At 37.8% G+C, this 140,094-nt stretch overlaps 1 protein-coding gene, 1 non-coding gene and 1 pseudogene across 2 annotated transcripts; all 3 read left to right on the top strand.

The window, feature by feature from the left end:
* The first annotated feature begins 3,207 nt into the window (after positions 1 to 3,207).
* On the top strand, positions 3,208 to 5,385 carry LOC126953409 (60S ribosomal protein L23a-like; annotated as a pseudogene).
* Positions 5,386 to 23,746: 18,361 nt separating this feature from the next.
* On the top strand, positions 23,747 to 103,024 carry IBTK (inhibitor of Bruton tyrosine kinase). The gene is made up of 29 exons (XM_050788110.1): positions 23,747 to 23,947; positions 30,846 to 31,525; positions 37,247 to 37,343; positions 39,595 to 39,719; positions 44,119 to 44,229; positions 45,784 to 45,954; positions 47,563 to 47,680; positions 48,123 to 48,303; positions 50,973 to 51,093; positions 53,530 to 53,707; positions 55,417 to 55,591; positions 57,140 to 57,742; positions 59,294 to 59,380; positions 60,514 to 60,596; positions 60,687 to 60,724; positions 61,187 to 61,283; positions 67,093 to 67,194; positions 69,384 to 69,501; positions 70,536 to 70,596; positions 71,311 to 71,432; positions 71,770 to 71,882; positions 75,565 to 75,713; positions 77,368 to 77,531; positions 80,152 to 80,244; positions 80,816 to 80,959; positions 91,514 to 91,663; positions 99,883 to 99,954; positions 100,806 to 100,938; positions 101,738 to 103,024. The coding sequence occupies exons 2-29, from the start codon at positions 31,205 to 31,207 to the stop codon at positions 101,867 to 101,869; spliced, it is 4,059 nt and encodes a 1,352-aa protein (XP_050644067.1). The 5' UTR covers positions 23,747 to 23,947; positions 30,846 to 31,204; the 3' UTR covers positions 101,870 to 103,024.
* LOC126954017 (U6 spliceosomal RNA) lies at positions 61,660 to 61,762 on the top strand. The gene has a single exon (XR_007725479.1). It is a non-coding gene; the product is annotated as a U6 spliceosomal RNA (small nuclear RNA).
* Positions 103,025 to 140,094: the final 37,070 nt, after the last annotated feature.

Raw genomic sequence — 140,094 nt, 5'->3', positions numbered from 1 at the left:
ATGGTGGGCACATGACTTAGGGTTTTTACTGTGAATACTGGGTCACATTTTTGCTTTTCCTTGCTGGAAATGAAAGCAAAAGGATTGGGTAGCAGGCCTCTTAGGATAGTCAGGGCTTGACCTGAGAATGAAGCCAAGCCTGAAAAAAGCAGAGTGAAAAGACAAAAAGAAACTTTCTTTTACATCATTTGAGCTGCAAGATCAAGCTTCATTTGAAGCCAGTTTTACCTTTGGACTTTCCAGTTCAAATATGCTTTATTATTTAAGCAAGTGTAAGTTCCATTGCTTGTAACCTTGTCCCTTCTTTCTTTCCTTCCTTCCTTCCTTCCTTCCTTCCTTCCTTCCTTCCTTCCTTCCTTCCTTCCTTCCTTCCTTCCTTCCTTCTTGCTTGTGTGCTTGCTTGCTTGTAACCTTGTCCCTCCCTCCCTCCCTCCCTCCCTCTCTCCCTTCTTTCTTTCTTTCCCTTCCTCTCTCACTCTTCCCTTCTTTCTCTTTCTTTCTCTCTCTCTCTTTCACTTCCTTCCTTTCCTTCCTTTCCTTCCTTCCTTCCTTCTTTCAACTTTCACTCTTGTTGCCCAGGCTGGAGTACAGTGGCATGATCGCGGCTCACTGCAACCTCCACCTCCCGGGTTAAAGCAATTCTCCCACCTCAGCCTCCCAAGTAGCTGGGATTACAGGTGCCCACCACCATCCCCAGCTAATTTGTTGTATTTTTAATAGAGATGGGGTTTCGCCATGTTGGTCAGGATGGTCACGAACTCCTGATCTCAAGTGATCCACCCGTCTTGGCCTCCCAAAGTGCGGGGATTACAGGTGTGAGCCACCGCACCCAGTCTTGCTTGTAACCTTGTGTCTAGACTAACAAACGTAAGGAGAGAAGAAGGCTGACTTTAAGGTTGATCCAGGGTCATGGTTGAGGTGGGCATGTGCAACAAGAAGAACGAGGTGTGCCAAGTGTGTTGGCAAAAGAATGGTTAAAATAATAGTGATCGACTCAATAGGCAAGAAAGTACCTGGCCTACTTCTACTAAAATTGTTCTTTTCTCTATACCTTCTTAGGGTCTATGTCTGTATTTTCCATGCTATTCTCTAATCTAATTAAATTAATATACAAATTAATTTTTTCATAAGCATGATACTGTGCTAAATTTTGTGAGAATACAAGTCTAATTTGTGTTTCTAATACTTGTACTATATAATTAGGGGGTTATGAGAGTGCACACACACGCACACGCACATGCACACACACACACACACACACCATTTACCTAGTAACTTACTAAACACTTAAAAGCAAGACAAGGCAAAATATGAGGAAGAACTCAAGTGAATTTTGCAGATGGCAAGTGCAATGGGATTTGAGAAGCAGAAAGCAATCTGTGCTATGCAGCTAATGTGGGGTGATTAGAGAAAATTCCCCAGGGCTCTCTTTTCTCTCAGTTGATGTGTTAGTATTAGAAAGGACAGCAGGCTTACTCTGTTTCTGATGTGGGAGGTGAGATTTTTTTACTGCTCTGTGACCTTGAGCGAGTCACTTAACCTCTTTGAGCTTCATCTTTTTCATTAAAACATTTTTGATAATAATTTAAGTCTCTACCTCTTTCTCAGGGTTGTAACAAATCAAAATCATAATGAGAAACAAGGGATGTTATAGTAGATTCCAAACTGGAAAGTATGAAAGGAAAGTAGGGAATGATGATTAATGGTGGCCTTTGGCAGACCCAGAACTACTCCAACTTCCCTGGGAGTTTTGGTTTTGTTTTTTGTTTTTCTCAAAAGTCTTAATTTCTGATGGTGAAAATTTTAGAAGATAGACCAGAAACAACGACAAATCTATGAAGGAGAAACCATTATGCAAGTCATAGCATGTGTGTAACCGCCCAGGGGGTTCATCTTTCCGGCTGCCTACACAGAGCCAGTTCAAGACAGGGGATTTGCAATAGAGAAAGAGTAATTCATGCAGAGCTGGCTGTGCGGGAGACAGGAGTTTTATTGTTACTCAAATCAGTCTTCCTGGGCATTCGGGAGCAGAGTTTTTAAGGATAACTTGGTGGGTGGGGAAGCCAGTGAGCCAGCAGTGCTGATTGGTCAGAGATGAAATCATAGGAAGTTGAAGCTGTCTTCTTGTGCTGAGTCAGTTCCTGGGCAGGGGCCACATGACCAGATGAGCCAGTTTGTTAATCCGGGTGGTGCCAGCTGATCCATTAAGTGCAGAGTCTGCAAAATAGTCAAGCACTGATCTTAGGAGCAGTCTAGGGAGGATCAGAATCTTGTAGCCTCCAACTGCATGACTCCTAAACCGTGATTTCTAATCTTGTGGCTAATGTTGGTCCTACAAAGGCAATCTAGTTCCCAGGCAAGAAGGAGATCTGCTTTGGGAAAGGGCTGCTACCATCTTTGTTTAAATGGTAAACTATAAACTAAGTTTCTCGCAAACTTAGTTCAGCCTACACCCAGGAATGAACAAGGACAGCTTGGAGGTTAAAAGTGAGATGGAGTCAGTTAAGTTAAATCTCTTTCACTGTCTCAGTCATAATTTTGCAAAGGCAGTTTCATGTGTACTTCTAACCATTCCCTCTATCATCTTAATTGTTTTAAAGTGCTTTTGTAGATACATTTTAATCCTAAATATAAAACTGGGATCAAGAGAAAGATGTATAATAAAACTGGCCATTTCTATTTTGGACCAAGGTAAAATTTCATTCGATTGAAGTTGTTCATGTAGTTCTGCTTCTGTAACCTTTGTAAATTAATTTCTTCGTAGTATAACTTGAATAAACTGAGTATAAAGTCCTAATACCAGCAAGGATCCCCACCCACATACACATTTAATACAAAGTCATAATAAGGGTAATAGGGGAAATAGTGACTGTGAGATCCTTAAAGATCCTGCCCTGGATCTCTTTCTCCTTCTTTTTTCTTAGGCCAAAATAATTTCTGTAAATCTTATTTCTGTTATCTGAACTATATGTTTTGTTATTTTCTCTTGCTTTCTTCCCAGTCCCTTGCCTGTCCTCTTGTCTACCCCTAATCTTCCTATAACATAGGGTAGTTATAAAGCTTTCTTTAACAGCCCTCTTTCAGCTCCCTTATATAAACCACACTTAACATCAGGAGGGATTTACACACAGTAGTCCTTTCATCTGAGAACCAGTATGGGCTGTGATTAGGGATTTTGAGGGAGGGAGGTGCATCATCATTACGGTAATGAGGTATAGAAGCAGAATTCGTGTTCTAGACACAGAAGAATACAGTGAGCTGCGAGCATGTCACTGCACTCCAGCCGGAGCAACAAGAGCAAAACTCCATCTCAATAGAAAAAAAAGAAAGAAAGAAAGTGAGGAGCATTAATAATCATAAAGCAGCATAGACCCATCTTTCTGCTTCTAGAAGTGCCCAAGGGGCTATAGTCAGTGGCATAACAAAGACATTCTTGAAGTAGATTGAATATCCATTTATTAATTTCTGTCTTTATACCAATTTCTTCAGTGGCTTTAGTGTGTAGAGATACATTTTAGCTTCACTTATCACTCTCCCATATCTCTCAGGAGACAAAGACAGGTGATTGAAACTATTACAATAAAAAGTGGCCAGTATTGAAAGGTGCAAACAACAGAACACACAGTGTCTAGTTTAACTTGAAAAGGAATTTATTAATATGTTGAGCAGCTTCTCAAATCTCCAAGAGAGCCTTATAATCAGGTTTAGAGGGCACGTAGCCTGTAATAATTAGGCTACTGGGTTTCAAGTGAAGACTGTACTGCTCCTGCTCCTGGATAGAGAAAAGGAAGCTTGCACTTTTGCACTGTCAACAATGGATATAGGACTTAACTAAATTTGGATGCCCTTTTTAAAAATTTTATTTTCACTTTTTCAGAAGATGGCACCAAAGGCGAAAAGGAAGCTCCTGACCCTCCTAAAGCTGAAGCGAAAGCAAAGGCTTTGAGGCTCAGAGGTAGAGCTGAAAGGTGTCCACAGCCACAAAAAAAAAAAAAGGAAGATCCACACGTCACCCACCTTCTGGCGGCTCAAGACACTGCCACTTGGGAAGCTGACCAAATATCCCCGGAAAAGCACCCCCAAAAGAAACAAGCTTGACCACTATGCTATCATCAAGTTTCCTCTGACCACTAAGTCCTCCATGAAGAAGATAGAAGACAACAGTGAAACCACCGTTACAAAATTATAACTGAGATAGTGAAAGAGATCTGACCTAACCAACTCCATCTGACTTCTAACCTCCAAGCTGTCCTTGTTCATTCCTGGGCATAGGCTGAACTAACTTTGGGAGGAACTTAGTTTATAGTTTAAAACAAAGATGAAGCCAGGCACGGTGGCTCACGCCTGCAATCCCAGCACTCTGGGAGGCCGAGGCAGGCAGATCACCTGAGGTCAAGTGTTCAAGACCAGCCTGACCAACACGGAGAAGCCCTGTCTCCACTAAAATACAAAATTAGCCGGGCGTGATGGCACATGCCTATAATCTCAGCTACTCAGGAGGCTGAGACAGGAGAATCTCTTGAACCTGGGAGGCAGAGGTTGTGGTAAGCCAAGATCGCGACATTGCACTCCAGCCTGGGCAACAAGAGCAAAACTCCATCTCAAAAAAAAAAAAAAAAAGAAAAGAAAAAAGAAAAACCAAAGTGATAACACGCCTCTCCCAAGGCAAACCCCTTCTTGCCTGGGGACTAGACTGCCTTCATGGGACTAATAAATTAGCCAAAAGATTAGAAATTATAGTTTAGGAGTCATGCAGCTGGAAGCTACGAGATTCTGATCCTTCCTAAATTGTTCCTGGGTATAATATCACTGTTGTAAAGCCTAAGATCAGTGCTTGAGATAGCTGCACTTGATGAATCAGCTAGTACTATCCAGATAAATGGGCTCATCTGATCTTGTGACCCCCACCCAGGAACTGACTCAGCCCAAGAGGACAGCTTCAACTTCCCATGGTTTCATCTCCGACCTGACCAATCAGCACTCCTGACTCACTGGCTGCCCTCCACCCACCAAGTAATCCTTAAAAACTCTGATCCCCAAATGCTCAGGGAGACTGAGTTGAGCAATAATAAACTCTGGTCTCCTGCACGGCCAGCTCTGCATGAATTACTCTTTCTCTTTTGCAATTCCCCCATATCGATAAATTGGCTTTGTCTAGACAGCAGGCAAGATGAACCCATTGGGCGGTTACAGCAACACACTTGTGTTCATTGAAGATGTTAAAGACAATAAGCACCAGATCAAACAGGCTGTGAAGAAGCTCTATGACATTGAGGTGGTCAAGGTCACACCCTGATTAGGCCTGATGGAGAGAAGAAGGCATATGTTTGACTGGTTCCTGATTACCATGCTTTGGGTGTTGCCAACAAAATTGGGATTATCTAAAGTGAGTCTAGAGGATAAATCCTAAATATATATGTATATCTTAATCCTAAATATATATATATCTCTTCATCAGAAAAAAAAATTTTTATTTCCGTTTCTTTACTTTTAAAAGATGTTTAATTTTGAAATAATTGTCGATTCTTAGAAAGTTGCAAAAAAAATGGTTTATAGCAGTCCCTTGTACCCTGCACCCACATTCCCTCAAAGGTTACATCTTACATATAGTACAAATTAAAAATACTTTTTTTTTTTTTTGAGACAGTGTCTCAATGTTGCCCAGGCTGGAATGCAGTGGCACGATCACTGCTCACCAGAGCCTCGAACTCTCCAGGCTCAGGTGATCCTCCCACCACCTCAGTCTGTCCAGTAGCTGGGACTATAGGTGCCTGCCACCACACCTGACTAATTTTTGTATTTTTAGTAGCAATGGGGTCTCTTTATGTTGCCCAGACTGTTCTTGTACTCCTGGGCTCAAGGGATCCACCCATCTCAGTCTCCCAAAGTGTTGGGATTACAGGCATGAGTCACTGGGCCCAGCCTAAACACAGAAATTTATATTGGTACAATCCATTGATTTCATTCAGATTTTCCTTTATAGGCACTCATTGTGTGTGTGTGTGTGTGTGTGTGTGTGTGTACAGTTCTATGCAATTGTGTAGAATCATATAACCACCACCATAATCAAGAAAACGCACAAGCAATAGTCCTTGGCCAGCTGCAGTGGCTCATGCCTGTAATCCCAGCACTTTGGGAGGCCAAGGCAGGTGAATCACTTGAGCAGGAGTTCACGACCAGCCGGCCAACATGGTGAAACCCTGTCTCTACTAAAAATACAAAAAATTAGCTAGGTATGGTGGCTCATGCCTGCAATTCCAGCTACTTGGGAGGCTGAGGCCAGAGGACTGCTTGAACCCAGGAAGCAGAGGTTGCAGTGAGCCAAGATCCTGCCACTGCACTCCAGCCTGGGTGACAGAGTGAGACTCCATCTCAAAAAAAAAACAAAAACAAAAACAAAAAAAACTGCATAAGATCCTTATCACAAATATCTCCTTCATGCTACCCATATATAGTCATATCTACTTCTTGCTTTCCAAGCCCCTGGCAACCATGAATCTATCTCCATCTCTATACTTTCTATTGTCATTTCAAGAATATATAAATGGGCTGAGTGTTGTGGTGCACGCCTTTAATCCCAGCACTTTGGAAGGCCAAGGTGGCCGGATCACCTGTGATCAGGAGTTCAAAACCAGCCTTGACCAACATGGTGAAACCCCGTCTCTGCAAAAATTAGCTGGGTGTCGCAGCATCTGCCTATAATCCCAGCTACTAGGGAGACTGAAGAAGGAGAATCTCTTGAACCCAGGAGGCGGAGGTTGCAGTGAGACAAGACAGCACCATTGCACTCCAGCCTGGGCAACAAGAGCAAAACTCCATCTAAAAAAATTATAATTATATATATATATATATATATATATATATATATGGAATCACATGATCCATACCAGTGGGGAAGTGGAGGGAGTGAGACAGAAAACGGAAGGTTCTAAGTAAGACTTTTGCAGACGGCTGAGTCTGAGTCGGGCAAGCATTACCTTCTCAGCACTTGCAGAAAGCCACAGGGGCAGGCAAACAAGACTTCAGGAGGCAAAGTCTTCAGGCAAAGAAATGCAGTTGTTGTCTGCTAAATTCAGGGTAGCATGCCCTGAAGTGGTAGGGTGAGGGACTGTGGAGCTCAGGACCAACAGCTTCTCTTACACAGGCTTAAAAACAATAAACAGGCTGGGCGCAGTGGCTCACACCTATAATCCCAGTACTTTGGGAGGCCAAGGTGGGTGGATCATGTGAGGTCAGGAGTTTGGGACCACCTTGGCAAACATGGTGAAAACCCATGTCTACTAAAAATACAAAAAATTAGCCGGGTATGGTGGTGTGTGCCTGTAATCCCAGCTACTTGGGAGGCTGAGACAGGAGAATTGCTTGAACCCAGGAGGCAGAGGTTGCAGTGAGCTGTGATGGCACTATTCCACTCCAACCTGGGCAACAGAGCAAGACTCCGTCTAAAAAAATAAAATAAAATAAAAACAATAAATAAGTAACAAGCCAGTGTTCAAATTTTCCTTAGTATGTCATACTATTTGGTTTTACAGCTTCTCTGTCCAAATCATGATTCAAATAAGGTCCATCTATTGTAACTGATTTACCATCACATACTGTAAAACAACACTTTGGTCAAAGACAGCACATAATACAACAGTGGTCCCAAAATATTATAATCCAATTTTTACTGTACTTTTTCTATGTTTAGATATGTTTCCTCACACAAATACTTACCATTGGGTTACAATTGCTGACATTATCCAGTATAGTAACATACTGTACAAGTTTGTAGTCAAGGAACAATAGGCTATCCCACATGGCCTAGGTGTGTAGTAGGCTATACCATCTAGGTTTGTGTAAGGATACTCTATTATGTGGGCACAATGACAAAGTTGCCTAACAACACATTTCTCAGAATGTGTCTCCATTGTTAAGTGACGCATGTCTGTACATGTTTTTTAAGTCTCTTAAGTCTCTTTTTCTTTCCATTTTTTATGTAGAAATTTTGAAGCATAGAACAAACTTAGAAGAATATTATTGTGAACACCTATATGTCCACCGAGATTAAACCATTAACATTTTAAATATATTTGCCTTATCACATATCTACCCATTTGTTCAAGGCTTTATGCATTTTAGATTTCTTGATGCATTTCAGAGTAAATTGCAGATATTGATCATTTATCCCTAAATACTTTTACCCTGAAACACTTCAGTATAAAAATCATTACTAAGGTTTATATATATATATTTTTATTTTTTTATCTTTTTTTTTTTTTTTTTTTTGAGATGGAGTCTCACTCTCTCACCCAGGCTGGAGTGCAGTGGCGTGATCTTGGCTCACTGCAACCTCCACCTCCTGGGTTCAAGTGATTCTCCTGCCTCAGCCTCCCGAGCAGCTGGGACTACAGGCATGTGCCACCACCCTGGCTAATTTTTTGTCCTTTTTTTGGTCTTTTTTTTTTTTTTTTTTTTAATTTTTTGTATTTTTAGTAGAGACAGGGTTTTACCGTGTTAGCCAGGATGGTCTCCATCTTCTGACCTCGTAATCCGCCTGCCTCGGCCTTCCAAAGTGTTGGGATTACAGGCATGAGCCACTGCGCCTGGTCCATTTTTTTCTTTTAAGGTAAAATTTTCAACAATGAAATGCACAAATTTTAAGTGTATATTTGTGGAGTTATGATAAATGCATGTACCCTATGTAACCTACCCCTCCATCACGATATGGAATATTTCTACAACCTCAGAAAATTTCCTCATTCTCCTTTTCAGTCAATCCCTATCCTCAACTTCTCAAAAGCAACTTTTTTTAACCTAATGTTGTTCACAATGTTCTCTTACTTTATTTTATTTTACTTTTTTGTTCTAATGTCTGTGGTATCTGTGGTGATAACTACTTTTTCATTCCTGATATTGGTAATTGGTACTCTTCCTGGGAACAAATTTCCTGTGGGTTCCTTCATGTTTCTGCACATTCTGTGAGTACAGGCACTGACAGCCATTGTTCTGGGTTATCTTTTAAAGATGTTTGTATTGCAAATAGCTTGGTAAATGGCCACAGTGGAGCCCTCTAGTGCAGGGGACAGGTATTTTTTTTTGTTTTTTTTTTTGTTTTTTTACTTTCTGGTACAATAAAGATAATTTCTGCCTCAAGTGTAAAAGTCAGGCAGGTTTGCGTGCAGTCTACTGTAAAGGAATAAGTTCCTAAGCCTGGGTTTCCTTAACTGAGGTGCCAACCCACTACATTTATAACACCTACCTGGGCCACTCTGTGTCTTTCTCATAGGACTTGAGGGTCTAAAAGAACTAATGCAAATGTGAAGCTCATGCTGCTTGCTGGCTGTGAGTGGTAAAGTGCTAGTCTCTAACTTAGGAATCTCATTTAGCAGGCCAGATTCCATGAAACTCTGGCAGATTAACTCGTTAGCTTTAACAGGAGGGTACAATCTCAGACTCCTCTTGAAATTCTTGATGGTTGTCAATCTTTCTTTCTTTTCTTTTTCTTTTTTTGAGATGAAGTTTCACCCTTGTTGCCTAGTGCAATGGTGTGGTCTCGGCTCACTGCAACCTTCGCCTCCCAGGTATGAGCAATTCTCCTGCCTTAGCCTCCCGAGTAGCTGGGATTACAGGCACTTCCCACCACGCCCGGCTAATTTGTTTGTATTTTTAGTAGAGACAGGGTTTCACCATGTTGGCCAGGCTAGTCTCGAACTCCTGACCTCAGGTGATCTGCCCACCTCGGCCTCTTTGTAATCCCCTGCTGGGATTACAGGCATAAGCCACCACGCCTGGCCTCTTTTTTTTTTTTTTTTTTTAAAGTAACTAATTCTAGCAAGGAGTTTATTAATTTTGCTGATCCTTTCAAGGGGCAATTTTCAGCTTTGCTAATTTTTTCTATTACTTTGCTATATTTTAGTTAATTGATTTCTGTTGTTATCTTTATTTCCTCCCACTTACTTTGGGATTTACTTTGCTCTTTTTTCCCTAGTTTATTTATGTGGAACTTTTGGTCATTGATTTTTAGACATCTCTTCTTCACTAACATAAGCATTTAAAGCTATGTATTTCTGAATAGGCATTGCTTTGGATGCATCATACAAATTTTGGTATGTTGTATTTTTATTCATTCAGTGTGAAATACTATCTAACTTCCTATGTGATTTCTTCTTTAACCAATGGATTATTTTAAATATCTTGTTTATTTATACATATTTGAAGTTTTCCCAATCTTACTTTTATTGATTTCTAATGTAGTTCCATTGTGATCAGAGAACATGCTCTGTATGATTCCAATTTTTAAAAATTTATTAAGACATTTTAAGATCCACTGTATGGTCTATCTTGCTGAACATACCACATGCACTTGAAAATAAAATATATTCTGGAGTTGTTGGATGTAGTGCTCTATAAACATCAATGAGGTTGTATTAGTCAGAGATCACCAGAGAAAAAGAACCAGTAGGATGTGTAGATAAGAGAGAGGGAGGGAGAGAGAGAGAAAAAGAAAGAGAAAGGGAGAGAGGTTTATTATAAATAATTGACTCATGTCATTGTGGAGGATGATAAGTCTGAGATCTGCAGTCAGCAGGCTGGAGATCTAGGAGAGCAAATGGCATAGTTCCAGTCCTGGTCCAAAGGCCCAAGAAGTAGAGAGCTGATGTCGTAGTATCAGAATGAAAGCCAGCAGGCTCAAGACCCAGAAAGAGCCCATGGTTAATTCTGAGCCTAAAAGCAAGAAAAAAACCTGATGTCCCAGCTCTAAAGCAGTCAAGTAGGAGGAGTTCCCTTTTGTTCTATTCAGGCCTTTCACTGATTGGATGGGGCTTATTCACCTTAAAGAAGGCAGTCTGTTTTACTCGGCCTACCAATGCAAATGTTACTTGAACCCAGAAATACCTTCACAGACACACACAGAATAATGTTTGACCAAATGTCTGGACACCTTGTGGCCTAGTCAAGTTGACACACAACATTAACCATCATAGAAGTCAAAGTGGTTTATAGTATTGTTCAAATCACCTATGAATTTCTTGATTTTTTTTTGTTTAACTATTCTATCTATTGCTGAGAGCAGAATGTTAAAATCTACTGCTGTGATCATGAAATTGTCTATTTCTCCTTTTAGTTCAGTTGATTTTCACTTCATGTATTTGGAAGTTCTGTTATCAGGAATGTAAATCTTTATGATTAGGCATATACAAAGTATTTTTTTTCTTTTACTACATCTATAACAAAACTGCATACACATTACTTCTTCTGAAGAATTGAGCCGCCTTCTTCTTTTTTTTTGTCTTTTTCTTTTTTTTTTTTTTTTTTTTTTTTTCCAAGACAGAGTCTGGCTCTGTTGCCCAGACTGGAGTGCAGTGACACAATCTCGGTTCACTGCAACCTCTGTTTCCTGGGTTCAAGCAATTCTCCTGCCTCAGCCTCCCGAGTATCTGAGACTACTGGCACATGCCACCAGGCCCAGCTCATTTTTGTGTTTTTAGTAGAGACAAGGTTTCACCATGTTGGCCAGGATGGTCTCAATCTCCTGACCTCGTGATCCACCTGCCTCAGCCTCCCAAAGTGCTGAGATTATAGGCATGAGCCACCACGCCTGGCCAAGAACTGACCCTTTTATTATTATCATCAAATAACCCTCTATCTGCGGCAACATTTTTTTTTTTTTTTTTTTTTTGAGATGGAGTTTTGCTCTTGTTGCCCAGGCTGGAGTGCAATGGCGCGATCTCGGCTCACCACAACCTCTGCCTCCAGCTTCAAGCAATTCTCCTGCCTCAGCCTCCTGAGAAGCTGGGATTACAGGCATGCACCACCATGCCTAGCTAATTTTGTATTTTTAGTAGAGGTGGGGCTTCTCCATGTTCGTCAGGCTGGTCTTGAACTCTTGACCTCAGGTGATCCACCCGCCCTGGCCTCCCAAAGTGCTGGGATTACAGGCATGAGCCACCGCGCCTGGCTAGTGGCAACAATTTTTGTCTCAAATCTGCTTTTCTGCTATTTTAATAGCCACTCCAGCTTTATTGTGCTTAAATCTTTTTCCATGCATTTCTTTTCTTTTATTTTTTTGAGATGGTCTTGCTCTGTTGTCTAGGCTAGAGTGCGATCTTGGCTCACTGCAACCTCCACCTACCAGGCTCAAGAAATTCTCATGCCTCAGCCTCCTAAGTAGCTGGGATTACAGGAGTGTGCCACCATACCCAGCTATTTTTTTTGTGTTTTATTTTATTATTATTATTATTTTTGAGATGGAGTGCAAAGGCTCAATCTTGGCTCACTACAACCTCTGTGGGCCTCTGCCTCCTGTGTAGCTGGAATTACAGGCACCTGCCACCATGCCAGGCTAATTTTTTGTATTGTTAGTAGCAATGGGGTTTCACCATGTTAGCTGGGCTGGTCTTGACCTCCTGACTTCAGGTGATCTACCTGGAATTACAGGCGTGAGCCACTGTGCCCTAGCTCTGCATCCTATTTTATCAGCAGGTTCTTCCTGTATCTTGTGCCAGTCTCCTATCTCATCCTGAGGCTATTCTTGCCTAACCTGCTGAGGATGCAGCCCAACAGATCTCAGCCTCATTTTACCCAGCCCCTGTTCAAGATGGAGTCACTATGGTTCACATGCCTCTGATATCCCCCTACATCAGTCAGAAGTTCAGATCTCTGGAACTCCTGACTGATCGGCTTCAAGTTGGGGTTCCCATGACTCCCTCTTTGAGTTCTATTAATTTGCTGGAGTGGCTCACAGAACTCAGGAAATACTTATATTTACTGGTATATTATAAAGGATATTGCAAAGGATATAGATGAAGAGATGCATAGGGTGAGATATGAAAGAAGGGGCATGGAGCTTCCATGTCCTCCCTGTGTGTGCCACCCTCCAGGAATTTCCACATGTTCACCTATCTGGAAGCTCATGAACTCTGTTCTCTTGGATTTTTATGACATCAGTATTCCTTCCTGCAGGGTATAGGGTGGGACTCTCTCATGGGAGGGTCTTAAGACCCAGAGTCAGAAAGGTGGGGAAACATTAGAGTGGAAGAAGGGCAGGAGAAGGTCAGAGGCCTGTTCCTGAGGTCTAACACACCCAACTTTATAACAAATGACTGTAACAAGGGCTATGGGAATTAAAAGCCAGGAGCTGTGGATGACAGCCAATATGTATCATGACACCACAGGCTGTTACTTCTTCCAATCCAGCCTGTTATTCATTTTTCAAGAACTCTTCATAAGTTCTGGACCTTCAATGGCCAAGGTTCTTTTTTTACAATGCACTGATGATTTTAATTATGTTAAGTCTGTTTTCTTTTCTTTTTTTTTTTTTCTTTTTGAGACAGAGTTTCGCTCTTATGATCTTGGCTCACTGCAACTTCCATCTCCTGGGTTGAAGTGATTCTCCCACCTCAGTCTCCCGAGTAGCTGGGATTACACGTGCCTGCCACCATGCCCGGCTAATTTTTATATTTTTAGTAGAGATGGGGTTGTACCATGTTGGCCAGGCTGGTCTCAAACTCCTGACCTCAGGTGATCTGCCTGCCTTGGCCTCCCAAAATGTTAGGATTACAGGTGTGAGCCACCACGCCCAGCCTAAGTGTGTCTTTTCTATCAGTCCTAGGGATTTATGGCATGAAGAGAAGGCTCCAATCACTATGTATCAAACTCACTCTTTTTCTTTCTTCTCTCTCTCTCCGGGTCAGCGGGACTCCTTCAGGAGACCAGTCCCCTGTCCTCACCCTCACTCCATGAAGAGATTCACCTATGACCTCGGGTCCTCAGACCAACCAGCCCAAGGAACATCTCACCAATTTCAGATCGGATAAGCATTCTTTTCACTCTCTTCTCCAGCCTCTCTTGCTACCCTTCAATCTCCCTGCCCCTCCAATTTCAGTTCTTTTTCCTCTCTAGTAGAGACAAAGGAGACACATTTTACCCGTGGACCCAGAATTCCGGTGCCAGTCATGGCCTCGGGAAGACAGCCTTCCCTTGATGTTTAATTATTGCGGGGACACCTGCCTGATTATCCACCCACACTCCATTGGTTTCTGATCACCGCGGGGATGCCTGCCTTGGTCATTCACCCACATTCCCTTGGTGGCAAGTGAATTGCGGGGACACCTGCTTTGGCTGGTCACCCACATTGCAGCCCAGGGCTGCTCCCCACCCCACTTCTCTATGTCTCTACCCTTCTCTTTAAACTTGCCTCCTTCACTATGGGCAAACTCCTTCCACCCTCCATTCCTCCTTCTTCTTTAGCCTGTGTTCTCAAGAACTTAAAACCTCTTCAACTCTCACCTGGCCTAAAATCTAAGCGTCTTATTTTCTTCTGCAACACCGCTTGGCCCCAATAGAAACTCAACAATGTTTCTAAATGGCCAGAAAATGGCACTTATGATTTCTCCATCCTATGAAACCTAGACAATTTTTGTCGAAAAAATGGGCAAATGGTTTGAGGTGCCAGACGTCCCGGCATTCTTTTACACATTGGTCCCTCCCTAGTCTCTCTGCTCCCAATGCGACTCGTCCCACATCTTTCTTCTCTCCTGTCTGTTCCTTCAGTCTCCACCCCAAGCTCTGAGTCCTTTGAATCCTTCTTTTCTACAGACTCATCTGACTTCTCCACTTCTCAGGCTGCTCCTCGCCAGGCGGAGCCAGGTCTCAATTCTTCCTCAGCCTCTGCTCCCCCACCCTATAATCTTTCTATCAACTCCCCTCCTCACACCCGGTCTGGCTTACAGTTTTGTTCCGCGACTAGCCCTCCACCACCTTCCCAACAATTTCCTCTTAGAGAGGTGGCTGGAGCTGAAGGCATAGTCAGGGTACATGTGCCTTTTTCTCTATTAGACCTTTCCCATATCAGCCAGCGTTTAGGCTCTTTCTCATCAGACCCCACTAAATATATACAGGAATTCCGATATCTAACTCTGTCCTACAATTTAACCTGGAGTGACTTAAATGTCATCCTAACTTCTACCCTCTCCCCAGATGAACAGGAAAAGTTCTTCTCTAGCGCAGTCTCACACTGATAACCATGGGCTTCATGAGCCAGACCTCCAGGAAGGCATTAGAGCAGTTCCCTGAGAAGATCCCCAATGGAACCGTCAGGCAGATTCCCCAGGTATAGCTAGGCGAGATTACATGGTTTCCTGCCTAGTTGAAGGGCTTAAAAACGCAACTCACAAAGCTGTTAATTATGACAAACTTAAAGAAACTACCCAAGGTAAAGATGAAAACCCAGCCCAGTTCATGGCCCGCTTAGCAGCAACCTTTGGACACTTTACTGCCCTAGACCCAGAGGGGCCAGAAGGCCACCTTATTCTTAATATGCATTTTATCACCCAGTCAGCTCCTGACATTAGAAAAAAGCTTCAAAAATTGGAATCCAGCCCTCAAACCCCACAACAGGACTTAACCAAGCTCATCTTCAAGGTGTACAATAATAGAGAGGAAGTAGCCAGACAGTAATGCATTTCTTAGTTACAGCTACTTGCCTCCACTGTAAGACAACCCACAACCATGTCTCCAGCATACAAAAACTTCAGAACACCCAAGCCACAGCTCCCAGGGGCTCCTTTAAAACATCCTCGTGGACCTTGCTTCAAATGCCAAAAGCCTTGCCACTGGGCCTCAGAATGCCTGCAGCCCGGCATTCCTCCTAAGCCGTGCCCTGTCTGTGCAGGCCCCCACTGGAGGTCGGACTGTCCAACTCACATTGCTGCCGCTCCTAAAGTCCCTGGAGCCCAAACCCAACGTTCCTCGGCCGACTCCTTCCCAGATCTCCTCGGCTTAGCAGCTGAAGACTGACGCTGCCCGATTGCCTTGGAGGCCCCCTGGACCATCACGGACACTGAGCTTCGGGTAACTCTTACAGTGGAGGGTAAGTCTGTCCCCTGTTTAATCAATATGGGGGTTACCCACTCCGCATTATCTTCTTTTCAAGGGCCTGTTTACCTTGCCCCCATAACTTTTGTGGGTATTGACAGCCAAGCTTCAAAACCCCTTAAAACTCCCCAACTCTGGTGCCAACTTGGACAACATTCTTTTATGCACTCCTTTTTAGTTATCCCCACCTGCCCAGCTCCCTTATTAGGTCGAGACATTTTAACTAAATTATCTGCTTCCCTGACTATTCCTGGGCTACAGCCACACCTCACTGCTGCCCTTTCCCCCAGTTCAAAGCCTCCTTCGCAACCTCTGCTTGTATCCCCTCACCTTAATCCACAAGTATAGGGCACCTCTACTCCCTCCTTGGCGATGGATGATGTACCCCTTATCATCCCATTAAAACTTAATCACCCTTACCCCGCTCAATGCCAATATCCCAACCCACAGCAGACTTTAAAAGGATTAAAGCCTGTTATCACTCACCTGCTACAGCATGGGCTTCTAAAACCTATAAACTCTCATTACATTTCTCCCATTTTACCCGTTCAAAAACCAGACAAGTCTTACAGGTTAGTTCAGGATCTGCACCTTATCAACCAAATTGTTTTGCCTATCCACCCTGTGGTGCCCAACCTCTACACTCTTTTGTTCTCAATACCTTCCTCCACAATCCACTATTCCATTCTTGATCTTAAAGATGTTTTTTCACTATTCCCCTGCACCCCTCATCCCAGCCTCTCTTTGCTTTTACCTGAACTGACCCTGACACCCATCAGTCCCAGCAGCTTACCTGGGCTGTGCTGCTGCAAGGCTTCAGGGACAGCCCTTATTACTTCACCCAAGCTCTTTCTCATGATTTACTTTCTTTCCATCCCTCCACTTCTCACCTTATTCAATATATTGATGACCTTCTACTTTGTAGCCCCTCCTTTGAATCTTCTCAACTAGACACCCTCCTGCTCCTTCAACATTTATTCTCCAAGGGATATTGGGTATCCCCCTCCAAAGCTCAAATTTCTTCTCCATCCGTTACCTACCTTGGCATAATTCTTTATAAAAACACACATGCTCTCCCTGCTGATTGTGTCTGACTGATCTCTAAAACCCCAACCCCTTCTACAAAACAACAACTCCTTTCCTTGCTTGGCATGGTTGGATACTTTTGCCTTTGGATACCTGGTTTTGCCATCCTAACAAAACCATTATATAAACTCACAAAAGGAAACCTAGCTGACCCCATAGATCCTAAATCCTTTCCCCACTGCTCTTTCCGTTCCTTGAAGACAGCTTTAGAGACTACTCGCACACTAGCTCTCCCTGACTCATCCCAACCCTTGTCATTACACACAGCTGACGTGCAGGGCTATGTAGTCGGAATTCTTATACAAGGAACGGGACCACACCCTATAGCCTTTTTGTCCAAACAACTTGACCTTACTGTTTTAGGCTGGCCGTCATGTCTGTGTGGCGGCGGCTGCCACCCTAATAATTTTAGAGACCCTCAAAATCACAAAACTATGCTCAACTCACTCTCTACAGTTCTCATAACTTCCAAAATCTATTTTGTTCCTCACACTTGACACATTTACTTTCTGCTCCCAGGCTCCTTCAGCTGTACTCATTCTTTGTTGAGTCTCACAGTTATCATTGTTCTTGGCCCGGACTTCAATCCGGCCTCCGACATTATTCCTGATACGACACCTGACCCCCATGACTGTATCTCTCTGATACACCTGACATTCCCTCCATTTCACCATATTTCCTTCTTTCCTGTTCCTCACCCTGATCACACTTGGTTTATTGATGGCAGTTCCACCAGGCTTAATCGCCACACACCAGCAAAGGCAGGCTATGCTATAGTATCTTCCACATCTATCATTGAGGCTACCTCTCTGCCTTCCTCCACTACCTCTCAGCAAGCCAAACTCTTTGCCTTAACTTGAGCCCTCACTCTTGCAAAGGAATTTTGTGTCAATATTTACACTGACTCTAAATATGCCTTCCATATCCTGTACCACCATGCTGTTATATGGGCTGAAAGAGGTTTCCTTACTATGCAAGGGTTCTCCATCATTAATGCCTCTTTAATAAAAACTCTTCTCAAGGCTGCTTTACTTCCAAATGAAGCTGGACTCATATACTTCAAAGGCCACCAAAAGGCATCAGATTCCATCGTTCAGGGCAATGCTTATGCTTATAAGGTAGCTAAAGAAGCAGCTAGCATTTGTCCCTCACGGCCAGTTTTTCTCCTTCTCATTGGTCACTCCTGCCTACTCTTCCACTGAAACTTCCACCTATCAATCTCTTCCCACACAAGGCAAATGGTTCTTGGACCAAGGAAAATATTTCCTTCCAGCCTCACAGGCCAATTCTATTCCATCATAATTTCATAACCTCTTCTATGTAGGTTACAAGCTGCCAGCCCGCCTCTTAGAACCTCTCATTTCCTTTCCATCATGGAAATCTATTCTTAAGGGAATCAGTTCTCAGTGTTCCATCTGCTATTCTACTACTCCTCAGGGATTGTTCAGGCCCCCTCCCTTCCCTACACATCAAGCTGCAGGATTTGCCCCTGCCCAGGACTGACAAATTGACTTTACTCACACGCCCTGAGTCAGGAAACTAAAATACCTCTTGATCTGGGTAGACACTTTCACTGGGTGGGTAGAGGCCTTTCCCACAGGGTCTGAGAAGGCCACCTTTTGTCAGACATAATTCCTTGGTTTGGCCTTCCCACCTCTATACAGTCTGATAACGGACCGGCCTTTTTTAGTCAAATCATCCAAGCAGTTTCCCAGGCTCTTGGTATTCAGTGGAACCTTCATACCTCTTACCGTCCTCAATCTTCAGGAAAGGTAGAATGGATTAATGGTCTTTTATAGACACATCTCACTAAGCTCAGGCTCCAACTTAAAAAGGACTGGACAGTACTTTTACCTCTTGCCCTTCTCAGAATTAGAGCCTGTCCTCAAGATGCTACAGGGTACAGTCCATTTGAACTTTTATATGGATGCACTTTCTTACTCGGCCGCAACCTCATCCCAGACACCAGCCCTCTAGGCGACTATCTTCCAGTCCTCCAGCAGGCTAGACAGGAAGTTTGCCAGCCTGCTAATCTTCTCTTGCCTAGTCCAGATTCCCAGCCATATGAAGACACCCTAGCTGGACGATCAATTCTTGTTAAGAATCTGACAAATGCTCCTTCTAACAATCCCACAATATCACCCCTTATCCCAAAATCTTTCTTCAGTTGAATCTCTCCCACTGTAGGTTCCCACGCTGCCCCTAATCCCGCTCGAAGCAGCCCTGAGAAACATTGCCCATTATCTCTCCATACCACCCCCAAAATTTTTCGACGCTCCAACACTTCACTATTTTGTTTTGCTTTTTTTATTAATATAAGAAGACAGGAATGTCAGGCCTGTGAGCCTATGCTAAGCCATCATATCCCCTGTGACCTGCACCTATACATCCAGACAGCCTGAAGCAAGTGAAGATCCACAAAAGAAGTGAAAATAGCCTTAACTGATGACATTCCACCATTGTGATTTGTTTCTTCCCCACCCTAACTGATCAAGGGTACTTTGTAATCTCCCCCACCCTTAAGAAGACTCTTTGTAATCTCTCCCACCCTTAAGAAGGTTCTTTGTAATTCTCCCCACCCTCGAGAATGCACTTTGTGAGATCCACACCCTGCCCCAAAAACATTGCTACTAACTCCACCGCCTATCCCCAAACTTATGAGAACTAATGATAATCCCACCACGCTTGCTGACTCTCTTTTCAGACTCAGCCTGCCTGCACCCAGGTGAAATAAACAGCCTTGTTGCTCACACAAAGCCTGTTTGGTTTTGTGTGACAACACAGATTTAATTATTATTTAGCGAAGTAGAGAAGGAATAGGAGCAATTCTCAGTAAGATAGGCTGAGAAAGGAAAATGATACATTTTTCAGTCATAGTAAAGGAAAGAGTTTTGGGAGTTCAGTGTTCTGATTATAACAGAATGCTAAACCTGCTAAGTTTATAAGTTTGATTTATCTCAAAGTTCTGCTTATTTCATTCAGGCTTTGAATTTGCCTTGAATTTCTCCAGTATTTGCCTTGAATTTCAGAGATTTTTTTGGTGGACTATGCTTTTAAACATAAGATTCTAAAGTTATATTCAAATACTGCCACCTTGTGGGTTATTCTTTGTTTCCCCATTCCACCCTTTAATTTGGTGGAAACAGATTCATCCAGAAGTTCATTTCAGGTTATGTCAATTAAGTTGCTAAGAGTTGTACTAAGAGCTTCATATCTATAATATATATATTGTATCTACATAATCTCATTTAAACTTCTTAGGAACTTTATGAAAGCAATACTATTAACCCTATTTCAGAGATGAGGAAACTAGGCTTAAAGGGTTTATGTAACTTGTCTGACATCTCACAGCTAGTAAGCATAGCAGTAAAATTTCATATCCGGGCAGCTTGCCTCTAGAACCCTTGTCTCCATTAGTAAAACTAACAAATCTAAAAATAAAACAGTATGATACATTATATGACTAAGTGATAGAAGCAGTGTAAAGGGAATAATTGTTAGGAAAGGCCATCTGGAAAGGCTTCATAGATATGTGGGGAGGTGGCCCTCTGTAAGTAAGGATTGGAAAGATAATGATTCTATAGGAAGAATGCAGCTGGGATCATACACCTGAATCCAGAAGAACACAAACACCCTATGTGGCCTATTGTTTTGTCTGCCGCACCCTGCTTTCTTTTGGAGAATTATTCTTCACTCTGCTTTAACCGTGACTCTAATAGAGGCTGTCAATCATGGTATCCTTGATTCCTCACCTAATCCAAGCCGACATGGTGCCTAGAACTTTTGTGCTTGAGATAATAGGCTCAGTGCTATCTTCCCTAGTGGCAAACCTGAGGGGAGATATGTGATTTATGTAAGGTACTTAATTTATGTGCCAGAAAGTTGTAGTCAACCAGTGATGTCCTGTGGAAGATGGTGTGGAGTAGAAGAGAATGAGGCCAAACAATAAGGTTCCAGTCATCTCTAGGCCAGCTGCACTACTGATCATCCTCTAATAATCATTCTTGCAGACCGTAATCAGGTTTGAGTTTCTAATCAAATTCTAGTATTTTCTCTTCCGCCACCAGCACTGTCATTTCCCACTCCTATACAACTTGAAAGACAGCAAAATACACATAATGATGTTAGTACTTTTAATTATAAAGGATAGTACTACCAATTTATTTTGGAAAAATGGTATATGGGGAGTTTATTATAGATGCCATGTGGCTTAGAAACATTTCTGCAGTGCTCCACTCTTGAGGCCTGTGCTATTCTTTTTCTACTCCCTCCCCCCATCACTGCAATCTTTTAAAGCCATCTCTGGTTTTTTATTTTTTACTTTAAAAAATAAAACGACTTTAGAAACTCTAGTCAATTATTTTTCCAAACTTTGATTTTTTTAATCATTCAAGTAATATTTAAATTATTGCAATAAAAATTACAAAAGTCAAAATGATAGAAATTAAGAATCACCCATAATTCCACCACAGAAAAATCATTGTAGATATATTTTGACCTATTCTTTAATGTGTAAACACAAAATTTTTTAAAAAATCAAACAAAATGGCTCATTTTGATTTCTTCCTCCCTTAACCACATCTACAATATATTTTTCACTTAATTGTATTTCATTTTTAATATTTTCTACTTATTTTAATATTTTGTCTTGCAAATAACCAGTCAGTACTTTTGAAAGCATCTAACTTTCCTGGGAAAAGGGGAGCAATTCTATATCCCTTCGCTTGGAAGGTTATTTCTTTCCTGCTTCATCTACTTATCTCCTTGTTATCTAGTTATCTGAGTTATCTTCTACTCATTCTTTACTTCATGTGTCATATCTCTTGGAAGTCAGATTAAATCTATCACAGTATTCTTTGTAATACTTATAAATGTTGCAATTTATTATGCTTGGGAATATCTGGATCTACATGAATTTTTGTCCACTGTTGGATCCCAAATGCTTACCACAAATTGTCCGAGACCTGGTAAGTTTTACTTTTATTTATTATTATTTTTTGAGACAGGGTCTCACCCCAGTTGCCTAGGCTTATGCAGTGGCCTGATCTTGACTCACTGCAGCCTTGATCTCCCAGGGCTCAGGGTATTCTTCCACTTCAGCTTCCTGAGTAGCTGGGATCACAGGTGTGCACCACCATGCCTGGCTAATTTTTTTTTAATTTTAGTAAAGGCAGGGTTTCACCATGTTGTCCAGGCTGGTCTTGAACTCCTGGGCTCAAGTGATCCACCGGCCTCTGCCTCCCAAAGTGGTGGTATTACAGGTGTGACTCACTTTGCTTGGCTGTCATTTTTAAATTAATGAATGCCTGCTTGGAATAATTCAGCCACTAAGGTAATACTTCATTTATTAGCACTATTTATGAAGTATTATTGTGCGCTACTAAGGCCCTCTGCTAAGTGCTATATATTATCATTACATTTTCACAACCCCAAAATAGATTATTTCTCCCATTTTGCAAATGAGGAAACTGAGGCTTCAGAAAAGTGAATTAACTTGCCCAGATACAAGAAAGAGAGAGAAAAGTTATGAACTCAGGTCAATGCGTTTATTTACAATAGCAGCTTTATTTGCTTTTATTGGCTTCTTTGTTCATGAACATGAAAGTCATTATACGTAGCTTCTTTTTTAAAAAATATCTGGAGATACAACTTAAGCTTATTTTCAAAATCACTCAATTTTTACATTACTAACTGGTTTTTGTTTTGTAGGAAGTAGGGTATTCAGAATAAAGAGCAAAGAAACAATTATGTGCTGGGAAGGGCAGCAGGAGGGCTGGGTCCTAGTCTCCCTTTCTCTTTCGCTAAGCAGCTGTGTGGCTTTGGGCTAGTAATCTACTCTTCCACAAAAAAAGCTTCAAAACAGAGCAAGCAGAGCTCAGTGGGCATTAAGACGTGCACAACTCCTTTCTTTTAGAGATGAGATGAGGCCAACTCAATGGCTTGTAAAATTCACAACGTGGCAGAGCCGTACAGCCAACTTGTGATTCCTAGTGTCGTTTGTTCTGAGTCACACTACCCCTCCTTGAACAATCATTTACTGAGTGCTTACCATATTAGGCATTCAGCAGCAATATGTTTCCCATTCAGTACCCTAGTATTGATTATTGGCTACTGTCCCTCCTAGTTTTTTCACTCGACCACTTTCTAAATGGCCTTTAGATTCAGAGTTCAAGTGGAAAAAGCCTAGTGTAAGCCTGGTGTCAGGCACTGAGTGGCGTGACCCGGGTTGGCAGCTAGTCCCACTGTGGTGATCTAAGAGGGCAGTGACGCCTTCTGACCAAAGGAGTGACTGCCAGATAATCCGGGTGTATAGCGATCCAGAGAGGGGTGAGGCTGGGTTTACGTAGACTACACCTTCGGCTTTGCAGTAACCCCACTGCTAAGGCCACGGGAGGAAACTCTTTTGTGCAAGACGCCTATGCACCTGGCTTCTGCTGCGTAGTGACCGGGTGTCCAAGGCATCCGGCCAGGTCTCCTTCTCCACTCCGGTTTAGCCTCCCCTCCGAGTCTCCAGCTGCCTGGAGAGACATTTCTAACTAGGAGATGGCTGGCCTGGAAAGCGACACTCCCATCACCGCTATTGGCCTAGAGTCCCCCGCTGCGGCCCTTCTCCCTTCCCCGCCCCTGGCCTGAGTCAGCCGCCCCAAGGCCGGCGAGGTCAAGCTCCTTTGGGGCGTCAGGGAAAAAGACCATGGCAGAGGTGCTGCCACGCGAAACCTTCTGGGCAAGCACCAGCCAATCATCAAGAGACATACAGGAGCCCTAGCCAATCAGCGCCCGCCTTATTACTGAGTACCGCCCGCTCGGGCCCTTCCTCCACATCCCCCTTCCCGATTCTTGTAGTCGCGGCTGTGTTGCAGCCGCCTGCCGAACTGACCCGGCTCTGGGGACCGGCCCCTCTGGCGCCGTTCGGTTTCTCTTATTGCCTTCACTGAGGATGAGTCCCTGTGTGGCTCTGTGTGGACCCTGCGGAATCCACCGGCGCAGTTTCATCTAGCGACTGGTGAGGGAGGGCTTGGCGCTGCCCGACTGTGCGGAGCGGCTTCCCTTCAGTCCGGGGGCAGGGGGAGAGTATTCGCCTTCCGGAGGGTGCGGGTGGCTGCGGACGGCTGCGCGGGGGGACCGTAGGGAGGGGACTCTGCGGCCCTGAGGCTGCCGGGCTTCGCGCGAGGCCGCGCGGAGAGGGCCGAGTGGCCAGGGTCCCTACCGCCCCCCTTAGCTAATGAATGGCCTGTCCCGGCGATGCGCTAAGCTCCCGTCCTGCGGGACACGCCCTCCAGCGACATTGCCTTCCCAGTTGTGATAGTTGTGTAGTGTCACTTTCCTTCGAGTCTTGGATTTGAAGCCATTCCTAGGGGCGCTCATGTTCTTTATCCCCTTCCTGGAGTCACAAGTTTGAGTCCACTCCGCGGATACCGACTCTGTCGGGAAGCAGGTGGTGAACTCTGATATGTGGACATTCACTGTTATGTAAAAAGGAACTGATTCTTTTTGGAGGGTGGTGGGGGGTGGTGAGAGAGACAGAGAAGACATGCCTTTTGTTTTGTAACAGGCAGAGCTGTCTGGCTCAAAGAGTTTTAGTTCAGCTGCGAATTAGGTAACACAGGCCGTCCTTGACTCCTATTTTCCAACGTGGTTCATAAAACTTGGCTGTGTTAGCCAGAGATTCATGTAGCACCTTTTAACTTATGCTCAAAGTAGGCCATTTGAAATTTATCAGAAATACTGAAAGGATGTGACTTTTATGAGTAGTAGTGTTTCAATGCCCATAAAGTGGTGTAAATTCACAGACTTGCCAGCCCCCTCTTGATCATTTCTCTTTTTGTATTTTGAATTCCTTAACTTTTATTTGTTTTGGAAATTGAAGGAAGGTAGATGAGGACAGAACTGATTTCTAAAAATAATTACATTTGCAAATATTTGCAGAAACTTTTAGTCAAACCAGAGTTTACTTCAAGAAATTTTTTAGGCCGGGTGCGGTGGCTCATGCCTGTAATCCCAGCTACTCGGGAGGCTGAAGCGAGAATTGCTTGAACCCGGGAGGTGGAGGTTGCAGTGAGTGGAGATCGTGCCACTGCACTCCATCCTGGGCGACAGAATGTGGCTCCGCCCCCCCCCCCCCCAGAAAAAGATACCTGTAATGCCAGCAGTCTGGGAGGCCAAGGCGGGCGGATCACTTGAGGTCAGGAGTTCGAGGCCAACATGGTGAAACCCCGTCTCCACCAAAAATACAAAAAAATTAGCCGGGCATGGTAGTGTGTGCCTGGAATCCCAGCTACTTGCGAGGCTGAGGCAGAATCGCTTGAATCTTAAGCTTCGGAGTCTCCAGCTGCCCTACCAAACTGCTTTTGAATTCAATTATTTTGAATTGAATTCCATGGTACTTTTTTCTACTACATTATACTACTATCATTAAAAGTTTTCTAACTGCCTTTTGGGAGAGCAGTTTGGTAGCCTAGGATAGGTAGGATCAAGAGCACTTTTCTGTTGATATTATTTTAGGTAGGCTTTTAAAATTTTCATGTGAATTTCCTCATCAGAAAATGAAAGTGATCACATTTACAGGGGCAATAATAAGGCTGAAATAAGGATTATATTTATGTAGAGCACTATCTATAATGTATAAAACAAAATTTCACCTATAATTTTTGTGTTTGTTCTGTTGTTTAGTTTTGTTTTGCTTTACTGACTTCCAAAGTATTGACCCCTTACTCTTCTTTCTAGTTTCTCTATCTGTTATCCAAGCAAGAAACCTGGGAATTACTACCACATCTTGTCTTTGGATTGCCTGCCTTATTTATTTATTTTTTTTTAATCTCTAAGGAAGGGCACATAAGGCTGTCCAAAATCTGGTCTATCCTTGTGTGTTGTTAGGCCTCACTTCTGTCTTCTGAATTATTTAGAAATTTTGGAATGGACCAAGGTGATTCTAGTTCTTTTATATTTACTATCCCTCTGCTTCAAATGTGCTCTCACCCAGAATTTATCAGGCCATCGCATATGGTGCTTTTTTTTTTTTTTTTTTTTTTTTTCCCAAAGAGAGTCTCGCTCAGTTGCTCAGGCTGGAGTGCAGTTGCATGATCTTGGTTCTCTGCAGGCTTGACTGACCAATTTTAAGTGATCCTCCCACCTCAGCCTCCAGAGTAGCAGGGACTACAGGGATGTGCCACCACGCCTAATTTTTGTATTTTTTTTGTAGAGACGGGTTTCACCATGTTGCCCAAGCTGATTTCAAAGTACTGGGCTCAAGTGATTTGCCTGCCTCAGCCTCCCAAAGTGTTGGGACCACAGGCATGAGCCACTGTGCCTGGCCGGTACTCATCTTTTAAGTCTTAGTTTATACATAGTTTATATATCTCCTGTAGAAAGTCTTCCCTGGACCCCTCTTCTGCACTCCTCATTCCTGTGTGTCACTTGTTTTATCTTGACCATAGGTTTATAATCATGATATGTTTTAGTTACTTGCCTAAATAAAATTACTCTCTTGAGAGCTTGTTTGGAGGTTCTAGCAGGGGAGTGCAGCTACTCGTATACCCTTGACTGAAGACTGGCCCTCCTCTAGCGGGGATGGTCGTCCTCTTCGACCGTATAAAATTACTCTCTTATACCAAACTGTGACCCTTTGATAATAGGAACTGTGTAATAGATCATAAGTTTTGTTCAGTTAGTACATATGTTTAACTAGCTATGCATCCACCTGAGTATTATCCATGAACCTGTATTTTATTTTATCTAAAATATTTAGGTCCTAATTATTTTCGTATTCCCAATGCCTTGTGACCTACTGTGGATGTGCTGAAGAAGACAGTGTAGCGTAGCAGAAATAACATGGACCTCATCATTAAACAGATCTGTATTTGAAGTCTGACTCCCTCTTTTCCTGGTGGTATGATTTGGGTGGTTTACTTGACTGGTCTGATGTAAAGCATTCTGTATGTATTAGGTGTTTAAATGCTTATTTCCTTTGCTTTCTTCCCCCTTCAATAAGCAGTTTTTGAATGCATAGATAAGAAGTACAATAGACATTGGAAATATGGGCTTGGAATTTAGGACAAATATGTGAGCAAGAGACAGATTTGGGGATTTATAATCATGTGTATGGTAGAGTTAAAAGCATGAAAAGGATTGAAACTATCAGGGAGAATATGAAGTAGAGGACTGAGGATCATTTGAGAGAAGCCAGTATTTGAAGGCCAGGGGAAGCGATAATGCCCTGGGAAGAAGTGGTTAAGAGAGAGAGAGAGACTATGCTTAAATGCTTCTGTGACTTCCTGCCCTTCCAGTATCTCTTTTAGACTCCTTAAGGGAAAGAGGTTTTAAAGACATAAAAGCAGGGAAAGCAAGTAAGATAAGAATTGAAAATATCCAAAAGTGTTTGGTAATTTGGAGGTCATTAGTAACTTTAGCAATAATGGTTTCTTTGGAGAAGCGTTAACAGTGATAATGAAGCTCAAACATGAATTTTGGAATTAAAATTTATTACCTTTTTGTGACTGAAGAAGCAATAGTAATGAAAACTCTCATTTGTTGAATGCATATTTAGTGCCAGGTACCATGTTAGGTAGTTTCATTTATCATTATAGTAACCCTGTGAAATGGGTGAATTGTCTCTATTTTCAGATGAAGGAACAACTTCGAGAGATTATGTAATTTTTTAGTTATATAACTGATAAGAGCTGACATTGCTATATTTGAATCTATATATGTAAAACTCTAAGAAATCCTAGCTCTTAATCGTTTCCATGTTTATGTTCATAGTATTCTGTAGTTGCTGCTTTCTCTGTATGATAGTATGGAATAACTTTTTAACATTCTTGTTTTCCCTTTTAAATGTTTAAATTATATATACTAATGAATTAAGCAATTCTTTTCTGTTGCATCTTAATTCTTTAATGTAAGGTTTGAGGGATTCACCAATAAGTAGTTCCTTCCAGGTATTATGCATACACTGAAAATACAAAGATGGTGGGATTTTAGAGCTTTAAAAGAGTGAAGTTAACTGGATGAACTGTTTTGCCACATGCAATAGATAGTCACTACTTATTCAAGGACACATTCTAAAACCCCCAGTGGATGCCTGAAACTGCAGAGAGTACTGAATCCTCTATATGCTATGTTTTTACAATTTGATAACCAAGAGAGCTACTCAGTGACTATCGAGTTGGTAGCATGTACAGTATGGCAATGCTGGACAAATCGATGATTCATGTCTCAGGCGAGGTGGAGTGGTTTGGAGTGGGACACTATGAGACTTCATCATACTGCTCAGAATGTTATGCAATTTAAATCATAAATTATTTATTTCCAAAGTTTTCATTTAATATTTTTGGACTGTGGTTGATTGTGGGTAATAGAAATTGTAAAAAGCAAATAGATAATGGGTAACTACAGTATCATGCTTTCCATTTTTAACCTTTTAAACTACTTGAGAATTGGTACCTTTTTTTCCTCTTTGCTACCAAATACTTTTTTGTTTGTTTGTGTTTTTTTTTGAGATAGAAGTCTTGCTCTGTCACCCAGGCTGGAGTGCAGTGGTGTGATCTTGGCTAACTGCAAGCTCCGCCTCCTGAGTTCACATCATCCTTCTGCCTCAGCCTCCTGAGTAGCTGGGACTACAGGTGCCCGCCACCATGCCGGGCTAATTTTTTTTTTTTTTTTTTTGTATTTTTAGTAGAGACGGGGTTTCACTGTGTTAGCCAGGATGTCTCGATCTTCTGACCTCGTGATCCACCCACCTCGGCCTCCCAAAGTGCTAGGATTACAGGCGTGAGCCACTGCGCCCGGCTCACTTTCTTTCTTTTTTTTTTTTTTTTTTGAGACAGAGGCTTGCTTTGTCCCCAGGCTGGAGTGCAGTGGCGGGATCTCGGCTCACTGCAGTTTCCACCTCCTTGGTTCAAGCGTTTCTCCTGCCTCAGCCTCCCAAGTAGCTGGGATTAGAGGCGTGCGCCACCATGCCCAGATAATTTTTGTATTTTTAGTAGAGACGGGGTTTCACCATGTTGGCCAGGATTGTTTTGATCTCTTGCCCACCCCGGCCTCCCAAAGTGCTGGGATTACAGGCGTAAGCCACCGTGCCTGACCTCAAAACACATTTTTATTTGGTTCTGTTATTTTGTTGTTGTTCAAATCAACATTTTAAGGGGGGGATGATTTTTATGAGTACTATATCAAATTACACAGTGTATAGATTAGTAGAAACAGATCTGGAGCTATTAAGTTGGTGCAAAAGTCATTGCAGGTTTTGCCATTAAAAATAATTGCCATTACTTTTAGAGGATTGGTTGTTGTGTTGGTGGTGGTGATATAGTTTTAGGGGGTATAGGTTTGGGATCGGACTCTTAAATGTAATTGCCATTATTTTTTTTTTTTGATACAGGGTTTTGCTCTTGTTGCCCAGGTTGGAGTGCAATGGTGCGATCTTGGTTCACCACAAACTCTGCCTCCCGGGTTCAAGTGATTCTCCTGCCTCAGCCTCTTGAGTAGCTGGGATTACAGGCATGTGCCATCACGCCTGGCTAATTTTGTATTTTTAGTAGAGACAGGGTTTCTCCATGTTGGTCAGGCTGGTCTCAAACTCCCGACCTCAGGTGATCTGCCCGCCTCCGCCTCCCAAAGTTCTGGAATTACAAGCGTGAGCCACTGCGCCTGGCCATTGCCGTTATTTTTAATAGCAAAACCAGCACCTACTTTTCACCAACCTAATAGACAGGATTATAATCATCTAGTTCAATGTTTTCATTTCCAGGTGGCGAAATCAAAGTAGTTTAAGATCAGAAAACTAGTTAGATCTCAGATTTCTGACTCTTGGTGTGGTATGAAGTGGGAGTGGGAAAATACAGATTTAGAATATTTCGTACTTCTCTCTAATACATAGAAGCTTTCCCTGTACATATAGTAAACTCATGTATGTCCTTCTGAATAGTCTTCTTATAGCTGATTTTCTCTGCTCCCAAAGACTATACATTAAGGAAGAACTAAAAAGACCATATATATTGAGGGAAAATTTTCTCCTTTTGTCTTTAAAAATTTTTATGTAATTTTTAAACTATTGAATTAATCTTTTATGACTTTTGGATTTCAGATCCTACTTAAAAAGGTGTTTTGTACTCTGTGATTATAAAAAAAGAACCTTCTGTGTTTTCATCCAGTGCTTTCGTAGTTTCGTTTTTTTGTTTGCCTTTGAACCATCTAAAATTTATATTGGTATAAGATATAAAGTAAGTACAGTATCTAAAGTTGTTTTTTTAAAGATAGCTATCCAGTTGTTTGAATACCTTTAATTATCATCTCTTCTTATGATGAAGGATCTTTCAGGCAGAAGTAACAATGTTAACACTGTGCCTGGGTACTTAGTAAAAACGGAATAACTGATAAGAGTGTTGGTTATTGTTGTGTTGGTGGTGGTGATATAGTTTTAGGGGGTATAGGTTTGGGATGGGATTCTTAGAAAGGTGGTAGATTTAAGCGTATTCAAAGCTTGTGGGGACATAACTAGTAGAGTGTAAAAATACAGCATAGAAGGAATGAAGGACTGGAAGGAAAAGAGAAACTCTAGAGTACAACCAATATAGGTTAACTTTAAACATGAGAGTGGAAAAATGGAGTAAGGATGATTGATATAAATATAGGTACCATAAATATGAAAGGTCGATAGATTTAAGAAAAAAATGAATTAACCCGTTTATGCCAGAGGTTGCAGATTTTTTTGTGAAAAATGAGACCTTGGCGATGACCTTGAGCATTAGGATATAAATAACTCCCGCAACCTTAGTGTTCCAGTAATGGAACACTAAGCATAAATGGGTTAAGGGTATCTAAATATGGAGGTAGTTGTGTTCTAAAGTACTCAAGGAGAGCGAGAGACAGATTTTGAATTTTTATTTTCTCTTCTTCTCTCATAGGTCACCCTTGCAATTATGGATATTTAAAAGGATCAGACAGTGTGGAGGGGGAGTTCCCCTCCTCACTCCCCCTTGGTGCTTGACTCCAGGAATAATTTATAAACTGTGGAATTTTTTTAAATGAAGAACTTGTATTTGATATGAACTTTATAGAGCTATTTATAATTTTTTTGATTTAAGTGCCAAAAAGTTGTATAAAGATATATAGTTTTATACTGTTGTCGTGAGGATTTAAATTATCCTAAAAAGGTCATTTATTCTCGGTAACTCTTCCTCAGTAGCACCTTTGTGTCCTGGCTTTTTCATTTTTTAAAATTAGTTTTCACGATTCTGAAGTAAGCGGTATAAAAACAATTAGGATGAATTCACCCATGCCTGACTGCACATCAAAGTGTCGATCCCTGAAGCATGCTTTGGATGTCCTTTCTGTGGTAACAAAGGGGAGCGAAAACCAGATTAAGGCCTTTCTCTCCAGTCATTGTTACAATGCTGCAACTATCAAGGATGTTTTTGGCCGGAATGCTCTCCACCTTGTTTCCTCCTGTGGAAAGAAAGGAGTGTTAGATTGGCTTATTCAGAAAGGAGTGGATCTGTTGGTGAAAGACAAAGAGTCTGGATGGACAGCATTGCACAGAAGCATTTTTTATGGACATATTGATTGTGTTTGGTCTCTCTTGAAGGTAAGTGTCATTTGTTTATTTTAAACATATTTAGTCTGGAATATGTTTTTCTTAATCATTTTCATACCTCCTACATGCTTTTTGGAAAAGATTTGCCTTTTTTCTTTTTTTTTTTTTTTTGAGACGGAGTCTCGCTCTGTCGCCCAGGCTGGAGTGCAGTGGCGCAATCTTGGCTCACTGCAAGCTCCACCTCCTGGGTTCACGCCATTCTCCCGCCTCAGCCTCCGAGTAGCTGGGACTACAGGCGCCCGCCACCACGCCCGGCTAGTTTTTTGTATTTTTAGTAGAGACGGGGTTTCACCATGTTAGCCAGGATGGTCTCGATCTCCTGACCTCGTGATCCACCCGCCTCGGCCTCCCAAAGTGCTGGGATTACAGGCTTGAGCCACCGCGCCCGGCCGATTTGCCTTTTTTCTTACTTGTTTGCTATCGCTTACTACTGTAACTGATCTTTGGAATTAAAACTCCATATATCCTTTTACTTAACTTTTTTATGATGTAAAATTTTAAACATTTATCAAAGCTTACTATATATAATGAACTGTTGGCCAATTTTATGTTATTCGTACATCTCATATCATTTTGAACTAAATTCTATACATCATTTGATGAGTATTATACATTATTAAAGGAAATGCTTTACATTAAATAAGCAAAATTTATTTGAGCAAAGAATGATTTATGAATCAGGCAGCGTTCAGAACGAGAAGAGGCTCAGAGAGCTGTGCTGCAGCCTGAGCAGTGAGCTTTCATAGGCCGATGAAGAAGAAAGACAAAGGAAATATATTTAATTGGTTAGATTGGAAAGACCTTAGTTAGAGGTTAGTTGGTAGTTTCTGATTAGTAAAGACTCTAGTTTCATTTTACTGTTTACTGGTTTTCTGTTTACTTACAGATGAACTTAAAGTGCTAGAGCTGCCCCAGTCTAATGGCATCCCATTTTATATTTTCGTAACAATATCTTTTAGTATTTTAAAATGGTTTATTCTTAAATAACTATATTATTAACTTTAAAAGGGCACTAGTTGTTGAACATTATTTAGGAATTGTATTTTTGAGTAGTATGTTTCATTTCTTGTTTAGTTAGCATATGGTGTTTGTAAGTTCTAAAGAAACTGATGAGGCCAGGTGTGGTGGCTCATGCTGTAATCCTAGCACTTTGGGAGGCTGAGGTGGGTCGATCACTTGAGGTTATGAGTTCGAGACAAGCCTGGCCAACGTAATAAAACCCTATCTCTACTAAAAATACAAAAATTAGCCAGGTGTAGTGGCGTGTGCTTGTAGTCTTAGCTACTTGGGAGGCTGAGGCATGAGAATCGGTTGAGCCCAGGAGGCAGAGGTTACCGTTTGCCAAGATTGTGTCACTGCACTCCAGCCTAGGCGACAGAGTGAGACTGTCTCAAAAAGAGAAATTGATAGCCAGGCAAGGTGACTCACACCTGTAATCCCAGCACTCTGGGAGGCCAAGGTGGGTGGATCACCTGAGGTCAAAAGTTCAAGACCATCCTGGCCAACATGGTGAAGCCCTGTCTCTTCTAAAAATACAAACATTATTAGCTGGGTGTGGTGGCACATGCCTGTAATCCTAGCTACTTGGGAGGCTGAGGCAGGAGAATCACTTGAGCCTGGGAGGTGGCGGTTGTTTTGAGCTGAGATCGCACCACTGCACTTCAGCTTGGGCATCTGAGCAAGGCTCCGTCTCAAAACAAAAAAAAAGAAAAAACACTAGTCTTTAAAATTGCTTAATTTTTTTAAAATTTTCTTTATAGTAGATTAGGTGTGTTGTACTGACTAGGCAAATAATAAAGTATTTTGAGATGCACTCCAATGTCATTTCACTAATGAATGCAAATTAGAAACTCACTGTAAGAAGTCATAAGTTTTAAATTTAACAATTTTTTTTTTTTTTTTTTTGAGACGGAATCCCGCTTTGTCACCCAGGCTGGAGTGCAGTGGTGTGAGTGATCTCAGCTCACTGCAACCTCCACCTCCCAGGTTCAAGTGATTCTCTTGCCCGAGCCTTCCCAGTACCTGGGATTACAGGCACGTGCCACTATGTCCACCTTATTTTTGTATTTTTAGTAGAGACGGGGTTTTCCCATGTTGGCCAGGCTGGTCTTGAACTCCTGATCTCAAGTGATTCACCTGCCTCGGCCTCCCAAAGTGCAGGGGCGTGAGCTACCGTGTCCGGCCTTAAATTTAACAATTTTTTTGTCATGTTTGCGGAGGACCTGGAAAAGAAAAAAACATTTCTGGGCCTTAAGGAACTTCTGGTCAAATTCAGAAACTTATCTTCAGTGTCTTCATTTAATTTTGACTTAAAAAATATTTCTATAGTGGCTTTTATGTAGTAACATTTACTGATCAGAATAATTTTTAATTATATACTAATAGTAAAATATTCTTTTTTGGAGTTAAACTCCCTACTGATCTACTACTACTACTGCTACTACTACTTCTTACTGAATCATCGTGGACACGTTATTAAATCTTGAACTTCAGTTTTGTCTATAAAAAGAGAATAATAATAGCCCTTTCCTTATTTTTTTTTTCCCCAGGGACTCTCCATGAAGAAAAGCGTTTTTAAGTTTGTTAATGGTAGAACTGATTCCTCTTATATCTGAAACCTTGGGGTATCTGTTTAATTTCCGTATTGTCATTATAGGGAAACCTAGGTTAGTAAGAGTTAAAGCATCTGTCAGCTCCATTCTTACCCTTTTCCAACTGTAAAACCTTGGGTTTTTTTTTCAGTTTCTACTGGAAAGTTGGATGACTGCCAACCCTGTTGAGCTTGAGAAGGTCCCTGGGTTTGGTTTCCTGCCATCCTAGGGGTTGCCATTTAGGTGTTAGCATTTAGGGCTACAGTTTGAAGTAGTTATGGTATGTACTGAATTTTGGTCCTTTCCTTCCTGTGGGATTTTATTGCCCCATTGAAATCCTCAATCACTCTAACCACCTTGGCTAATAGAAGCCTGGAAATTGTGCCTTTGCCACCTTGCCCTTAGCTTGACTGTCTTGTTGGCGTCAGAGCCCTGCTGATCAGTGATAGATATGTAACAGTGGATGTATTCCACTGATGGTTTTCCCCTAAATCCTGTATTGACCCTTCAGCATTCTCATGTTGGTAGGCTGTCTGCTTTTGTTCAGCATATTTTTTTCCTTTGACCTTCCAACACTTCTTTAATTGGAAGGGGTGCAGTGATAGGTGTCTTCATGTCAGTTCCATCTCTGATGCCAGCTGTAGCACTTCAGGTATTATGGATTATCAGGAAGAAACCACACACATTTTAAGTGAATTTGCATTTGATAAAACTTTACAGCTATAACATTTCTAAATTGCACAGTAAATTGTCAGTTTCTTATTGCCAAAGATATAAAACCTTAGCAGAAACTTGTTGCCTACAAAAAGCTGGAATGGAGACAGATTATCTCATGCAGGTTTTTTGGGGCTTCTTGATTCCATGACAGGATGCATGACTGGTAAAGACTGTTTATGCTTGTGAAGTTCTGCTGTATCTGTTGTTGCTAAACCATTGCTCTTTTATACTGGTGCTTTACTTACTATGCTGAAAGAACTTGCTTTAATGTTTCCCATTGGTAAATAGAAGACTTAACAGAATCATAGGTTATATGTATTAAATAATATACCATCGGTGAGGTATTTGCAATAAATATTTTTTGAGTGCCTGATATGTGCCAGGCAGTAATCCAGGTGCTAGGGATATTGCAGTGAACAAGACAGAATCCCTTCTTTAAGTTTTTATTCTACTAGGGGGAGATAAACCAAAACCAAGCAATTAAATTAATGAACAATGGCCGGGCACAGTGGCTCACATCCGTAATTCCAGCACTTTTAGAGGCCAAGGCGGGCAGATCACCTGAGGTCAGGAGTTTGAGACCAGCCTGGGCAACATGGCAAAACCTCATCTCTACTAAAAATAATAAAAGTAGCTGGGCGTGGTGGCACATACCTGTAATCCCAGCTACTGGGAAGGCTGAGGCAGGAGAATTGCTTGAACCCAGGAGATGGAGGTTGCAGTGAGCCGAGATCACACCACTGCACTTCAGCTTGGGCAACAGAACTAGACTCCGTCTCAAAAACAAAAAGCAAAAAAAATTAATGAACAAATAGGAAAATGCTTGATAAATATTGGTATATTCGAATTATTTTTACATGCAATTGGAACCAACTATGGTAACATAAACAAAAGATATTGAAGGGATATCAGATACCTCACAGAATAAACAGGTCATAAAGAATTAACTGTCAAATAATAAATAACAAAAAATTCCTCAAACTAAAATAGAGTAAGTATAAGCTAAATATAATAAACTGATTTGAAATTTTATGTCTCTCCTTCCCCAGATAGTTTTTTTTTTTTTTTTTTTTTTGAGATGAAGTTTTGCTCTTGTTGCCCACGCTGGAGTGCAATGGTGTGATCTTGGCTCACTGCAACCTCTGTGTCCTGGGTTCAAGTGATTCTCATGCCTCAGTCTCCCAAGTAGCTGGGATTATAGGCATGCACCACCACACTTGGCTAATTTTTGTATTTTTACTAGAGATGGGGTTTCACCATGTTGGCCAGGCTGATGTTGAACTCCTGATCTCAGACAATCTGCCCACCTCCCAAAGTGCTGGGGTTATAGTCATGAGCTACCGCGCCCGGGAGAGTATGGCTCCTCAAACACAAGAAGAGTTAAATGTTTATGTTCACATGTAGTCCCACACAGACACAAACCCAGAGGTAGGGACTTGTAGGGACAATGCATTTATGGGGTATTAAAGTGGTATCAGACCTGCTTTACCATCAAAAATGTTCACATGGCCGGGAGCGGTGGCTCACACCTGTAATCCCAGCACTTTAGGAGGCTGAGGCGGGCTGATCACGAGGTCAGGAGTTTGAGGCCAGCCTGGCCAACATGGTAAAACCCCATCTCTACTAAAAATACAAAATTTAGCTGGGCGTGGTGGCGGGCACCTGTAATCCCTGTAATCCCAGCTACTTGGGAGGCTGAGTCAGAAGAATCGTTTGAACCCGGGAGGCGGAGGTTGCAGTGAGCTGAGATCGTGCCATTGCAATCCAGCCTGGGTGACAAGGTGGGACTCCGTCGCAAAAAAAAAAAAGTTCACTTGTAGTTAATTTTTATTTAAAGTGTTAATTTTGTATTTCTTCACATGTTCTGGTCCTTCCTTATTCCAGCAAGAGTTGGATATGTGATTTTTCTTAATTATTCTCTGCAGTATGTGAGAGAAAAATGTGTGTGAATATGAGAGATAAGTTATTAAATTTTTTTTTCAGTGTATTTATGGGATTGATTATCTGACTTTTTGGTATATAAGAATAGGAAGATGGCCAGGCGTGGTGGCTCACACCTGTAATCCCAGCACTCTGGGAGGCCAAGGCGGGTGGATCACCTGAGGTCAGAAGGTTGAGACCATCCTGACCAACATGGAGAAACCCTGTCTCTACTAAAAATACAAAATTAGACGGGCATGGTGGCAGATGCCTGTAATCCCAGCTACTTAGGAGGCTGAGGCAGGAGAATCGCTTGAACCTGGGAGGTGGAGGTTGCAGTGAGCCAAGATCGTGCCATTGCACCACTCCAGCCTGGGCAACAAGAGCGAAACTCTTTCTCAAAAAAAAAAAAAGAAAGTTACTGATTATAGGTAATTGATTTTATATATATATATTTATGTATTTTTTTGTTTGTTTGTTTTAGCATGGTGTTAGTCTGTATATTCAAGATAAAGAAGGCTTGTCAGCTTTGGATCTTGTAATGAAGGATAGACCAAGTCATGTAGTATTCAAGAATACTGGTAAGAAAATTTCACAAATGGGTTGGGTGCTGTGGCTCACACCTGTAATCCTGGCAGTTTGGTAGGCTGAGGTAGGCGGATCACTTGAGGTCAGGAGTTCGAGAATACTGGTAAGAAAATTTCACAAATGGGCTGGGCGCTGTGGCTGACACCTGTAATCCCAGTAATTTGGTAGGCTGAGGCAGGCGAATCACTTGAGGTCAGGAGTTCGAGCCTGACCAACATGGTACAACGCCGTCTTTACTAAAAATACAAAAATTAGCCGGGCGCTGTGGCAGGTAATCCAAGCTACTTGAGAGGCTGAGAAGCAGGAAGAATCGCTTGAACCGGTGAGTTGAGATCTCACCACTGCACTCCAGCCTGGGTGATAGAGCTAGATTTCGTCTCAAAAAAAAAAAAAAAAATTCACAAATGTATTCCATTAAGGTGCAGCTTAGCTTAGAAAATTTTAATGAAATTTTATTCTTCTTAAAGTAGTCGGGAAATTTATTTGTGTGTGGTTATCTGCAAAGAAATTTTACTTTGATATATGTTGGATGTTTTTTGTTTGATATTCAGAACACATTTTGCATTTTAAAATTTGAATCCATATTTATGTCTATAAAAGTACAATCTAAAATGGGAGGACTGTTACAATCGTAACTACTGTAAAGTAATTGATATATATTCAGAAAGTAACATCAGCATTGAGGTAGAAGGAAAAAGGAATGGAAATTGTTCTTCCTTTTGTTGTTGTTAAGATAGGGTCTCTGGAAATTATCATTATTTTTGTGGTTGTTGTTGAGATAGGGTCTCGCTTTGTCAGTCAGGCTGGAGTGCAGTGGCATGAACACGGCTTATTGCAGCTTCAGCCTTCTGAGCTTAAGCGATCCTCTCGCTTCAGCCCTCCAAGTAGCTAGGAATACAGACCCATGCCGTCATGCTCAGTTAATTTTTTTTTTTTTTGGAGATAGAGTTTCGCTCTTGTTGCACAGGCTGGAGTGCAATGGTGCGATCTTGGCTCGCTGCAACTTCTGCCTCCCCAGGTTCAAGCTGAGAGATTCTCCTCTCTCAGCCTCCCGAGTAGCTGGGATTACAGGCATGTACCACCACACCCGGCTAATTTTGTATTTTTAGTAGAGATGCAGTTTCTTCATGTTGGTCAGGTTGGTCTCGAACTCCTGACCTCAGGTGATCCGCCTGCCTTGGCCTCCCAAAGTGCTGGGATTACAGGCATGAGCCACTGCATGTGGCCAATTTTTATATTTTTGTTTTATAGAGATGAGGTTTTGCCATGTTCACTGGGGTGACCTGGAACTCCTGGACTCAAGTGATCCTCCTGCCTTGGCCTCTCAAAGTGCTGGGATTACAGGCGTATGCCACCGTGCCCAGCCCCAATTATTCTTTTATTCGCACATTCTCAGATTCACTTATCCCTCCAGTTTGTTTGCACTTTTAGATTTGGAAGTGGGAATTGGCAGAAAAGAAAAGATTTAACTGGGGCAGTGTATAGTTTGCATTTAACTAGTGAGCAAGCTGAGTAAGGACACATTCTGTATTTTCATTTCTACCCTGGATGCTGTGTTGCAGGTAACAGTGATAATTCCATTCTAGGACTTTATTCATCTTCTAAAATAAAAATGAAGATTTATATCATGAACTTAGCTGTGATTTCTATTCCAGTTTAATGGGCTTTACCCTAATCACTATTTTGATTTTGTGTCTATGAAAAACAAAGTATTGAAAATTAGTGTTCCTGTACAAACAATAAAACCACATTTGCTACGTTTAGAACCTTTGTCTGCATGGATTAATAATATCTTACATTTGATATAGGTCTATATATTATTTTCATGGAAACTAAGCAGATATGACCGGTGGTATTTTACTCATTTGGCAGTTAAACTTTAGCTGCTAAAGAAACAAGGAACAGCCTGGGCAGAGTGGCTCATGCCTGTAATCCTAGCACTTTGTGGGGCCGAGGTGGAAGGATCACTTGAGCCCGGGAAGTGAAGACCAGCCTGGGCAACATAGTCAGACCTTGTCTCAATTGTTTAAAAGAAAAGAAAAGAAGCAAGGAACAAATGTTTGATTGCTTGCATTGAGACAGGCCTGTACTATGATTTGGATTTTCTATTTCTAGAATTACCTAATATTATATTAATAGATTCCTTCACAAAAGAGTGTTGGCATCTTTCAAATATTGTAGTTAAATTAGTTCTTATATTTGTTTTAAAATATAAAAAAGTATAAAAACTAATTTTTATTTTAGATCCTACAGATGTTTATACTTGGGGCGATAATACAAATTTTACCCTGGGTCATGGAAGCCAGAATAGCAAACATCATCCAGAGTTGGTGGATCTCTTCTCCAGGAGTGGGATTTATATCAAGCAGGTATTTTGAAGTACAATCTGCATACTTTTAGAGATGAGAAAGAACTTTTGTATTTGATTGTTCAGCTTTTCATGTGAATTACATAACTTTGTTTAAGGTACGGTAACATTTTAATGTTGTAATCAATCAATAGAACTTTACTAATTTTATTTTAGATATTGTTAGCCTTAACTATATTTAGACTTTGTAAAATACCCTAAAATATAAGATATTTGTGCAATTAGTGTTAGAAATTAGAAAATGTTATACAGATAGTAGTTTAAGAGGGTAGAGCTGCTCTTGATTTTCTAGCTTTTCTATTTAACGAACATTAGAATTCTGTAAGCTGTTTCTCAAGTGAATTTGTTGTTGAAGCTCAGTGTTATTTTTGATAAGTGAACAACAGTTTTTTTTTTTTGGTGGCATTAAAACAAAATAATTTCAATTTAGAAAACAACACACTTCTTTCATTTTTCTGTAACAAAATAATGTTTTTAGGTTCCAAACTATTTATCATGAAGAGAGTATGTTTAATCTGATGTGAAGTTGGATGACAGCAGTCTGGAAAGGCTATAGAGTTTTATAACTGATGGTCTGGTAAACTGCCAGTCATTCTGTTTATTTATATTCTCACTGACAAGCAATAAATAATTAAATGTCTAAGTCTCAGTTCTCAGATTGGATAGTAGATAGTAGAACTAAAATTTCATCACTTGCGGAGACAGATAAGCAATGTTTTGGAAGTGTGGAGTTCAAAAATTTGCTCTCAGGTGCTTTAGGCACGAGGGATGCTTTTTGTGAACCTGAGTTCTTAAATGTAAGTAATTGTAAAACTTTAATAGATACAATTGTAAAGATTTGGTCTGTGGCCTTACATCCTTATAATGCATGATATCTTCTGCTTCCCTAGATACAGCTACTGTTGACAAATCTTTCTATATAACATTGTGTATACTTGTGTATGTATGTGTATCTCTAGCCCCAGTCTTTCTCTTGAACTTTATTTGTCGTACTGTGTCTTTCAAGATATTTAAATTTAGAATATCTAAAGTGTTATTTTTGCCACTCCTAAACTACCCTATTCAATTTTTAATGCTATAAATCTCAATTTATAAATCCTGAAGATGATACCTCAGAGCATGTCTATTTAGTTCTTCTCTGTCTCATGAACCTTTTTTTGGACAGTGACAACAGTGTCCTAATTTGACTCTTTGGCTCCATTCATTTCCAACCCCGATAATATTCTTCTCCAGAATTATTTGTCTTAAAAAAGAGGTAATTATGTCTTTATAGCTAAATCACCTTTGGGTAAAGTCCAAACTCTGTGACTTGGAATGTAAGAACTTTTTCAGTCTTCCTAAATTACCGTTTCAGCTTATATTTCCTACAACTTCCTAGTTATATTCTTTCTCCTTTTTGAAGTTCATAAAACTTCTTTGATCCAGAATATGAGCTTGGAGTGTTTTTATCACTATAGTACTGGCTCTTTCTAACTTTCACCTATTATTCATATATGACATATATAACAACACTTAGCTTATATCCTGAGATTGAATTCTTAGACAGTTTTTAGAGCTATTTGACAACATATCCCTAGTTTGCCCAGGACAGTTCTGATTTATGATTATTTTCCTAGTGTAATTGTTAGTATCCTCTTTCATTCTCAAAAATGTTTGCATGATAAACTATATGACCACTATATTTAGGGTTCCATAGAGCACTGTTTTTTAAACTAAAAGTCGCAACCTAATGTATCACAACCACCAATTGAACAAAAAAAGCAATAGAATTCTTAAACTCTAGAGAATATTAAATTTTGAGAGAACAGGAATAAAAGCCCATATAGGAATGAAAAGTGGCTAGAGAAGTAGGGAGTAGAATGGTATCATGAAAGCTAATATTCTAGTGGGTCATCTACATAGACCTGGAAGGAACTTAAGATAATGAAAGGACTTGTAATGGGCAAGAATCAAGCTTGGTGTCCAAGTCTTTAGTGAATGTGAGGGGGGTGAGCAAGATGGTGAGAAATCAGAGCAGGGGCAGCAAGTATACAAGCTGCTCACACCTAGTCTAGAGCTTTTTGCAGACATGCTAATCAAAAAATTTTTTTAATGCTGAGCTTGAGCGGGTCCTCAGACTCCTCCTTAAAATGGTAATCCAACCATTAGCAGCCACTAATGATTGATTGGAATTGTGGCACAAGAAAGACACCTGTTTTTCCTTTTCTGAGGCAGTACGTGATATACCTTTATTTCATGAACCGTTACGGAGCAGGGATTTTAAAGACAAAAGTGAAGGAATCATGATGGCATTAGGAAACCAGAGGGTGATTGAAATGTCTGATTCTAAGAAATATGTAGTTTGGAATATTTGAGTATATTCCATTTGCGAGGGTTGTGAGTGAACTAGTGTACTCAAAGAGAAAGCCACATTTCAGGTAAGGCAAGGCAATGGGTGTATTTTGTGAAGGTATTAAGGATCTAAGGGATTTTATTTACCGCAGAATGAGGGTGAAGCAAGCATAGTGGATAGGTTTGAGAGGAAAGAAATCAGTATAAATTTCAGTCAGGGAAGAGAAAGCAAGTATGGGAATATTAACTGAGTACCAGTTATATAGAGAGCCCCATTAGTTATTGAAAAGGGGCTGATTCTGTATTATGCAGTACCAAATGAATTAACTACTATGAGATAGAGATTATTAATGTTAGTATTATATATTCCAGATAATTAAAGTGAAAATCCATGCTCAGTTCTCATTTAAAAATTCAGGGGTATTAGACCGGGCGCGTTAGTTCACATCTGTAATCCCAGCGCTTTGGGAGGCCGAGGTGTGCAGATCACAAGGTCAGGAGATCGAGATCATCCTGGTAATACAGTGAAACCCCATCTGTATCAAAAATACAGAAAATTAGCCAGGCGTGGTGGTGGGCGCCTGTAGTCCCAGCTACTCGGGAGGCTGAGGCAGGAGAATGGCGTGAACCTGGAAGGCGGAGATCGCAGTGAGCCGAGATCGCGCCACTGTACTCCAGCCTGGGTGACAGAGTGAGACTCTGTCTCAAAAAAAAAAAAAAAAAAAAAAAAAAAAAAATTCTGGGATTTTAAAGTTAGATGACTTAAAACTGTCTAGTATTGTAACTGTTGTTTAGTAGTAGAAGCCAGCAACTGTAGGATGGCATTCTAATATTGAATATAAAATTGAATGAAATGTATTCTTTCTCATTTCATAAAATGAATTTCACTGACAAATTGTAAATTTAAAATACAAATTTGGATTTTATTTTTAAACTTTTTAGGTATTTGTGGTACAGCTAAATCAGATAATAATCTTTGCATTACTTTTTTTTTTTTTTTTTTTTTTTTTGCTAGCTATATTGTGCTTACAAAATTCCGAGTGGTCTAGGATATGTGTAAATATTTAGAGCTTGTTTAGCTTATAATTTTTTTGTTTTCCAAATCACCTTGACTTTCTGGAAATGATTTTAGGGTTTCTTTATTTCTTACTCATCTTTTTATATCCTAAGTTAGAAATATTTGCAGATGTTGTAAGAAATATGAATGCAAACAATTTTCAAAAATGAGAAGATTTAAAAAATATTATTAAGGTAAAGCGAGTATAATGAATATCAGAGCTTGGAAAATAGCAAAATGTGGCCCGGGGTTAGATATGTAAATATATATATATTTAAAACTGCTGATCATTTCCTGTATTGTGTTCTGCTGAAGCAGTTCAACTGTTTCAGTGTCTTTGTCTTCTGTAGTATGTGAATGGTAAGTCTGTGTATCAGGGGCAAGGGAGGGTACTGAGATTGAGGCAGATAAGGAAAAAGGAAGTGAGAAAGGAAAGAGAAAAACTTGAAAATAAATATAAAATTATTTATTAAAATAATTATAAATGTATAATATTAAAGATGTGTTGATAAAACTAGAGATAAGGTAAAGGACATCGTGCCCCCCACACTATGTATAAATGGCATTATTGCTTTTTAAAAACACTCTGAAGATGTTTCTGTTATTTTTATTAATACCATATATCACTATTCGGTAATCTTTATACTTCCTGTTGCACTCTGCTCATTTCTTTCTATTTGATATTTCATGAAATTGGAAAACAATTGGCTACTAAGTTTTGGAATTGAAGATTTAAAATTATATTTTCCTTTGAGTAATCTCTTCTGTGGGTAACATGCTTAATTCTTTCTTTGTTCTGTTTTTTCATGTCAATGTTTTCAGACATAATTTTAAAACAAAGCATATATATCTTTTATTTTTATTACAGAAAACTTAAAATGTGAAAATTTAAATCTTATGAATTCCCGTTGTATCCATTATCCTGTTTAAATAATTAACAATATTCTATTTCTTTTTCATAAAATATATTTTATTCAGAGATGTTTACTAATATTCCCTTGTTTTCCCTTAGGTGGTGCTTTGTAAATTTCACTCCGTGTTTCTCTCTCAGAAAGGGCAGGTTTATACCTGTGGTCATGGTCCTGGAGGGCGATTAGGACATGGAGATGAACAGACATGCTTGGTAATTGAAATGTCATTACACTGTTTAGGTAACTTTAGAAAAGTGCTGATAAGCTGAAAGAAACAGTTAACTAAGTTTTTTTTTTCAACTGTAAGGACGAAATAATACACCAATTGATAATAGATTTTAAAAAATCTGTTTCCTGGTATATCACGTTCAAATTAAGGGTTTACATACAATGCAAAAGGATTAAAAAAGTAATACTTTGGTTATAGCAAATACCGAGTCAGGAGTGTATATAAGCTTTAAAATGTTTCTACAGTTGAAATAAAAGAAGGCAGACTAGGCCAGGCGCAGTGGCTCATGCCTGTAATCCCAATACTTTGGGAGGCCGAGGCAGGCAGATCACCTGAGGTCGGGAGTTCGAGGCCAGCCTGACCAACATGGAGAACCCCTGTCTCTATTAATAATACAAAATTAGCTGGACGTGGTGGCACATGCCTGTAATCCCAGCTACTCGGGAGGCTGAGGCAGGAGGATTGCTTGAACCTGGGAGGCACAGGTTGTGGTAAGCCGAGATCCCACCATTGCACTCCAGCCTGGGCAACAAGAGCTAAACTCCATCTCAAAACAAACAAACAACAACAACAACAACAAAAAGAAGGCATACTAATTGTAAAACACTTTTCCTGAAGTAGTTCTGGTTTTTGTTTTTAACTTTTCATTAAGATTTCTGTGGTCTAAAAACTGAGCCAGTATTTTCATTATATAGTCACAAAATTGATATTAATGCTACTGAAACTTAGTGCTAATTAGAAGAGACCTAGTACATTACCTATCAGAAAATTGGTTCACTAGGTTATTTTAAGTTTTTTTTTATGTGGCGACTTCTGGTATACTTATCTATTAAATGGTGCTTTAAAAAAGGGGAAAGCTATAATGATAATAGCTTCCATTTTTGAGGGTTTATTTTGTTCTAAGTATTGTTTGTGCTTTTCATATATAATTATTACCTAAGCCTCACAACAGCCCTGTGAGGCACAAGTATTGTCTTCATTTTATGCATGATGATGATACTAGTAATAGCAATCATTTATTGACTGATTACTGTTTTCAGATGAAGAAAATGAGGTACAGAGAGGTTAAGACATTTGGTTGAGATCAAATAGGTAGTGACAGAAGTAAGATTTGAACTCAGGACATTTAAATGACTCCAAAGGAATATGATACTATATGTTTGGTTACTCCCTGAAGGGAAGCATTGATTCTGTATTTTTGTTTTTTTCAATGTACCAGTGTATACTTTGGTGAGTTCCCTTTATTCATACCAAACAAATTTGCACTTGGTGTATGGTAAAGGCTCAAAAATCATTTGTTGAATTGAATTATTTCACTGAAATGTCTTACTGGGCTTTTGTATTTTGCTGATAAACTTACAACCATATTCTTTTAACTCATCTACCCTTTGCTGAAATGTAGAATTTACCTATGATTGATACAGCCATGTATCAGTCATGTCATTTCATGTCATTTTAGATGTAGCATCATCAAATTCTACTTGCATATCTGTATAAATGGTTAATGTAGTGTACTAAAGTTCATTTTATTTTGTAGGTCCCTCGGCTTGTGGAAGGACTGAATGGTCATAGTTGTTCCCAAGTGGCAGCTGCTGAGGATCATACTGTTGTGTTAACTGAAGATGGATGTGTTTATACATTTGGTCTAAACATTTTTCATCAATTGGGAATTATTCCTCCACCTTCCAGTTGTAATGTACCCAGACAGGTAAGCTTTACTCCTTTAAATAATAAGCTTTTACATTTGCAATAAAACCTATATGGACAAAAAAATGTAGGTTATTGACAGAGCAACTTATTTTATTTCTGTTATTTAGCTTTATCTTCAGTGGTATATATTGTCTTTATTATTTATTATTATTATTATTATTTTGTTTGAGACAGAGTCTTGCTCTGTTGCCCAGGCTGGAGTATAGTGGCATGATCTTGGCTGACTGCAACCTCTGCCCCTCGGGTTCAAGCGATTGTCTTGCCTCAGCCTTCTGAGTAGCTGGGATTACAGGCACACACCACTGTGCCTGGCTAATTTTTATTTTATTTTTTTGTATTTTTAGTAGAGACAGGGTTTTGTCATGTTGACCAGGCTGGTCTTAAACTCCTGACCTCAGGTGATCTGCCCGCCTCAGCCTCCCAAAATGCTGGGATTACAGGCGTGAGCCACCGCACCAAGCCTGTTGTCTTTATTTTTAACGGGAGAAATTAAACATAGTACGTATTAGCATTTGTTTGGAGGAAGAAAGAAAGCACTTGGGAAATTCTGCATTTGGGAGATTAGCCACCAAACTGCATCTTTTAAGTATTCATAAGCAAAGGGAGGTCCAGATATTTTGGGTTTGAAAATTAAACACTTTTAGGCCCTCCTTAAGAAAAAATATGAAATTTATCAATACCAAATGGGTTCAGGCAAGTGAGGAACCCAGAGACATAAGTTTTATTTGCTTCATTAAATCTGCCTCTGCATAGATATCACATGTGACAAGTTGATGTTAGGGGACATGGGTTCAAAAACCAGTATTCTTTATTCTACTGTTTTACTCTCATGTGTACAGCCATCTCCAGAAGGTGCACAGTAGTGCACAGGACAATCTCATGACAAAAAAATCATCTAGCCCCAAATGTCAATAATGCCACTGTTGAGAGACCGTGGAAATATCTAATTTAAAAGTACTGTTTTCTATTAAGAATGAGACTGGCTGTTTTGCATATTGCTTGTTAGAAAAAGAAAAATAGCTAAAAGTTTAATAATTTGATTCTTATACCATGCCAATTTTCTGTATGTTAAAACTGCTGACTGAAAGTGGCTGCGTCACAATGTTTTGTGTTTTTTTTTTTTTTTTTTGAGACGGAGTCTCGCTCTGCCGCCCAGGCTGGAGTGCAGTGGCCGGATCTCAGCTCACTGCAAGCTCCGCCTCCCGGGTTCACGCCATTCTCCTGTCTCAGCCTCCTGAGTAGCTGGGACTACAGGCGCCCGCCACCTCGCCCGGCTAGTTTTTTGTATTTTTTTAGTAGAGACGGGGTTTCACCGTGTTAGCCAGGATGGTCTCGATCTCCCGACCTCGTGATCCGCCCGTCTCGGCCTCCCAAAGTGCTGGGATTACAGGCTTGAGCCACCGCGCCCGGCCCTGTTTTGTGTTCTGAGAAGGATTCAGGTCTTAGTATGAGTGCTGAGATCTATTAGTGACAACTGCCATTTGCACTTGAGGGGTGGGCCACTAACAGCAAGTATACCATATATTTGCTGGTCTGCTGGATCTTTAAAAAATTGTAGTAGGTCATAGATACATAGTAAATTGCAGTTTTATTTGTCTTTGAATAGATACAGGCAAAATATCTGAAAGGAAGGACAATCATTGGCGTTGCAGCAGGCAGGTTTCATACAGTCCTATGGACTAGAGAAGCTGTTTACACTATGGGACTAAATGGTGGACAACTGGGTAAGAAATCCTTGATGACAATATCTGGAAATTAAATTGGACTCTTTAAAAAATTATCTTTTCTTTTTAATTTTTATTGATTAGAATGAGATTATGAGTGACTTTTTTTGTTTGTTTGAGACAAAGTCTCACTCTGTCATCCCAGCTGGAGTTCAGGGTGCGATCACGGCTCACTGAAGCCTTGGCCTCCTGGGCTCAAACTATCCTCCCATCTCAGCCTCCCAAGTAGCTGGGACCACAGGCCCTTATCACCATGCTGGGCTATTTTTTTGTAGAGAAGGGGTTTCATCATGTTGCACAGGCTGGTCTCGAGCTCCAGGGCTCAAGCGATCTGCCTACCTTGGCCTCCCAAAGTGCTGAGATTATAGTCATGAGACACTGTGCTTGGCCAAATAGCTTAAAAGAGCTATTTTGTGATTTGCTTATTTGTATCATTTTTTAGGTTGTTTGCTAGATCCCAATGGAGAAAAGTGTGTAACTGCTCCTCGTCAGGTCTCTGCCCTTCACCAGAAAGACATCGCTCTGTCTTTGGTTGCTGCAAGTGATGGAGCTACAGTCTGTGTTACCACAAGGGGAGATATTTACTTACTTGCAGACTATCAGTGTAAGAAGATGGCTTCTAAGTATGTGTATTTCTGTGAAAGAAACATAACTTTAATAATAATTCAACTCTTCCAGCAAATATCTGAGTGTCAGCTTTAGGCTATGTTCTATAAATGTCAAATGGAAAATATTGAATGAGGAGAAACATCAGGAATTTTTGTCTTTCATTTTTGTCTTTTGGCATGGATCTAGTGAATATATATAAAATTTCTGTGTAAGTTGTAAAGTGGTATTTCTGAATTATGTTTAATATGTAGTTATATATGAGATATATGTTTTTTCTTTTTTTATGCTTTCAGTGCACAGAAATATATTAATCTTAATTCTTGATTTGTGACACTCTTATCATTGGTTTCTCTGTAGCCTTTTTTACATTATACGTGTATTTGTCTTTAAAATATAATCATATGTCATGAGCCCTCTAACCAGACTCAGTGTTTATAACTGATAAGTATATATATATTTAAAAAATGTTATAATGGAATGCAGTAAAGTAGCAGTTGGTTGACAAGTCAAAGCAGAGAATCATAAAGTGTTTTTTTTTCTTTTTAATTGAGGCAGGTTCTCGCTGTGTGGCCCAGGCTAGTCTTGAACTCCTGGGTTCAAGCGTCCCTCCTGCCTTAGCCTCCCAAAGTGCTGGGATTATAGGTGTGAGCCACTGCTTCCAGCCTTATAAAGTTTTTAGTATGGGTGGGTGCACCAACTGGAATTCCCTGTCTTTTCATATAAACCATACTCATAATGTGTCATCTGTCATTTCATTTTGAATGATTTAAGGAACCAGTGCTTAAAAACAATTGTGCAGTAATGTAAGTGCAGAATTCTACATTTTTAATACATTTTGAATCTTTTATAATTGATAATTTATTGACAGTTTTTTGCTGTGCATATTTATTGTGTCATTCCAAAGTATTCAACTTTTATAGACAGGTTTCAGACTAATATTTTACCATTTATATAGTGTTTTACTATGAGAAATTCATTATAAATATATACATTATTAGTTTAAATAAATACAAGTACTGAAATAGGTCTTCGTGCAAATATAAATGATTCTTGGAAGTGGATAGCTCAATTAGTGGAAGCAGTTGTGTACAGGATTTCTAGAGAATAGCTGTCTAACTTTTAAAACAATTAGGGATTTAAATTTAAATGCAACAAAATACTTTTGATAATGTAAAACAGATACCATCCATGAAGGTACTCATGAACAGAAAATGTCTATCAGTTTGTAAAAACTTACCTTCTTTGTATAACAGTTCCTTTTTTTTTTTTTGAGACATTGTCTTGCTCTGTTGCCCAGGCTGGAGTATAGTGACATGATCTCCGCTCACTGTAACCTCCACCTCTCAGGTTCAAGCGATTCTCCTGCCTCAGCCTCCCAATTAGCTGGGATTACAGGCACCTGCTGCCATGCCCAGCAAATTTTTTTGTATTTTTAGTAGAGATGGGGTTTCGCCATTTTGGCCAGGTTGGTCTCGCACTCCTGACCTTACATGATTCGTTCACCTTGGCCTCCCAAAATGCTGAGATTACAGGTGTGAGCCACTGTACCTGGCAGAAAGTTACTTTTGACTTCAATTTTAGGTTATATTTTAGTTATATAAACATGAAAATGTGAATATGTTTCTTAAAACTGAGTAAATAGATTTTTTCCTGAGTTTGAGGTGATATGTAAGATATTAAGTTGTATTTTTAGTTAACATTTATAAAACTTGCCTATATAACATTAAATCACATAAATATGTTATATCCAAGTTTACATTAAGTAAATTATTTTGTTACAGATTAAGTTATACAATATAGTAATTTTGAAAAGTTTCTTTTTCCTTTAAAAGGGAGAACAGTCGTTGGAGTAGCAGCAGGCAGAGTTCATATATTGCTATGCACATCAAATGTGCAGATATAATGAAATGTGTAGCTAATGAATGAGTTATTGAATAGCAGTACAGATGATTTTCATGGTAGCCATATCTGTTTAGGATTAGCCGTTTTTGAAATTAAGCATTTCTATTTTGAGGTTTAAAATTTGTCTTTTCTGTTAAAATACAGATGCACTTAGGAGCTTATAGCTATACTAGTTATTTGTTTATTATTTATTAATTTTTTAAGACAGAGTCTCTCTCTGTCACCCAGGCTGGAGTGCACTGGTGTGATCTCTGCTCACTGCAACCTCTGCCTCCCTGGTTCAAGTGATTCTTCTGCCTCAGCCTCCCGAGTAGCTGGGACTACAGGCGCGCATCACCATGCCCGGCTGATTTTTGTGTCTTAGTAGAGCTCGAGTTTCACCATGTTGGCCAGACTGGTCTCGAACTTCTGGCCTCAAATGATCCACTGGCCTTGGCCTCCCAAAGTGCTGGGATTATAGGCGTGAGTCACTGCACCCAGCCCATACCAGTTATTTAAACTCCAGAGTGAATGTTTGAATTAGCAAGTGGAACTTCAGGCATTTAATGTGTGTGTTTGTGTGGGTAAAGGCATTTGAGGGAAAAAGACTTGCCATAGAAAGGAACAGCCACCTTGTAGGGGAAATTTACAGAATGGAAGACTAGAGATACCAAAGACCAAATCATTTTACTTCACCTTTCACAATAATTGCCTGTAGATTGTTTGAATAGTAACTTCCTTGAAGTTTAGGCATGTGTATTTTAGAGAACATATTAATCTAGAATTTTTTTTTTTAATCTAGACAATTGAACTTGAAGAAAGTTCTTGTGTCTGGGGGTCATATGGAATACAAGGTTGATCCTGAACATTTGAAAGAAAATGGGAGTCAAATTTGCATTCTTGCAATGGATGGAGCTGGAAGGGTAAGTATATATTATGTAAAAGTATAATCTTACTCTCGGTTGATAGCTATGGCAGACCTGGTAACATGAAAATGTATTGCTATGTTAGTGACGATTCCTGTTGACTTTGATGATTACTGCTGGGTGCCAAAATAAGTATATTTGAGGCATCCATTACTAATTAGTATGGAGCTGGAATTTAGAGATAGTATGACAGACAACATTTAATCTAATGTTGCACAATACTGATTTGTTAAACTGTAATCAAAAAATTTATTTATTGTGCTTAAAATGAAAGATTTTGATGTTATTTACACTGAATACTGATAAATGATACTGAATTGCATAAATATGAGCTATGTAATGTAACTATAAATTTTTTTTTTTTTTTTTTTTTTTTTTTTTTTTGAGACAGTCTCGCTCTATTGGCCAGGCTAGATTGCAGTGTCATGATCTTGGCTCGTTGCAACCTCCACCTCCTGGGTTCAGGCGATCCTCATGTCTCAGCCTCCTGAGTAGCAGGGATTACAAGCATGCGCCACCATGCCTTGCTAGTTTTTGTATTTTTAGTAGAGATGGGGTTTTGCCATGTTGGCCAGGCTGGTCTCAAACTCCTGGCCTCAAGTGATCTACCCTCCCCGGCCCCACAGATTACTGGGATTACAGGTGTGAGCCACTGTGCCTGGCCTCACATAACTATTCTTAAAAAAGCAAAGATCAGGCAATATGATACATTTGTTGCATAGTTGGAAATTTTGTTCCAGATTTAATTTTATACAAATGTATGCATTATAATATGTGTATACATTATAACTATCCACATTATATATGAAAGATTTTCAGATCACTAGTGTGTAAGGAATTTCTTATCTCTTAAATGAAAAGTTCTAATTTTAGTTCCTTATGCAAACATACCAGTACATTTCTCTAATAAATTTATTAATTTGAAATATTAAAAAAATTTTCCGAAATATATACTTTAATTGATGTATTTGTATATTATATAAAATACATCTCTAAATTTTTTTTGAAGGGTGGGAGAGTGGGAGCCATCTCTAAATAATACAGATTTTAAAAATTATATTTAAAAGTATATATTATACACTAATGATACTGAAAAACACACAGTGTGGGTAGAAAAACACAGATAACTTTCTGGTTTTACTTATAAAATTAAAATAATGTTTTCCAAGGTTTATAATGTGCTGTAAAGTTTGACATTTTAGAAATTGAGGAATTAATCATAAAACTCCACCTACTGGGTCGTTACAGGCATACATTATAGGGATGGAGAATGAAGATGATTTTAATAGTAGTAACTGGGTTTAAATATTAGAGCTCTACATCAGGAAGAATAGCTGTTGGATGGAGGGCGTAATACTTGGGTGATGTGATGCTCTGTGCAGCAAACCACCATGGCACACGTTTACCTATGTAACAAACCTGCACATCCTGCTCATGTACCCCTGAACTTAAAAGTTGAAGAAAAAAAGGAATTAGAGCTCCAATTTGTACTAGTGGAAGGAAACAAATGGGTTACGTAAAATAGTTGAGTATAAAAAGTTATATTTGATTTTGGGATGTGTATCACTTAAAATGGATATAGCTTATACTTCTGGGTGTTTACTTCCTGCAAACTAGAGTCTCACTAAGAAAACCAAGCTCTAAAAGCATCAGTGTCAATCAGTATACTCTTTTTGTGTGAATAACTTTTTAGTGACCTTGTCAGATAACCATTTTGTGTTCTAGTTTTCTTAACTTGATTATGAGGGAATTGAACTTTTAAAAATTAGCACTTCTAATTTTTCAAATGAAAGTGTGCTTGGAGTACCAGTATATGAAACAGATAAAACAATTGCTACTGTGGATTGGGAAGCCTGATACTCCATCTCTCATCATTCTCCGTCCCTTAGCAAGTTCCCTGGAGCTACTTTTCAGGGACTCTGAGGTTTGCAGAACCATTTACAACCATTGAATTCTGTAATGATTTTTCTAAGATTTTGTTTTAGTTATATAATTGAGTTATGCATACATTTACTTTTTTCTTGAGAGTAAAGTTTGGATTTTCATAGGGGGATCATTCTTCTTGTAAAGAGATAGTACTACAGGAAGCCTGACTTGTAAGTTGTAGCTTTAAGATTTTGTTTTTCTTTAGCATTATAGCAGATCAGTTTGCCCCAACAAGTAATACTGGAAATTGCTACTTCTTAAGAGGAGTGCCTTTGAAATAATTTCTAATGCTTCAGGCTTGCTTAATATACTTTTCTGAAAGATATTTCTTTAAAATCATCTTGATTTTTATTATAGTATTTGTCTTTTCTGTGGAAGAATGAACATTGAAACATACTAATGAGAGCTTTTATTTTAACAGCATTGTCTCTTGGTATCTTGATTTAAGGTTTTGGTTATTCAAATGCTACTTGCTTTATATTTCAATATGATTTGGTTTTGTTTTAGGTGTTTTGCTGGAGATCAGTCAACAGTTCTATGAAGCAGTGTCGATGGGCCTATCCACGTCAGGTCTTCATTTCTGATATTGCTTTAAATAAAAATGAAATTCTGTTTGTTACGCAAGATGGAGAAGGATTTAGAGGGAGATGGTTTGAAGAAAAAAGAAAGAGTTCTGAAAAGAAAGGTCAGTTCATATATGTGAACGATACGTAAAAGTACCTTTTAATTATCCTTTAATTTGACAAGTATTAGGTTCAACTGACAAGTATTATTAGGTTTTACCTTTATGTATTTATCTTTGTGATTAGTTTTTTTAATGCCTGTTTCCAATTATAGTGTAAGGTTAGTGATGGCAAGGGCCATGAATATTCTTCTATATCCTTAGCCTTTGGCATATTTCCTGGCACATTGTAGTCACTCATTAAATCACCTGTTGTATGAATAACTCAGTTATCGTGTGCCAAAACCAAATCAAGAATGTTTATAATTACTCAGAAAATTATAAATGTGTTCTTCAAAATCATAAAGCCACAGAGAAATGACTTTCGTAAAGTTTAATGATTTAGTTGTATTTCTTTTATTTCTTTATAGATTATTCAAGTCTGTAAACATTTAATATATATTTACTATGTGCCAGATATAGGGGAAAATTTTAAAGATGCAAAAATATATAAAATGGGCCTCTATTCTGAGGCACTCATAGGCTTGTAGGGGCAATAGACATGTATATAAATACTTGCAGTTCACTGAGACTAATGTTAATATCCACATAGTAAGTTTCTTGAGAGCATAGAAATTGGAATGACTGAGTATCAGAGGAAGATTAGTAAAGCCCCATATGACTAAAATGAATTAATTTGTGAGAGTAACTAGAACATAGGTTCAACGTATGGAAGTCTTTAGAAGTGTGTCAGACATATTTAGTGATCTGAAACTGAATTCATGATCTCATGCTCCAACTTCTGCTTCTCAGTGTTTTCTATTTCAGTAAATTATTATCTTTGACACTCAGATTTCCCTTACGCTAGAATTAATCAGTCATCAAGTTTTGTTCTCTTTCTCAAATGTTTCTTATATCTTTCCACTTTTTTACAGATTCATTGCTACAACCTAGTCTATATCATCTTTTAATTCTTTTCCTGGATTTACAGTAATTCCTTAAATGGCCTCTTTATATCTATTCTTTGTTTACCTTAAACATTCTTCACACTACAGCCAGAATCATTTCATTCATGTAAATTTCGTATCTTTGTGGAAGCACTGTATCCTTTGCCTTCATAACCTTGATTTTACTTGCAATGATATAATAATTTGTGTAATGTCTATCTTCCCTGCTAGATTGTGTACTCTATGAGAGCAGGAACATGTCTGTCTTCTTCACTACTGTATCACCAGACTGATGATACCACAGTAGCCCTGTTTGGTCACTCACATATTTTCTGAATACATGCAAGAAAGGGGGAAGAGAAAGGCAGGAAGCAAATAAACAAGCAGATTATGAAGACACTAGATTTGTATATTTTTAATCCAAGTTGGAGAATTTTTTTCCCTTTGGGCAACAGGAAGTTTAAGTTGAAGAATTTTAAAAGCTAGTATGACACTAGATTTGCTTTTTAGAAGGGTAACTTCGGTTTGCAGTATGGAAGATGTGTTTGTTGAAAGAGATGGAATCATGGATATTTTAGAATCGATCCACCAAAAATTTCCTATATAATACAACCAATATATTCAGTGCAAAATGTGTTGAAGAGAGGATGTAGTTCTTCAAAAACACTGAATATATATGAAAAAGATTTCCATAGTTTTCTAACTGCTTTTCTATTCCATTTACTTCTCAATCATTTTAGTGGTTTCAGTAAAGCCTTGATTAATGGTAGTTTTTTTTTTTAACAGAGATTTTATCAAACCTTCACAATTCCTCATCAGATGTGTCTTATGTCTCTGATATAAATAGTGTGTATGAAAGAATTCGACTTGAGAAACTTACCTTTGCACATAGAGCTGTTAGTGTCAGCACAGATCCAAGTGGATGCAACTTTGCAATCCTGCAGTCAGATCCTAAAACAAGGTATACTTGTATATATTAAATTTCACTTTTTAGAAGGAACAATCACTGAATTTTCTTGCTTTCAGTAGCTCCTGGTGCAAATTTAATTGAAGAGCTGTTGCCAAGACCTATAGAGACCTTAGACATAATCATGTTTACAGGGTAATCCAGAGGTAGAATTTGTTATCCTCAGAGTGATGAATATTTCCTTTAGTTTGTAAACTGACATTTATTGAAAATATTGAAAATATCTATACATGCACTCGCAAAGTTTATTTTTTTAGTTTTTTTAAGACGGAGTCTTGCTCTGTTGCCCAGGCTAGAGTGCAGTGGCACAATCTTGGCTCACTCTAACCTCTACCTCTCAGATTGAAGCGATTCTCCTGCCTCAGTCTCCCAAGTAGTTGGGATTACAGTTGCCTGCCACCAAACCCAACTTAATTTTTGTATTTTTAATAGAGATGGGGTTTCGCCATGTTGGCCAGGCTGGTCTTGACGACCTGACCTCAGGTGATCTGCCAGCCTCGGCCTCCCAAAGTGCTAGGATTACAGGTATGAGCCACCGCACCCCTCCTGACTTGTCTTTCATACTTTATGATGTACCCTAGGTTCTCAGATTCTGAAAAATGTATTATAAATATTTCTTAGGCAGTTTGCAAAAATTTCTGACCCTTGAATATGATGAGAATTGGCAAAAGAAGTGTTGTGGCGCCATCTGTAAATCCCAGTGCAAATCTCCTAAGTCACATTAGCAGAGAGGTATCAGGTTAAGATAAACATCAAGGGTACTGTTGAAGAGGGAGGAAATTCTGCAAGTAGGGTGATCATCCATCCTGGTTTGCCCAGGCCTGCCCCAGTTTTAGCGTTGAAAGTCTCATCTCCTGAGAAACTTGTCAATCCAAAGCAAACCACAGGAGGGTTGGTCTTCCTACTGAGAAGGGTGAAATGTTGGTTGGGACAGTGTAATTGCATTCCCATAGTACTGTAAGAACCAGGGATACAGACAACTTAGTTCTTATCATTTTTTTTTTTTTTTTTTTTGAGACGGAGTCTTGCTCTGTAGCCCAGGCTGGAGTGCAGTGGCCGGATCTCAGCTCACTGCAAGCTCCGCCTCCCTGGTCCACGCCATTCTCCTGCCTCAGCCTCCCAAGTAGCTGGGACTACAGGCGCCCGCCACCACGCCCGGCTAGTTTTTTTTGTATTTTTTAGTAGAGACGGGGTCTCACCGTGTTAGCCAGGATGGTCTCGATCTCCTGACCTCGTGATCCACCCGTCTCGGCCTCCCAAAGTGCTGGGATTACAGGCTTGAGCCACCGCGCCCGGCCAAGTTCTTATCATTTTAATTTGAGAGAAGAATAGAATATAAATATAAAAAGGAATAGAAAACAAATTAAAGGATGATACAGTATCTAGAGCTTTGTGCAATATTCCTGTATTTTAGGAAATGCCATATTTAAAATTTTCTAAATACTGTTTAAAAAATTGCATTTTAAAGGAAAATTGGCTAGGTATGGAAAAGGATTTCCTTCATTTTTTTTGAAGCATAATTTGTTTTTATCTTGTTTCTAGCCTTTATGAAATTCCAGCTGTGTCCTCATCATCCTTTTTTGAAGAGTTTGGCAAACTGTTGAGGGAAACAGATGAAATGGACAGCATTCATGATGTGACATTTCAAGTTGGCAATAGACTCTTCCCTGCACACAAATATATTTTGGCAGTGCGTTCTGATTTTTTTCAGAAATTGTTTCTTTCAGATGGCAGTACTTCAGAATTTACAGATATTTACCGGAAAGATGAAGATTCTGCAGGGTGCCATCTCTTTGTGGTAGAGAAGGTTCATCCTGACATGTTTGAATACCTTTTACAATTTATATACACAGATACTTGTGACTTTTTAACTCATGGCTTCAAACCAAGAATACACTTAAACAAAAACCCAGAAGAATATCAGGGAACTCTGAATTCTCATTTGAATGAAGTGAATTTCCATGAAGATGATAACCAGAAGTCTGCATTTGAAGTTTACAAAAGTAATCAAGCTCAAACAGTTAGTGAAAGGCAGAAGAGCAAACCTAAATCTTGTAAAAAAGGAAAAAATATTGGGGGAGATGATCCTGTAAGAATGTTGCAAACTGTTGCAAAGAAATTTGGCTTCAGTAATTTGAGTAGTAGGTATGATTTCTCCTTTATATCTGTTCCTGTACGTCATTCAGTCCTCCTTTAAAAAATTTCCCACCCTTTTTTCCTTGCTTTTCTTTTCTTTCCCCTCCCGCAGTCACCTCTCACTTGTTCCATCCCCTTCTCTTTTCTCTCCTCTTCCTCTCTCTCCCTTTCTCCCTACCCCTCCTTTTTTGGGGGAGGTACATGGATGTGTCTTTCCTACATTTGCTGGCAGAGCTATCTCTGGGACTTCTTGGATTACATTAATGGATGGGAAAGCTGTTATTGGGTTTGAACTCTGGTTTGGTTGGATTACATTAATGTATGGGAAAGCTGTTGGTGGGTTTGAACTCTGGTTTGTGTATGTAACAGGGATCTGGAGTGGCAGGCAGTGCGGTATGCTGGAAAGGTCTTTCAAGTTAGACATACATGTCTCTTAGCTTTATTATTCCTGGCTGGGACAATTTTCTTTCTTTTACCTCAGTTTCTCAATATAAGAAATGGGAAAGATAATATTTATCTCATATTGTTGGTATGGTTTTGTCATATTTAAATTGCCTGATACCATAGTATCATATTATGAATCAGATTATTTGAAATTCTCTCTCTTTTTAAGGTATTTATGTTGCTTGTGGCAGTTAAACCTTAGTTGTAGGGTGGGAACAGAGGAGGGGGGTGTATCATGTTTTCTGTTTAGAAGTAATGAAGGGGCTGGGCGCGGTGGCTCACACCTGTAATCCCAGCACTTTGGGAGGCTGAGGTGGGCAGATCACCTGAGGTCAGGAGTTTGACACCAGCCTGGCTGACATGGCAAAACCCCATCTCTACAAAAAATTACAAAAATTAGCCCCGCATGGTGGTAAATGCCTGTTGTCCCACTTACTGGGGAGGCTGAGGGAGGAGATTTACGTGAACCTGGGAGGTGGTGGTTGCAGTGAGCTGAGATCACACCACCGCACTCCAGCCTGGGTGACACAGCGAGACTTCATCTCAAAAAAAAAAAAAAAAGGCCGGGCGCGGTGGCTCAAGCCTGTAATCCCAGCACTTTGGGAGGCCGAAACGGGCGAATCACGAGGTCAGGAGATCGAGACCATCCTGGCTAATACGGTGAAACCCCGTCTCTACTAAAAAATACAAAAAACTAGCCGGGCGAGGTGGCGGGCGCCTGTAGTTCCAGCTACTTGGGAGGCTGAGGCAGGAGAATGGCGTGAACCCGGGAGGCGGAGGTCACAGTGAGCTGAGATCCGGCCACTGCACTCCAGCCTGCGCGACAGCGCGAGACTCCTTGTCAAAAAAAAAAAAAAAAAAAAAAAAAGAAAAAGAAAAACTTTGTGCTATGGCTTTGATTGTCTTTTGTCAGTAATATTTAATCTATTTTGAATTCTAACTAAAATAGAAGAAAAAGTATGATACTTCTTTATCTCAGAGTAGGGGTTTGTTGAGATACTTTAGGATATAGTATTATATTTAGGTGTAAGCTAATTTGTTGGATTTTTTGTTGTACGTTTATTTTTGTAAGGGAATTATATATATCAATTGTTAATTTTTATCTCTCCTTGATAGGTTAGATGGAGTCAGATTTGAAAATGAAAAAATTAATGTCATTGCCAAGAAAACTGGTAATAAACTGAAGCTAAGTCAGAAAAAATGGTAAGTAAGGAAAGGAAGATTAACATTTCATCTCTAGATTTTGGCATTTAAGTGTGGAAATAGATCTCTGCTTACCCACATATGAAGCAAAATGTATAGGTAGATACCCTCTTACCTTTTCTAGTATTCTGCATTTTTGGAAATGTTGGGGAGCTGTTGAAGTAAATTGATAAAATACTAACTGCTAAAGACATCAAAGGAGTTTTTTCTTTCTGATGACTTTCTAATAGAGAGGAACTTTTAATTTTTATTTTTTCTTGCCTGAATTTTGTGCCTTGTTATAGTTAGGAAATGTTGTGAGCCCTCAAACCAAATTAATTATATCTCTTCATCATTATGATTATTTCCTTTAGTATAAAAAATGTTTAATAATAAATATACTATTCCAAATATATTGTTAAAAAGTTTTATTTTTAGGGCCTGGCGTGGTGGCTCACGCCTGTAATCTCAGCCCTTTGAGGGGGCCGAGGCGGGTGGATCACCTGAGGTCAAGAGTTTGAGACCAGCCTGATTAACATGGTGAAACCCTCTCTCTACTAAGAAAATACAAAAATTAGCCAGGCATAGTGGCGAGTGCCTGTGATCCCGGCTACTCAGGAGGCTGAGGCAGGAAAGTCGCTTGGACTTGGGAGGCAGAGGTTGCAGTGAGCCAAGATTGCGCCATCGCACTCCAGCCTGGGTGACAGAACAAGACTCCGTCTCAAAGAGAAAAAAGTTTTGCTTTTAGCTATTCATACTTTCTGTGTAAGTGGAAAGATTTTGGAGAAGGATAAACCGTGGCGTTGTTTCAACTGTGGTTGGCCCGGATAAGCTACTACAAATAAGTGAATTACAGAGACTTAAATATGATATCACTTAGTATTATTAACAGTTTGTCTGAAATTAGAAAAAAAGGAAAATCAGAAAAATACTTTTTGAATATTTGTATTTGACTCCCTTTTCAAATACTGTCTTTAAGGCCCTTACCTTCCCTAAGGTGGAAGAAGAGGAAGTATTTTATTGTATGTATTCCTGCAAGTTATTTATTCTCTGCCACCTTTAAGAGAAAATTGAAAGTTAAGCCAAATCCTATAATCTTTTTCATTAAATATGTAAAGAAATTGCACTTGCTTCAATTAAACATTTTCTTCCAGTTCATTTCTGTGTGACGTGACCATGAAATCAGTGGATGGAAAGGAATTTCCTTGTCATAAATGTGTTCTTTGTGCTAGACTTGGTAGGTGTACTTTTTAAAGCTGCTAATTTATTTGCTCTATTATTGTTTCACTATTCTTATTGCATTGAACTTTTTTTTTTTTCCTTTTAGAATATTTTCATAGTATGCTGAGTAGCTCATGGATTGAGGTAAGATTTAAGTAAAAAGCGCCTAGGTTGGTAACTATGTTTCTTTATATTTTGTGAAAATTATGTAGTAAAGAAATTCAAAATCAGAACTCGATATTTTAGTTCAGTTCTTCATTTATATTAAACTTTATTTATGCTTGAGGCTGCTGGAAAATAGCAACTCTTAGAATTTAAAATTATTGCCAAGAAGCTACTTAAATAAAAATTTCCCTGTTATTATTTAGAAATGTACTAGGAACACCACTGTGTTTCTTGTTTTCTGAATTTTTTGTTCCTTTTTCATGTTGTGTTTTAAAATTAAATTTAATATTATTTTAGCCATGTGTTTTGTAAATTTTATGTTCTTTTGCATTTGATGTGATTTCCTGTTCAGAGTGTTTTGTACCAATAACCCAAATTAGAATGTAATATTTTATTGTTTACAATGAATTATTTTACTTTATTTTGTCTTATTTTATTTAGGCTTCCAGTTGTGCAGCTCTGGAAATGCCAATACATTCTGATATATTAAAAGTTATTTTGGACTACCTCTATACTGATGAAGCTGTGGTGATAAAAGGTATTAATAAGAGTTAGGACATTGTAGATACTTCAGATATAATGGAATAATGGTAAAATCAACATGAATCTTAATTTCTAATGAACAAAAGCCACCAATAAAGGCTTAATTTGTTTTATTTTTAAAATATTTAATTTATTTTTTATTATTTGTGGAGACCAGGGTCTTACTATGTTGCCCAGGCTGGTCTCAAACTCGTAGGCTCAAGGGATTATTCCACCTCAGTCTTCCAAAGTGCTAGGATTATAGCATGAGCCACTATGCCTGGCCAATAAAGGCTTAATTTAGAATAAGCAATAGGAATGATTGCTAATAGTAGAGGAGCAGAAAAAGAAGGTTTTCAATACCCGTGTGAAAATGAACTCTTTGAGAATTAGTGCTCACTTCGGCAGCAAGTATACTAAAACTGGAATGATACAGAGATTACATGGCCCCTGTACAAGGATGACATGCAAATTTGTGAAGCGTTTCATTAAAAAAAAAAAAAAGGAATTGTATGTAATGGTTGAAATTAGATTTAGCAGTTCAATTTCCAACTACTTCTATGATGGAGGTGAATGAATTGACAACAGGGATAGTTTTGACAAATACTTGCGTAAGTTCTTTCTTACTTGTTTTTCCCCTTTGTGGTTACACATCTTGAAAGAAACAGATTAAAAATTGTACCAAAATTTATGAAGAGAGGTGATTTATATACTTTGTTAGGCAAAACACTAACTTTTAGTTACAAAGTATGTTGAGTCATTGGAGTGGTACCGGATGTTCTGTCATATTCCATTAGTTTTTTTTAACCCCAGCTGTATATTGGGGATTATAAAAAAGTGAATAGACCTTTTTCTATATTCAAGAAACTCAATTTAGTGGAGAAGACAAACGTATAGAAAACAAATATAATCCAACAGAGTAATTCTCTAAAAAGCTGGTGCATTTTTAAGAAGCTAGCCTCTGAGTCTGCCTAGGAAATCTGGGTAGTCTTGTAAAGGAGATAGAGTTTAACCGAGGACAAGATTTCTGAAGATTTGTATACTTAAGAGTAAGATAACTGAGACATGGTATGTTTTTCTCTACTTCTTTCATTTCTTTTTAAGAATCGAGAAATTATTTGCATGATAAAACTTACACTTTTAAAGCATACAATAAGTAGTTTTTAGTATGTTTACAAATTTGTGCAACTATCATCACTGTATAATTCTAGAACATTTTCATCACCCCAGAAAGATACCTTGTACCCATTAGCAGACACTTTCCACTCTCTCTTATCCCCAGTCCCTAGAAAACCCCTGGTATGTTTTCTGTCTCTATGGATTTGCCTATTCTGGACATTTCATATAAATATAATCAAACAACATGCGGCCTTTTGTATTTAACTCATTTTACTTAAGTACGATGTTTTAAAATTTTTTCCGTGTTGTAGCAGGTACCAACACTTCATTCTTTTTTATTGCCAAGTAATATTTATTATGTGGATATAACACATTTATTCTTCAGTTGATGGATGTTGGGGTTGTTTTTACCCTTGTCTATTAGGAATCATGCTGCTGTGAACACTCATGCCTGTTTTTGTGTGGGCCTATGTTTTCATTTCTCTTGGGCATATACCTAGAAGCGGAAATGCTGGGTCACATGTTTAATTTTTTAGGAACTGCCAAACTGCACAGTGGCTAGCTGTACCATTTAACTTTACCACTGACAGTGTGAGGGTTCCAGTTTCTCCACATCCTTGCCAACACTTACTAATATCAACTTTTTTTATTATAGCCATCTTAATGGGTGTGAAGCTATACAACATTGTGCTTTTGATTTGTATTTCACTAATGACTCATGATGTTGAACATCTTTTCATATGCTTTTTGGTCATTTGCATGTCTTCTTTGGATACATACTCACGTCCTTTGAACCCTTTTTTTTCTCAATTATTTGTTTTTTTAAGATGCTGCTAGAGTTCTTTGTATAGTCTGGATATTAGTCCCTTATGGGATATATGATTTGCGAATGTTTTCTCTCCTCTGACTTGTTTTCATTTCCTTGATAAAGTGTCCTTTAAAACACAAAAACTTTTATTTTTATTTTATTTTTGAGACAGGGTCTTATTCCGTTGGCCAAGCTGGAGTGCAGTGGCATGGTCATGGCTCACTGCAGCATTGGCCTCCTGAGCTTAAGTGATCCTTCCCACCTCAGCGTCCCAAGTAACTGGGACTACAGCTGTGCACCACCATGCCTGGTTAATTTATAAACAGTTTTTGTAGAGACAGAGCCTCCCTATATTGCCCAGGCTGGTCTGGAACTCCTGGCTCAAGTGATCCTCCTGCCTCAGCCTCCCAAAGTGCTGGGATTACAGGCATTTGATGATATCCAAATTATCTATGTTGACTTGTTACTCATGTTTTTGGTGTCATATCTAGGAATTCATTGTCAAATCCAAGGTCATGATGATTACCCTATATGTTTTCTCCTAAGAGTTTTATAGTTCTGTCTCTCACATGTAGGTCTTTGGTCCATTTTGAGTTAATTTCTCCCCCTAGTCTTATTAAGGTGTAATTAACAAGTAAAAATTATGTATAGTCACTGTGTATAACATGATGCTTTGAGATACATATATAATATCTATGTTTATATATAGAGAGATAATTACCACAATCAAGCTAATTAGCATATCCATCACCTCACATAGTTACCTTTTTTTTTTTTTTGTGGTGAAAGTACTTGAGATCTAGTCTTTCAGCAAATCTCAAGTATGCAGTACATTAGTATCAGTGTAGTCACCATGCTGTATATAAGATCTAGATCCTATTCATTCATCTTATAACTGTAATTTTGTACTCTTTGACCAGTATCTCACCATTACCCTAATCCCCTGTCCTCTAGTAACCACCATTCTTATTAAGTTAATTTTTGCATTTGTTGTGAGGTATGGGTCCAAGTTTATTCTTTTACATCTGTATGTCTTATTTTTTCAGTACCATTTGTTGAAAATATGTTTGTTTTCCCATTGAATTGTTTTAGCACCTTTGTCAAAAATCAGCTGACAATAAATTTAAAGTTTTTTTTCTGTACTCTTCAATTCTATTTCAATGAACTCTGTTTATGCCAATATAGCACTCTCTTGATTACCATTGTTGTAAGTTGTGAAATTGGGAAATGTATGTTTTCTTACTATGTTCTGCTATTTCAAGATTGTATTGGCTATTTTGGGTTTCTTGAATTTTCATGTGAATTTTAGGATTAGTTTGCCAATTTCTGCAACAAAGGCAGCTGGGATTTTAATACGAATCACATTCAATTGGTAGATCAGCTTGGGGATTATTGCCATTTTAATATTTAAGTCTTATAATCCATTAACACTGGCTGTCTTTCCATTTATTTGTCTATTTATTTAAGTCTTTTATTTCTTTTAATGATTTATGTAGTTTTCAGTGTACAAACCTTGCTCTTTCTTAGTTAAAAATTATTAAGAATTTTTAATGCTATTTTAAATGGAACTTTTTTAAATTTTATTTTTGGATTGTCCTTTGCTGGTGTTTAGAATTACAATTGATTTTTGTATATTGATCTTATATCCTGCAACCTTGCTGAACTTGTTCACTAATTCTCGTAGTTTTTTTAGTGGATTCCTTAGGATTTTCTATATGCAATATCATGTCATCTGCAAATGGAGATGGTTTTACGTATGCCTTTCCAATTTGGGTGTGCTTTATTTCTTTTTCTTGTTTAATTGCCCTGATTAGATGAATCTCTAGTACTCTGTTGAATAGAAGTGGCAACAGTGGTCATCCTTGTCTTGTTTCTGATCTTAGGAAAAAGCATTCAGCCTTTTTACTTGTGGGTTTTTTGTTGTTGCCATTTATCAGGTTGAAGAAGATTATTTCTATTCCTGGTTTATTGAGTGTTTTTATCATGAAAGGATGTGGGATTTTTGTCAAATGTTTTTCTGTTTCTTAAGATGGTCATGTGTTTATTATGCTTTATTTTTGTGTATTATATTGATTGATTTTTCATATGTTGAATCATCCTTTCATTTTGGATTTATTCTGCTAGGTCATATTATATAATTCCTTTTTATATGTTACTGGATTTAGTTTTGTAGCATTTTTTGAGGATTTTCACATCTTTAATTGTAAGGGATATTGGTTTAGTTTTCCTGTGATGTCCCTGTCTGTTTTTAGTATCAGCATAATATTGGCCTCCTTGTCTAAGTTGGAAAGTGTTCTTCATCTTCTACTTTTTGAAGAGTTTGTGGAGAATTGTATTATCTTGTAATAATGCATCAATTATATTATTCATCTTTAAATATTCAGTCAGATTAACCAATTAAGCCATCTAGTCTTGGAGTCTTCTTTGTAGAAGTTTTTTGATCACTAATTCTATATCTTTACTTTACTTACTGCTAATTGTTTGCCCCCAGATAAAAGGCTGTTGTCACTGGGCAAGCTTTGAGTCAGGTCAAATAAAGATAAGCATTCTAGTGGGATTTTCCGGGAACTAGCAGACAGGTCAAATAAGGATACTATTGCTCTACAACTGTTCTGTCTTCTTCTGTGGCTACTAGGCTGTCAATGTGATTCACTATGATTATGGAGCTGTTGGTTTTCAGTACTGCTGTGGAGGAGGGGAGAGGAAGATCTGAATAGGAAAGGCTGCAGTGTCCCAGATCCCACTGTTCTTAACAAGATTCAATTGCTTTTCTTAAGTAAACACTTCCTAGATTATTATAAGCTTTTGGCTGATTTCAGAATTCTGACAAAGTTGATTATGACAATTTTCCACAGTTGTCTTACTGTTTTTTTTTTTTTTTTTTTTTTTTTTAGAGGAGAGAATTAGAAGTTCTTAGTCTGTCATTCCTAGTGACTTCATCTTTGCCTCGTATTTTAAAGCTCTTTTCTATTTCAGATTTTTTTCTTCTTAATCTTTTTTTCCCTTTCTTCTCTTTCTCTGTTGTTGTTATTTTTTTCTTTCAATTTATGTTATTTTGGCAGTGGCTCAGGGGTAAAAAGCCATTAGTAGTACTTAGGACCAAGAAAGTTGTTTTATTTTTTATTATTTTTTATTTTTTTGAGATGGTGTCTCACTGTGTTGCCCAGTCGAGTGCAGTGGTGTGATCTCGGCTCATTGCAACCTCTGCCTCCCATATTCAAGCAATTCTCATGCCTCAGCCTCCCCAGTAACTGGGACTACAGGCATGTGCCACCACACCTAGCTAATATTTGTATTGTTAGTAGAGATGTGTTCACCGTGTTGGCCAGACTGGTCTCAAACTCCTGGTCTTAAGTGGTACATCTGCCTCCACCTCCCGTAGTGCTGAGTTTACAGGCATGAGCCACTGCACCTGGCCCAACAAAGTTGTTTTAAATTAAGGAACTCCTATAGTTACAAAAAAGCACTCTTAGACGACAAATTTTATTTTAAATAAGAAAGCATAAGAGCATTATTTCCCCACCCTATATATATTAAGTATGATGCTGAGATTTGAGTTTTCCCTCTTTGTATTAGTTTGAGGAGTGTTTTTCTAACAACATGGGAGATTATAAACAAGTCAGGCATTCTAGTAGCCTTCTAGACTGAAATGATCAACTTAAGTTGGCCATTTTGTGGTCCTAGTGTGAGACCAAGACATTTTGGTGTAATTTTGTCAGCTTTCTACCTAAAAGGTAGAAATATATTTTGATGTATTTACTTTTTATTATAGTTGCCCTTTCAACATTTAGAAAATAATCTTAAATTTCTTTTCTAGTGTCCTCATTACTTCAAATTTTTTTTTCTAGATATAATGTATGCAAAGAAAGAGTGATGTGTGTTTTCTTCTTCTTTTTAGAATCTCAAAATGTAGATTTTATTTGTAGTGTTCTTGTGGTGGCTGATCAACTTCTCATAACCCGATTGAAAGAGATTTGTGAAGTAGCATTAACTGAAAAACGTGAGTAATTTTGAATTTGAGTATTAGTATGTTTTCAGGTTCATCAAGGATTACTTTATTGACTTTATGATTCCATGTATGGTAAAATAGACCATTTTTTTTGTACCATGAAAACCTGCCAAAATGTGTAAATTACTACATGCCATCATTTGTAAGTGAACTTTTATTGTAGAAATATGTGAAAGTATATACGACTTAGAATTGAAATGTAATATTTTTATTGAAATGTCATAAAACCTTGAAGAATAAAGATGGTGTCAAGTTTATTTGCTAATTTCCAGGGTGAGAGTTTGAAAGTGAAATTTTCGTACTCTTGCCCTGATCTTGCCTTTAGGTGTTTTTAGCTACCCATTTTCTACTATTTGCAACGATTTTTAAAATTTAACTTTCCCATTATATATCTGAACAAAGCACATCTCTTTTTTTCTTGAACTCTTCTTTCTTACTCTCTTCATTATTTTAGTTAATTTCATGGCTGTCCTCCTGGACACTCTGCTTTGAAATCCAAAATTAGTTTTTCTTTGTTATTTTGGTCGTGACACTCAAATTCATTCAGCTGTCAAAACTTACTCCTCTTAACTGTGTTGGTCACATTTCGCCTACCTTTGGGTTCTTACTGTCACTATGCAGTTGAGGTCACTGTTATCTGTTCCTTCTGTGTAGTGTCACAGTAGTGTTTTAAATGCTCTTTCTCCTGTCTACTTCTGTTTCTTTAAGGAGGTAATTACGTCTTCCCCTGTTTACATATTTATAATTGCTTACTCTAGAGTAAAGGTTAACTTTCCTTAGCTTCCACATGACAGCCTTTCTGGCTTTCTAATCTTCTATCTGTTCTGCTTCATTGCTACTTCAGGAAGTGTAAAGGGAATTCCTGTCAATTTTTTTCTAGTTCATTCTTGCTAGGAGTTTGTCTTGGCTTTGGCATTTTAGTTCTCACTTTTCTTGAGCTCTATGGACTGTCTACTCCTTGGTTATTAAATAGAGAGCAACAGCCCTGATCTTTTAAGCAACAAAAGAAAAATATTTTAAAATAAAGGACACAGCATACAACAGGTATAAGACGTACATATAAGTGATATTTTACACTTGTACAGTTTTTCTTCCTCAATGTTCTTTCATGGCTCTGGCTGCACAGTTGCCTTTATTAATTCCTTGATGTTCCTAGAACCTAGGAAAAGGAGGCTACCACTTCTTTGGTCTCTGATTATTAGGAATATGTGGATACTTGTTCCCAAGTGAACAACTCTAAAGAAGTTTTTATATGATCTGACTTTATCATTCCTTCCATTTCTGTGTTCATCATTAGTTGAAAATGTAGGTTAGTCAGGAGTGAGACAGAGACCATTATTGACTGCAGCAGTTGCAACTTTTGATAGAATTACAGGGGAGAAAGAAAAAGAAATGCAAGAAGCCAAATGTAGAAAACAGCTGTGTTCCCCTATTGGCTGGTACTGATAGAGTAATTAAGAAAAATAGTGGAGGGAACAGGAAGCTGAAAGTTACCTGTTACATAGGTAGAATATTCTGGGAGAGTCTCTAGGAAAATGGGTACTTTATATATAATATTACTAGGATTGTAACTAAATCCAGAATTTTTGCACAGTATATCAGATTTTTCACTGGCATGAAAAATATTATGGTATGATTGTGATGTACATATTTTCAAAATATGTATATATTTATATACTTCATATATATATATAAATATACCCACATAAATTCTGATAGATAACTCAATGTTAATATATTTTATAGAATTATTTCATCAGTTTTTCTTAGTTTTATATCTTTTTTAGTTTTATGGAAGAGGGAATAACTGCTATGTAAATGAAAAGGAAAGTTGTTCATTAATGAAAGCTTTTTAATAATATTCAGAAAATGTTAGGTGGAAGATTGTCAGTTCTTATGTGTTTGCTTTTGGGTGGCACTATGCCCCTTCTGTATTTTGTTTTGCTTAGAATATTCTTGTGTGTGAGCTTGTTTTTCCTCATAGCCAATCTTTTGAAATTATTTTGGCATATTGGGATGGAAGAGTTACATATTTGCCCCAGAATTGACTTATTTTTGGCAAGAATTTTTTTTCTTTATTCCAGATGTTCAAATCTTAGAGCTTTAGACATAAATGTATTTTATTTTGCTGTGGTAATGTGCCTTTTATCTAATTTTGCAAATCTTGTCTTTCTTTGTAGTTACCCTGAAGAATGCTGCTATGCTACTGGAATTTGCAGCAATCTATAATGCAAAACAGTTGAAACTGTCTTGTTTGCAGTTTATAGGATTGAATATGGCAGCTTTACTTGAAGCAAGGTAAGTAAGGTACATATATTGTATGATTGTTGCAAAAGGAGATATTTATATATAATAGCAGATATTATTAGTGATTTAAATGTGAACAATGATGTTTACCTGGATGGAAAGAATTTGATAAATGCTGATGATTTAGAAGTTATGTACATTTTAGAATTAGAGAGCTCTTGAAAACTTTTGAAAGTTTTTAACAGTGATCTTTTTAAAATGAAATAAATTTATACTTTTTAAAAAATATAAGGTCAGAGTATTTTACTTGCTATAAAATCATTGACGAGAACAGGAGAATACGGAAATTTGAGATTAGAGTTCCTGGTGTCGGTTTTTATTTTAAAGCTTCATTGTGTAGTTTGTTTTTATATTTTACTTTAATAGTAATGACTATTAACTGTATGCTAGACAGTGTTCTAAAAGCATTACATAGATTCATTTAGTTGATTTTTATGAAAACCTTCTCAAGTAGAGAAGATTCTTTGTACATTAATTTATAATAGTTGCTTGAGGCCGCGTGTGGTGGCTTATGCTTGTAATCCCAGCACTTTGGGAGGCTGAGGCAGGTGGATCACCTGAGGTCAGGAGTTCAAGACTGGCCTGGCCAAGATGGTGAAAACCCTATCTCTAATAAAAATACAAACATTAGCCAGGTGTGGTGTGTGCCTGGTAGTCTTAGCCACTTGGGAGGCTGAGGCAGGAGAATCACTTGAACTCAGGAGGCAGCAGTTGCAGTGAGCTGAGATTGCACCACTGCACTCCAGCCTGGATGACAGAGTGAGACTTTCCCCCCGCCCCCCCCAAAAAAAAAGTTGCTTGAGTTTTATTCAAGATATTTGTGTAATATGTTTGCTTTGCTGTTTATTTGAAATACGTAATATATAACCACATCTATTTCCAAGTTTGTAGCAACTGCTATATATAATGCTTAAAAAACAACTTTGTTACTTATCTGGCAATATGAAATATCTACATATGTGAACATCTTGACGGTTATCAAGTAACTTGAATCTTAAGATAGAATTTTGTATCCTTTATTTTAGGTCTCTTGATGTTTTAAGTGATGGTGTTTTGAAGGATCTTTCTGAGTTTTACCGGAAAATGGTAAGGTTTATGTTTTAATTTTTTTGTGGCTATAATATTACCAGCTTAAGCAGTATATTAGATTAGACTTATCAATGGAATAGTTTCCTAATGACTTCAAGTACATTAAGATCTTTTAAAACTGAGGATATAGGATTCCTTTACAGATCTCACAGATAAGTTTGATAATCAAAATTCAAGATATTTAATAATAAAGTTAATATTTATTAATTTATTTATAAATGAAAGTTACTGAAAGCTTCAGAGTGAGTCTTCTGTTATTTACCAAAGGTCAGGACAGTGCAAAAAGATGAATTCATATGATCCTTAAGAAATGGATTACTCTATGTTTAATAATAAAGTGGAGCTTTTTCTAAAGTTTCTTTTTTTGGCAGGTTTATGGAATAAAGTTTTTATTGAATTGAATCAAAATTCAACCCACTCTTGTAAATTTCAGAAGTTATTGAGCATTTAAGGCTGTTCTAGTCAATGTCACCAAATATGAAAGATAGAATATCTTACATAATTTAAAAAACATCCTTAGGCTGGGTGTGGTGGCTTATGCCTGTAATCCCAGCATTTTGGAAGGCCAAGATGGGAGGTTCGCTTAGGACCAGGTGTTCCAAACCAGTCTGGCCAACGTGACAAGAGCCCTGTCTGCACAAAAAGGCAAAACAAAAACAAAAACAACTTCACAGATTTTGTATTTGAAAAGTGATATCTTCAATTCTGCAGATTCCAGCAATGGATAGAAGAGTCATTACACCATATCAAGATGGACCAGATATTAGCTATTTGGAAGTAGAAGATGGAGATATCTTCTTGAAAGAAGAAATAAATATGGAACAAAATCATTCGTAAGCTCTGTTTCCTTTGTTTTTTTTTTTTTTTCTTTTCCTCCTCCTTTCTTTTCTCTACTGTGTCCCTTCACTCTCATCTTGGGCATGTGATGCTTTTGTGTTGGTATTGGAAGACGAAATTGAGAAATTCTGACGACATAAATACATATTTATGTTCATTCTTAACTTTGGTATAATACAAAATAAATACATAATTAATATCTGTAGGTCTAACAAATTTAAAATATAAATATTTTAATAAGTAGCCTTCAGGTTAAACATGTTGGGTTAAATAAGTGCATTTATCTTAGTTACATCCCTAAACTCTGCTGAAAGTATGTTTGCTTTTTCCTAGGGAAACTATGTTCAAGAAGGCAAAAACTAAAGCTAAAAAGAAGCCACGTAAACGTTCAGATAGTTCTGGAGGTTATAACCTTTCAGATATTATTCAGAGTCCATCATCTACAGGTTCGTGGAAAGTGAGCATGTATTTCCAGTTCTAATCTTCTGTGTCTCTATTCATACATGTCATCTGCTGGGGCTACTGAAATAAACAGTCCTTATGGAGGTACCAAAAGTGATAGTTTATCATAAGTACTCCAGTTGAAGTTTGCTCTGGGAGCACAAAAAGAGGTACCCAAACCAATCTGAGATCAGGGAAGTCCTCTTAGAGGAAAGCAGTGCTGAGCTGGGTCTTGAAGAATGAAGTTATCTACGAAAAGGAGGCAGATAGATATATTAAGCAAAGGGGGCAATGTGTTCCCAAGCTTAGTAGTGAGAGAAAGAGTTGCACATTTCTTGTGTATATAGTTCAGTATAGGAGATATGTTGGATAGGATCAGATTTTGGAGACTTATATGCCAAACTAAGGAATTTGTGTTTTAGTCTAAAGGCTATGGGTGGCCGTTGATGATTTAAAACAGGATGTGACTGGATGAGATTTGTTTTTAGAAAGACCACTCTTTCCAGTGGCATAGGGGTTTAGAGGTTGGCAAAACATGACAGAGATAACTATTATCTTGTTGATTCAATTTAAATATGTCAGTACTCCAAGTAAGATGCCATTTGTATGCATAAGGAGGTTATAATCTGGTAGTAGAATATAAAATATATTTAGGCATTATGTGAGCCTGTTTGAAAGTAAAGGTCAGGTTATGTAGTTTTTCTAAAATATTTTTCCCCAGTTTTTTATTTTGAGAATATTTAACTTACTGAAAAGATGAAAGAAAAATACCACGAACACCTATGTACATTTTATTCAGATTTATTGTTAACTTCCCATCACATTTGCATTTTCTTGCAGACTCTTTGTCGCTTACTGTCTGCTCTTTCCTCCATATGTTACACACGCACACACACACACAGACAATACAGAGACTTAAAAAAAATTATTCCACTTGGAATAAGTTGTAGGCATGATCCTTTTCCCGTAAATACTTGAATATGAATCTTTTAAGATGGGAATACTCTTATACACAACCATGATACCATTATCATACCTAAGACAATTGACATTAATTAGTGTTAACTAGTATTACACTCCATATCCACATTTTCCTAATTGTTGACAAATGTTTTTATAGTCTTTTTTTTTTTTTTTTTTTTTAACATTAACAACAAAAAAAATAGTATTCTATCAAGGTTCATATTGTCTTTGCTTATTAGTATCTCTTTAGTCTCTTTAGTATAGTACCCCTGTACTTTTTTGTTTTTTGTTTTCTGTTTTCCAAAAGGTTAGTCCAGTTGTGTTATAGATTGTCTCACATTCCAGATTCATCTGATCTAGATTAAACTATATACATTTTAGTAGTTTCTTTAGATAAAACATGAAGTGTGACTATAAAATTATGAGACTACAGTATGGCTTTCAGAAATGGTAGGTTACTCTTGTCTATAGCACTAAGACATAACCTAGTATAGTTTCTACCAACAGTACTTCATAGGCAATCAGCTGTATACAAACAACTTTGAAAAACAGAAGAGTACATTGTTTTGTGTTCCTTTGGGAAAAAAAGCTGTTAGGCAGGGCAAAGAAGGATTTTTTTTTAATGCTTACTGAGATGCTTCAAATTAAGTGCTTGATATGTTCACTAAAGCTCAAAAGAATGTCAAGAATAGTTTTAGGTAACATAAATATATAAAAAGGATAGTTAATATGCCTAAAATTTATTTATGAAGCACTGAAAATAGGAATCAGGAGACCTAGTAAATGGGAAAGCTGTATCTTAGGACTTTTCTAAATTAAAAATTCTGTGATTTTGTGTTCTCTGTGTTTTATGAATTACCATTAGTGTTTAGAAGGAGGCAGGGGTGGATTGATGGAAGGATGAATAATGGATAGACAGTCTTGAAAGTAATGATTTGCCAGTCACCTAAATGACTTAGGGAAAAGCAGATATTTGCTTTGTTTTAAATAATGTTATTGTTACCATTTGTGTTAGAATCTTAGAATTTCAGAGCTAGAAGTGACATTAGTAATGAAATAATTTATGTCCCTTACTTTAAACCTAAGGAAACAAGCTCAAAAAACATAAGTGATTTGAAGTAGTGACCAAAAGAAATAAAATTTGTTCTCTTGGTTCCAGGTCCATATTTTCCTGGTGTACTGTTCTTTCTGTGGCCAAGATATCTGTAGTCAAAGATAACTAAAAGGTCAAATTTAATTGGAGGCCAAAAAAAACCTGTTAAGGAAGAAAATTTGAGTATGATGCCAATTTCATCAAAGACAGTTGCGTAATAGCTTAATGTTTGTGTCGATCTTAAAGTTAGACAAACGACATTTGGCGAAACTGTTTTTGACCAGAAGTAATTGTTGGCCACATTAATTGTCCTCTTTTTTCTGGATTTATTTCTAACTGACTTTTGAAAGTGTTCTAATATTAGATGTATTCTCTTAGTTGAAAATTTGCCAGCCTCAAAAATATTCAAAAAGAGGCAAGACGTGGTGCCTCCCGCCTGTAATCCCAGCACTTTGGGAGGCCAAGGCGGGCGGACCACAAAGTCAGGAGTTCCAGACCAGCCTGGCCAATATGGTGAAACCCCATCTCTAGTAAAAATACAAAAAAAATTAGCCGGGTGTGATGGTGCGTGCCTGTAATCCTAGCTACTTGGGAGGCTGAGGCAGGAGAATCACTTAAACCTGGAGGCAGAGATTGCAGTGAGCTGAGATCACGCCACTGCACTCCAGCCTGGGCAATAGAGTGACACTCCGTCTCAAAAAAAAAAAAAAAAAAAAAAAAATTCAAAAGGTTATGTGGAAAAAAATGTTTAAATGTTCTTTCCAAATTGCAGTGATAACAATGAAAGGGACATTTAGCTTGTGAAGGTGATTTACTTTAAAGAGAACAATGTATAAGAGACAGTAGGTTTTAAATCAATTATACAACTCTTAGTTACAACTGAGATAACATCTTTATAGCTTATTTTGGTGCTTCATTTAGATTCTAATAAATTTGAAATGTGCAGAAATGAACATGTGAATCTAAGCAAAAGTTTGAACCTGGATACCAGGTGTGGCATGAGGCCAGGCATTTAGCTTGCCTAAGAGAAGAAATGATACATACATTTCATAACAACCCTCTTGCTTCAAGCGAGCTGAATCACCAGAGATTTCAGGGAAGAACACACTTCAAACAGGCCACAGTCGTCTTCTGTGGGAGCCTCTGCTATTGGGTCAGTCAGCTGGCTAAGTGAGAGGCAAAAAGGCCACAGGTTTCCTCCCAGATAGAATGAAGCTACCCTCCTCGCTTGGGTGCAGAGACCACTGTACCAAGAGACAGATGAGAAAAGGAAAAGAGGTCTGGACTTTAATTATTTTCCCTTTCTCCTTTGTCTCTTAGGCAGACAAAAATATTTTCAATCACTTTTTAAAGCAGATCCAAAGAACTATCTTCCTCAGGTTCATTACACAGTTGGTGTGTGATTGTAATGAATAAAACTATTGTTTTATAATCTCTTCCATTTCAGTTTTTCACTTAAACTGATTTCTTTCTCCAGTTAACTTAAATTATTAAGATTTTTATACCATAAATATAATTTGAATGTTATTAAGTCTAGATAAATGAAAGTTTTTAGCTGTCTGATTCACTGCATATAATGCATATATGTTTAATGCATATGTGTTTAATTTTTTTTTAATTTCATGTTTTAGGATTATTAAAGTCTGGTAAGACCAATTCTGTGGAATCTCTTCCAGAACTATTGACATCAGACTCTGAAGGAAGCTATGCAGGAGTGGGTAGTCCTAGAGATTTACAGTCCCCTGATTTCACCACAGGATTTCATTCAGATAAGATTGAGGTTTGTTTTTTGAAGCACTGACTCCTTACCTTCAGATTTTAGGTTTATAGATAGTTTATCTTTAATATTTCCTTATTTTTGCCCTAATTTTAAAACAGTCTCCAGGTTGGTATATAAGAATCACACAATATAGTGTTAGTTTTCTTAAATTTGCATAACATTTCTAGTTTTAGAGATTTTAATGGCAGTTTTAAGCCCTTTATGATGTTATTTCTAATCTTTATGCAACTAAAATATAATGTTGATGTAAAATATAATAATACTGTACAGACATACTGAAAAAATATATTCATAGCTAAATTATTGAAATTTGTCTTGTGAAATGTCAGTTAACATCAGTTAAAAATTGTCAAGGCAAATGATTTCAAAAATAAGCCTGCTTTCAAATTTTGCAGTCTCTTTCCTCCAAGGTATTAACTGGAGCAAAACAATTTGGAAATGATTGAGTTCTTCTCCTAATCTAGCACATTAAGCTGGAGGATTCCTAGCGTGATCAACTCTGGGGAGGACAGTTCTTAGACACTCCTTAAAATTTGATTCCATAGTTGTTAACCTATTAGAGAAAAATGTGTAACTGAATAGAGATAGAGTCACTTTTCCCTAACCCCTACGCATCCACAAAACATATCAGAATTCCTAGGAATTCATGAGACAACAGAAGTTAACCCTTTCTCCTTAGAGTCTTTTAGGCCTCAAGGATTGATTTAATTTTATTTTCTTTTTGGGGGACAGGGTCTCTCACTCTGGTTGCCCAGGCTGTAGTGCAGTGGTATAGTATCAGCTCACTGCAGCTTTGATTTCCTGGGCTTAGGTGATTCTTCCATCTAAGCCTCCAGAGTAGCTAGGATTATAGGTGCGCACCATCACGTCCAGCTAATTTTTTTATATTTTTGGTAGAGATGGAGTTTTGCCATGTTGCTCAGGCTCGTCTTGAACTCCTGGACTCAAGCAATCCATCCACCTCAGCCTCCTAGAGTGCTGGCATTACAGGTGTGAGCAACCTCACCCCAGCAGGATTGATTTTTTTAAAAATATAGAATAGAAGTTTGGGGGCAATTTATATTCACACTAAGGTTGTTCTGTAAGACAACTGAGGTTTAAAGGAAGGCTCAGGGCATATTGTGAGTGATTTGCAATAACAGAAGAATCTATCCTGGAAGTAGACATACCATTTTAATAACTTCCTTGACGTATTACAATAGCGGTAGTTTTAGGGTTCCTTTCAAGGTGTAAGTATTATTTGACTTTAATTTTATTCACAGTACTTTACATCAGAGTGAGTTATATGACATTTATACAAAACTTTCATTTTGTTTCGTACTCAAGCCATGGATATTAATTTTAAAATTACTACTTCATGTCTTATTTGTACAACTATTACATGTTTACTATTTGGTTAGAGATTCAATATGCTAACTAGTTCCCCTAGAAATTATTCTCAAAGCTCATAATAATGTGGTTATAGTCAACAATGTGATTTGAGAGTAGGCTAAGGCACAAAACTGTAGAAGAACATGATTTGAAAATACTAGATGGCTTATTGTTATAAGATTTTACTCTTCATTATAATGTAACTAATATTTATTAAGTACCAGCTATGTGTTACTGTTCTAGGTGCTCATTAACTTCTTTTATTTTTTTTTTCTCTCCCCAGACGAAAGTCAAACCGTATGTTAATGGTGCATCTCCTATGTATGCTAGGGAAGATTTAAAACCATGGGAAAAGTCACCAATACTTAAAATATCTGCTCCACAGCCCATTCCCAATAACAGAATTGATACTACCAACTCTGCCAGTTGGGTTGCTGGTTCCTTCAGGTAGGGTTTTTATTTTATTCTGTAACTATTAGTTTGAGAAATATCATTCATTTTTAATGCAATTTAATTTTTTAATGATGAACATTTAAGAAATATTAATATAAATTTCTAATGTACAGAAAATTGCCTAAATGCCTACGAATTGCTAACCAACTATATAATAGACTTCCCCCCGCCACCAACCCCAGGCAAAATTTAGTTGCCTTTGTATTATCATCAGTGAATAGTAGCAAATAGTATGTTTTACATATATAGAGAGAAACTTAATATCAGCAGTTATTTCTTAGATAATATATGTATTGGTTAAAAATGCCACACAGGAAGACCGTTTTGTCAATCATAGACTTTATCTCTTAGAGTATGTGAAGGGGTATTTAAAATTTCACAAAATGTGTAACTATTCAGTTAATTTTCAGATGATATTAATTTAACGTTATACTATCCTTTTAACTTGCCTATATTATATATATATTTTTCTTTTATTTAGAAAAATGAAATGAAGGCTGGGCACGGTGGCTCATGCCTGTAATCCTAGCACTTTGGGAAGCCAAGGTGGGCAGATTACCTGAGCTCAGGAGTTTGACAGCAGCCTGGGCAACATGGTGAAACCCCATCTCTACTAAAATACAAAAAACTAGCCAGGTGTGGTAATACACACTTGTAATCTGAGCTACTTGGGAGGCTAAGGTGGGAGAATTGTTTGAACCTGGGAGGCGGAGTTTACAGTGAATCCAGATCATGCCACTGCACTCCAACCTGGGCAACAGAGCAGACTCCATCTCAAAAAAAGAAAAAAGAAAAGTCAAATGAAGGTGCAGGTGTAATTAGAATGTAGTATTCTTTCAAAATGTTAATTGAGCTTGTGCTTCATGTTTATATGCCTACAATGATTGATAAAGTCTAAAACTGTTAGTTGACTTATGGATTATCTTATCATCTGGACTATTTAATTCTTTTGAAATAGGCTATATGTTGCAGAGTTGGAACAAAGATTATGATGTTCCATTTTATGTGCTTCATGGTTTAAAGTTTAGTTCAGAAATTAGTTTCTTTTTTTTTTTTTTTTTTGCTTAAGTACACAAATTGGTACATATTTAATATGTGGGAACATCTGGCAGCATCTTCTGATTGCTAATGTTAGGATATTTTGTTAAACATGTTTTAAAAATAGCTTGGTCCACAAGATAGATTAGGCTGTTTCAGTACTATGCTCATTGACAAAATGCTTAGCAATAGGCAATAAACATTCTCAATATTAACATATACACAAACATTTCTACATTCATTCTGAAGTATTGCCTAGTATAAATAATAAGTAGAATTTGTTTTTGATGAAAGAAAAAAAGTACAGGAAACAGGTTCCCCTTTAATATGAAATAATACGACTTTTTTTTTTGAGGCAGAGTCTTGCTCTGTTGCCCAGGCTAGAGTGCAGTGGCATGATCTCAGCTCACTGCAACCTCCACCTCCTGGGTTCAAATGATTCTCCTACCTCAGCCTCCCGAGTAGCTGGGACTACAGGCGCGTGCCACTGTGCCCGGCCAATTTTTGTATTTTTAGTAGAGATGGGGGTTCACCATGTTGGCCAGACTGGTGTCGAACTCCTGATCTCGTGATCTGCCCACCTCGGCCTCCCAAAGTGCTGGGATTTCAGACATGAGCCACTGCGCCTGGCTGACTTATTTTTATCTGTAGTGTAGATTTCATTTAGGTCAAAAATCATCTATTTCTTTTTTTTTTTCTTTTGAGGCAAAGTTTCGCCCTCATTGCCCAGGCTGTAGTGCAGTGGTATGATCTCAGCTCACTGCAACCTCTGCCTCCCAAGTTTAAGCGATTCCCCTGCCTCAGCCTCCCAAGTAGCTGGGATTACATGCACCTGCCACCACCCCTGACTAATGTTTATATTTTTAGTAGTGATGGGGTTCCACCATGTTGGCCAGGCTGGTCTTGAACTCCTGACCTCAGGTGATCCACCCACCTCGGCCTCCCAAAGTACTGGGATTACAGGCGTGAGCCACCACACCTGGCCAGAAACCATCTATTTATAATGATCGTAGAATTTTTTCCTTACTGTGGTATAACTCCCTCTGGTGGGTCTCCAATATTGTTTAGTATCCCCAAGTTTTTCTATTAAATGTTTGTTTTTGTTAATATTAAACAGTAGAATGAGTTTTGTTTGTTAAAAATAGAAAGGAAAGAGTATAATTTTCAAGCTTCATTCAACCTAAAAGTAAGAATTTAATTAGAACTTTGGTGAGGTTTTCTGCCTAATTTAGTAGAGAATCTTTCTATTGCTTGGCTTTTTTAAAAAATGTTTTTTTTTAAATATAGGAATTTCAGTTATATCACCACATTATGACTTTGGATACATATTAGTTGTTATTTGTATATATGCTGTATCACTTAATGTTATGACTTTGGATATATGTTAATATTTATATGTGTATATATAAAAGTAACTTTTACTCAAAATATCCTTTTTGAAGCTGGCTCACAGCTGATAATTCTAAATTATACTCTGACTATTAATCTCACATTTCACTTATGGTTTCAGTGAAGTTGGGGGTTGGGCTTTATAGGTAAATGAATGCCTTGCAAAGTAACCTTTTATGTCTTTTAGTCCAGTCAGCCCTCCTGTTGTGGATCTCAGAACCATCATGGAAATAGAAGAAAGTAGACAAAAATGTGGAGCTACACCAAAGTCACATTTAGGGTTGGTTAAAAAATTATAAAAGATCGTTTCATGTTATATTTCTGCCCTAAGAATTGGACAGACTTATTGCATCTTTCCTATTATTTTTCTGCATTTGATGTTATAGTTAATTATACATCCTTTTCTGGTCAATTTAGCCTCCATAATATTATTTCTTAAGTATGTGCTGAAGATAGAGTTGAGCTGATAGTCCAGCTCTTGTAGAATACAGTATTACATCCCAGAAACTTGACTCTAAAATAATAATTGTGGACTATTGGCTACAAAAGCCAAAGAGTTAAGGCTTGTCATGCAAGTTCTTGAAGTTTGTAATATGTTGGAGGGCTCATATGTAGCTATTACTTGATCATTGTTAGTATAAACTGATATTTTCATTGTTGAAACTTGTGAGCATTTTGATCCAATAATGGCAAAATAACATCAAATAAATAGAAAACATTATTATTACCAGTAACCTTTATTAAGCAGAAATTAATGTTAATTGATTTAATTTCTAGCAAAATCATTTCTCATGGAATTAAACTTTGTCAGAAGAAACCACTGAAACTAATTGTTTTAATTTAATTTCTAGCAAAACAGCTTCTCATGGAGTTAAACTTTCTCAGAAGCAACGAAAAATGATTGCATTGACTACCAAGGAAAACAATTCAGGAATGAATAGCATGGAAACAGTTTTATCTACTCCTTTGAAAGCCCCCAAACCAGTGAATGCATGGTATGCTCCTATTTTTATTAAAATTAATATAGATCTGTGCATTTGCTTTTAAGGTAGTACTTGACTTTTGAGTTCCTTCCTACTTCTAGTGTTTCTAAAGTCTTTTCAAATATTTCATCTCCCCTTCTGTTTTCAAGTTAAAAATTGAAACTTGGGAAGCAAACACTTTTTTTGTTGTGTTTATTTTCTTTTAATTTGGGGTGTTTTGGCGTACACATCATGATGACGTACATCATCATACACTTCAAAATGTGGATATATTTTTCATATATAGATGTAATTTCTTCTTGATATTCTAATTAGATTTTCTTGCTAAAGTGATTTAAAATTTAATTTTTTAAATTTTTATAAGAAATTAAATATATCAGACACATATAAAAAGAAAACTTTATTTATACTACACTAATTTTTTTGTCCTTCTGCATGCTGCATAAATATCTTTACATGATTATAATCATAGCTTGTTATTTTTCACTTTGTAAAACAGTGCTTCTTACTTAATGTTGTGTTTACATTTTCTCCATTGGAATTTACACATAGTGGCAGCATTGGAATAGTCTCCAAAGAGGTCAGATATAATTTTGAGATGTGTAAAATAGGTTGTACTCCAGCTTCCCTTCCATCCTTCCTTTTCTTTGTAACTTAAAATATCTGGAAACCAGTACTGGAGAAGTACATGGAGAATGTGAAGCCTTATGAAGAAATAAGTAGAACTCTCTTTCTCTCACAAGAATTGGGGAGGATCTTGGCAACTACCCATGGTTTAGGGGAATCCCTTCAATGTTTCTAAGGCCACATTATTCTGTTTGTAAGAAGGAATATTTTTCTCAATTAAAATGTTAATTATTTTGAAGAAAGTAGCAAATAATTTTATTCTAAGTGTTACCAGTGGAACTAAATCAGTGCCTGTTATGGTTACTAGTAAGTCCAAAGCATGGTTACTGAAAAAGTAAAATAAGAGGTAAGAATACCCAAGGAAAAGAGAAAAGAGTGCAAAACTGGAGAGGATGAGCTTAGCAGAATTTTAAAATTTATCAGTATTTTTTAAGCCCCTTCTAAATGTAAGGAACTGTGCTAGTTTCTGTTGATAAGGCAATGAACAAGACAGATTTGACCATTACCCTTGTAGGGTTTATGATTTGACTGCTACAACACTGAGATGTACTTTCTTTGAACAAAAGTATGGAAAATCCAAAAAGGGGGAAAAGTTATTGGAACCACTGTCATGTACTAAATTGCAGTTTGAGAGAATTAACTAAGCTCATGATGAAGCCTTGGACTTGGTAATATAGCTATAACCATGCCATCAATCACTTTCCTTAAGCAAAAAGTGAATGAGTGAAAATTGTTTCACTTATTTTTTTGGAGGCATATTCTTTAGAGTCCTGTGTTCTTCTGAGATCTGAACTGGGTCTTTTCCAGGCTTGCTGAATATCTGTCATCTTGAGATTTTCTTTAACTGTTGTCTTGAAGATCTTCCCTTCTCTCCAGTGTTTGATCCCCAGTTTTCTTGATCTTGTGGCTTTGTATTTCTTGATACACTCCTTGTTTTGATGAATCACAACCCAGTAGGTTTCTGATAAAGAATGGATAGGACATATATTTTTGGAGCTCGCATATTCATGAAAATGTTTTTATTCTAGCCTTCATTCTTCTTGACTGATAGATGGGAACGAGATTCTAAATTGGAAATCATTTGGAGAACTTATTCAATGCCATTTAATTCCTAAATCTTCTTATGTTACCTCCTGTTTTCTTCTCCACTTTTTTTTTTCTCTGAAAGTTTATAGGGTCTTTTCTTTATCTCTAATGTTCTGATATTTTACAGTAATATAATGTAGGTCTTTTTTGATACATGCTGGATAATTGGGCTTTTTGAATTGGCAACAGCATGTCTTTAAGTTCTAGGGAAATCTTATGTAATGTTATATTACTTTGATACTTTTTCTCCTCACTGTTTTCTCTACAAATCACATTAGTCAGATATTGGTCCTCCTAGGCCTCTCTAAATTTCTTACTTTTTCTTTTTTTTTTTTTTTTTGAGATGGAGTCTCACTCTGTTGTTAGGTTTGAGTGCAGTGGTGGGATCTCAGTTCACTGCAACCTCTGCCTCCCAGGTTCAAGTGATTCTTCTGCCTCAGCCTCCTGAATAGCTGGGATTACAGGTGCCTACCATCATACCCGACTGATTTTTATATTTTCAGTAGAAACATGGTTTCACCATGTTGGCCAGCCTGGTCTCGACCTCAAGTGATCTGCCTGCCTCAGCCTTCCAAAGTGCTGGAATTACAGGTGTGAGCCACCACACTTTTTCTTTTCTATTGTCCACATATATGCCTTCCAATTCTACTTTCTGGAATATTTGCCTGACTTTTGTCAACCATTAAAATCTTTATCAAGAGGTTTTTTTGGTTGGTTTGTTGATGATATCTTTTTCTATAGTATTCTGTTTAATATTCTAATGTTGAAGATCTCTGCACTCTGTAGACATTTTCAGTCTTCAGTATATACCCAACAGAAACATACACACATATGTACCACAAAACATGTATAAGAATGTTCATAATTTATTATTTGTAATAGCCCAAAATGAAAACAACCTAGATGTCTATCAGCAGTCAATGGATAAATTATTTTTATAGTAGAATACTACAGAGTAATGACAAAGAATAAATCATGACTAAATACAACAGTGTGGATGAATCTTACCAATATGATATTGAACAAAAGAAACCACTCAACCGAAAAAAAAAAAAGAAAGCTAAGATTGATTTACACTCTTGTTTTATTCATTCTACCTTATATATATTTTATTTTATTTCATTTTGTCAATTGATTGATTGATTGATTTCTCTTAAGTTCTGATTGGAAGCTCTGTGTGCCTGTGTGCTACAAGTAGACTGATAGATGTGATTATAGGGTAACGTATCAGTTTCCTTAGGGACCCCCGAATCTCCCCATATGTTGATTATCTCCATATCTTTTCTCCTTGGTCTCTTTAGTCTGTCAGTTTTTCTAAAGAGCAGCCTTTTAATTTTTTTTTGCTGGTAAGGTGTACATTTGGTTGCTAGCATTCTGGAAACATATCTCAGTGTAGGGAGGTTAGAGCTGGGACTGAGCTTGTCACCATTTGTAATAGGTTTTCACATTTAGTATATAGACTTTGTACACAACAGTTCACTCCCGCCGTCTTCTATTACTAGTGACTTTGAATCAAATTTTCCTTCTGCCAGAGTAGAGGAGATGTAGTCATGTGACCATACAGCAATAGGGAGTACATCTGGCACTCTGAGCCCCTCCTTAAATAAACTGAAACAATTTTCACACTTTCATCCTCATGTCAACTTCAGGATTCGATACATACTCTGTCTCCAGTATATGCCCCTTTCCAGAGTTCTCAGCTTCCCTCCTTACCATCACCCACCTGATGACTGTTAGTTTTTCTTTTTGTCCACTCAGTGACATCAGTTTTATCATTCTATCTCTTTTGCTATCCTTCAAAAATGTGTTGCTTTTTAGACTGCCATTGTCCTAATAGTTTATTATTTTTGCCCTTGTGGGTTTATACCTTTCTGATTACTTTGCTGTACACTTTAGGATTTCAGAGGAAGGTATTCAAGTGGTCATTTATCTGAAACTTCTGACTAATTTTCAAACATAGGAAAAATTTTTCCTTGGTAATTATTAGCAACATGAGCTTAGAGTGCCACATTGAAGGGACTATCTATCCAAATTTTAAAAGGAGTCTATTATGGCATATTAAGGAGAATTCTAGGAAGATGGGAGGAAAGATGCCATAAATTTTGACCCAAAACATAGGGTATTTTTCTTTGAAAAGAATTTGATAATTATCTGGGTGGGCATGATGGCTCACGACTATAATCCGAGCACTTTGGGAGGCCGAGGCAGGCAGATCACCTGAGGTCAGGAGTTTGAGAACAGCCTGGCCAACATGGAAAAACCCCGTTTCTACTAAAAATACAAAAATTAGCTGGGCGTGGTGGTGGGCGCCTGTAATCCCAGCTACTTGGGAGGCTGAGACAGGAGAATCACTTGAACCCAGGAGGTGGAGGTTGCAGTGAGTTGAGATCATGCCACCATACTTCAGCCTGGGCAACAGAGCAAGACTCCTTCTCAAAAAAAAAAACAAAAACAGAATTTGATAATTATCAAATAAAAGTGATATTTGTTATACATTTATTTTATGAAAACGTGATTGGAAAACTTAAGTACAAACATGAGTAATGAGTTTTATGTATCTTAGGACACCAAGAAAATTTAAACTGACCAATTATAGATAATTATAGATGTTATAGGTATTCTGAATTATTATCATCAAGGTGAGAGGTGTCTGAATTGTCTACAATTAGTAGTTTATGCTCTTTTTATGGCTTCTTAAGACTATACAGGCATACTTTGGAGATACTGCAGGTTTGGTTCCAGACTACCTCAATAAAGCAAACATCGCAATAAAACAAGTCACAAGAAATTTTTGGTTTCCTGGTGCCTATAAAAGTAATGTTTATACTATACTGTAGTTTGCTAAGTGTGCAATAGCGTAATATCTACAAAAAAAACTTTAATGTAAAAATATTTTATTGCTAAAAAATGCTAATGGTCATCTGAACCTTCAGTGAATCATGTTTTTATAGTGGAGGATCTTGCCTTGATGTTGATGACTGCTGAGTGATCAGGGTGGTGCTTTCGTCACTAAGCTTAATCGTTTCTAGCTTTTGATTTAAAGTGAGAGACGTGACTTTTTCTTTCTCTTGAACACACAGAGGCCACTGTAGGGTTATTAGTTGGTCTAATGTCAATATTGTTGTTTCTTAGGAAATAGGGAGGCCTAAGGAGGAGAGAGAGAGAGATGGGAGAACTGCCAATTGGTGTAACAGTCAGAAAACAAACATTTATCAATGACGCTTGCCACCTTGTGTGGATGTGGTTCATGGTGCTCCAAAACAATTATAATAGTAACATCAAAGATCACCATAGATACGATAATAATGAAAAAGTTTGAAATACCAGGAGAATTACCAAAATGTGACACAGAGACACAAAGTGAGCATGTATTGTTAGAAAAATGGCAGGATATACTTGTTCCATGCAAGGTAGCCACAAACCTTCCTGTTTAGAAACACAGTTAACTATGAAGCACAGCAAAGCACAGCAAAGCAAAACACTTCAGTATAAATTGAAATTATTATTATTAAATTGTTGAATAATTTTCTTTCTTGAATTCTTACGAGACTACAAAGTATTTATTTTTTTATTTTTTATTGCATTTTAAGTTCTAGGGTACATGTGCACAATGTTCAGGTTTGTTACATATGTATACATGTGCCATGTTGGTGTGCTGTACCCATTAACTTGTCATTTACATTAGGTATATCTCCTAATGCTATCCCTTACCCCCGCCCCACAGCAGGCCCCGGTGTGTAATGTTCACCTTCCTGTGTACAAGTGATCTCATTGTTCAATTCACACCTATGAGTGAGAACATGTGGTGTTTGGTTTTCTGTTCTTGCAATAGTTTGCTGAGAATGATGGTTTCCAGCCTTATCCATGTCCCTACAAAGGACATTAACTCATCCTTTTTTATGGCTGCATAGTATTCCATGGTGTATATGTGCCACATTTTCTTAATCCAGTCTGTCATTGATGGACATTTGGGTGGGTTCCAAGTCTTTGCTATTGTGAATAGTGCCGCAGTAAACATACGTGTGCATGTGTCTTTATGGCAGCATGATTTATACTCCTTTGGGTATATATCCAGTAATGGGATGGCTGGGTCAAATGGTATTTCTAGTTCTAGATCCTTGAGGAATCGCCAAACTGTCTTGCACAATGGTTGAACTAGTTTACAGTCCCACCAACAGTGTAAAAGTGTTCCTATTTGTCCACATCCTCTCCAGCACCTGTTAGAAAATTCTGGACTTTTTAACGATCACCATTCTAACTGGTGTGAGATGGTATCTCATTGTGGTTTAACTGGTTCAGCATACACAAATCAATAAACATAATCCAGCATATAAACAGAACCAAAGACAAAAACCACATGATTATCTCAATAGATGCAGAAAAGGCCTTTGACAAAATTCAACAGCCCTTCATGCTAAAAACTCTCAATAAATTCGGTATAGATGCAACATATCTCAAAATAATAAGAGCTATTTATGACAAACCCACAGCCAATATCATACTGAATGGGCAAAAACTAGAAGCATTCCCTTTGAAAACTGGCACAAGACAGGGATGCCCTCTCTCACCACTCCTATTCAACATAGTGTTGGAAGTTCTGGTTAGGGCAATCAGGCAGGAGAAAGAAATAAAGGGTATTCAATTAGGAAAAGAAGAAGTCAAATTGTCCCTGTTTGTAGATGACAAGATTGTATATTTAGAAAACACCATTGTCTCAGCCCAAAGTCTCCTTAAGCTGATAAGCAACTTCAGCAAAGTCTCAGGATACAAAAATCAATGTGCAAAAATCACAAGCGTTCCTATACACCAGTAACAGACAAACAGAGAGCCAAATCATGAATGAACTTCCATTCACAATTGCTTCAAAGAGAATAAAATACCTAGGAATCCAACTTACAAGGGATGTGAAGGACCTCTTCAAGGAGAACTACAAACCACTGCTCAGTGAAATAAAAGAGGACACAAACAAATGGAAGAACATTCCATGCTCATGGATAGGAAGAATCAATATTGTGAAAATGGCCATACTGCCCAAGGTAATTTATAGATTCAGTGCCATCCCCATCAAGCTACCAATGACTTTCTCCACAGAATTGGAAAAGACTACAAAGTATTTTAACCTGAACTCTAGATATAACATTAATCATTGAGTGAATATAATGTGATATAATTTTTCATGTCATTTTAAAATTATGAGATAACCACATAATTCAGCATATCACTTGATTTTTAATCAGATACACATAGAATGTAAATACTTGTAAATATATGCTTGAAGTAAAAATGGAATAGATTGTTTTCCTGAGGACATATCTCGTATGCATTGGTTTAAAAAAAAAATTGGAACTTTCTTTTGTTTTTGAGACAGGATCTCATTCTGTTGCCCAAGCTGGAGTGCAGTGGTACAATCTTGGCTCACTGCATCCTTCACTTCCTAGGCTGAAGCAATCCTTCCACCTCAGCCTCCTTTGTAGCTGGGATCACAGGTGTGCATCACCATGCTCAGCTAATTTTTTATTTGTTGTAGAGATGGGTCTTCCTGTGTATCCCTGGCTGGTCTTGAACTCCTGGGCTCAGCAGTCCTCTTGTCTCCACCTCCGAAAGTGATGGGAATACAGGCGTGAGCCACTGTTCCTGGCTGAAGTTAACTTTTAATCAGATTTACAGATTGTTATTTACAGAATATATTCATGACTATGGTGATTTATCTTTTTTTTTTTTTTTTTTTTTTCCTGAGACGGAGTTTTGCTCTGTCGTCCAGGCTGCAGTGCTGTGGCACAATCTTGGCTCACTGCAGCCTCCGCCTCCTGGGTTCAAGCACTTCTCCTGCCTCAGCTTCCCAAGTAGCTGGGATTACAGGCGCACACCACCATGCCCAGCTAATTTTGTATTTTTGGTAGAGATGGGGTTTCACCATGTTGGACAGGCTAGTCTCAAACTCCTGACCTCGTGATCCATCCACCTGGGCCTCCCAAAGTGCTGAGATTACAGGTGTGAGCCACCGTGCCCAGCCAATTTAACTGTTTTTAAAATCCTTCTTAAAGGTACATCATTACCTGAAGTATCATCTAATGAGATTTTACTTCTTCAAAAGATTTTTAAAAATATGTTTATGTTAATATTAAGGTTAATGTGCAATTCATTAGCAAATCACAAATTAGCACTCTAAATGTACTTGTGGTTGTGGTAGGATTTTCACTAGTTTGTTCATGCATTCATTCACCTAGTCTGTACAAATTCCCAGTGTATATAGTTGTACTCCTGCTGCTGGCAGTTAGGTGTGGCAATGGAAAGTATTAGAGATAACTGGGTTTTTGCATTAGATTGAAGTTCCAACCAGGCAAATTTTAAATTTAATGTGAAAACACTAAGTATGTATGGGATTTGGCTACTTCTCAAAATTAAATGTTTTACTTGGAGAAATAATAGAACATTTCTCATCAGTCATCTTCAGTGGAAGAATACATGGTCTTTGTGGCCTGGCTTGATGTTTGAAAGTAAATTCTTTCAAATTCCATTTAGAGCTAACACATGCAATATAAAACAATTTCAATTATTTAACGTTTTAAAGCTAAAAATATTATTTAGAGTAAAATTACAGGACTTCTTTAGCTGAGGAACAAAATTCTGGTTAATTTTTATTTAGGTTCAAATGTCTAAAATGCTTCTCCATAAATTTTCTGTGGCTGTAAAGGTAGAAAATAGCTGGAGCTTGTGAGTTAGGAAGGTAAAATTGTGGGAAATCAGACACTCTTTCAAATTATGGCATAGTCGGTGGAAAGAACAATAGAACATATTTGAAGAAATCTGTTTGTCAATCTTTATGCCAGTATCACACGGTCTTAGTTCATTTTGTGCTGCTGTAACAGAGCGGGTAATTTATAATGAACAGATATTTATTGGCTCACAGTTCTAGAGGCTGGGATGTCCAATATAAAGCTGCTGGCATCTGGCGGAAGCCTTGTTGCTACTTCATAGCATAGTGGAAGGCATATGCCAGCAGGGTGAGAGAGCACAAAAAGGGTTGACCACTCTCCGTGATAATGGCATTAGTCGGTTTGTGAGGCACCCTCATAACTTAAACACCTCTTAAAGGTGTCATCTCACAATACAAGCACCGTGACATTTACATTTCAACATGAGTTTTTGGAGGAAATACATTCAGGCCTAGCATATACTATCCTGATTACCGTAATTGGTTTTGTCTTCTTCCAACTTTGTATTTTTTTTTAAAGAATGCTTTGGCTAATCTGGGATTTTTTTATTCTCATATAAATTTTGGAATCAGTTTGTCAATTTTTGCAGTTAAAAAACCTGGTGAGATTAATTCAATTTTTAAAATAGCTACAGTCTATATAGATTTTCTGTTATTTTCAGTAATTTGGTTTTTTAAAAATGGTATTTGTCTATTCCATGTAAATTGTCAAATTTATTTGTGTTAAGTTGTTTATAACATTTCTATCTTTTTTTTTTTCTGTTTTGTTTTTCATTTTTTGAGACAGAGTCTTGCTCTATCACCCAGCCTGGAATGCAGTGGCTCAGTCTCAGTTCACTGCAACCTCTGCCTCCCAGTTCAAACGATTCTCATGCCTCAGCCTCCTGAGTAGCTGGGATTACAGGTGTGCGCCACCATGCCCAGCTAATTTTTGTAGAGACAGAGTTTCACCATTTGGCCAGGCTGGTCTCAAACTCCTGGGCTCGAGCGATCCACCTGCCTTGGCCTCCCAAAGTGTTGGGATTACAGGTGTGAGCCACTGTACCCGGCTCTATAACATTTCTTTATTACCCTTTTAATTTCTGTAATTATTTATTGCTTCCTAACAGATTATGCTTGAACAACATCTTAAAACAACCAACATTTATTATCATAATTCCTTTGGGTCAGGAATCTCAGCTGAGTGCCTCTGACTCAGGATTTTCCACAGTGCTTCAGTCAAGGTTTGGCCAGGGCTATAGTCATTTCAAGGCATGACTTGAAGAGGACCTACTTTCAAGATTACTCACATAGATATAGAATTCTGGATTGACATTCTTTACCTCTTTCATCATATTAAAGATTCCCTTCCATCGTCTTTTGGGCTTCATTGTTTCAAATAACAAGCTACTCATTTTCATTCTGTGTTGCGTTTCTCTGGCTGCTTTCAAGATTTTCTATTTAGCTTTGGACATTTCAGCTGTTTATTATGTGCCTAAGTATGGTTTTCTTTGTTTTATCTTTTTTCGGGTTTCCCAAAATTCTAGAGTCTTTAAATTTATATCTTCTACCAAATTTGGGGAAATTTTGGCCATTGTTTCTTTTTCTCTGCCATATCTCTCTTCTTTATTTCTGGGACTTCAGTTACACATATGGCAGACCTTTTGATTTTATCTTATAATTCATTATGGGATAATTTTCTTCAACTTCTCTTTTTTGTTTTTCAGATTCAAAAATTTCTTTTGGTTTATCTTCAAGTTTACCAACTCTTCAATCTATACAGTGAATTTTAAAAAATATATTAAAAATTCTTGAATTTTCGTTTTGTTCTTTTTTTAATAGCTTCTTTTGCTGAGCTTACCTATTTTTAATGAACTTTTGTTGTCATTATCTGATGCATAATTATAATATCTATTTTAATATTATTGCTGATTTTAACATCTAAGTTATCTCTAGACTTGGTCTTCATTGATTGCTTTTTCTTATGGAATAGTTTTGGATATTTCACAATTGGCATCAAGAATCCAACATCACACTGAAAACTGTAATTGTATATTGTAAAATTTTTAGTATACATTCTCTTATTGTTCTCTTATGACTTCCAGCAATGCCCTTTTACAAAATGGATGTTTTAACATGATCTTTGCTTTCTTTTGCAGGGCATCTTCTCTACATTCAGTTTCATCCAAGTCATTCCGGGATTTCTTACTAGAAGAAAAAAAGTCTGTTACTAGCCATAGTTCAGGCGATCATGTCAAAAAAGTTTCTTTTAAAGGAATTGAAAATTCTCAGGCACCAAAAATTGTCAGGTAATAAAACATACTTAAAACTAATACAGTTTCTACCTTAAAATAGTCTGTGGTGGTTTTATGTTCTGAAATAATATTTAAAACTTTATGAGGCAGATTTTTTTGTACACTCTTTTACATTCAGAATTAAAATTAGCATGTGTAAATTCCTTCCCTACTTAAAAAATAGGTGGGAACTGAACAATGAGATCACTTGGACTCGGGAAGGGGAACATCACACACCGGGGCCTATCATGGGGAGGGCGGAGGGATTGCATTGGGAGTTATACCTGATGTAAATGACGAGTTGATGGGTGCTGACGAGTTGATGGGTGCAGCACACCAACATGGCACAAGTATACATATGTAACAAACCTGCACGTTATGCACATGTACCCTAGAACTTAAAGTATAATAATAATAAATAAATTAAAAAAAAAATTTGAAACAGTTATTGAGATATAATTGACTTAAAATCAATTGCATCTATTTAAAGTACACATTCTGTAGTTTCAGCATATATATACACCTATGACACCACTACAACATTCAAAATAGTGAACATAAGCATCATTTTCAGATGTTTTGTCATGACCCTTTGTAATCCCTTCCTCTCTTCCTTCTGTTTCCCCCTCCCAAGCAGCTACTAATCTGCCAATACAGACTGGCTTGTACATTTTAGAGGTTTATATCAGCAGGGTCGTGCAGTATGTACCCGTAGTAAAAAGTCTTCTTTTACTCAGCATAATTATTTTGAGATTTATTCATGCTGTTATGGGTATCCATTGATTCTGTTTCATCGCTGAATAGTATTTCATTGTAGGGGCATACCACATACAATGTGTTTATCTGTGCATCTGTTGATGAACCTTTGGGTATTTGCAATTTTTTCTCTAACTATTTTTTAATTTTAATTTTCATGAAAGTAGAGATGGGGCTCTCATTATCTTGCCCAGGCTGGTCTCGAACTTCTGGCCTCAAGCAGTTCTCCCACCTCAGCCTTCCAAAGTGCTAGGATTACAGGCATGAGCTGCCACACCTGGCCTAGCTATTTTTAATACTGCTTTAGAAAGTCCAATGTATTTTAAAGAAAAAAGTTTCATATTTTAAATGCCTACATGAAACATCAAAATCTATAATTTAAAAGCAGTATTTTCAGTGAGCTGTGATCGAACCACTGCACTCCAGCATGGGTGACAGAGTGAGACCTGGTCTCAAACAAACAAAACAAAATAAGTAAGGTATGTTATGTCCAATTCAAGTGCATCAAACAGATAATATAAACTTTTCTGACTGAAGCACGGAATGGAGACTGGGGAGTTATACTAGTTTAATGTCACTTTACCTGCCCTAAGGAACTATCAGAGTCTTCTGACAACAGTGTTTGGAAACTCCTGATTTAGATTAAATGTTTAGGCGTATTTTCACTGTTAGTATTGTGACTGTCTTCTTTTTTACAGATATTTACTTTTAGGAGGAAAGTTCTTGAGCCTTAAAAGATCTGAAGTCATCTCCCTAACTTGTCTAATACTTCTAGCATTAAAATACTATTTTAAAATAAAAATCTTAGGCTGAGTTTGGTGGCTTAATGCCTGTAATCCTAGCACTTTGGGAGGCCGAGGTGGGCAGATCACTTCAGTCCAGGAGTTTGAGACCAGCCTAGCAACATGATGAAACCCTGTCTCTACAAAAAATAGCAAGAAAAATAAATTAGCTCGGCTTGGTGGCATGTGCCCATAGTCCCATCTATTCAGGAGGCTGGGTTGGGAGGATTGCTTGAGCCTGGGAGGTAAAGGCTGCAGTTAGCCTTGATTGTGCCACTGCACTCCAGCCTGAGCAACAGAGGGAGACCCCATCTCAAAAACAAACAAACAAAACAAAACAAAACAAAACCTTAAATGGAATACTAACACATGAAGCAGATTAAATCTTTTTGCATATTAATTTATACAATTATAATTATGATAGGCTTATAAATATAAAGCTAGGTACATAGTCTTCAAATTGGCTATCAAACATTTATTGATTATGAACTTTGTATCAGACATTATGCTAAGCACTAGAGTTACAGTGGTGAACAAATTAGCCCCTGCCTATATAGAACTATGCTCCTTTCTTGTTTTGCCATAGAAAAGTTCTCTCTCTTATCTTAGGCCAATACCTGTGCTTTTATCTTAATGCTTCCCACTTCAGAAGCCTGAAAACTATTAATTATCCCTTTCCTTTCTTGTGTAAGATTCAACCTTTTCCTTTTAACTAGATTTTTCCCCTCTGGTTTTGAATGTGCTCAGATCTCTCATGTGGTCTGGGCACACTTTCTTCTATCAGTTGTCCTGTCATTACCAATTCTCCATCTCCTTCACAGCCAGATTTCTCAAAAGAGTTGTCACCTCCCACTCAGTCCGTAATTCATTCTGTCTCCCAGCCCCATTACTAATATCTCTTGCCCGTATGTATCATCTGGGCTTTAGACTTAATTATCTCTTACTGACCCTACCATTCTATCTGCATGTTCAGAAACACCGCAAACTTCACGTCCAAAACGAAACTTAATGTTTTCCTTATACCCCTCTCATAAAACCAAAATTAAACAAAAATATGGAAAAACATAGCATAGCCTATTCTTTCGGAATTTTCTTCCTCAGTAAATAGGAAGAATTTGTGTCTTTGGCACTTCCATTTTCTTCACAAGTATTCAGTCTACTGTTAGAGCATTCCAGTTTTATCTCTTAAATATTTCTCAAATCCATATACTAAATTTTATCTCCAGTGCTATCACCTCTGATTCAGTTTACTGTGATACTTCACCCGGGCCACCAGAGTTGCCCTACTGACTGGTCTTGCCTTTCTTTCCTCCAATATATTAAGCCAGTGTGTTCTTTTTTAAAATTTGGAGTTTACTGCTTTTAAGAAAAAAGCTATAGCATTCTTAATATGGCCTTCAAGGCCTACATAGTCTGGCTCCTGCCTACTGTCTTTAACTTGATTTTGTAACCTGATCTCTGTGTTCTAGTCATCTTGGCCTTCTCTTAGTTCTCAAATGCACTTTCCGTCTTTCTACCTCCTTACCCTTTGACAGACTGACTCTGACTCTTCTTTCAATATCTATTCAGTTATATTCTTTGGAGAAGTCTGACTTACTGGGGCAGTTTACTGTCGTATGTTCTCATGGCACTTTTTTATTGTACGTTTATTAGTGTGATTCTTTAATATTTGTCTAAGTATTTTCATGTCTGTATGTTTAATTATATGTTCAATGAGAGCAAGGAGGTTTGTCATTGCTCATCATTTTACTACCAGTGTTCAGACTGGCTCCTGGCATGTAGTAGGTGCTCCGTGAGTCTGGTGAATGACTGAATGAGTAAATTAATTAAAATTGTTACCCTGTTTGAAGTAACATTTGTTTCTAATGTAGTGATTTGTATTGCATGTCTTAGATATATCAATTTAAAGGTATGAAAATAAAGATAATTTTTGTATTTTTATATTTTAAATATTAATATTCATTGAAACTTTAAAAAAATGTCTTTAGATATATAACGATTTGTCATGGAACTTAAAATATGGATCTGCGGTTTCATAGTTGATCACTAGAGTGTGCTATAACATCAGGGCTCTTTATAAGTGTGCCCTGTTATACTGTTTTGGAAGTTTGACTTAATGGAGTTTATGACAGTATGACATATCCATAGCTTCAGTATTTTTGGTATGGGAGTTAATGTTTTAAATAACTGTGGCTATCACTGATAGTGATTCTGAGAAAGAAAACATATAGCTTTGAGTTTCAGGGTTTTTTTCTATCATAGAAAACATAATAAGTATGCTTTTTTAAAAAGGAAATATAAAACATTACAGACAAACTAAAATATTCATTAATTTGCAAATTATGGGCTACCTGGTACTGGCCTCTGTTGGGTATATATAAAAGTAAAATGCATAGGCGCAGCCTTTCATGTGTCTGAAACCTAGTTGATAAATATTAATGTACATACATGGACGTTAAATGACAGAATAAGAATGAAATTACGATACAAGGTCCAGGCGCTGTAGCTCACGCCTGTAATCTCAGCACTTTGGGAGGCCGAGGCGGGTGGATCACCTGAGGTCGGGAGTTCAAGACCAGCCTGACCAACATGGAGAAACCCCATCTCTACTAAAAATACAAAATTAGCCAGGCCTGGGGTGGCACATGCCTGTAATCCCAGCTACTTGGGAGGCTGAGGCAGGAAAATTGCTCGAACCCAGGAGTCAGAGGCGGAGGTTGCGGTGACCCGAGATTGCGCCATTGCACTCCAGCCTGGGCAACAAGAGCGAAACTCCATCTCAAAATAATAATAATAATAATAAAAAAAAGCCAGGCATAGTGGTGCATGTCTGTAATTCCAGCTACTAGGGAGGCTGAGGCAGGAGAATTGCTTGAACTGGGAGGTGGAAGTTGCAGTGAGCCAGGATCATGCCACCATACTCCAGCCTGAGCAACAGAGTGAGACTCTGTCTCCAAAAATAACAGCAGCAACAAAAAAAAAAAAAAAAGAAAAAAAAATTTACGATACAATATAGAAGTATTAAAGAGATTACAAAATGATGAAGTACCAAATGAGTGGTTCTGAGAAGGAAAACCGAGCATGGGCTGGTGTCAGGAAGACTTCATTGCAGAAGAGCTTGAGCTGTGTTAGTTCATAAGCACTTTTTATATTCATTTCTAAATATTATTATATTTATAAGCATGTGAATAATATTAGAAAAAAAGAGATCACTTAATTCTTGATCCCTTTCATTGTCATAAGCTTTTGAATACAGGATGGGATTTTTAAAAGAAGAAGTAAGAGAAGATGGGGCAGTATAAACAGGAAATCGTAGGAGTTAAGAAGATAGGAATGCTTATGGTCCTTTGGGGAGTTAGGGTGCCAGGGGTTGGGGACTCATCTCAGGAAATTCCACAAATTATACATTCTTGTTTAAGTTGTAGAAAATTTAGTTTTTTCCAAGATTAGGGCAAGAATGACCATGTTATTTGAGGGTGTTAACATCTAAAAGTGAGCAATTTGTACAATTTGTATTTGTTTATTGTTGCTTAGGTATTCTTTTTCATTTCATGTGCTTTTATTTCCTATTTTCCTTTCACTGAAATGTCCCCTTACGTAATTCTGGAAAGAAAATGTAAGCTGTGTTTCTTTTTTTTTTTCTCGAGACGGAGTCTTGCTCTTGTCGCCCAGGCTAGAGTGCAAGGGTGTGATCTCTACTCACTGCAACCTCTGCCTCCAGGTTCAAGTGATTCTCCTGCCTCAGCCACCCCAGTAGCTACAACTACAGGCGCCTGCCACCGCGCCCGGCTGATGTTTGTATTTTTAATAGAGATAGGGTTTCGCCATGTTGGTCAGACTAGTCTCGAACTCCTGACCTCAGGTGATCTGCCCACCTCAGCCTCCCAAAGTGCTGGGATTACAGGTGTGAGCCACTGCACCCAGCTGAGCTTGTTTCTAATTAGTGAGAAAAACTACTTGTAAGGCAAAAATTATTCTATGATTATATCAGCTCTAATCTTATATAAAAATCTTTCTAATTAAGCTAGTACAATTTTTTTTAAGGCCAACTGAGCAAAGAATAATTTAGTTCCTTTAAAGTGTAAATGTGACAATATTAATGTTTTTTGGTTTGAACAAAAATCTTTTTTTTTTGAGACGGAGTTTTGTTCTTGTTGCCCAGGCTGGAGTGCAATGGCGTGATCTCGGCTCACCGCGACCTCTGCCTTCTGGGTTCAAGCGATTCTCCTGCCTCCGCTTCCTGAGTAGCTGGGATTACAGGCATGCGCCACCAAGCCCAGCTAATTTTGTATTTTTAGTAGAGATGGAGTTTCTCCATGTTGGTCAGGCTGGTCTCAAACTCCCTACCCCAGGTGATCCTCCTGCCTTGGCCTCCCAAAGTGCTGGGATTACAGGCGTGAGCCACCGCGCCCGGCCTGAACAAAAATCTTTTAAGGAAAATGTCAGTTAACCTTTTTATGTTGCTGTTTATTTTCAGAAGGCTAAATTTTATACAGATTGTCTCTTGAGATATCTACTTTTATGTTGCGAAAACTCAATAATGCTATATTTATTATTTGAAAGTGTAGAATGTTTTTGATATTTGTTTAATCATAGCTCTATTTTATTTGACAAATTTGGTTCATTTTAAGACATTTAAGACACACTACACGTTGTTTGGATAAATTTGTAATTAATGAAATTATCCACTGAAAAATCAGTGGAAAAAGTTATGGAATTGTAGTCTTAGGAAACATATTTGAGATTCAGTATAACATTATACAGCTCTTTCTGAATCTTTCTGTATCTCAGTTTCATCATATGGAAATGAGAGTAGTAATACCATGCAGGTTTACTACAGGGCTTATATCAGTTTGTAATTCAGTAGCTATATCTCTAAGAAAAGTTATCAGTAATTTAAAGCAATAAAGAACCTAAAAACCTCTGCTTTTCATTATTGTATACTAAAAAAATCCTTTGAATTTCTGTTTCAGTCATTAATTTTCTAATTAATTTTTCATAAACAAGTATTTCCAAGTATTCTGCTGGACACTGAGATACAAAGATGAATGAAGCAGTCCTGCTCCTCAAGAGACTAGTCTAGCAATTAAGGTTGACATGTAAACGATAATAACAGTGTGTGATGCTTTATCATAATGATTGAAGTTTTGTAGGAGGAGAGAGAAAATGACATTTGAGCCAACAGTATAACAATGAGAAGACATTTGAAGTGGAATGTATTCCAGAATAAGGGGGATAGTAGAAATAAAGGCGGCTGTGTGATCATGGAAAATACACTGTACTCTAAATCAAAAAGACCAGATTTTTGTTATCTCTCTGCTACTTATCTAATTTGTGAATCAGACAAATTATTTAATATTCTTTGAGTTTGTTTTTTCATCTCTATAATGGGTTAATATATGCTTTCTTCACAGGGTATTGCAAAGATTAAATGGGATAATACACATGAAGTACTTAGGCTCTTAGTAAATTTGTTTGCCCACACATCAGGGCTTAACATTTTAGCTTTCAGTGCATTTTGTACTCTGGCCCTACTGTTTCTTTTAAACTTTATTTCTCTTTAAGTTTCTTCCTTGCCCTGAATTCAGACATTCTTTGCTTATTGAAGAGAACAGCCTGCCTTTACTTAAAGCACTGAAATCTTTTATAGGTCTATGTATTTGTACAACCAAAATTCTTTTTAATTGTCCCTCTCCTCAGCTTTAATGTCATTTCCTCAGTGAAGCCATCAGTGTATACCATCTTCCATATTTTAGTTTTTCTCCTGTGCATCCATAGTACTGTATACATTGTTTTATCATTGTTTAAGTATATTTTTAAATCTTTCCCATCAGAATTTTTTGAGGGGAGAAGATTGGGTTTTAATCAGCTTGATTTTCAGCACCTACGATAATCCTGACATGCTCAATAAATGTGTGTAAATGAGTCATGAAGTCAATATTTTAGGTCCTGTTAATTTACTCTCTGACTTTGTGTTGTTAAACCTGTCTAGTCCTCAGTTTGCTCATTGCTGAAAGAGAGCATTGGAGTGATCTAGATAATCTCTAGATCTAATTTCTAACTGTAAAATTCCACAATTAGCTCGTCTGCATTATACCTTTTTAAGTTTTTCTCCTTACTGGAATGCTTCTTATTGCTTTCATCATATACCTCTTTTTTATTATCTTCTCAAGTTCATTCTTCTCCATGAGGCCCTCTCAAATGATTAAATATTGTGATTTGTATAGTTCTTATAGCCAGTATAACTCAATTTGTTATACTGTCTTAAATTCTGTTCTATTATTTTATATGTCATTTTGTATGTTGTTTCCTCAACTGGCTTGTGAATTCTTAGAAGGTAAAGATCATATTTTGTATTTCTGTCCTATCTGTAATTCTTTGCTCATAAAGTATATTAGTTCCTCACAAAATTTGGCTGTTAATTATCTGATTTAGAGATTATTGGTTTATCTGGTATATATATAATATTATTAGAAATAGGCTATTTATTACAATATCTTTATGATATTTTATACAGAAGGTTTTATAAATATAGATTATTTTGTTTACTTATAATTTTAAAGGTAAGCTTGACTGCACTTATTTAATTTGCCTCTGGAGTCGGGAGTTTACAGTTTTTCCTCTGTATATATTAATAAGCAGTTTGACTAATATTACTAGAAGCTTTAATCTTTAATTTTGGCATTTGTTTTGCAGATGCTCTACCCATGGTGCCCCAGGACCAGAAGGCAACCATATTTCAGATTTACCACTTCTAGACAGTCCCAAGTAAGGTTAATTGATAAGTTATGGGCCTCCAAAGCTAAGTTGCTGCTTAGCATTGAAAACATTAAGGCCGAGTGCAGTGGCTCACACCTATAATCCCAGCACTTTAGGAGACTGAGGCGGGTGGATCATCTGAGGTCAGGAGTTCAAGACCAGCCTGGCCAACATGGTGAAACCCTGTCTCTACTAAAAATACAAAACTTAGCTGGGCATGGTGGCGCACGCCTGTGATCCCAGCTACTCATGAGGCTAGGGCAGGAGAATCGCTTGAACCTGGGAGGCAGAGGTTGCAGTGAGCCAAGATCATGCCATTGCACTCCAGCCTGGGTGACACAGTGAGACTCCGTCTCAAAAAAAAAAAAAAAAAAAAAGAGAATAAGAGAATGTTAAGAAATTGGGAATAGTATGGTGTTGAGTAGAATGTATTACTTGAATCCTCTCTGTACTGTAGTTGGAGTTACCTTTCTGTTCAGTTATGTTGTTTCTGCTCCCTCCCCATTTCCTGGTACTTTTCAAAATCTTCTCTCTAACACTGGTCCAAATAAAACGTTAGTTCTCCTGTTTTTCTGTTTCTCACCTCATCATTCTGTAATCTTTGTGAAAGCTTCCAGGTTCGCTCATTGTAGGTCACTGGAAAAAATTGTAGCATTGCTAAAGAGTATTTCAGAGAAAATTTTGCAGGCAAAAATTTAGGAAGATGAGTGAAACTCATTCTGTAATCTGCGAAAGCTTCCAGGTTCGCTCATTGTAGATCACTGGAAAAAATTGTAGCATTGCTAAAGAGTATTTCAGAGAAAATTTTGCGTGCAAGAATTTAGGAAGATGAGTGAAACTCATTATTATTATTCTTTCAGTCCCTGGCTATCTTCTTCAGTGACTGCTCCATCCATGGTAGCCCCAGTCACTTTTGCATCTATTGTAGAAGAAGAACTACAACAGGAAGCAGCTCTTATTAGAAGTCGAGAAAAACCCTTGGCTCTGATTCAGGTAAATAACACACTTAGTAGGGTTTAATTTAGAGAACAACTATATTTCCTACTTAGGTTTTAAGAAAATCATGTTTGTTTGCTTTGAAAAGGTGCCTGTATCTATGAAATTAAAATGTAAATGCCAGGTAAAATTGAACTGAGGCATCTAGCAGTGTATGTATTAGTTGTAGATATTCAGGACAATTAATTTATGACTAATAAATTATGATAAAGCTTATATTTTTGTTTTGGTGATACTTTGGATTATTTGTTTTTAAAAATGACCAGTAGAGAATTTGGCAGTATTCTCTAGTGCTACACTTGGCTTCTGTATCAGTAAGAATTCTGAGATTGTAAGCAACAGAAGCCTACTCTGGCTAACTTAAGGAAAACATAATTTATTTGAGGGCTATTAAGATTCCATAGACTTAGCTGAAAGACCAGACAGCCAGGCTTGGAAACAGAAAAGACCCATAGTAGCACTGGAAAGCTCAGAAGCAAGATTTAGACGACTTGTACGATAGCAGAAAGTATCTCACAGAATAAAGCTATTGGAATGAATGAATTTCAGCAATCATTTTCAGTTTCTTTTTCCTTCTGCTCAAGATTCAAATTCAAGAGCCCATGAGTATCTCATGATTCTACCTCAGGCCCCAAGCTTTCTCCTTGCCACAGAGATAGCAGGATACTTGATTTAATTTCACTGTATTGTATCCATGGAAAGTGGTAGTACCTCAAAAGGAAATTGGAAGGCAAATACATCCTGCTTAGTTTATAATTAAAAGAGTAAAAAGTCTTCTTTCCCTTCTTCCTTTCAGATTGAGGAGCATGCCATACAAGATTTATTGGTTTTCTATGAGGCATTTGGCAACCCTGAAGAGTTTGTCATTGTTGAAAGGACACCACAGGGACCACTGGCAGTACCTATGTGGAATAAGCATGGATGCTAGTTCACCGTGGAGTTGAGATGCATTTTTCATAATTATGAGTTTGTTCATATAAAGAAAAGCTGTGGAAAAGAGTCTTAGAGATTTTATAATATCATTCTAAATAGATTAAGAAAGGATATAATTTCTTTACTGCAGTTAAATCATATAATGTTTGTATGATTAAAAATAAATTTCTGAGAATTGTGATTTTAGTAACTTTATATAAAATGTGTGAGACAAAAACTTATTAAGGTTAAGTAGAATTGTTTCTTCTGAATAATCTAACAAAGGAAAATATAAGTGATTGAATCATAAGATATAAGGGGAGTGAAGTATTAAAAATAACTTTTTTGTTTGAGAACTTGAGAATTTAGAAGATTTTGCCAAGTATGTGTTGTTGCTTGACTTTTTAAGTATGGCATTGATGAATTTAAAGTAGGAGCATCAGTTATTACTTCTGATTCATTAATGGCCAGAATTTTGTGTTTGGTCTAATAGTTGTGTCAACATTCTTGTTGCTTTTTAAAAATCAGGCTATGCCTGTGGTCCATGTCTATTCAAAGCTTGACCTGCACAAATGCCGTATTTCTGTTTGGACCACATATTCTCCATTTTGCATTAAGCAGTAGAGTACAGTGGAAAGGGAATAAGAATACTGATTATTCTGGAAAAAAAAAAAAGATTTGGAATCATTGTGGATTATTTTTAGTGGGATGGAGGATCTTAAAAACACCTAGTTGTGAGAGAATCAATTTCTGAAAGTATTAAAATTTCTGAAAATAAATGCTTAATTACACATACAGGAATTAAACAGTTTGGAAGAGGGTTGGACTGTCATTACCTTTATAATACTGTATAATCAGAAGTTCTCTGAACCTCAGTTATACATCTAGACATAAAAATTGTTTTCTTTATAGGATGTTGTTTGGTTTGTTTCTGAGTGTTTAAATTTTTGAAAAACAAATGTTAAATTTGTGCTTCAGTACCTAGATAAATTGGAAAGGTTAATGTTCTAGTTTCTGGAAGATAAGTCTGGAAGACACATAAGCAATTCACTGCTATAATTTAGTTGATGTAAAATGGCAGAAACTGACTCAACATTTCAGGTTTAGCTCTACCCAAAAGCAGCAGACATGTAAGCAGATGTGCAATAAAAAATGATCTTGATCCATTTCACTAATGTGTGCTTCACATTTTTTACCATATTGACATTTATTATGGAAAGAGTTAATATTTTTTCTGATGTGCTACACTAATAGCCAGTACATGGTTAAGTTGATGCTGCATTTATTCTAAGACAGATTTAAAAAGGCAGTTTTCTAAATATGATGTTGTGAATTTTTATGTGTGTTTGAGTAAATTGAGAAATGAATTTTATAAATGTTTTATCGTTGTTGCTGTAAAGAAGCCTTTGAAGTAATTGATTTCATTTGAAACTTTGATTCTGCTGTATATATTGACATCTTTAATATTTACAGATGCTATAAAGTGATGATTTTCTTGCTGTCTTCCATGCTGCCTGGGAAGCAGTCTTGGGGGTCTTTGTTGGATGGGGTGTGAAAGAGGGGCATGAACTGAACCGAGTCTGTGAGGCTTTAGGCCGTTACAAACCACAGCCAGAGCAGTTGCACTTCATGGTCTGTATTATGTAGTGAGGTATTATATATAATTTTATTGGGAAAAAAGGAGTCCTTTTGCTAGTAAAGTTAAAGAGAAACACTGCCATAAACTGTATTTCTTCATAAATAATTCCATGAAGGTAGCTGTATGACACATTGCTGTCAAAAAGCCCAGGAAAGTGATAGGGGTTTTCTTTCTCCCCTAACAAAACAACATTATTCTGCTACGGTATTCATCTCTAATTCCATAACCTCAAAAATACTTGATAGAATTGAAGAAATACTGGAAATGACAAATTTAAAAGATCAGTGGGATAGAGAGATCTTTAAGATTTATGGAAACACTTACAGAACTTTTTTTTTTTTTTTTTTTTTTTTTTTTGTCTTGAGGCACAATCTCACTCCATCACTCAGACTGGAGTGCAGTGGCACAATTTTGGCTGACTGCAACCTTCGCCTCCTGGCAGAACTGTTCAGCCTGAAAAAGTGATGGTTCCGTAGGACATTGGGATAAGGGCATGTCAGAGGCAGAATATGCTTAAAATTTGCAAAATGAAGAAGACTGCAAAGTCAAATTTGTTGACAAGATATTGAGATTCAGGACTCTTTTTCAGGTCCTAAAGAGATGGTTTTTAAAATAAATTTAAGAAAACTTGGCTTTATATAGGAGCAATATCCAGTCATTTGAGAAAGTTATTGCTAGTTATGTCTGGGTTGATTCCCTATAGCTGTTTTGGAGGCCGGGGTGTATATATTTGTTCATGATAAGGTGTAAGTAGCTCTTTCATATAATTTTAGATCTGAAGCCTTATTGATTCATTTTATGTGTATTCTCTTCATTTTATAAATTGAAGAAAGCTGACCAGGCGTGGTGCTCATGCCTATAATTATAGCACTTTGGGAGACCAACACTGGTGGATCACTTGAGACCAGGAGTTCAAGACCAGGCTGACCAACATGGTGAAACACCATCTTTACTAAAAATACAAAAATTAGCAGAATGTGGTAGTGGGCACCTGTAATCCCAGCTACTTGGGAGGCTGAGGTGGGAGGATCACCTGAGTCTGGAAGACGGAGGTTGCAGTGAACGAACATCATGCCACTGTGCTCCAGCCTGGGTGACAGAGTGAGACCCCATCTCAAAAAAAAAAAAAAAAAAAAAAAAAAAAAAAAAAAAAAAAAAAAAAAAAAAATACTGTACGTGTAGTGGTGGAGCCAAACTAGACCTAATGTTTCTCCCAAATATGCTTCAAGCTTTGCTCATGCAGATCTCTACCTAAATTTTTCTTTCTCTTCAGATAAAATTCTACCTATCCATAATTAAGGCAATCAAAATTCTCTTTACTTTATAGTTTTTCTGGTTTCCCTCCATATACCCTCAAACATAAAGTAACATAAAAATAGTAGCATACATGGATCACCTATGTTCTCATTTCCTTGTAACCGTATACCTTTTAGGGTACTTGTCATATTCTGCCATTACTTTTGTTTTTCTATTGATCTGGTCTTTATTACTAAATTACTTGTACTTTGAGGACATAGACTAGGCATTTTTTTTCTTTCTTGTATATGCGTATGTTTAAATCTTTTAAAATCTTGAACCATAACATAAAGAGATAAGTGCACAAGACAAAAATATTTAGCTAAGTAATTTACCAGTAAGTCAAGAAGTGGACCATGACAGCACTTCAGAAAGAGGTCCTGGATTTGATTTGCTAACATTTCAACGAAGACTTGCATCTGTATTCATGAGGGATATTGGTCTGTGGTTTTCTTTCTCTTTTCCTTTTTTTCCCCTATCTTTTACTCTGATATCTCTTTAATACTAGCCTTGTAGAGTGAATTGGGAAGGATTCACTTTTATAGAAGTGTTCATAAATGATTGGTATTATTTCTTATTTAAATTTTGATAGAATTAACTAGTGGAATCATCCAGGTATGGGCTTTTCTTTGTGGGAAGACTTTAAATTATTATTTTTTTCTATTCCTTTACATATTACAGGCCTGTTGAGATTTTTTATATGTTCTTTATTCAGTTTCAATAATTTATTTATTTCTAGGAATTTATCCAGTTCATCTCAGTTGTCTAGCTTGTTCATAGTAGTGCCTTACAGTCCTTTTAATTTCATAAGGTTTGGTAGTCAAGTTCCTCCCCACTTTTGTAATTTTGGTAATCCGTATTTTCTTTCTCTCTCTCTCTCTCTTTTTTTTTTTTTCCTTAATCATATCACTCAACATTGAAGTTGTCAAAGAAGTTATTGAAGTCAAAGAACCAACTTGGGGTTCATTGATTTTTCTCTATTTTTCATTGGTTTTCATTGATTCTGTTCTCATTATTATTTTCTGCTTCCTTTAGCTTTAATTTGCTGTTCTTTTTCTATGTGTTTAGGCTTAGAGAGTTCTCTTTTTCTCAAGTACAGGAATGTAGAACTATAGATTTCCCTCTAAGCACTGCTTTAGCTGCATCTCATAAATTTATATATGTCATGTTTTTATTTTCATTCAGTTCAAAATATTTTTAAATTTCATCTTGATTTCTTCTTTGAATTACTTAAAAGTATATTGGTTAATTTTCAAATGTTTGGGAATTCTTACCAAATATCCGTTTGTTATTGATTGCTAATTTAATTTTGTTAAATTTGGAGAACATATTTTGTATTGTTTCAGTCCTTTTAAGTTTGTTGAAATATCTTTTATAGTCTAATATATGATCTGTCTTGGAGAATGTTCCATGTGTACAGGAGAAGAATATGACTAAATTGACATCAATCTTATGAAATAGTAGCTTGTAGAACTTTGTATGTTTGTATGTTTCCTGTGTTGAGGACATAAATGTGTCTACCTAAATAAAGGATAAGAATCTGAGGAACAAGAAAGATGGACCATACGGTAAGGGATATTGCTTATTTGCAGATCCATTCTTTGTTCTCCACTATATCTTGTGAGAGTAATCTCTAGGACTTTACCAACCAGCTTATTTTCCCTCTGACAGCCAGTTATCACCCTCCAGGTGATTCTGATGTGTACTAAAGTAGGTATTTTGAGTCATAAGAGAAGGAAAGATATACACAGGCTTGATAGCCATTTGGAGCACTAGCAGAATATTGGCATGTTGGCAGGAGAAAGAGAATGAAGCTTTTTTTTTCTGCCCTCTCTCATGATGTTGTTATAAGCCACAATCATGGGAAGGTCACAGCTCCTGTTGGGCAGCTGTCTCCATACAACAATCTCTCCAGCTTCTGGGGATGTTGCTTTCCCTCACCCTCAGGCCTAAGAATGGCAAAGGATCCCGTGTTATGTCTAGTCCAACTAACTGCAGTATCCATTGTGGTTTTCCTACCTTCTGCCCACACTTTTATAAAGAATTTGACAATAATTCTCCCAAGTTGAGAGTGTTGTCTGTTTCCAGCTTGGACTCTAATTGATTGAAATATGACCTAAGTAATGGAGAGAAGTAATAGAATGTGGAGATTTTGTTGATTTTTTTTGAGACGGAGTTTCGCTCTTGTTACCCGGGCTGGAGTGCAGTGGCGCAGTCTCACCTCACTGCAACCTCTGCCTCCTGGGTTCAAGGATTCTCCTGCCTCAGCCTCCCAAGTAGTTGGGATTACAAGCATGTGCCACCACGCCTGGTTAATTTTTGGTATTATTATTTTTTTTAGTAGAGATGGGGTTTCACCATGTTGAACAGGCTGGTCTCGAACTCCTGGCCTCAAGTGATCCACCTGCCTCAGCCTCCCAAAGCACTGGGATTACAGGTGTGAGCCACTGCACCTGGCTGAATGTAGAGGTTTTGGTTCAAGGATATTTTACCTAGAAATTTGGCAGTGAACAGATTTATGAGAGACATATAACTTTAAAATAGATGGTGCATTTGTTTTATATATATTTTTAAAAAGAGGTCTGTGCATCTAGAAGGCAGAAAGGGAGGAGTCAATGCACATAGAAAGAGACTGCGATGCTGGAAAGACAGAAATAATGGTAGAATGAGAGTGAAGATAAAACCAAGAGTGCAAAGTTAAACTTGTAGGAAAGGAAAGAACTGCTACTTAGTTTTCTTAAACTGAAGGAAAGAAATTGAGGATAATTTTATTGATTCCTGGAGTAGCAACATCAACATCACTGGGAACATGTGATAAATACAAATTCATGGACTTCGCCTGTACTGAATTGGAAACCAGAAGGGGTGCCTAGCAATCTGTTTTAACAAGCCCTCCAGGTGATTTGGATGCATGCTGAAGTAGATATTTTGAGGCAAAAGAGAAGGGAAGATACGTACAGGCTTGGTAGTCTAGAAATGTTTTCTATTGCATAGCGAGGGTTGGTAACTGGAAGAAAATGGAAAACATTTGCTATACAAATTTAAAAGCCTCAATTTTGTTTATTAGGAATGGGAGGCTTTTCCTTAATTGATAGTGAAAGGGAGATGTTTGTAAGTTGCTTACTTTTAAAATCTCAAACATTTAGTACAGCTTTAAAAGATTTTGAGATTTCCTTGGGTGCCCTAGAGTTCACTGATTTTAATTATTTATAACTTCTGTGAAGAAAACAAAAGTTTTTCCAGCTACATGGTCTGTTAGAAAATGAAAATTAAATGGCTCAGACTAAGAAGATGTGGAAGAAATTATAGGGCCAGACTCATTTTCAGATACTCACACGATCAATTGCCAAGTAATGAAGTACCTTTTTTACATTCTCTCACCTCACCCATTCTTTATACATTTAATTATGTGTGTATGTGCTTTTTAGATCCCATACCTGTATAATTATCTTTAATTTTTAGTTTAATTTGGATAGGAAATGAACTGGATACATTTAAAAAATTTTGTTTTGAATATGAATTTATACTGCAGGTATTTTTCAAAATACTTACAATGTACTTTAGCTATGGTGCTCAACTTAGGATGTATTTGGAACCCCTAAACGATAAAATCTGATGAATATGCTCCCTTTAAAACAAAAGCCATATGAAATAGAACATATCCATAATACCCTTTTAAAAGACTGAAAAAAGGGAATTTCCAACCCCTTCATCTTCATGTGAAAAGGTGAAAGAATTGGAGACAATACACCTTTTTCCTTTTTAGTAGAGACTTTGAGGCACAATTTAATGTGCAGTAGGATTTCTTTTTTTCTTTCTTTTTTTATTTTATTTTATTTTTTGAGACAGAGCCTCACTCTTCTTCAGGCTGGAGTGCAGTGGCACAACCTTGGCTCACTGCAGCCTCCACCTCCTGTGTTCAAGCAATTCTCCTGCCTCAGCCTCCCAAGTAGCTGAGATTACAGGTGCCCACCACCACACCCAGCTAATTTTTTGTATTTTTTTAGTAGAGACAGGGTTTCACCACGTTGGCCAGGCTGGTCTCGAACTCCTGATCCACCCACCTCAGCCTCCCAAAGTTCTAGGATTACAGGCGTGAGCCACTGCGTCCGGCCACAGAGCTCTCTATTAAGTACAAAGATAGAATAAGGGTGTTTTCAAATAAAGTCTCTAATAAACCTACCATATGCCCTTTCTTAGAGGCTACTGGAGAATGTACTCCACTAAACGAAGAAATAGATTGAGAAGAAGACATTATATCCAGGAAATAGGGTAACCAACAATGAAGAGGGGGAGATACAAGTGGAAATCTCAGGTTAATGGTGAAGGGAAAGTTTGTCAGACCCAGAGAGCAAACCATTCTGGTGAACTGGAGAGGATGGCAGGCCCTAGAAGGTGACTCGAAAAGTGACAGTTGGGTTATCTGACAGGTTTGACAGATGGAAAAATGTGGAGAGAAGCTTTACAGAACTGTCAAAGGTTGGCTAAATATTTTATCCAAAGAGTTAACAAAAAGCAACATACTAAATTATCTAGAGATAGCAGAAAACAAAGCACAAAGAAGAAACCTTTAAAGAGTGGAAGTTGATTGGTTCTGGGCTGAAGTCAGGGGACAACTGTATTGGTTTAAATTTTTTTTTTTTTTTTTTTTTTTTGAGACCGAGTCTCACTCTGTCGCCCAGGCTGGAGTGCAGTAGCACGAATCTCGGCTCACTGCAAGCTCCGCCTCCCGAGTTCATGCCATTCTCCTGCCTCAGCCTCCTGAGTAGCTGGGACTATAGGTGCCCGCCACCAGACCCGGCTAAATTTTTTTTGTATTTTTAGTAGAGACGGGGTTTCACTGTGTTAGCCAGGATGGTCTCGATCTCCTGACCTCGTGATCCGCCCGCCTTGGCCTCCCAAAGCGCTGGGATTACAGGCGTGAGCCATCGTGCCCGGCCACGACTGCAGTCTTTGTTAACACAGCAGTATAAATTCATATTCAAAACAAAATTTTTTAAATGTATCCAGTTATTCATTTCCTGTGCAAATTAAACCAAAAATTAAAGATAATTATACAGGTATGGGATCTAAAAAGCACATACACATAATTAAATGTACAAAGAATGGATGAGGTGAGAGAATGTAAAAAAGGTACTTCATTACTTGGCAACTGATCGTTTGTTTTGAGCATCTGAAAAGGAGTCTGGCCCTATAATTTCTTCCACATCTTCTTAGTCTAAGTCATTTAATTTTTATTTTCTAGCAGACCATGTAGCTGGAAAAACTTTTGTTTTCTTCACAGAAGTTATAATAATACCACGCCCAGCTGGTTTAAATCTTTTAAAACAAGGTTTGACTTTTTCAAACTCTGCAAATATATCACTTTTATAATTAAAAAAATTTAAATTATAAGCTCTAAAATGTAAATAGATGGCCTTATAGAAAAGAGAACCAGACATAACTCTTACTCATATAAATTTTAACTTTATATTTTTAATATTTTAAAATTGGAGACTATAAAGCAATCGCCTTGAGCTTAGTTAACATGAAAGCTCTAATTATTATTATTTTTGAGATGGAGTCTCGCTCTGTCGTCCAGGCTGGAGTGCAGTGGCACGATCTCGGCTCACTGCAAGCTCCGACTCGCGGATTCATGCCATTCTCCTGCCTCAGCCTCCTGAGTAGCTGGGACTACAGGTGCCCGCCACCAGGCCCAGCTAATTTTTTTTTGTATTTTTATTAGAGACGGGGTTTCACCGTGTTAGCCAGAATGGTCTCGATCTCCTGACCTCGTGATCCGCCCGCCTTGGCCTCCCAAAGTGCTGAGATTACAGGCATGAGCCACCACGCCCAGCTGAAAGCTCAAATTATTAAGCCAAATTTCCTTCATGAAATAAGCCCTAGTTTTTGAAAATGCATCTATCTTCACCCTGTCCTATAACTACCAGATATTTTAAGACAAAGTCTGTGGTGGAATATAAAGTAAGCCTTTAGGTTATTTACATATATTAACTCTTGTTTTATAGGATTTAAACTTGTTTCATATTTAAAACCTATTTAAGTTTCAAATTAAACTTATTAAAGGTAAACCTTTGAATCCATTATGATGTGTTAATGCGAAGAGTCAAGTTGTGCATTCTGATAAATGACCAATGTAGGCCATATAGTTATAGCACATTTGAAGAAATCCAATCCTAATACACATTAATTGCTGAGTTGTCTTAGCAGCTGGACTTATTAACTGGCAACTTAGCAATTAGTAACTTAGCAACTTACTAACTGGACTACCAGGTAAATAAATTGATTTGAAGGAGGATAACAAAATTAGTTAAGATTTATGAATGCTTGTGCCAATTTCTATTAAAGTTTAATACTTTTAAAATTTGTTTTAATTTTGTGCTTCACTGGACCTCAAATTCTTTGGAATCACAAGAATATATGAATCCTAAACGTATTCTGAAAGTAGAAATTAGAGCTTTTTTACAAGTTACTGGTTGTTCAGAAATCCAAATTTTCATGCTTTAATGTAATAAAAGTTTCCAAATATGGCAACATTTTTAGATTCATAGCAACAGATGGCATGTTAGTTTAGAATTTTAAGTTGTGAATTGTATTACAATTATTAGCTTAAGATTGGAAAGGTAATGGCATTTTTGTATTCTGTATGAAAACCTCTTGAGTTCCTAGGTGGACAAGTGTTTAAACAGAATTAACACAAAGTACATTTGTCAATTGTCTTTCATTTTCATTGTATCATGACCTGAATAAGCTTTAAAATGTTACAAAGTTAGAAGGCAAAGTAAACTTTGGGTTATTTTTAAACCAAATCATGAACTTCAGATTAAACTAAATTTTGTTCCACTCTAGTGTGTAGCATACTCTAATGACTCAGTCTTAAAGTTTTGGGAAATGGTAAGTTCTAGTATATTATAAAAGTATATTTTATGTACTTTAAGTCGTTTAGGACACAGAAAAAGTAGTATTCACCCATTGAAAAAAAATAGTAATAAAATAGCAAATAAAAACCTCTTAATTTAGTTTGTTTGATTAGTAACAATTTGTGCCTGACAAATGTCTTAGTTTAGAACATTTAAAAGTATTCTATAGGTAGAAAATATAGATGGTTCTATTAAAGATAAGTGTTGTCTTAGTTATTATAGCTCAGTTTTGCATTTCTTATATTTAGATAAAATAATTTTAATTAATTTTTGGAGAAAATGAGTTTTAGCCATTGCGTCTCTAACGTGCTGTTTGTTACATAGCTTACTGACCTCAGATCATTTAAAGGATTTAAAAATATCTTTAAACAAAGTACTAATTACACTTATCACTAGAAAGAGAAAAACATTCAAGTTTTTTAACTCTAGTATTCGTTTTATTTATAGCCTAGTGAAATGGAAATACCAGGTAAGCTGGAATGGAAAGATGAATTTTCTTTTTCCTTATAAGAATAACATAGCAGTGACCAGCCTAGGTTTGCTCATTACTCTATGCTGTGACTATAAAATAGAACAGTGTATTTGACTCATTTTGCAATTGGATTAAAAATGAAAAACTGATATGATTAGGCTTTGTGTCTTTACCCAGATCTCATCTTGAATTATAAACTCCGTAATCCGCACGTGAGGGAAAGACCAGGTTGAAGTAATTGGATCATGGAGGCGGTTTCCCCCATGCTGTCCTCGTGATAGTGAGTTCGTACTCATGAGATATGATGGTTTTACAGGGGACTCTTCCCGCTTTGCTCGGCACTTCTCCTTCTTGCCACCTTGTGAAGAAGGTGCCTTGTTTCCCCTTTGGTTTCCACCATAATTGTAAGTCTCCTGAGGCCTCCCCAGCCATGCTGAACTGTGAGTCAATGAAACCTCTTTCCTTTACAAATTACCCAGTCTCGGGCAGTTGTTTATAGCAATATGAAAGGGGACTAATACTAATACAAAGACATTTAGAAAAAAAAAGGCACTTAGTATGACATTATGTTAGGTGTATGTCCATAACTTTGCATCTAAAACTATCGTTGTCATTATCATCACACCCATTACCAAGCATTTGTTTAAATATCTAGTTGACAGAGGGTAGAGTTCAAGGACAGGGAATAGAAAGTGTAGGCTCTGTCTAGAAACTGACTTTTGAGCTGAGAGTGGTAGGTAATAACATAATGTAGTATGTTACATGAACTGTGTACAGACACAGGTAATAAGTACCAAAATTAAAACCAGCAACTGAGATTTAAAGAAAGTAAATTCTTTAGTATATGTTAAATCCTATTTTGCACTAAATAGACACCCCCCAACCAATGACCTTGTTTTCTTAAACTTTTCACAATAGTATGCTATTCAAAGTGAAAATCAAGCTCATTAAGGAGATGTTTGGTTTTTTTAACAGCACTTGCCTTCAGACTTGGTGTAAACTTTCTACTTCTCTAGGGTTATCTTCAGAAACCAAAGGAACACACACACACCCCCCCACACCCACGCACCCCCCACACACACACACACACACACACACACACACACACACATTTTACTACTTTTGCCATAGGGATTATTATCTCTATTGGTAAGATGCTATAATGCCATATAAATGAACTAACTGTTCATTGAGTTCTTGTAACATAGTAGCACTTTGATGCCTTTCTTACAGGATTATATGGTTTATAGAAATATCAGGTATCTTAAAACAGGGCAGAATGTATGTTCAGAACAGAGTTCCCTAAAACATATGCTGTGGAATTATGGAATGCTGGCTATGAGGAGTGCTGATTGTGTTTTTCTAAAAAGCCCTATGGCTAAATTAATTTGCAAAATGCTGGGTTAAACGATGGATGACTTCGCTTAGCAGGACTTCTTGGAGGCTTTAGTATGCTAATATGCATTGAAAACTGTCAAGAAGGGACTTCTACAACATACTTTATTTTAAAATGTATACTAAATTCACTTAACCAATGAAGGCTTTTGTCAAGCAATTTATCTAGGGACTGAAATTCTATGGCAATTATTCTGGATCATAGAGGCATCAGCATTAGATATAAAAACTCTGGAATTAGACATACTAGAAAGTTATTTTACGTTTTTGAGTCCCAGGTTCTTATCTGTACATTAGGAATAATAATTTCTACCTAATGAGAGTATTACAGATTGCTAATTCATTAGAGATTGCTAGAACATAGCTTATAATAAACACTAAAAGATGCTTACTTATCAAAACAGCATTAGTTGCTGAAGCAGAGATCGCAGCCAATATAATTCCTTGACACAATGTAACAAGCCTGGATAAGCTGAGCAGTATGTCACCAAAGACAACTGTGATGTAATAGAAAAACTTGATCCATTTTATATTAAAATATAAATTTTTCTTTGGTTTATGATTCATATTTTTGTGATATATAATAGATGTACTTTTTTGGGGGTACATGATGTTTTCATACATTCATGTAATGTATGAAATAGGATAAATGGAATATTTATCACCTTACAATTTTTTCTTTATGCTGGGAACATTTGGATTATTCTCTACTAGCTGTTTTGAAATATACAATAGATTATTGTTTACGATAGTCACTCTACTGATTTATTGAACACTAGGTCTCAATTTATCTATTTAACTGTATATTTGTAACCATTACCGACCTTTCTCTTCATCTTTCCCCATCCACACACACACCTTGGCCAGTCTCTGGTAGTTATTATTCTACTCTCTACACCCATATTAACTTTGTTAGTTCTCACCTATGGATGAGAATGTGCAATATTTGTCTTTCTGTGCTTAGTTTATATCACTTATCATAATGACCTCCAGTTTCATCCATGTTGCTACAAATTATAGGATTTCATTTTTTTTAATTTCCAGATTTTTTTTCAATAGTTTTTGGGGAACAGGAGCAGTGTGCACTGTACCCAATGTATAGATTTTTATCCCTAAACCCCCTCCCACCCGTCTCCCCGAGTCCCCAAAGTCCATTGTATCATTCTTACACATTTGTGTCCTCATAGATGAGCTCCCACTTATAAGAACGATGTTTGGTTTTACATTCCTGAGTTACTTCACTTAGAATGATGGTCTCCAACTCCATTCAGGTTGCTGCGAATGTCCTTATTTCATTCTTTTCTATGGCTGAGTAGTATTCCATGGTGTGTGTGTGTGTGTGTGTGTGTGTGTGTATAACATATATATATATAACCACATATAATCACATATATATCATATATAAAATATATCACATATTTATCATATATAAGATATGATATATATATCACATTTTTTAACTACTTGATTGATGGGCATTTGGGCTGGTTTCATATTTTTGCAATTGTGAATTGTGTTGCTATAAATGTGTGTACAAGTGTCTTTTTCATATAATGACTTCTTTTCCTCTGGGTAGATACCCAGTAGTGGGACTGCTGGATCAAATGGTAGTTCTACTTTTAGTTATTTAAGGAGTCTCTACATTGTTTTCCATAGTGGTTGTATTATATTCCCACCAGCAGGGTAAAAGTGTTCCCTTTTCACCACATCAACACCAATATCTAGTATTTTTTTAAAAATTATGGCCATTCTTATAGGAGTAAAGTGGTATTACATTGTAGTTTTGATTTGCATTTCCCTGATAATCAGTGATGTTGGGCACTTTTTCATGTTTGTTGGTCATTTTTATATCTTCTTTTGATAATTGTCTATTCATGTCCTTATTCCCACTTTTTGGTGGGATTATTTATTTATTTTTTTTTGCTGATGTGTTTGAGTTCCTTGTAGATTCTGGATATTAGTCCTTTGTCAGATGCATAGTTGTGAAAATTTTCTCCCACTCTGTGTGTGGGTTGTCTGATTATTTCTTTTGCTATGCAGAAGCTTTTTAGTTTAATTAAGTCCCATATATTTATTTTTGTTTTTGTTGCATTTGTAACCATTAACCAACCTCTCTCTTCATCTTTCCCCATCCACACACACACCCTGGCCAGTCTCTGGTAGTTATTATTCTACTCTCTACCTCCATATTAACTTTTTTAGTTCCCACCTAAAAATGGGTTCTTGGTCATAAACTTTTTGCCTAAGCCAATGTCGAGAAGAATTTTCCCGATGTTGTCTTCTAGAATTGTTATGGTTTCAGATCTTAGATTTATTATTATTATTATTATTATTATACTTTAAGTTCTAGGGTATGTGTGCACAACATGCATGTTCGATATATAGGTATACATGTGTCATGTTGGTTTGCTGTACCCATCACCTCGTCATTTACATTAGGTATTTCTCCTAATGCTATCTCTCCCCGAGGCTCCCACCCCCCAACACGCCCCGGTGTGTGATGTTCCCTGCCCTGTGTCCAGGTGTTCTCGTTGTTCAATTCCCACCCATAGGTGAGAACATGTGGTGTTTGGTTTTCTCTTGTGATAGTTTGCTGAGAATGATGGTTTCCAGCTTCATCCATGTCCCTGCAAGGGACGAACTCATCCTTTTTTATGGCTGCATAGTATTCCATGGTTTATATGTGCCACATTTTCTTTATCCAGTCTATCATTGATGGACATATGGGTTGGTTCCAAGTTTTTGCTATTGTGAATAGTGCTGCAGTAAACATATGTATGCATGTATCTTTATAGTAGCATGATTTATGATCCTTTGGGTATATATCCAGTAATGGGATTGTTGGGTCAAATGGTATTTCTAGTTCTAGATCCTTGAGGAATTGCCACATCGTCTTCCACAATGGATGAACTAATTTACACTCCCAACAACAGTGTAAAAGCATTCCTATTTCTCCACATCCTCTCTAGCATCTGTTGTTTCCTGACTTTTTAATAATCGCCGTTCTAAATGACGTGAGATGGTATCTCATTGTGGTTTTAATTTGCATTTCTCTGATGACCAGTGATGATGAGCATTTTTTCATGTGTCTGTTGGCTGCATAGATGTCTTCTTTTGAGAAGTGTCTTTTCCTGTGCTTTGCCCACTTTTTGATGGGGTTGTTTGTTTTTTTCTTGTAACTTTAAGTTCTTTGTAGATTCTGGATATTAGCCCTTTGTCAGATGGGTAGATTGCAAAAATTTTCTCCCATTCTGTAGGTTGCCTGTTCACTCTGATGGTAGTTTCTTTTGCCGTGCAGAAGCTCTTTAGTCTAATTAAATTTTGTTAATTTAAAACAAAATTTGTTAATTTTGTTAAATTTGTCAATTTTGGCTTTTGTTGCCATTGCTTTTGGTGTTTTAGTCATGAAGTCCTTGCCCATGCCTATGTCCTGAATGGTATTGCCTAGGTTTTCTTTGAGGGATTTTATGGTTTAGGTCTAACATTTAAGTCTTTAATCCATCTTGAATTAATTTTTATATAATGTGTAAGGACGGGATCCAGTTTCAGCTTTCTACATGTGGCTAGCCAGTTTTTCCAGCACCACTTATTAAATAGGGAATCCTTTCCCCATTTCTTGTTTTTGTCAGGTTTGTCAAAGATTAGATGGTTATAGATGTGTAGTGTTATTTCTGAGGCCTCTGTTCTGTTCCATTGGCCTGTCTCTCTGTTTTGCTACCAGAACCATGCTGTTTCATTTACTGTAGCCTTGTAGTATAGTTTGAAGTCAGGTTGCGTGATGCCTCCAGCTTTGTTCTTTTTGCTTAGGATTGTCTTGGAAATACGGGCCATTTTTTTGTTCCATACAAACTTTAAAGTAGTTTTTTCCAATTCTGTGAAGAAAGTCATTGGTAGCTTGATGGGGTTGGCGTTGAACCTATAAATTACCTTGGGCAGTATGGCCATTTTCATGATATTGATTATTCCTATCCATGAGCATCGTATGTTCTTCCATTTGTTTGTGTCCTCTTTTATTTCGTTGAGCAGTGGTTTGTAGTTTTCCTTGAAGAGGTCCTTCACATCCCTTGTAAGTTGGATTCCTAGGTATTTTATTCTCTTTATAGCAATTGTGAATGGGAGTTGGAGTTCACTCATGATTTGGCTCTCTGTTTATCTGTTATTGGTGTATAGGGATTCTTGTGATTTTGGCACATTGATGTTGTATCCTGAAACTTTGCTGAAGTTGCTTATCGGCTTAAGGAGAATTTGGTGTGAGATGATGGGTTTTTTTCTAAATATACAATCATGTCATCTGCAATAAGGGACAATTTGACTTCCTCATTTCCTAATTGAATACCCTTTATTTCTTTCTCTTGCCTGATTGCCCTGTTCAGAACTTCCAGCCATATGTTGAATCAGAGAGGACATCCTTGTCTTCTGCTGGTTTTCAAAGGGAATGCTTCCAGTTTTTGCCTGTTCAATATTATATTGTCTATGGGTTTATCATAAATAACTCTTATTATTTTGAGATACGTTCCATCAATACCTAGTTTATTGAGAGTTTTTAGCATGAAGGGCTGTTGAATTTTGTCAAAGGCCTTTTCTGCATCAAGAGATACACATGTGATTTTTGTCACTGGTTCTGTTTATGTGATGGATTACATTTATTGATTTTTGTATGTTGAACCAGCCTTGCATCCCAGGGATGAAGCTGACTTGATCATGGTGGATAAGCTTTTTGATGTGCTGCTGGATTCAATTTGCCAGTATTTTACTGAGGATTTCCGCATTGATGTTCATCAGGGATATTGGTCTAAAATTCTCTTTTTTTGTTGTGTCTCTGCCGGTCTTTGGTATCAGGATGATGCTGGCCTCGTAAAATGAGTTAGGGAGGATTCCCTCTTTTTCTATTGATTGGAATAGTTTCAGAAGCAATGTACCAGCTCCTCTTTGTACCTCTGGTAGAATTCGGCTGTGAATCCCTCTTGTCCTGTACTTTTTTTGGTTGGTAGGCTATTAATTATTGCCTCAATTTCAGAGCCTGTTGTTGGTCTATTCAGAGATTCAGCTTCTTCCTAGTTTAGTCTTGGGAGGGTGTATGTGTCCAGGAAATTATCCATTTCTTCTAGATTTTCTAATTTATTTGCATAGAGGTGTTTATAGTATTCCCTGATGGTAGTTTACATTTCTGTGGGATCGGTGGTGATATCCCCTTTATCACGTTTTATTGTGTCTATTTGATTCTTCTCTCTTTTCTTCTTTATTAGTCTTGCTAGTGGTATATCAATTTTGCTGATCTTTTAAAAAAACCAGCTCCTGGATTCATTGACTTTTTGAAGGATTTTTTGTGTCTCTATCTCCTTCAGTTCTGCTCTGATCTTAGTTATTTCTTGCCTTCTGCTAGCTTTTGAATTTGTTTGCCCTTGTTTCTTTGGTTCTTTTAATTGTGGTGCTAGGGTGTTGATTTTAGATCTTTCCTGCTTTCTCTTGTGGGCATTTAGTGCTATACATTTTCCTCTACACACTGCTTTAAATGTGTCCCAGAGATTCTGGTATGTTGTGTCTTTGTTCTCATTGGTTTCAAAGAATATCTTTATTTCTACCTTAATTTCATTATTTACCCAGTAGTCATTTAGAGTAGGTTGTTCAGTTTCCATGCAGTTGTGTGGTTTTGAGTGAGTTTCTTAATCCTGAGTTCTAATTTGACTGCACTGTGGTCTGAGAGACAGTTTGTTGTGATTTCTGTTCTTTTACATTTGCTGAGGAGTGCTTTACTTCCAATTATGTGGTCAGTTTTAGAATACGTGTGATGTGGTGCTGAGAAGAATGTATATTCTGTTGATTTGGGGTGGAGAGTTCTGTAGATGTCTATAGGGTCTGCTTGGTGCAGAACTGAGTTCAAATCCTGGATATCCTTGTTAATCTTCTGTCTCGTTGATCTAATATTGACAGTGGGGTGTTAAAGTCTCCCATTATTATATATGGGAGTCTAAGTCTCTTTGTAAGTCTCTAAGGACTTGCTTTATGAATCTGGGTGCTCCTCTATTGTGTGTATATATATTTAGGATAGTTAGCTCTTCTTGTTGAATTGATCCCTTTTCCATTATGTAATGGCCTTCTTTGTCTCCTTTGATCTTCGTTGGTTTAAAGTCTGTTTTATCAGAGACTAGAATTGCGACCCCTGCCTTTTTTTTTGCTTTCCATTTGCTTGGTAGATCTTCCTCCATTACTTTATTTTGAGCCTATGTGAGTCTCTGCATGAGAGATGGGTCTCCTGAGTACAGCACACTGATGGGTCATGACTCTTTATCCAATCTGCAAGTCTGTATCTTTCAACTGGGGCATTTAGCCCATTTACATTTAAGGTTAATATTGTTATGTGTGAATTTGATCATATCATTATTATGTTAGCTGGTTATGCTGCCCATTAATTGATGCAGTTTTTTCATAGTATCAATGATCTTTACAATTTGGCATGTTTTTGCAGTGGCTAGTACCGTTTGTTCCTTTCCATGTTTAGTGCTTCCTTCAGGAGCTCTTGTAAGGCAGGTCTGGTGGTGGCAAAATCTCTCAGCATTTGTTTGTCTGTAAAGGATTTTATTTCTCCTTTACTTAGGAAGATTAATTTGGCTGGATATGAAGTTTTGGGTTGAAAATTCTTTTCTTTAAGAATGTTGAATATTGGCCCCCACTCTCTTCTGGCTTCTAGGGTTTCTGCCAAGAGACCCGCTGTTAGTCTGATGGGCTTCCCTTCATGGGTAACCTGACCTTTCTCTCTGGCTGCCCTTAACATTTTTTCCTTCATTCCAACCTTGGTGAATCTGACAATTATGTGTCTTGGGGTTGCTCTTCTTGAGGAATATCTTTGTGGTGTTCTCTGTATTTCCTGAATTTGAATGTTGGCCTGCCTTGCTAGGTTGGGGAAGTTCTCCTGGATAATATCCTGCAGAGTGTTTTCCAACTTGGTTCCATTCTCCCTGTCACTTTCAGGTACACCAATCTTGGGCTTTTCACATAGTCCCATTTTTCTTGGAGGCTTTGTTTGTTTCTTTTTACTCTTTTTTCTCTAAACTTCTCTTCTCGCTTCATTTCATTAATTTGATCTTCAATCACTAATACCTTTTCTTTCACTTGATCAAACTGGCTATTGAAGCTTGTGCATGTGTCACGAAGTTCTCGTGCCATGGTTTCAGCTCCATCAGGTCATTTAAGGTCTTCTCTACACTGTTTATTCTAGTTAACCATTCGTCTAACCTTTTTTCAAGGTTTTTAGCTTCCTTGCGATGGGTTAGAACATGCTCCTTTAGCTGGGAAAAGTTTGTAATTACCAACCTTTTGAAGCCTGTTCAGCTTTGTTCTGTTGCTGGCAAGGAGCTGCAACCCTTTGGGGGAGAAGAGGCACTCTGGTTTTTAGAATTTTCAGCTTTTCTGCTCTGGTTTCTCCCCATCTTTCTGGTTTTATCTACCTTTGGTCTTTGATGTTGGTGACCTACAGATGGGGTTTTGTTTTAAATGACCTTTTTGTTGATGTTGATGGAAACATCTAACAAACAGAAAGACTGTTTGTTAGTTTTCTTTCTAATAGTCAGATCCCTCAGCTGCAGGTCTGTTGGAGTTTGCTGGAGGTCCACTCCAGACCCTGTTTGCCTGAGTATCACCAATGGAGGCTGCAGAACAGCCAGTATTGTAGAATGGCAAATATTGCTGCCTCATCTTTCCTCTGGAAGCTTCATCCCAGAGGGGCACCCGCCTATATGAGATGTCTGTCGGCCCCTACTGAGAGGTGTCTCCCAGTTAGGCTACAGAGGGATCAGAGACTCACTTGAGGAGGCAGTCTTTTCATTCTCAGAGCTGAAACGCCATGCTGGGAGAACTACTGCTCTCTTCAGAGCTGTCAGACAGGGACATTTAAGTCTGCAGAAATTGTCTGCTGCCTTTTGTTCAGCTATGCTCTGCTAACAGAGGTGAAGTCTATAGAGGTAGTAGGCCTTGCTGAGTTGCTGTGGGCTCTGCCCAGTTCGAGCTTCCCGGCTGCTTTGTTTACCTACTCAAGTCTCAGCAATGGCAGCTGCCCCTCCCCGAGCCAGGCTGCCGCCTCGCAGTTCGATCTGAGACTGCAGCGCTAGCAGTGATCAAGGCTCCGTGGGTGTGGGACCCGCTGAGCCAGGCACGGGAGAGAATCTGCTTGTCTGCCAGTTGCTAAGACTTTGAGAAAAGCACAGTATTTGTGCAGGAGTGTCTCGTTTTTCCAGGCACAGTCTGTCATGGCTTCCCTGAGCTAGGAAAGGGAAATCCCCTGACCCCTTACACTTCCTGCGTGAGGCAACACCCTGCCCTGCTTGCCTCACTGTGGGCTGCACCCACTGCCCAACCAGTCCCAATGAGATGAACCAGGTATCTCAGTTGGAAATGCAGAAATCACCTGTCTTCTGCATCAATCATGCTGGGAGCTGCACACTGGAGTTGTTCCTATTCAGCCATCTTGGAATGGCTATCTTCAGGTCTTAGATTTTAATCCATTTTAATTTGACTTTTGTATATTATGAGAGACAGGGATCTATCTTTTGCATATGGTTATCCAATCATTCTTCTGCATGTGATTATCCAATTTTCCCAACACCATTTTTTGGATAGATTGTACTTTCCCTAATGTATATTCTTGGTATCTTTCTCAAAAATGAGTCAGCTATAAATGGAAGGATTTATTTATAGGCTCTCTATTCAGTTCTATTGGTCTATATGTCAGTTTTTATATCAGTACCATGCTATTTTGGTTACTACAGCTTTATAGTATCTTTTGAAGTCAGGTGTTGTGATGCCTCCAGCTTTGTTCTCTTTGTTCAGGATTGCTTTGGCTATTCAGGGTCTTTTGTTGCTCAGTACTTATTTTAATATTCTTTTTTATTTCTATGAAAAATGTCATTGGCATTTTGATAGGGATAGCATTGAATCTGTACATTGATTTGGGTAGTACTGACATTTTAATAATATTAATTCTTCCAATTCATGTTCATGGAATATATTCTTATTTTTTTTCTGTCCTCTTCAATTTCTTTTACCAGAGGTTTTACTTTTCCTTGTAGAGATCTTTCACTTTTTTGTTTACATTTATTTTTAGGTATTTTATATTTTTTCTAGACATTTTAAATGGCATTGCTTTCTTGATTTTTTTTAGATTGTTCACTCCTAGTGTATGTAAATGCTACTGATTTTTTGTACATTTTTTTAATCCTATAGCTTTACTGAGTTTGTTTTTTAGTCCTAACAGTTTTTTTGATGGAGTCTTTAGGGTTTTCTAAATACAAGGTTATGGCTTCTGTGAACAAGGATAATTTGACTTCTTTATTTTCAATTTGGTTGCCTTTTCCTTCTTCTCTTGTCTGATTGCTGTGGCTTCAACTTCCAGTATTATGTTGAATAAAACTGGTGAAAGTGGGCATCCTTGTCTTATTTCATATATTAGAGGAAAGTCTTTGGATTTTTTCCTGTTAAGTATGCTGTTAGCTCTGGGCTTTTCATATAGGTCTTTATTGTCTGGACCTGTGTTCCTTTTATATCCATTTTCTTTTTTGGTGGGGAGAGTGGGGGGTTGTTTACAATAAAGAGACGTTGAACTTTATTGAATGTTTTTTCAGCATCTATTGAAATGGTCATATGGTTTTCGTTCTTAGATCTATTAATCCAGTGTATCACATTGATTTATTTGTATATGTTGAGCTATCCTTGCATCCTTAGGATAAACCCCACATAATCATGATAAATAGTCTTTTTAATATGTTGTTGAATTTGGTTTGCTGATATTTTGTTGAGGACTTTTGCAACTATCTTCATCAGGAATATTGGCCTGTAATTTTTTTTGTTGTGTCCTTGCCTGATTTTGGTATCAGGGTAATGCTGACCTAATAGAATGGGTTTGGAAGTATTCCCTCCTCTTCAACGTGTTTGAAGAGTTTGAGTAGAATTGATATTAGTTCTTTAAATGTTTGATAGGATTTATCAGTGAAGTCATCAGTTCCTGAGCTTTTCTTTGGTGGAAGATTTTTTTTCTAATTGTTGCTTTACTGTCATTACTTACTGGTTTATTCAGGATTTTTATTTCTTCTAGATTCAGTCTCGGACAATTATGTGTGTCTGGAAAGTTATTCGTTTCTCCTAGATTTTCCAGTTTATTGGCATATAATTGTTCATAATAGTTTTTAATAATTCTTTGTATTTCTGTGATATTGATTGTTATGTCTTCTTTTTAGTTTCTGATTTTATTTATTTGAGTCTTCTCACTTACTTTCTTAGTCCAGCTAAAGATTTGTTGATTCCGTTTATCTTTTCAAAAACTGACTTTTTGTTTTGTTGGTTGTTTGTGTTTGTTTTTTGGTTTCAATTTCATTTGTTTCTGCTCTGATCTTTATTATGTCCTCTACTAAATTTGGGTTTGGTTTTGTTCTTACTTTTCTAGTTTCTTGAGATGCGTTATTAGGTTGATGATTTGAAGACTTTCTACATTTTTGATGTAAACATATACTGCTATAAACTTCCCTTTCAGCATTGTTTTTGCAGCTGGATATGAAATACCCATGTAATTTGATATTATTTCTATTGGTTGTATAATCTGGTTGTATTTCTATTTTCATTTGTTTCAAGAAAATCTTAAATGTTTTTTCTTAATTTCTTCAATGATGTATTTATTATTCAGGAGCATGTTGTTTAATTTCCATGTGTTTGTTTAGGTTCCAAGGTTCCTCCTATAATAATAACTAGAAATATCTAATTTCTAGTTTTACTCCATTATAGTAAAAAAAATACTTTATATGATTTCAACTTTTTTTGAATTGAGATTTGCTTTATGGCCTAACATATGGTATATTCTGGAGAATGTTCAATTTGCTGATGAGAAAAATGTGTATTTTGTAGCAATTGGGTGAAATGTTCTGTAATTGTCAGGCCCATTTGGTCTAGTGTGTAAATTAACTCTGATTAACATTTGCTTTTATACTTGTGTGCTCCTGTGTTGGATGTATAGATATTTATAATTATTATGTCCTCTTGCTGGATTGACCCTTTTATCCTTATATAGTGACCTTCTTTGTCCCTTTTTACAGTCTTTAGCTTACAGTCTATTTTATCTAATATAAGTATAGCTACTCCTGTTCTTTTTTGGTTTCCATTTGCATGGAATATCACTTTTCATTTCTTCATTTTTACACAGTGTGTGTCTTTATAGGTGAAGTGGATTACTTGTAGGCAGCATATATTTCTTATTCTTTATCTGTTCAGCCTATGTCTTATTTCTTTTTCTGTTCAGCCTATGTCTTTTAATTGGTAAATTTAGTCCATTTACATTCAATGTTACTATTTATAGATAGAGACTTACTACTGCCATTTTAAATTTAATTTTTGGTTGTTTTGTAGATTCTCTATTTCGTTCTTCCTTTCTTACTGTCTTCCTTTGTGATTAAATGATTTTCTCTGGTAGTATGTTTCAGTTTATTGCTCTTTAGTTTTAGTGTATTTATTTTAGCTTTTGGTTTTGTGGTTACTTTGAGGCTTACAAAAAACATCTTAGAGATGTAACAAATTATTTTAAACAGATTACAACTTATATTTGATCACAAAGAAAAGAACAGAAATAGGTCAGACATGGTGGCTCATGCCTGTATTCCCAGCACTTTGGGAGGCTGAGGTGGACAGATCACTTGGGGCTAGGAGTTTGAGACCAGCCTGGCCAACATGGTGATAAACCGTCTCTACTAAAAGTACAAAAATTAGCTAGGCTTGGTGACACATGCCTGTAATCCCAGCTACTCAGGAGCCTGAGGCATGAGAATCACTTGAATCCAGGATACAGAGGTTGCAGTGAGCCACAATCATGCCATTGCACTTCAGGTTGGGTGATAAGTGAGACTCTGTCCAAAATAAATAAATAAATAAATAAATAAATAAAAAATAAGAAGAAGAGAAATAGAAAAACTACAAAAACTCTATAATTTCACCCCCCCCCTCACATTTTGACTTTTTGTTATTTCTCTTTTTTTTTTTAGAGACTTTTTGTTATCTCAGTATAAGTATTTTATATTGCCTATCTCTTGATAGATTGCTATTGCTATGGTTTTTGACATATTTATCCTTTAGTTTTCATATGAAAGTTAAGAGTTGATGTTACAGTATTAGAGTATTCTGAGTTTGTGTCCTTAATTTTACCACTGGGTTTTCTACCTTCAGCTGTTTACTTTTTAAACATTAGTGGTCTCTTCTTTCAGGTAGAAAAACAACTTTTTATCATTTCTTGTAAGACAAATCTGGTGGTGGTAATTCTCTTAGCTTTTATTTGGAAAGATTTCATCTCTCCTTTATAATTGAAGAATAGCATTGCGGGAAACAGTATTCTTGAATGGCAGGTTTTTTCTTTTAGCACTTTGAAAATGTTGTCCCACTCCCTCCTAGCTTGTATAGTTATGGTTTCAATTGAGAATTCTGTTGCCTGATGAATTAGAACTCCTTTATATGTTATTATCTTTTCTCTTGTTGCTTTTAGGATCCTTTCTTTTTCCTTGAGAATTTGATTATTAAATGCTTTGGGAAAGGTTTATTTGGATTTAATCTGTTTGGTGATCTCTGACCTTCTTGTCCCTAGAATTTATATCTTTCTCAAGTTTTGGAAAGTTTTTCAAATAACTGTTTTTGTTGTTGTTTTGGGGTGGAATCTCACTATGATGCCCAGGCTGGAGTTCAGTGGTGCTAACTTGGCTCACTGCAACCTTCAGCTCCTGGGTTTGAGCAGTTCTCCTCCCTCAGCCTCCCAAGCAGCTGGGATTACAGGTGCCCGCCACCACGCTTGGCAATTTTTTTTTCTATTCTTAGTAGAGTTGGGGTTTCACCATGTTGGCCAGGTTGGTTTCAAACTCCTGACCTCAAGTGATCCACCTTCCTCAACCTCCTAAAGTGCTAGAGTTACAAACGTGAGCCACCGTGTCCTGCCAAGGTTTTTTTGGAGACATGGTCTGGCTGTGTCGCAGGATAGAGTGCAGTGGCACGATCTTGGCTCACTACAGCCTCTACCTCCTGGGCTCAAGCTATCCTCCGACTTCAGCTTCCCAAGTAGCTGGGACTACAGGTGCATGCTACCACACCTGGTTAATTTTTATATTTTTTTGTTAGAGATGGGGTTTTACTATGTTGCCCAGGCTGATCTTGAACTCCTGGCCTCAAGCCATCTACCCACTTTGGCATCTCAAAGTACTGGGATTATAGGCATGGGCCACCACACCTGGCCAAAACTGATATTTATTTATTAATTATTATTATTATTATTTTAAATTAAAAGAAAGAGAGGTGGGGGTCTCACTATGTTGCCCACGCTGGTCTCAAACTGAGCTCAAGTGATTCACCTGCCTCGGCCTCATAAAATGCTGGGATTGTAGGCATGAGCCACCGTGCATGGCCCAAAACTGATTTTTTGTAATTCTTGTTCAGAGAGGTTGCCTATTGCCATCTTGTTATGGTCAGTCACTGCTTCCTTGCATTGATTCTTTGGGGAAGTCATGCTTTTCTGTTTGCTATTGTTATGGATGTACGTGAATGCCTTTACAGTGAAGAATGGGCTATTTATTCTAGTTTTCTTTTGTTTTCTTATTGCATGTGTTTCCTTAGAGATTTTTTTTTTTTTTTTTTTTTTTTTTTTTTTTTTTGAGACAGAATCTCGTTGTGTTGCCCAGGCTAAAGTGCAATGGTGTAATCTCAGCTTGCTGCAGCCTCTGCCTCCTGAATTCAAGAGGTTCTGCCTCAGCCTCTAGAGTAGCTGGGATTACAGGTGTGCACCACCATGCCTGGCTAATTTTTGTATTTTTAGTAGAGACAGAGTTTTGCCATGTTGGCCAGGCTGGTCTGAAACTCTTGACCTCAAGTGATCCACCCGCCTCAGCCTCCCAAAGTGCTGGAATTACAGGCATGGACCACTGCACTTGGCCTGGCCTGCTTGGAGATTTTTTAAATAATATACCTGTTGAACTTTTCTTCACACTATGTTGCTGCCTCCTTTTCAGCACTAGATGGCACCTTAAGCCCAGGTTTGCCTCAGCTATTGCCAACTTTGGAGCATTGTCCATCCTGACACACAGGAGGTCCCCAGGGGGATATCCTGACAGTGTGGGAAGGCTGTTCTTGCCCAGGGTACCTGTGGAATGTACCTCCTAATGCATGGTGCCCAAGACACAGAGCAGAGTTTCCTGGTCTGGGGATGCTTGTCCCACCTGCCTACTCTTTGTCTCTGGCTCTCCTCAGGAATTTTTCTCCCTTCAGGCATCCTTGATGTGTTCCCTGGGTTGAGGCAGAGACAGTTCTTCTGCCAAGGAACCCAAGGTGATGGGGAAACTGGTTGGCTACCTTGATCTCACTTTTTTCCAGTTTAATAACTGTAAGTTGAGAAATTTATGCTTAGTAAAAAAAAGTCAATCTTAAAAGATTACATACTATATAATTCCATTGATATACCATTCTCAAAATAACAAAAGTATAGAGATAGAGTACAAATTACTGGCTTACAGGGGAAAGAGACTGAAGGTGGGGAGGGGGTCATTGGGAGAAGGGGGCACAATACAAAGAAGTAGCACAAAGGAATTCTTTTCTGGTGATGGAACAGTTCTCATCTTGATTGTGATGGTTGTTACATGAATCTACATATGGTATAAAATTGCATAGAATTATATGCACATACACACACATAAATGAATTTAGGTTAAAAAATCAAAACAGTAAGGTCTGTATTTTAGTTAACAGTAATACACTGATGTCAACTTCCTGGTTTTCAGATTGTACTATATCACTATATATTGTACTGTAATTGTGATATTGTACTACAGCTATAATTTTTTTTTTTTTTTGAGACGGAGTCTTGCTCTGTTGCCCAGGCTGGAGTGCAGTGGTGCGATCTCAGCTCACTGCAACCTCCGCCTCTTGGGTTCAAGCGATTCTCAGGCCTCAGCCTCCTGAGTACCTGGGATTACAGATGCATGCCACCATGCCTGGCTAATTTTTATATTTTTAGTAGAGACAGGGTTTCATCATGTTGGTCAGGCTGGTCTTTAACTCCTGACCTCATGATGCGCCCACCTTGGTCTCCCAAAGTGCTGAGATTACAGGTGTGAGCTACTGTGCCCGGCCCCATAGCTATACTTTTTATATTAACAGTTAGGGAAGTTGATTGAAGACTACATGGGACTCTTACAACCTTCTGTGAGACTATAATTATTTCAAAATAAAAAGTTTTTTAAAACTGTGCATGTGAGATGGGAGAGATTATTGCTACCACCTCAGAGACAAGTTGCACACACCTCCAGCTAAATGAATAAATAGTAGTAGGGAGACTTAGAACTTGGGCCTCTGGAGCCAGGAAACTCAGATCATGATCCCAAATGATATGCCTTTATTTTGTTGAGAGTACAAGGACAGAAGTCGTATGTAGCTCTAGATATTTGTTGGCGAAAACCATTAGGGCTCTTTCTCCATTAACTCAGGCTCAGGATCTAGCACCTGTCTTTGAGGGTAAAGAGTATACTAAATAGGGCAACTAACTGGCAAAAATTAAAGGGGGAACCTAGACAGAGACCCAATCCTGTAAACAAGACCAAATTGGGGAAAAGAATGGACAACGTGGGGATTAGGCAGAGCCAAGGAGTTTTTGCAGCAAGTAACCTGAGCAGGGATAATCTGAACTAGTGAATCCTGTGTTGGTCAGTGGAACTTCTTACCAAATCCTACATTGTGGGCCTCAGAGGCAGATGAAATGTACAGACTCTTGAAAGATCTCTGAAATTAGGACAGACCTGAGCCCACAGAAGATGTCATGGTAAAGGGCTAGTGAATGCCCACAGTGGAAACCAAGCAAGGGTCAAAGCACAATGAGAAAATAGGCACTTCCCTTTCCCCAAGGAATCCTAAGTTTTATGTCTTTTTTTAAAAATTTTTGTTTTATCCATTGCATCTTTTGCACATGTTTTCAATTTAGAAATGACTATGTGCCAGCTGCTTGGGAGGTTGAGGAGGGAGGATCACCTTAGCCTGGGGAGGTCAAGCCTATAGTGAGCCACGATTGTGTCACTGGACTCCAACCTGGATGACAGAGTGAGATCCTGTCTCAAAAACTAAAAACAAAACTACAAAGTACTATACAGATTGTCCCAGACTTATGACTGTATGTCAATGGATTTACAATTTGTTGACTTTGTGATGGTATAAAAGTGATACACATTCAGTCAAAACTGTAGTTAAAATTTTGAAGTTTGATCTTTTCTGGGGCTAGCCGTGTGCTCCATGATCTTTCTTGTGATGCTGGGCAGCAGTGAGTTGGAGCTCCAAGTCAGCCATTATATCACGAGGGTAAATAACCAGTACTCTACAGTGTAAAGTGTACTCTGTACCAGATGATTTTGTCCAACTGTAGGCTAATATAAGTTCTGAACACCTTTAAGTTATGCTAGGTTAAGCTAGGATGTTCAGTAGGTTAGGTGTATTAAATACATTTTTGACTTACGATATTTATCAAGACATAACCCCATTGTAAGTTGCGCAGCTGTACTTTTTACAAAACAAGGGTACTAATTTACTAGAAACGTTAAGTTTATACTTAGATGGACTCAAACCACATATGGTGACTGAAATCACCTAATTTCTTTGAGGAAGGAGCTTTACTGCATGGCAATGTGCTTTATAAACACTGTTTTTGCTTTTTCTTTGAAGAAAGAAGAGCATTTAAAATAATCACAATGTAATCCCCCCAAAAGCTATGCCAATAAATTTAAGCATTTGGGCTTAAAATTTTTCCTAAGTAGTAGCTCTCTTGTTCACTGTCTAAGATAGTAAAATGGTGAATTTAAAAAATTTTTTATTTTCAGTCCCTCCTTGCACCTCAGGATACTATAGACCAGTAGGTTGAGTTACTGTTTTCAGTAATTGTGAACGGTCAAGTGAATAAATGCTGACTGTCTTATTTTGAGTCCTTTCCTTTCCACCCCATCCTTGAGAAGAATGTTTTCTACAAAACTAGCTCCATAGTCCTGCAGTTGCCCAACTCTATGCTCTTTATACCCCCATAGAACTGCCACTCAAACCCCTATTCCCTCGTGAATGTTAGAAATGTCAGGTACTTGGCATATACTCTCTGCACTCGAAAAATGTCAATAAGAAGCATGTCCACAGAAGGAAATGTGTCTAAACACTTACCATGTGCATCCTCCTTACTATATTCTTTGGAGAGGAGGGAGTGGAAGGAGAAACTTCATAAGCAGGACCAGGAGGAGAATGGAAGCAGTGTTGTTCTGTTATAGCTACCAGAGCTGACAAATGGTTAAGACAATTCATTCTGCTCCCCACAACTGCCCTGATGTCATCCTGTTATTCTCAGGCTGTTTCTTATCCCTACTTGCAAAACAAATCTATAAGGTAAATCTACCTCACCTAAGAAAAGTTAATTGTGTTATTCCTGTGTTACTGGAAAGTTCTTCTCACACACACACAAAACATCTATTGGGATGTCATGTAAACATATGCAGAGCAGCCAGATGATTTCTAGAGATAAAAATCAATTTGTCCATTTTTCCACACAGAGGAGAGGCCTGTTTTCATTGACTACTGAGTACACAGTGCTTTGAAATCGTGATTTAGTTTGGAACACTATTTAAATGTATACTCTTAGTTAAACTAAACACTTGGAATAACAAAGCCCAAAGCAATTGTGAATAATACTTTCAGTGAGGAATGCACTTGCTCAACTGAACATAATATGACTTTTAAATTTGACATTTATTTTATACAAGTATATCCATTGGAACGTGATTCTATGGTACCAACTCTCACAATAGCTGTGTTTTAACAATGACAATAGAGGCTCTAAAGGCCGGGGTTTCAACTAGCAAAAGTTTTATACACTAATTTAACAGGAAGATGATTCTGAATTTAGTTTCACATATTGAATAAGTGTGTTGCCTGAAAGCATGAAGTGATGCTTCAGCAGGAAGCCAGGCTTTTGGCACATGGACTGGAAATTAGGACTAATTATTGTTCAATTGTACTGCAGTATGCTTGTTGGCATACCGCGGCCTTCCCTGCCTAGTATTGCAATCTTCCAATAAGAATCTTGTTAACACCTTTTCCTTATTTCAGTGGGTTGCCATCAAAGTTAGTTGTTTTTTCTTTAATACAAAGCTCTTTGAACCTCTTTGACATAAGTGGGACTTATTTTTTATTTTCTATTTGAAAATAAGCCTAGGAAAGGAAGACACAGATCTGGGCCCAGGCCATAGGGAATAAACAGCTAACAGTCCCCTTCACACATTGTGCAGAAAGCACAGACTTGGCCAGACCCTAGCACTAGAAACCTCAGGAGGGAGCCAGTATGATAAACTGCTGTCAGAACAACCAAAACTATTTTCTATTTTGATAGAAGAGATCTGAAAATACTTTTTATTAGAAAAGGAATATACTTAAGAGCTGTGCCTGTTTTATATTTGACCCTGAAATCTTGGTTTCATGACTCTTGCCTACAAAGTATCTTTAAGTAGCTTCTAAAGAGATTTGAATGACTGGCTCTGCTATTGCCAGGCTCTGCTAATCACTGCATATTTTAATGGAAGAGAAAATATGGATACCGTTTGCATTCTGAAAGTCAGTGAAGAATTAATCAGACTTTGTTCTGAGCATTGAGTAAAGGTGTTAGTAACCAGGCAGGGAGTGGAGTGGACTTCATTAACACACCTTCACTGGGGCAACTTTTACTTGGGCTAAAACCACCAGGAAGAGATTTGGAATAGGCAGCAAAATGTGTAGGATAGCACCAATGTAGGATATTTTGATGAGGTAATATAACAATGTCTTCTTTGTCATTATAGATATGTTTACATTCTGTAGATGACTCTGCAGTTGATCTTGTGATGAGTTTGCAGGTCTTTTATTGCAAGATAATATGGTAAGTAATGCAAAACAGTAATTTGTCTCTGCCAGAATACACTGACATACACTAGGTGGTCAAAAACTGCTTGATATTTCTGAAAACATCCTTTAGATGGCAAGCCTGACACGAAGAAACGAGTGAAGGGATTAGTTGTTTCTGCAATAATTAATATGGATAAGAAACAAGGTAGAACCTCGGGAAGACTAAAGCTCTTAGTTTTGGTAGTGAGGACTGCGGGTGGTTTTACTTGTGTTAATGAAAGCCAGAAACATTGATGATGTGGCTCAAGAAGATGTTTTGACACCTGAAGTGATTTATGGTGTAGGGCTTTAGGACTTCCTATGAAGAACCAGTTTCTTCTCCAGTGGCTTTGTGTCACCTCCTGTAAAATGTCAAGGGGAAGCTTTCAGCCACATTAACTGTTTGAACACTGTAATCTCAATGCATGGTGACCACAGCAGTTTTGGCCAAAGGCCTGGATAGAGAACCCTGGCAACTCAAGAGATCAAGTAACCTGAATGGTTTGGACTCTCTAGGAAAGTATTCAGAGGGTCTGCTTCTTTGGACATAAAACAACCAAACTCTTCTAATTTCCCACTGAACCATCATTGTTAAGGGCTCCTGGTGTCCTCTCTGTCTGTTCACCTTAAGAGAGGGGCACGGAAGCCTGCACTTAGCTGCTGTTTCTGAGCCACATTGTGCGGAGGAAGGAGGGTACTCAGGCAGACAAGGCTCACTAACCAGTTTTTGCGCTGTTACAAATTGGGACGAGCCCCAGGCATCTTTCCTAGCACCCTTGAAATAGCATCCAATTTTTGGCTAATTCCAGGTGAGGTGAAGAACCATGGTAAGCAGTAGCATCATCACCATGCAAAACCAAGGCATATGGGAAAAGTTAAAGATGTGGTGTTCTTGTAACTGTGGCTTATAATCAATGTAAGTAAGGCCCCTATTTACCAATAGTAAAGAGCATTTGTGTTTAGACTTCAAACTGCAGCCCTTCCTGAGTTCTGCTTAAACTTGATTTTTAGAATCTTGAAGTGGTTTTGGAATTATAGTTGAGATAAAGATAGTAATATCACAATATAGATTTAGCTTTTAAATTGCATTAAGTAATATTGGAAGGTTTTAAAACTTACTTTAATACTCAAGCATAGAACAGGATAGACTCAGACTATTTATACTTTCCCTTTGGAGCTTGAATTGCGTACATTTATGTAGGTGAGTGTTTTGAATATTTTCTACTAGGTTTTTAGCTACGATAGCGCACATCGACTTATTTACACTCCAGCATAGTGAGCAGCAGCATAAGCCTTGGATCTGATAAAGTCGTGATTCTGTGGGAACATTTCTATCACGTTTTCTGTCTCTCCTAAAGGGCGACTGAGGGAACCGATCCCTCTGGGGCTTTTGCGTGAGTCATTCAGCAGTCAGCATCGCTGCTTGTGAGCTACTGACAGGCACTAACCGCCCCCCCCGCCATCATTCCCTGTTCTGAGAATCACACCTTTATCACTTCCATGCATTTCTTCTGTTCTGAATTTTTTTTAACAGAAGATATGTGTGTGTGTGTGTGTGTGTGTGTGTGTGTGTAGGGTGAGAGAGGAAGAACAGGTGATTTATATGTTATAAATTCCTTTTCATTTTGCAAGGAGATCACATGCCATTTCTAAGACAGAGACATCCCGTGAGAAACAGATTTCATTAGAGAGTCTGAAATGACAGGAATGGTTTAAATTTAGCATCGAGGAAGGGAATGCTGCCTCTAGGTAATGCACAGCTAAAGTGGTTCCAAATGTTTTATCTGATGCCAGCTGTGCAGCCTTCTGGATAAATCATTTCATATCATACACTTCAGAGCATCCAGTACAGACGTATCCCCCTGCCACAGAGATCCTTAGTGGAAACAAGCGGCTACTGCACTGCTACCGCCCCAAAAGGAGCTGCTTCTTCATCCCCATCCGTTTCAGCATTTCCAGCACCATCACCTCATCCCAACAGCTCCGTGACGGAACTCAGAGTAATGCAGACCAATAAACTCTGTCCATTGGGACTGAGTTTCCCTGAGTACACTAGCCATTCACTTCTATTTATTTTCCTTTAGACCTGGTGAATCATCTTTTGTGCCGTCTTACATTGTGTGACTCATTGCAGTCTATTTTCTGCCCAGGCTCAGCCCAGTGGCTCATTTCTGGAGAGGCCCCTTCCTTGTCTTAAATGTCATGGATCACAACATTGCACTTTGTAGGAATCTCAAGCTCGCCTCACTGGAGATTAGTGTAGTTAAACAGTAAGAGGATGATAAAGAAATTGCCTTTGTATGGGTGAAACTACCCAGGCCTCTCAGACCCTTATTTTAAGGCCATAATTTGCATATTGCTTTGTGGTGATGACAGTGTTGGACTTTGAAATTTCATTCCTTTTGCTTTTATCAGGAGACACATGTGTATCAAATGCAGCACGTGAAATCAACATCTGCTTAAAGAAGTTTACAGCGCAAACCTTAGCTGGTGGTGGTGGCCTTTCCTAATGGCCTCCCTTCCCCTCCCCTCTGCTCTTCCACTTACCTTTTCTCCATGTACATGCTGGAGCAACATAATTTTTATTTCTTCTTGATGCCCTTTCTAATTTATGACAAAATAGCTTTTCCAGATGACACATTACTAGTTAAATCAGAAAAAAAAGAGTTTGTCCAGTATACTTAGAAATGATAAACTTCACATTTTCTGGAGATTTGAGGAGATTTTGGTGTCTGTCTTTGATAGTAAAGAAACCAATAGTAGTCTCTGCTTCTCCTAAAGGGCCAGGAGGAGAGGCAGCAATGTCTGGTGTCTGTCAGGTGTGAAGGGATGAGCTTGGCTGCCTGCATACCTTGGCCATGATTCCTGATGGCTAGGCTGGCTGTGGCCATTGGGCAAATGTTGAATCTTCTCAGCAGAACAAAGCAAATCTTTTCCCAATTGTTTTGTTTAATCACATTTGTTTTTCAGGGCAAATTTTGGGTTTATTCAAGGGTAAGATTCAGCTTTTCCTGGATTAGGAAACGGATTGTAAAATATTTTGCTGGGTCAGTACACAAAATACCTCACCCTGAGATGAGCTCAGGCTCTTGCTCAAGGCCCAAATGCCTCGAAAGTTTAGGTTCTGAAGAAAACGTGACAGGAAACAATTGCATCTCCATGCTAGACAGTTACCTAATGAACAAAAGAGGTCCTATGTAATCCATGCAACAGTCCTGGTGAATGGAGCGTGTTGCTTTTAATAAAGCGCTCTTGACAGAGCCATCATGTGGGCTTAGAGATATGCAGCCACTCCCACAGCTGCAGCCCAGAGAACGTAAGGCATGCCATGCTTTTGCTGTGTGTTTTAAATTAGCTTAGTCAAGCTATAAATATTTTTGGTAATTTCTAAAAAACGAAATGTTTCTATCTAAGCCAGAAGACTGGGTTGTGCAATACAAATTAACTTCTTATGGAATTGAGGTCTGGAAAAGAGAATGGAAGCGTGTTTCTGACCCTGGCTGGTCCAATAGGATTAATTATAATTGGTCAAATTTGCTCTAACAATTTCTCAGTTACTTCAGGAATGAAATTCATATTTCTGCCCATGAACTCTAATGACCTCCATGGAATGCCCATGCCAGCTTCATATAAGTGTCTTCATCTCTTGATGCACACCTTCATGAGCTGCTTCTGATTGGTTTTGCCTCATCTCAATGTACTTTGTCTAACTAGGGTAATTTCTGTCTTCCTTTCTGCCATGTCCTGGGTCTTCATTTCACTTGTCAGCACCAGTTGAGACTGTATTTATTTATTTATTTATTTTCTGTGGGGACAGGGTCTCACTCTGTCACAAAGGCTGGAGTGCAGTGGGGCGATCTTGGCTCACTGCAACCTCTATCTCCCCGGTTCAAGCAATTCTCGTGTCTCAGCCTTCTGAGTAGCTGGGACTACAGGTGTGCACTACCACGCTTGGCTACTTTTTGCATTTTTAGTACAGATGAGGTTTCACCACGTTGCCCAGGCTGGTCTTGAATACATGTGTTTAAGTGGTTCGCCCTCCTTGGCATCCCCAAGTGCCAGGATTACAGGTGTGAGCCGCCACACCTGGCCCCAGTAGAGACTTATTGTAAGAACCTATTCTGAAGAAATTTGAACAATTTCTAATCATTTATGCTTACTCCTGTCTTTTCATTCTGTAATGATTATATAGACAGTAGACCATTGGTGTTAACTAGAGATCCATTCTGATGGCCATTGGAACAGGAAAATGCACCCATACCATATGATATTAGAGTGATGATGATTGAGAGCATGGAAATGAAATGACATATACATAGCATTTATTCTCTTTCCACTCTCCTTCTATTGCCTCATCGCATGAAAGAGATAAGGAATCATCAAAGGTGAAGTACTTGATCTGGACACACCTGCGCTGGAAACATTGGGCTAACTGAGTGATGCTGAGATTTTTCTAGACTTTGGAACTAGTTTTGATGCCTTAACTGGAGCTCTGGTTAACCAGACTTCTACTGGGGCTGTGGCAGCATTACCTGTGGGTATTGTTGGAAGTACCCACATTAGGGTTGTGTGGGAAGGATACAAAAAATAAAAGAAACATAAAATTCTACCATATTCAGATCATCTTTTTTTTTTTTTTTTTTTTTTTTTTGAGACAGGGTCTCACTCTCACCCATGCTGGAGTGCAGTGACATGATCACAGCTTACTGAAGCCTCGACCTCTTGGGCTCAAGCCATCTTCCTGCCTCAGCTTCCCAAGTAGCTGGAACTACAGGCATATGCCACCATGGCCATCTCATTTACATTTTTTTTTGTAGAGATGAGTTCTCATTATATTGCCCAGGCGTATCTTAAACTGCTGGGCTTGAGCAGTCCTTCCACCTCGGCTTCCCAAAGTGTTGGGATTACAGATGTGAGCCACCATGCCCAGCAGATTATCAAATCTTTATCATCTGTTGGGTTGTGTCCTGTGCTGTGATGGATACCATCCAGTAGCAGTTATACAACTACACGTTTTTGGTCCTAATGATTGAAAGGGGCACAATGTTATAGGAATTGGATTGAAGAAGTCAGTTGGGTATGAGAATTTAGATGTAATAACAGGATGATGAGATGTAGACAGCTTGAATTGATTGCAGGTGAATGGCTGGCAGGAAGGGGAAGGCTGGTCTGGGCTGCCATTTACGCTTTCCTCCTGGGAGACAGAGTGGATGCTGGTGTCATTCAACTGAGGAGAATACATCAGCCTAAATACAGCACTGGAGCCTTCCAAGTCTGCATTTACTGGGACTACTAAAGACATTGCAAACTTAATATGGCCAAACCAAAGCTCTTAATTTCTATTCCTCACCCCTAAACCTATTTCTTGATCATTTTTCTCTATCTCAGACAATAGCATCCACCCTATCAAAACCTCAGGGTAATTCTTGGTTCTGTTTTTATTTGCTTTTCCTTCAACAATAACATAAGTTGGTCCACTTCAAAAATATATCCCAAAGACATGCCTTTCTCTCTATCTCCATTGCTACCATGTGTCTACCTATCATAGAAGGTTAAACCAATAGTGTTTTAATGGCATAATCTTAATTCTCTTTTCTTTGAACAAAAACAGAAAACTACCATCAGAATGTGGGGCTATGAAGTCTGGGGGCTCAGGTACATTACGATGTCTAATACCCTCTTCTTTTCCAACTCTACTTCCTTGAAGAGTCACCAATGAACAGTATTATGTTTGCGAAATCTCACCTTGACCGGGGATAAAGAAGACACAAGAGGACATTGTGTAACTTTGGGGAAGGCACAACTTTTTTCCCATGTATTGTGGTAGGGTTTATGAGGTTATGTCTGTATTTTTGTGAGCTTCTAGAGGAATGCCCTCTTTTTCTCCTTCCCTTTTTCCTTTCCCATCCCTTCCTATCCCAAAATCTTCCCATGAGTCCGTCTCCTACCCTTAACAAGGGAATCTCAGAGTGCAAATCTTACGGTAGGTCCCTTTGCCATTGTAAGCTATTCATCTGGGATAGTTCTGTCAGAAAGAAGAGAAAATTGAATAATTCCTTCTCAATCTCAGGGAAATTCAGGGTAGAGACAAGATGAGTCAAATTTTTTTTATATATATATTTCTTTGGAGTACTAGATTGTAATGAAATTTTGTTAAGATTTTATTTCAAAGTACCTGCAATTTTAAAAACTCTCTTGATAAAAGCACATTTGATCTATTTAATTTTAACTTCAGCTCTAATAGGCATGGAGACTATTTTCTAAGACAGCCCTGCCTCCGGTAAAGTAAGTCAAAATGGTAACCAGTCATGCTATTCACTTTTTACCAAGTAGATTAGGAGTCGAGAATTTTTTGAACAACATTGACTGTTGAATTATCCTATTTCTGAGAAATTCAAAATATTTCAAAGGATTCCTAAAGGCATTTTAAAGAAAAAAGTCAAAAATGTGAAGTCTAAAGAAGAAAAACAAATTGATGCAGCTTTACAAAATTGACATAGCTTCTACAAAAATGCCCAGGATTCAGTGCTTGTTCTTTATTCATTCCATCAATACATGCATCTTCCATTCTTTCTGAGTTCCAAATAATTTTAACACACTTTGTTTTTCCTTTTAGTTAGGGCTGAATTTAATAACTATATAATTTTTGATGTGTACTTTGTGAGAAAAATTGTATAAAAAGTCTATTCATTACCTGATAGGCAATTATCTTTTTGTGTTATTATAAATGTTTATGCACAAAAGACTCGGATTACAGTTAGAAAACTTGTCCTGAAATTCTTTTTAGGACATAAAGAGAAAGAGAAAAGTCTACATGACAGAAACATAAACTCACCCAAACCCATTTGTGAACTTTTTTGGTGACATTATTTACTATTAAATAGCAACAGAAACTGGAAAATTTAAGCTCCAGACCTATTTGTGATAGCCATCTGGACCAATCTTACCCCCACATCTCAAGCAAGACATAATCAAATTCAATCAATAATTTTTTTTTTCTAAACCTGCTCTACAATTGATGCCTTATTACAAAACTCAGCATACAATAAAAGAGAACCTGTAGTCCCTTCAGGATCACAGTCCAAAAACCTAAAATATGAAAATTTTGTATTAGAAAGTTGCAGGGGAACATAAAGGATTAAAAATAAAAGACACACATTCTAATGTAGCTGTCCTAAGTTTGACCTAGAGGAGAGGGAATGAGTCAATTAGCTTCTAGAAGTCTCTATTATATGTTTTATTATCAAAATGTATGTTTTTATATGCTGTTCATTGTACACATAATGCCCATTATCAATAGACCATGTTACTTATCAATAGTTTATTTTTTGAACAGTACAGTAGACACATTTATACCCATCTTACTATATTGTTGGCAAAAAGTTGGTGGCTGACTTGCTATGAGACAAGTAGAGTTATTTGATCTTTATGAGATGGGCATCCTTGATCTGAGACTCATAGCAGTGCTTTGTTAAACCAGTTTCTGTTGTCTTTACAACAGCACCAATTATTATTCTAGCAATTCAATATTAATATGTTCATTCATTTTGTTATTCAATAAGCATTTATTTAAACACTTAACT

This window comes from Macaca thibetana, chromosome 4 (assembly GCF_024542745.1).
Source record: "Macaca thibetana thibetana isolate TM-01 chromosome 4, ASM2454274v1, whole genome shotgun sequence".
Classification (NCBI taxonomy): domain Eukaryota; kingdom Metazoa; phylum Chordata; class Mammalia; order Primates; family Cercopithecidae; genus Macaca; species Macaca thibetana.
The sequence above is the reverse complement of the archived record's forward strand: the minus strand, read 5'-3'. Positions and strand labels throughout refer to the sequence as shown.

What these genes read in the sequence shown, in the direction of transcription:
- IBTK (XM_050788110.1), top strand. Translation starts at nt 31,205, where the DNA reads ATGAATTCACCCATGCCTGACTGCACATCAAAGTGTCGATCCCTGAAG. An exon ending in GTGGGATTTATATCAAGCAG is followed by an intron (nt 39,720 to 44,118) that starts GTATTTTGAAGT and finishes GTTTTCCCTTAG; the next exon opens with GTGGTGCTTTGTAAATTTCA. An exon ending in TGAAGCTGTGGTGATAAAAG is followed by an intron (nt 61,284 to 67,092) that starts GTATTAATAAGA and finishes TCTTCTTTTTAG; the next exon opens with AATCTCAAAATGTAGATTTT.